This window comes from Anolis sagrei, chromosome 2 (genome assembly GCF_037176765.1).
Source record: "Anolis sagrei isolate rAnoSag1 chromosome 2, rAnoSag1.mat, whole genome shotgun sequence".
NCBI classification, from domain to species: Eukaryota; Metazoa; Chordata; class Lepidosauria; order Squamata; family Dactyloidae; genus Anolis; species Anolis sagrei.
Genome location: NC_090022.1, coordinates 124,920,324 through 125,037,267, shown reverse-complemented (window position 1 = coordinate 125,037,267; position 116,944 = coordinate 124,920,324). Strand labels below are relative to the sequence as shown.

The 116,944-nt window shown below is 41.2% G+C and overlaps 1 protein-coding gene across 16 annotated transcripts; it reads right to left on the bottom strand.

The window, feature by feature from the left end:
• Positions 1-2,278: 2,278 nt before the first annotated feature.
• Positions 2,279-109,229, bottom strand: ARHGAP44 (Rho GTPase activating protein 44). Of its 16 annotated transcripts, none has more exons than XR_009630714.2 (24): positions 108,953-109,228; positions 42,772-42,811; positions 38,050-38,154; positions 37,716-37,792; positions 36,928-37,039; positions 36,145-36,221; positions 33,218-33,335; positions 32,780-32,848; positions 32,554-32,635; positions 31,612-31,739; positions 30,719-30,830; positions 28,909-28,990; positions 28,196-28,276; positions 26,285-26,398; positions 24,901-24,992; positions 23,565-23,745; positions 18,667-18,684; positions 17,252-17,473; positions 13,423-13,869; positions 11,949-12,100; positions 10,122-10,499; positions 8,483-8,534; positions 5,129-5,409; positions 4,073-4,162 (listed from the first exon to the last, which is right to left on the bottom strand). XR_009630714.2 is itself a non-coding variant. In XM_060764503.2 (23 exons), exons 1-22 carry the CDS (start codon positions 109,003-109,005, stop codon positions 8,527-8,529), a joined length of 2,748 nt encoding a protein of 915 aa, XP_060620486.2. In that variant the 5' UTR covers positions 109,006-109,228; the 3' UTR covers positions 4,074-4,162; positions 8,483-8,526. The 16 variants fall into 16 exon arrangements, 12 of the variants coding, with proteins under 12 accessions (XP_060620484.2, XP_060620482.2, XP_060620488.2 ...); XR_009630716.2 differs by having other exon boundaries at positions 10,446-10,499; positions 108,953-109,224; XR_009630713.2 differs by lacking the exon at positions 8,483-8,534 and having other exon boundaries at positions 108,953-109,229.
• Positions 109,230-116,944: the final 7,715 nt, after the last annotated feature.

Below are 116,944 nucleotides of genomic sequence, written 5' to 3'. Positions count from 1 at the left end.
AACTTTTTTATTCCTGCAAGAGAAAGCATGGAGATCATCTTACTCCAGGGCTTAGCCTTTGTGGATGTTTCCTAATATGAGGATAAGAAGAAATCATCAGAGGAAGTACTTTTGTTTGCAGAGATCAGAGTCAGAATTCCCATCACTAAATACAATGTATCATCTTATGATACACACACTCCCCCCTCCCAGCAGTGTGTGATGAAAATATCAGTAACAGCATGCCTGTGCAACTTCTTGTCCCTCAGCATATTGCTGGGATGGAGGAGTCTGGAAAAGTCATGCTGCTGTGTTCCAGTTGCCAGCAGAACAGGGTGTCTGTTGGAGGTGGGATTTGTATGGCATTAGTGCTATAAATGTAAACATAACAACTGAAGTTATGAACAGTCCAGCTTACACATTCAGAACTGCTCAACAGACTTTTTTTTGGCACAAAATACTATTTCAAATGGCATGGTATACAATGGAAATAGTTTTATTTTGTGCATCCATTCCCTTAGAAATAGTTTCTCAGTTTATTCTCAACTCTAAAAATAAACACTGAAAATCATGAAAATCACTGGGCTGGGGTGTAATGGGTTTGCTTGCATTAAATGAGGCCATCTCCACCCTGGTTATTTTTCCTCACCATTTCTCAGAAGGTTCACAAGGGAATAGTGGAACAGCTGATTTCTTCTGGTTGGACATCAAGGAACAGGATCACTTCTAAAATCACAGCCAGTTTTCCCCAAAGCATCTTATTTCTTCCTGACTGTTCTTTGCTTCCAAATCCCATCTTCACAAAGAAGGTTGCAATTGGGAATAAGCAGAACCTTCCCTGCTGCTATCTAGAAGCAGTACAAACAAATATATGAGAGGGTCAGCCTTGCTTGTTTTCAGTCTCCTCCTGTTCCAATTCCCCTCTTTTGCAGAAGTAATGAGAGATCTCATACTGCTTCCTTTAATGCAAGATACCATTTGACTCAATCTCCAATATGACTCATCTAACCAACAGTCTAAGTTCCACAAGTAATGGAAAGTAAAAGATTTGGGGAGCAGAGTAAATACCGTAGCCCATTTTGTCACTAAAAAGCAGTACCTACATGGGAAGTCTGCAGCAGCATCACAGATTGGAATGTGCAAAGCCCAGTCATGAAGCTACTGATGCCACCTTACTGAACCATGGATGCTTCTTTTGTTAATGAGTTACATGCTTTGGGCTTTAATCGCCAATCCACCTGACTCAGCAGGAACATCGGCTCTTGGGATGGAACAGAAGCAAGCAAACAAATGCTCTGCGGAGCAAAGCAGACACCCAGCATAGCATTTTGCATGAAGCAACTGGGTCCTCAGCTACTGACACCTTCATTGGAGAAAAAAAAGTACACTGAGCTTGGGAGTTTCTTTTTGGAGTGCAACATTTTTGAAGCAAAAAGAGGGTGTTCTGTGCCAAGTAGCACTGTTTTTATGTAAAGTAGTTTAGTCACAAACTTAATGTTTGCAGAAAGTCCTGAAATGTGGAAAATTCACGTAAAAACTCTTGTATATTCTCACTCAGTGGGGAAAAAAACAACTTTTCAAACTCTTCTTCTTGCAGATAGAAATGAAAAATGTATATCCCTAGCTTCCATTCTGAGATAAGCACATAATGTCAGGGCCACAGTAATATCACAAGTTGAGGGTGAAGCATTACAGGCATTTAACATACCACCGACTGCAGAGAGGCAAAGAGGAATTTACATGAGGCTAGAAAGTGGCAAAGGGCCACCTGCCTTCAGCCATTCAGTCATTTCAGAATTACCAATGTGCCCTGGAGGTGCAGGCAAATGAAATGTCAGATGTGCCTCTGAAAGCACTATTCTGATTTTCCTGCTCTCAGAACACTGGAAGGTGGAAATGCATTTTAAATGTACCTTCATGGGGTTCTTCACTGATGGCTTGGCATTCAGAACATGATTTTATTGTCACAACCAACTTTCTTATAATGGCACTTAGTATTAAACGTGTTTTTCTTATCTCTCTCCCATATATCCCTATTCCACTCCAACAGCCAATGGTTGTGCTGTAAACATTTGGAAATAGTTTATCCATTTTTCAAACCGACTGGAAGCCAATTTGGACATCTCAATTGAACATCACTTTCAAGTCATTCCTTCTACCAAATCCTTTGTTTTTCTTTTGTTTTCTTGTATTACTTTAGTTCACTTTGTAAACCAATTTGTGAAGGTTTATTTTTTTCTTTTGTTGCTTTGGATAAAGAAACAAAGCACAGACAAGAGAAACAGAGATACCACAAAAGTAATTAACTGTACTTTAATGACACCATAAGTCAAGGGAGTGGAGGGGTGGGGACAGAAATGGAGAAAGCAGGACACTCTCCCCTCAGAAGGAGCTGCCCAGCATCTGGGCTCAGTCTATGGCCCCAGCATGAGCAGCAAAAAGACATCAAGTGACCAGGACTGGGGAGAGCAGTTAAAATTTCCATTTCCCTTCCCAGTTCACCAGGATGTGCACTTGTGTTCCTGCCTCTTCCATTTTGGGGTGATGAATCACACATTATCACAGCCTGTGGCAAAGCAAAAGCATCCAGACTTGCAAAAATGCTGCCAAAAGAGAGGAGTTTTGAGACATTTACCATAAACCTGAAAGAGTTTGAAAATGCCTCTCTTTCGCTGTGTAGGATAATCATTTTAAGTGTTTAGATTTACATTGTACATTTGTACACCCGTTCAGATGGAATGGCCCCAAATAAACCAAATATATATTTATATATACAAATATATACCTATCTGGACAGATATATCTATCTATCTATATCTCATCTCTTTGAAAAGGATAAAAGGTTACATCTGCCTTTGCATGCACAGCCAAGAGCTCTGCTCTGCTCAGTCGGACCCTGAGCTAAACACTACAGGGAGCTGCAGTCTAGCCATTGCAAATGTATATCCTTTGGTGGAATTCCTTTCCCCTCGCCCTGGAAAAAAGGCCTGAACACAGAGTAGAGAGAAGGACTCTGGGCAGGAATAAGCCCATCATAAGGATGGAGAACAAGAACTCCGTGCAGCCAGTTTCCATCTCTGAGATCACACTGCAGGGGATAAGCTGAGGAGCATTTTTATTGCTAATCAAGTAACCAGTTCTCTACCTAATGGGAAGCATCACCCACTTCAGATCACAGCCACCTTTCCTGCTCAACTCTGGCCACAGTGAAAGAAAGCAATGGCATGTTCCTCCTGGTATCTGTCCCTTCTGATCTCTTTCCTTGATCTCCTCGCTACCCATTGGGGTAGGAAGAGGGTCCAAGTAATTGCAGGGGGTGCAAACAAGGAATGGAATAGTAAAAGAACCCAAAAGGGCAAATGATCTTTCCTTGAATCCTGCAGATTCTCTGATGATACATTTCCCTAAAGGGGACAAATACCAGGCAAACAGGCTTTGAAGGGATGGAAGATCCCAGGGACAACGCAAGTGTAGCCTACTCAAACTACCGGGGGGGGGGGGGGGGGAGCCATGAACCAGCAATATCGAGAGTTAGCTGGCAGACAGAGGAAGGACAGATGGAACAAGAGTCTGTGGCAGAAGGGGCAAGAGATAATGCTGAAGTCAATAAGACTAGACAAACAGGTGGAATTAATTTGCTGAGCCTATCTGCCACTCTCTTACTCCTGTATTCAACTGCCTGAAAAGGTCGGTGAGAGTATTTAGTTACTTATTTTGGTAAGGGTCCAAAAGCTTGTCAAGGAGATTAAATAGGCACCGCGTCAAAAAGGCAAAATTTGGATAAGGCTAAACAAAGGAGAAAAATAATAAATTAAATGGAAATTGCACTGGCAATGTGCCCTTTGCCACACCAACAGGCTTAGCACCAGGCCCACAGGGCTGTCAGTCTTGCATGAGTGGCTGGCACGCAGAGCTCCATAACAGACACCACCTCCCACGCACAAGCAGGCAAGGTCTCTGGACACGTCTCCTTCCATGGAGTGTTCGTGGGACACCGATATGTACAAGAGAGGACATTAGAGGGAGCAAGGGACATTGTGTCATAGAGCGGTGCTTTCTGAATCCTCCTCTGAACGTATTTTTCCTGGTACTGGATGTCTCTGGACTTGTCCCAGTGGGTCCAGGTGAAGTTTGGAGACATCAACCTCGATATGGATGGAAGGGACATCAAGGTGGGCGAGATCTGCAACCAGGCACAGACACAGGGAGACCCCTTGTTAGAGCACACATTGTCCCGAGCTATGTCTACCCACCCACCCAGGGAGAGACAGTCAATTGACAAAAGAACCAAAGCTTTAACTTAAACTGAGCACTAAGAACTGTTCTCAGAGCCTGTTAATGGCAGACAAAAGGGATGTCATAATATAGTCTTGGTTTGCACCTTTGGCTTTGACAAAGCTTCAGAACCCTCCTTTCCCTGAAGGCATTCATTGCTAATCTGTTATCTCCTTCAAACAATTATTTCTTTTAATCCCCCAAACATATCTTTTGGCACGGGCCCAGAACCTGGTTGCAAAGCTTTTAGCCTGTTTTATAGCTCTAGGTGAAACACCCTTCAACCTGGTCTAAAACTCATGTTCGTGAAATACCTGTATGTTAGGTCATCTGTTGTGCATGGGAATCTCCAGGCAACTAGTAAAGAAACAGGGTTTGAATACCCCTCCTTTCACCAACCGTGTGTCACAAATGACTAACACAGTGGTTCTCATCCTTTTGCCTGCTCAGATATTTTGATGCCCAGGTTCCAGAATCCCTGACCGTGGTGCATGTTGACAATGTTTTGACCAAAACACTGGGAGAGCCACAGGATGCAAACCACCAGACTAACACACAACTATGTGGAACAAACTGGTAACTTGTCATTTAACAGTAACGATACTATAGTTATTTATCTCATCTGGAAGGAAGGCATTAATGTGAAAGAAATCCCAATTGTAAGATTATAAGCTCTAGTGAAAGTGAATCTCTGTAGGGAAGGAGACTAGGTATCTAATACTTCTACAATACTTCTAGAATTTAAAAACTGTCTCATTATAAAGGGCAAGTCTCCCATTCAACCTTTCAGCTGCAATCCTGTATAGCTCTACATAGTATTATATATCTGCATGTGGACCTATGCTAGACGGAGCCATAACTGCCCCCAACTTACTGAACAGCCTCTGAAGGCTCCCCAATATGGCCATTCTCTGCTTTATGAGGAGTGGGCAGGATCGCAGACGTGTCCAGCTATGTCCCCATAGTCAGATATGAAATAATGACAGCAACACTCCTGGAGGATGCCAGCAGAGCTCAGTGCTTGATTGCATCACTTCATGTCCAGGTAGCCGAAGACACATTTGTGATCCTGTCTATTCACCACGAATCAGGAAGCGGTGGTGCAGGGGCTTCAGTGTCTGTTTGGTATGTTGAGTAGGGAGAGCTGCTTGGGCACTGCGGAAAGAAAAAGAATATCAACCTTATAGGTTTCCCAAAAGGGAAACTTATATGTGCATATGTCCCTAACAGTGACCCGGTCTTCATGTCATAATTTGCTATTTCCCCTGATTTTTGGTGACACAAATGCAGCTATTTTTTCAATCTAGTAATTGAACATGTGCCAGAGATGAGAAAAAAAATGTCAATTTGGCCAAAAGGAAATGAAATTAAGAGCTATTGTACTGTCAACAAATCAATTTCTGCATACATTTAACCAAGCCAAAACATGGCATTTCTAGTGATCATTTACTACTACTACAACTACTACTAGTAGTAATAGGAATAATAATAGTAATAATAATACACACATAACTCTGAATTGTCTTGGTTCATGTCAAAACACCAAAGCAAGCTCTGAATTAAAAAACAAGTTCTTTTTAAACTCTGGATATGGATAAACCTATATGACCAGTGGCCAAAATGGACACAACCTCTTTTTAAATGTTAAGCTTTTGTTAGCATGTCTATCATGAGCACATGCTAGAACAGTCATGCGTACTGACTCTTGGAGAATGTTCAAAATTGAAAAGAAACTGAAGGGCAATCCCTTCATATGGAAGACTGAATGTATAGGATTGGGAAAGTCTGAGTTTCCTTTGCAGTAAAGCCAGCTTTCCCCAACCTGTGGCCCTGATGTTTTGGACATTGACTGCTATTGGTCAGGAGCACCAGTACTCTTAAACGATTGGAAAAGCTAATGTAGATAAAATAGATTTAAACAAACAGCAGCCTATGTACAACAACCACAATCTATTCCAAAACCTCCACAATACTTATATGACACTGTAGATAGCTATAATTAACTTTCAAGGCCTATTGACTTTAACTTCCTGAAAGTCATAGTAGACATGATATTCTAGACCCAAAGAGGAGACTTTTCTACTTTTTGACTACTCAGTTTAACAGAACTGACATCTTCTTAGCCCTTTTTAAGCCTATGGTTGTAGAACAGTGGTTCTCAACCTGTGGGTCCTCAGATGTTTGGGTCTTCAACTCCCAGAAATCCTAACAGCTGGTAAACTGGCTGGGATTTCTGGGAGTTGTAGGCCAAAACACCTGAGGACCCACCGGTTGAGAACTACTGTAGTAAGACAAACATCTAAATGGCAGGGTGATCCAGAAAAAAAAACTGCTAGAAAAGGCCCTTCTATGTTTAGGACGAAACAAGAAATAAAAATTAAAATAAAAAAATCAAGCAGGGGAAGTGTGTATAGGTGTAGCATAGTAATTCTTAACCTTTGGACTGGGGATGTACCGGTAAGTATGTTTCTTTGCTTTTTTTGGATGTGGGAACAAATAATTTCACTTTTTTCTCTTGGTGGGTAAGATTTGAGAATTGTTGTGCTTTTTTTTGGACTTTGGTACTGATGTTCAAAAATAAAAGATTATTTGGGGGGGGGGGCGTGTTAGTGCAAATCAATTTTTTCACATAAGCATTCAGATATGCAGAAGATTTTGCAGAGCTTGACCATGTCCTTGATATGGTGTCTTGTGTTGAGATACCTCTTGTCATTGAGAATGAGAAAATCTGTGATTATTCTTTACTTGGGCTCTCCAGACATTTTGGAATTCAGCTCCCAGAATCCCTTACAATTTGTCATGCTAATTGAGGTTCCTGGGAACTAAAGTCCCAAATGCGGTGGACCTAGGGCTGGGAACCATTCGTTCTAAGAAGGATCAATCTTAACTAAGAATTGCCTACTTAGCAGTAGTATCTCTCCTCTAATAAAGCCTTTCCTCCAGCCATTAGCTGATTGCTGTGCATGTTTGTGTATGTACATATGAGAGCAGATGAATGAATTTATCTGTTTCACTTGGGCAGATAAAATATTTCACATTTCCCATGGAAAAAATCATGGAAGAAGCTTTGACTAGATGGCTTTCTTTGCTTCTCTCAGTTTGATATCTGCAGTCTATGACAGATGTCCCTCATGCAGGAAGTCTAAAAGGGCTTTTGGGGTGGGAGCAGTGGCACTTTATACTTGGTATCCTCACTAGAAGAACAAAATTAGAAAACTTGCCCTCGTCTCCCTTGTGCTCTAACTTACAATAGTATTAAAATAGCTACCAATAACACTGAGACAAAAGAAAACCTGCTCCATTTAAGTAGTGCCTTGACATAGCTGTGAGATTCCATTTTATACATTATCTGACCTGTAATCTCCAATAAACTCACTATTTTGGTCAGGAGGCAGGTGCCTCTAACCTCAATCATGTCTCTTTCCATCTCTAAGTCCATCTTTGACCTGGATTAGTTTGTGCCAAGCTACTTGCAAGACAGGGAACTTTTACAAGCTAGGAAAATCCAGTGAGTGGTGCAAGATATCGCACAAATAAAACATGTCTGATGTTATACATAAGATGACTTATGACAACTCACTCTGACATAGAAAGTCAAACTTGTTTGTACTGGAAAAAGTCTCACCTGTAAGTTCCTCTTACTTAATGGCTAAAGATTTAACCAGTCCCACTTCCTATGTATGGTGGAATAGATCTCATTATTGAGCCATGCCTGCACTTGTATTTCCTTAGATATGGGATTTATGGTCTCAATCACAACAGTGAGTGTCATTAATGTCCATTAATGGCAATATCATGACATCCCTTCATGAAGAATACATGGAATGGTGGTGGTGGTGGTTGTGAGTCCAGGAAAAGAGGGTGAAAAGAGACAGAAAGAAAGTCAACATTGGTAGAAGGGAATAGCAAGGTTAAGACGAGGTGAATCCTGTGGCTTGGAAAATAATTAGTTGGATGGCTACTGTGGCCAGCATATAAAAATGCTTTCCAGGCATGAAGGCCAGTGATTCTGAGAAGCACACTCCCAAGTTTACTAATAACATCATTATCAGTAAGTTTGGGATGGGGCCCAGGCTGGAGGAGCCATGCAGTTCTTGGTCAGCGTGCCCCATGCAAGGCCAGCACGATGGTGGGGGACAGACCAGGACCAAGGGGGTGGTGTGGTGGTAGTGGTGGCAGCAGCAAAGGGGGCAAAGGTTTAGGGAAAAGGTTGGGGACTCCAGCTTACCCTGAGCATTCCCCTCACACCTATCCAATATTGCAGCACGTGCCTCAAACAGCTGCAAGGACACAATAATAGCATTGGGAAGAAAGGAACAGAAGAGAAAGAACAGCAGCAACAAGACAAATGTTGTACACAACAGAAACAGGTGCCAGAGCAGGATGCTGCTCTAACCTCCCACAAGGAGCTGGTGACATAAGGTTTTCTAACTGTTCATGGGGAATAGCTGTGGAGGAAACCAAAATCCTCCAGATTATTCAGGCAGGATGGGAGAGACCACCAGCTCGCATTTCCAAAATGTGATACACAGTCCACCCTTCAATCCCCAATGTCCTGGAAGTCAATGGGATTCATCAAACCTTTAGCGTATCAGGGATGCATTTGTTAAAAGCAGACTACTCTCCTGGAGGTCAAAGGGATGCAGAGATGAGTTACATATTACCCATGGCTTTGACCTCTTTCTTTTGGGTTCTTATGTCTTAGGACAGGTGTAAAAAGAATGGCCACAGAACCCCAGAAGCTGCAGCTTTCAGGACATGGAAACTCAGGGAAAACAATCCTATACAAAGACAGGCAGGTGTATTCAGACAACTGGCAATTCCCAGCTTTTGTTGCTTCTCTTAGCATCTAGAAAAGACTAGAGGCCTTTCTTGATTCTGTGGTTTCTAAGAGTGATTATGCTTTTCTTTTGCCACTTTATATCGTATCTTTTCCTGATATAAGGGAGAAAAAGGATCGTCAGCTAGAAAGCTTGCAGTCCCAAAAATGTCCTAATGGCCATGTGTGACCCAGCCAGTTTGTAAAGTTTGTTGTAGGTAACAGCTGAGTTCACTGCTTATTGTACTGAAGTTGTGCATTGCAGCATGCAAAATGGTACATTCAGATCCCTGTGGGTGTTGTGTGAGAGAAAATGAAGGAAAGAATCCGTAACACTTTTCTTTTATATAGCTTGTCACCAAGCCACAGCTACGCTCTCTCTACCTGATGAGCAATACTATGTGCCCATTAGATTAGCACTACTGTCATCTTCATGGTAAAACACAAACCAGTGCACTATAAGCCAACACATCCTTTCCAAGTGGAAGGACTTGCTGAAGCTCTTCAGGGACAGATTTTCATCTGAGGAATTAGTGACACTTAGGTAATGTCCCTTTGGGCTGGAAAAGCTTCAGATAAATTCCCAATGTAAAAGCTCATCAGCTTTCATTTTTAAAGCAGCATTTGAGATCACCACATTGTATTGTATCACCCAGAATGGTATGGCATCTAAAAGTTGCTGCTCTGATCCTTGCCCCAGGAAAGTCACAAAGGTACCGTTCTCCTGTTAATTAATGCTATAGGCACCATTTGCTTCTGGACAGCCTCTTTCTACTTGACAAATGTTGTCCAAGCCTCAGGCACAACAGCATGGTTCAGTCGTATGTGGAAAAAACAAGAGAATAATTTAGGATGGTACAAGCAACACTCTACTTTCTGTCTTGTGGCTTATGCAGACCTGGCTTTTTGTTAGTGTTCCATCTTTTGTAGTATTCACCAACAAGCTGTACACTGAGCAATCAAGTATGAAGGTTAAAACTATTTCAGAAGCTGTTTCTGGCCCAGCCACCTCCCATACAATTTTACCCTTCCACTGCGGCATTGTTACCTGTGGACATGCTCTCCCCAGGGGACATGCCGTCTAGTATGGTGTGCTCCGTGGACTGTGGACTAGAGCCGGATGCATTTGATGTGGGAGGCTGTGGAGGTGGCAGCGTGGGCCTCTGTCGTGGCTTGGGGGTGGGCCGAGATTTGGTTAAAGTGCTTGTCAGAGAAGGAGGAGAAGACAGGGAAGGAGCAGCAGCTGGGGAGAGTGGGCCCGAGCCCAGGGAGTAGCCTTGTGGGTAACTCAGTCCATAGGGTGATGGGGTGCTTGGTGGGGTGGGAGAGAGGCTGGCAGGGGATGGCTGCCCTGTGGACTGATCAGACATACCACTTGACTGGCCATAAGGAACCTTGGCAGGAATTGGGGCCAGCTTCTTTGAAACTGTAGAAGACAAGAAAAGAGAGGAGGAGAGAGAAAGGAAAAAAGAAAGAAGGAAGGAGAGTTACAGCTGTGCACCATTCATTATTGGACTAACTTTGTATCTGAGTATGACAAAAAAAAAAAGGCCTCCTCAGCCCTGTATTAACAGATGTGCATGTGTTTGCTTGACTTATTCTTCTAATTTTTTGTTCATTTCCAGTCAATACAATGCAATACCTTTATTATGATCACTGACCAGCACAAAGCGGTGCACAATTACCCTGGGAAGGGGAAACACAGTCCCCCAGTGAAGCAGTTATTAAAAACACATTAGATCCGGCAGCCCATATACTAAAATTTCCAGTCACTAAATGCCCAGAAACAGTGGTTTTACAGGATTAAATGCCTTGATTAGGGAATGCTGGAAATTGGATCACACACACAACAAAAGTATTTTATGCTTTTTGTTAGTTTGTCAATCAAATCTCATTATTTCCTTTTTTATGGCATACACAATTCTGTTCACACCCATCACAATTTAAAATGACAACAAAAACAACATTCCAAGTTGTCTCCTTCTGATTCAGTAGAATTCCTCTCTTCTACTGATTTGATGATTAGCTATAAATTATGAAACAGTGGTGTACCTAATAGGGTAAGAACCACAGTGTTTTGCATTCATAGCACTGCTGCATATTTTGTGAAGTGTTTGACTATTCTGATTGTGTTCAGTTTCAGCTCAGACCTATGAGGCAGATTCCTTTCATTTCCAGCTAAAAGGGAGAACTGATACTGGGTGAATGCCTTATTCATGGCATTCTATGGGGGTTCCTTTCACCGGGGGGGGGGGGGGGGTGATTGCTTTCCATTTGCATACCTCCTTGGTATGGTATAGATATCTACATGTAGACCTATGCTATTCTGAGAGACATATTATTTCCCTAATCTGATACTGCCCTGCACAACCACCTCATGCTTTCCAGTAACCACATAGGCTCAGAGAAGTGCCAGACTACATCTTCCAAAGTCAGATGTTCACCTGAGACGCCTGAAGCACTGAGCAAGATCTCAGTGATGATGCCATCATTTGGTGGCAATCACAACAGCACAATGCAGTCTTCCAGAGCAGCTTGAAATTATGCACTTTGTAGTATGAGCTTCAGAGCATGCCTGTCCCTCTTGGATACAACTTGTTTTCCAATGGACCATATTTGGTTGTTTTGGCGGCAACACTATTTCTCAACTGACTCATGATTTTGATTCTTGTGTTATCGTGTCTGTGATAGGCTTATGAAGACACCAGAAAGAAGCCCTAAGAAAAACACTCACAAAAAAAGTAATCTCAACCAAAGGAAGACTATTTATAAATATAGCTTCATTGTGAAAAAAGGGAGGGAGGGCTATTATTTTGTTCATCTAGGTCCTTTCAGATATGCTCATATTATCCTCCTGTTCCAAAGTTAAGCCTACCTTTCCTCAGAGTGTGCGGACTCTGGTCTGTGGACAGCTGCTGGGTGGGACCAAGTGACTGCTGTATGGCCACTCCACATGGTATCACAGGACCACAGGTTGGGCTGCCTTTTGGCCCAGACACAGGAGAAAGTTCCTTAGTTTTTAATGCGCTAGAAAGAAACGAAAGGTGAACGAAAAGAAATAGTCATAAACCTCACTGCATTGGAGAGCACCTTCTCTGAATTCTGACCCTGGCACTACCACTCCCCTTCTTCCGATAGCAGAGTCCCCATGGTGCAGGCCCCCAACTCCCACTATGTAAAGCCAAAGGTGCTTGCAAAGCGCATTGCTTCTCAATGCTCTGCTCCCAATCACATGCTCAACATACAAACAAACATTCACTTCTGCCTTGAAAGCAGACTGAGCATGACCACAGAGCATAAATGGCATTGCTGCCTTCTCAAGCAGTCTGGACACAGCAATGAGACATAGCAAACATGGAGGAAAGCTATTTTGCATAATCTGACCTTGATAATGTGTATGCACATGTACGTAAATGTGTGTATGGAGCAGAGGGCAGGGAGGAAGGAATCACTTATAGATCAAAAAATGCTGAACTTGGGAGAATTATCGTCTGTTGCTCATGTTGGTTTCTCAGGTCCAGTAGTGTAGTGGCAAATCTTGAAGCTCAAATCAGCATCATGAGCTTTTCTACATCACTGCCATCCCACAAAATGCAGGTGGTTGAGTTTGTCTATATATATTTTTTGTTTTCAAAATGTTCCAACAAGTTTTTGAACTCAACCAGGAGCATTATTTTGTAAAGCTAATATATATTTACCAGCTCAAGCCCAAGCTACCTCAAAATACTCTGGATGACAATGGATAGATCATGCAAATTCACTGCTGCTGAGAAAAACAATTTTCTCTTCAGTTTTGCAGAGCCTGCCTTACACTGGGGAATAGGATGTGATAAAGCAGGCAATGTCATATTCCCTGGTATTCAAAAAGTGCTGGAGCTCTGATCCAGGGAACCCTGGCTCCACCACACCACTGCTTAACTATTAGCTTTTGTGTTTGACTTAGACATTACCACTAGAGGATCATTAAAGTCCAGAGAAACAAGGCAGGACAGGGAGCAATGATTTAGTTCAGTTGGGTTTTGGAAGAGAAAGTTGGGCATACATGATCTGTGGTGAGGGAAATGTTACAATAGTTAGCTGTATCTAGACAAGGCAACTAAATGGAGTAATTTGGACACTGAATATTGTAAGGAATATGATATCCTTGAGGCAGCATTGTGTGCAGTTTGAACCTGATAAGTTGGCATAGCTGTCAATAACCCAGGCTGAAATATTGTAATTGTCTGTAATTCTTTGGGGCAGGGAAGGGGAAAAGATTTAGGCCCTGCTCAAAGGTGAGTGGTGGTTTATACAGATCACTCTTCCACCACGCACAATGCCCTGGCACTTTTGAATAAGCAATTATTTACCTAGTGAGCCCGGCTCCTCTGTCTCTGGCACAGGTGCAGCTGACCCAGGGGGAAGAGACTGACATATGGGAACCGTAAGGAGTGCCAGGAGGATCAGGTTTGGATAAGGTGAGGGGTGTTTTAATGTAAACAGAGGAGAGGTTAGTCTCAGGACCATGCAACTCTGTGAGGGAGCTTTGCTTAGGGAGATGCAGGAAACATGGTTTAGGGTTAGAGTTAATATCAAGCTGCTGAGGGGAGGGGGAGGAAGAAGAATGGGGAGGCAGGGTTTGGCTGTACCCTGACCACCGGTACAGTGGCAAGGGCAACTCGGGCCGAGTGCACGGGCTAGTCTTGGGGTGGTAAGGGTAGAAGGATGAGTAGCAGGGGTATGCGGGAGGCTTGTCGTCCTCAGGGGATGGGTAGATGTAACAGGAATCCGACCAACTAGACGACACACCATCCGTGCTGCAAATGTCCAAAACAACAAAACAAACAGAAAAAAAGAGAGCAGAGAATGTTTGTACAGGGAGAAACTGAACAGGAGCTTTGAAAACAGCCCAAAAGCAGAGGGATAAGGGGCAAGGAGGAGAACAACCACCAAAAATGTCTATGAAAAAGGCTCTTGCAAAGTGTAACGTACCTAGGTTTGGGGAGCAGGTTTCCCCAGATACCAGGCTGGGTTTCTGTTTTCTGTCTCCTCAGCCAGCCATTGAACATTTCCAGCATGTACTGGAATTCAAGCATGGTTGCCTTGAGAGTAAGGTTGTCTCAAGGCTGTGCCTACTTTTAAACATTTGTTCACAGAAAGCTGGAAAGCATTCTAAGCCATTTCCCACATGATTTGGTTATAAAGCAGGGTTTATTAGGATTTAGATATCTTTACACTACAATTTCAGTGCAAAACCAGACTTTTCTATATTAATGTATTAGCTTCTACACTATACTAGCTTTGTCCTGCACTCCCATCCTATATTAAGCTTTGCGTGTTATTCAAAGAGAAAGGGGAAGAAGGGAAGGAGAAACAGAGAGAGAATACTTAGTCACCCATATCGAATAAAATTCTTCTAAGTCATTTTTATAGTTTATTTATCTCACTGAAGCAAGCAAGCAATTACAAATTGTTATTTCTCCCAATGCCAGAAGAAATTACCTAGGTGGAGCAACTAGTTTTGGCACCTTAGTGCCCTCTAGCAGTCTCCTATAGCTCCACGATGCCCCTCTTTAAAATAAAATGTCCTCAGCAGTTTATGTCCCCAAACCATTCAGAAAGTTTCCAAGTACATGAAATTATGCAAAACCACCACCACTGCAGCTCTACAACCCTGTGCTATCCCCAAATACCTGTTTTTCTCAACAGTTCTTTTCAAAACGCCAATAGGTGACACAAAATCACTCTTGTCATCATTTTGAGAAGGTACTATAAAGGAAAACAAGGATATTTGGGTTTAGTTTATCCAGGCTGCAGGACATTTTAGGAGGGATTGGACATGGTTTATGTAGTTGCTAACCCCATGCTTTATAAAACTAAAATGTGAATATAAGGAGATCTGAATATAGACTAAAAATATAGTAAAAGAGTTTTTAAAGCCGAATGTGGAGAAGAGCACTAATCAAGGAAAACTTGTCCATTATATATCAGACACAGAAAACTATGTATGAATTGCATTTTTTCAATATCTGGCAATTTGATAAGGGCATCAAAGTTGATTCCAGCTGAGGGTTCATTATGGGATTTAAGGCAACATGTATCTGACTCCACTTTGGGTGTCCTTGGATCCTGATGGTCTTTGTTTTAATCCACACCATCGCTCTGAGGTCAAGGAATTAATCACAAAATAGGGAAGCAGATTTCAAGACATACATAGTAAAATATGCTGTCTCAGTATATGGGAATGTAGGTGCCGTAAGCAGAACACTGGACTGAGATCTACTGATCAAAGGAAAGGCAAGATGGAGAGGCAAAATAGCAGGAAGCTGAGCTGAAATGCAAGGCCAAGTAGGGACCACGTCTGGAGTTGCTTTTAGACTCCTTCCAAATTTTTAGGCAAAGAATATCTGAGCCCCAGGGAAGTAAGGAAGTATGGAATGAGTTCTAATGATGTTGCATGTCCTTTTCTCATGGGCTGGATTTTAGCCCCTTCCTGTTTCCCATCCTTTCCCTGACCATCATGAATTAACAATAGTTTCTAGATGCAGCTCCTAAAATTCTTGTTGGATTGGAGCTATATCTAGCCCTCTGCAACATTCACCTACCAAGTGCCTTCAAGCTGCAAGTTGCAGCCAACAGGTAGCATATTCTGTTTAATCACAGAATGTACAAACGTTCCTTGTATACAAAGTTTCTTGTTTGCATCATTTAAAACAAGGCTGGGAAATGTGAGGGCTTTTAGATTTTTTAAAAAATTGCATCTCCCTTTAGCCCAGCCAGTACCCAAATGGTGAGGGATAATTGGAGTTGTATTTGAAGAGCCATAGTTGTCCAAGTGATACACAGGGATCCTTCTTGTTGTTGGACCTGCAACTGCAAGAGGCAAACCTGCAAGTCTTGTTCTAGTTAAATTTTTAATTTCAGCTGGAAAAAAAATGTTTCTGTGAAAGGGACTTTTGGAAGACATTTCTTATGACCTGTTGACAATGACTGTGTTTTATTGTCAATGCTAGCTGCATGTAAGATGTGTGCATTGTGTGTGGAAATGGGAATTTAATGGCATCAGTGCCAAAATTGGACTAGAAATATCAGAAGAGGGTTAAAATGCTGACAATCTACCAAAAAGAAAAATATGGGTAATATTTAAATTGCAAACTGGACAAACTAAAAGAGTACACTACAAGCAAAATAATCTGCAGGAAAAGATAAATGTTGGCGATGAATGGAGCAAGGAAAGCACGAAAGGCAGGACCCAGGACCCAGGTCTCTGTTCTTTCCACAATAAAAAAGAAACGTGGTTTAGAAATCAAAGAGACCAATGCATATTTTGCTCTTATTTCTCTCCTTTTAAAGATAATACATGCAACAGCAAATATGAAAGAGGATGCCCTTGTGGTTTTTTTCCCTAGAAGGCTTGTCCCATTACCCTGCCCCGTCCTACCCCAGATTTAATGAGCATATTGACATGCAGTACATTAAAAGCTAACTCCATACTTGCTTTTAAGCACATGAATAGCAGAAACACAGACCACAAATGTAGGCATAACGTTTGATGAACAAATCTAATTCTTTGCACACACAATTATAGTAAATTACTGCAAAGCTGGCTCTATAAATGAATCAGGAGCACAAAATAAGGTTGCATTAGAAGCTGCTAAGTTTGGAAAAGCAGGACTGAAGCATGGATGTTGAAGCAACCTTTTCTCCACTTTCATTTTGCTTTGCTGTCCTGTTATGACATGTGAAGTATTCAAAGTACAACGAAGTCTTGGGTAAATTTAATGTGGTCTGAGAACAATCAAACCTCTGACTTTAACAAGGATATCTGATCTAACAAAAAACCAGGAGAACATGTCTCAAAATGAGGCATTGAAAGCTCAGATCAGAACCAATGTTAGATGGAAATTAGTCTATGCCAATAAAAAGGAAAGAGAAAACAAGAGCAGATGCTGAGTACAAATCAGAATCCCTTTTCTACTTGGTTCCTTTTCTTTGGAGAATTTTTTCCTGTTTACACGGATAGGAAATACCATTATTTTGTGCCTGAATTCCCATACACTCATACACAGACGCCCGCACACAGAGAAAGCTGAAGCATGACTAAAGGCCCATGCAGGTGGGGGATTGGCAGACACATTCACAGAGACTTCAGGACTACAGAACATGGTAGCAGCACTCTGCGCTGCCTCCAGCACTTACCTTGCTCGCTCAGCCCCTGGTGGGAAACCGAAGCTAGATGGAGTAGGGGAGGGAGTAGCTGAAATGTCAAAAGATTGCTCAGGAATTGGTGACTGAGGAGTAGCAGCAAGATCAGAAGGCGGAGCAGGGGGCTGCATGGCAGGAGGGGTGGAGGATGCCTTACGAACTACGGAGGTGCCCCTGCGAGCCACCCAAGAGGTGTCCATCACCCGGACGCCCATGCTATGGGGGGGAACACAGAGATATGCCCTTACCACCTTCGAAGCAATATTCAGAGTGTTAACACGCACACACACACTCATGTATTCACATTTCAGGAAAAGGAAAGGAAGAAAACTACCTAAGTACAACCATGTTGCTATGAATTTGAACAGAAACACTTGTTCTGGGATGTCAGGTAGAGTCCAGGGAACACAATAGGGACCAAGAACTTAAAACACAGATTTTAACTAAACGGAGATAGAAAGGTCACTTGCTCTAGCATCCCAAAAGATGGAACTTGGTGCAGACTACCTTGACAGTCCTAACAAACACACAAGGGCTTTGTTCTCCCAATGAGACTCCCTCGTCTTTCTGATTCCAGAGCCCCGCACCCAATTATATAGTTAGAGAAAGGACAACATTTGGCTATGAGCACAAATATTCCTCCAATCAGACAATTTTAAGTCACTACAGACTTTTGCTACCTAGTTTTGCTACCTGGGTTTTGTTTGCTTGGGTCAAAAAGTGCTTGTTCTGTGGTCACTTTGGAGTCACAAGCAAAAAAACTGTGGTGATGAGATACAACAGTCTTTGGCCCTCCAATCCCCATCAACATTTGCTATCCTAGGCAATTGAGTGATAATGGGTTGAGGGGTGGCCTGCCCAGTTTGCATTTTGCCATTCCCTTTTGTCCAAGGTCTTCCTGCAAAACAGCAAGATTGATGAAGAACCTTGGTTTGGCAAGTTATTTCCAAGGAACTGCCGCAGCCTAAAGTCTGACATAGATAGAAATATCTGTGTAGCCAGGACAACTTCCAATGACAAAGAAAAGTGCCCTTGCATGATAGATGAAATACAGTAAAAAAAGTAGAAGCCCTTCAGGAAACAAGAAGGGCCAATGTTTGGTGACAGAGGTCATGTTTTGCCTGCAGCATGCTGCTGGTTTAATGCCCTCATCTCCTGTTCACAGATCTCAGGAAGCAGGGTCGGGAAAGCCTCTGATATCTTGGAAAGTCATTGTCTGTCATAAAGCCTGCTCCAAAGTGCATTCCAAAGACAGGCTCCAATCTGACTGCACACAGGGAAATGATTTCTTGAACTTTGCCTTGCCACATGACTACTTGTGGCAACAGAGGTCTTCAGCTGGCACGGCCTGAGTGGGTCTTGTCACTAAAAGCATGAATGGTCCAAGAGCTACCCAGAGCATACCGTACCTTTGGATTTTCCTAAGGCTGCATGGACAGAAACACAGATATTAGTGTAACACAAACTAAGGCCAAATGCCTCCCTTTCTGTACCACCGTGGCTGCCTTTGGGGAAGAGACTGAGAAACCCATGGCTGCAGGCTGGGAATAGCATGGGAGTCAAGGCCATTCAGTAGCAGAAAGGATCAGTAAGTACAAAAGATGGATGTTCAGGGATAAAATGTTTAAGAGACAACCAAAGTTTGCTCTTTGTTTCATGTGGGAATGTGTCTTATGGAGGGGGAAAAGAAAAAAAATGTGGATAGGCGGGAAGAGATAAAGCAGGTTGGAGGTGTGCATAACAGAATGTGAAGTCTTTTCTGTGTGTTTCTTGTGGAATTAAATGGGTGTTGCTGTTTTTAGAGCTAATTTCTGACATCTGGATAAAGAATATCACTGAGCTTCACACAGCCGAACTACATCCAGAGAATTCTAAGAGTGGGCTTATAAAGTTCACTAAATGAATTTTACATCAAGATTCTCTTATATCATTTTATTTTACTTTTCTCCACCTGCCAGCACAATTACTCATGGCTCATGGGAAATGCCCTTAATATGACTTCCCTTGTATAGCTTCAGGGGGAAAAACATACTTGTTATATAGCTTTGTTGAATGAACAACATACAACCTCAAAGGATCATGCAAAAGCTCAAAGAAAATATTCACATTTCTCATTCAAAGAGCTTAGACTCAATACTATCATATCAAAAGAGACAAAAAATAGGAAAACCATACAAATGCAACTTTCAACTACTCAAAACCAATCTCCCAAAGACTTTCCAGATACAAAGTGGCTAGAGGTTTGGGAGGAAGAACATCAGGGCCTCTGAGCTATATATAACTCTATGTCGGCTTGATTTCAGATACTTATAACAGAGAAAAGGATATGTGCGTGGGGAGAATATGTAGTCTTGCAATGCTGTATCTTATCTGCATCATCATTTCTTTTTCTACTCATTGCTATCTGTGGCATTGGTTGATTTTTCCTTTAGTGGGTCTTCTCCAGAAGAGACATTTCTTGCTACACCCACCACCCTTAAATCTCCACAACATAACGGAGTTCCCTGCTCTTCAAATTTAGTGCATATGGATGGTGAACTCCAAAGACTGCTCTTTGCCATTTTTAGAATCTGAAATAGGTCACAGGAGAGGAAGTGAATCCTTAATGCAGGATGGTAATGACTAGGATGGGGAGGCCTTTTAAAATTCAAGAATATCCCAGCTAACTGAGAAAACTGAAGTTACAACTGAAAGCCGTGTCTATTTAATTCATCAAAAGTCTGTAAGCTTTAAATCAATTTGGCTCTAATTCTGTTGATGCATACCTGGAAGCAAATCCCACTGAACCCAGCAAGGTTTACTACTGAGCAGGTAAGTATAGCATCCTTATACATATCACTATGATTACTCAGCCAGAGCTGTCAATATAGAATAAGATTCTCTTCAGGATGAATGTTTAGAGAAACAAAACAATCACTGCAAATCCTGGAACTCTTTGAAGACATGACACTCCTGCAGCTGTAAACCTCTTCTGTCATTTCCCTCACCCTTGCTCTAAATTGGGAATGGGAGGGGGGTTTCCATTTAACATTTAAAAGGACAGGCAACAGGAACTGAGTCTGGCCCCTTTCAGCATTCACCTCGCCATGGTAGTAATAACATTAGGGCTGGGGAGGATCTGGCCTTCCTAATTTTATTGGACTACAGCTTCCATGATCCCTCACTTTTGGCCGTGCAGGCTACAGCTGATGGGACTTGCCATCCAACACCACCTGGAAGCTTGTGTGTTCCTCAGCCTAATTTAAGTGATGCAACCACAGGGGTTGGGACTGATTGCACAAGTCTTTACAATGGATTTGGCACCCTTTTTCTCCGTGACTGCTTCCAACCCACCTGCACTGGCTAAATTATACTATGTAACAAAATTTATGTTCCTAGGTTATAAATGTCATTTCCCAATTGGTTCATAAAAACACGGGAAAAGTGTATTAAACAGCAAAAATGTTATTTTCGTGAGATATTTTGCAGAACATTTTGCTATAGTTTTTTAATGAATATCTAATCAAGTCTCACCTAATTCAACATACCGAATATACTCGAGCATAAGCCGACCTGAATATAATCCAAGGCACCTAATTTTACCACAAAAAACTGGTAAAATATATGGACTTGAGTATAAGCTGAGGGTGGGGAATGCAACAGCTACTGGTAAATTTCAAAATAAAAATAGATATCAATAAAATTACATTAATTGAGGCATCAGTAGGTTAAATATTTTTGAATATTTACCATATTTCAAAGAAAAACAGTAAACTAGCTCTGTAAGTGGAAAAGTAGGGTCAACAAAAACAATTATGATATCAACAATAGCTTAATAATAATAATAATAATAATAATAATAATAATAAGAAGAAGAAGAAGAAGAAGAAGAAGAAGAGGAGGAGGAGAAATATATAATATATTGCAAGCAATGGCCTCCAGGCTTGGCCCCATTATAAACTGAGGGAGGCTTTTTTGGCCCATAAAAAAGGTCTGAAAACCTTGGCTTATCTTCGAATATATACGGTAGTTTGTGGCACCCACAAAATCAAGGTTTCTAGAGTATAACAATTGTTTTCAAAGTAAGTACACAATTAAACTTTCAAACTAGGAACAGAAAAGTTTTCAAATTTTGTTACATAGTGTTATTATTCTTGTTTCATGAACACACTGGTCAGAAAAATGGCTCCCATATGACTATTGCAGTGCTGAGAGTTCCAATGCTCAATGGCTTTTGAAATGGGATCCTTCGCTATAGTGATAGCCATTTAAGTTTATTTTTTCTAATAATGTTTCACTTAATTTATTCTAAACATAGCCTTTTAATATGCCAAAACATGACAGAAAAAGAAATATGACATTTTATTGTATCAAGAAATGACAGCTTAGTGATCACTCAACAAGAAGAAAACCTTCCAAAGCGTGACCTTCAGAATGGGCAAAAAGATGCCTTCACTGACATTTAAAAATAAGTGCTTAATCAATTAATTCATATTTTAAGAAAAATAAAGCTAATGATTAGATATCTGATATAATTATTGATCAGCATCTGTTCCACAAGGCCCACAAGAAAGTACCTTCAATAAACCATTTTAGATTTTTAGATTTTTAGATTTTTATGTCCACTACATTTATAGTTAAAAACATTACTAACTATGCCAGTTTTCACTCCAGTTGTGGATCAAGAAGCGTGAAAGAGAGTCATGTAGGCCAATTAAGCTCATTGGAGCAAACACAAATTACACCAAGTACATGATAAATAAAAGGGGTAAGATGTCTACCTCTTATTTCAGAAGAATGGAACAGATGTTTACATATATAAGATGCATGTCCTGGTTCTTAGTATATACTATTAGCAGAACCCAAAAGGTTCTTAATGAAAACAAAAAGTCAGTGAGTTTCCCCATTTACTGGCTGAAGCTATGAAGAGCTGCCTATGTTAATTCTTTCCAACAAGATAACTCTTCAGAAGTAAAAAAATCTGAGAAAGAGTAACAGCAATATCACTACAGTTACCCAGGCCAACAGAGCATGAAGCAGGCTGTTTGAATCTGGCTATTTCTGCCACAGCAGGGAACATATTATAGGAAATAACCTTCCTTGGCTGAATGGTTACAGTCTGAAGAGCTGGTATTAACAGAACCCCATAGGCATCACAATGGCCAGACTTACTACATATACTCATGTCTAAGCCTATAAATATTAGTCAAAAATTAACTCCAGCAGCCTGTGTCCACTCATACATGGGTCAACATAAGTACCATTTCTGGATGCTCATCCAAAAAGGAACCATCTCCTTCTCTGAGTAGAGAGGTGAAAAGTAAGAGCTTAGCTTGTCCAAGGATAAACTAAACATCCCACTATTCTCTCTGCTGTGACATCCCTCCTGGTCTTTTTGAATCTCTGGGAAAGGAAATGGTAATGGCAGTGGCCAGAGGTGGCTGGACCCTCTGAGGTGGCACTATTGCTTTCCTCTTTCTGCAGAATGATATTCAGCATCCACAAATCCCATCAAAATCCATACTTTTGGCCCCAACATCCACTTTTGACTTATATATGAAAATGACTAATACACAAATGTATATTCTTTTACCCAGAACTGCATCCCTGAATCACCTCAATGGGCAAAAAATGTGGTGGGTTCTCAATCCCAGACGAGACCACGGTAAGAATTTCCTCACAAAATGTTTGTTCTCTAGCAGGACAGTTTCAGATACCAAAACTAATTAGGGTGATCAAGTACAAAATTACTGCAACCTAAGCCTAGAAGTTCCTATAAACTGCAGATGTCCATCAACGAAGGGATCACCTTTTTATTATGTTTATTGCAGGGTTAGAGAGTAGGTACACTGGAAAAAAATTATATGATAATCTCCAAACCTGTTTCAGCAAGATGAAAATACGCACACTTTGAAATATTTGGTTGTCCCTACAGACTACTGTTGGATCTACTGGCCTTTGTTGGCATACCAAAACCAACCCCTTGTATCTCATAAAGGGAGGCTAACCTTTCCAATACAACTATACAGTTAGCAGAGGCCAGGCAGAGGCAAGCAAACAAGGAGGAGGCCAGCCATAAACATCCTTTGAAAGAGGCCATACGCCAGGTGCCTGGGAATGATGAAGAGCTCAAGAGCAGGGTGGGATGTTAGCAACCCAGCAGCAAGCACCTGCTCTTTTAGAAAATACAGGCACTTTGTCCCTGAAGCAGAAGCACTGAAGGCCAACAGAATAAATGCCCTTCCCAGCTTGCATCTCATGGTCGGCCACCCCCCCGCCAGCACCTCTCTACTCTGCCTCTGGCAGCAAAGCAAAAATTGCCCCCTACCCATCCTTCTTGTAGAATTCCAGCATCATGTTGTCCGTGGCCACACTAAGGGGTCGCCGCGTCTGATCTGGATGCTTGCGGTCAGCGTGGTCCATGTCGGGTGATGGCATGGAATTGTAATTTGCATTGTGGTTCACATGCACAGGGCTGCCATAGTTCCCGGTCAAGTTGAATTCTATGTCTAATGTGGAAAGAGCAAATGAGGAAATTACTGCTCACGTGAGTGCCAGGGTGTGGGTAGGCTTTGTGGGGCATAGGCAGAGAGAGATGCAATCTATCAAAACTCCAGTTTTGGGAGACATTCCTTGTCATGCTAGAAATGCAGAGATGGTAACCCTGAAGGCTCGTATGGGACATTCTCAAAAGTGCCATGCAAAAATGGGCCAGAGCCATAAACAGGGAAACCAAGGCTATGGTATGGGATCACTGATAGCAGAAGATGATCAGAATCACAAATTGTATTGCTGTTATTATTAACTTTATTTATACCTCGCCTTTTTCCCAAAACAGGGGCCCAAGGCAGCTAACAGATTAAAATACAACACAGTCAAACAAAAGATTAACATTGACATGGAATTAAACTATCAACAGGATTCAAAATGTATTTAAAGAGTAATGATAACATGATCAAAAGCTGTACAGGTTGAGTATCCCTTATCCAAAATGTTTGGGGCCAGCGGTATTTTGGATATTTTCTATACCTGCATTTACATATACATACATCATGAGATCTCTTGGAAATGGGACCGAAGTCTAAAAATGAAATTCATTTATGTTTCATATACAACTTAGACATGAAGCCTGGAGGTAGTTTTTTACACAACTTTATAAATATTTTTGCACATCAAAAAAATTGTGCACACTCAACTATCAGAAAGTCAAAGTATCTCAGCCACCCATGTGGATAGTTTTGGATTTAAGAATTCTAGATATGAAATGCTCAACCTGTACACGTAAAGCAATAAAAACAGTATAGCAGTTTGATTAAAAAACACTCTCTTTAAAGGTTTCAGTGTTCAAGTCTGTGAAATTAAAGGAACTTTTCCCTGCCAATGAAAGAACAGCAAGAAGGGGGACCATCCCAGCTTCTTTATTAAGGGAGTTCAGGCTTAGGGCAGCTATCAAGAAGGACCACAATTTATAGCCTCAGATGGTGTGATGTTTCTAACCACCTGAGGCACACAAGCCATTTGGGAGAAGAACAGAAAGAAAACAAATCGCCCTTGAGCAATAGATCTGGGATTTGGTTATCATTACCTGCCTTGCTTTGCCTGCTTTCTCAAGTTCATCTGATACATAAGCTGCAAATAACAAAAACAAAGGATTCACCACTTACCTCCGGGAAAGAACCAGTCCGCATGCTGGATAAGGGGCTCAATAATTGCAACAATCTGCAAGGAGACAGTCGCCATCATCTCTGTGATGTTTCTGAAAGAGTAGGAGGAAAAGCCGTAAGAAGATTAAATGAATGAAGGCATGTAGGCTGATTTTTTTCCTCCAAGAGTCAGAATAACTAAAGGAACAGAATCCAGGACTAGAAGAAACTTCCTTTGGTCTGGTGCCCTAAAGAAGTTCTACATTACAAGCCTCGTATTCCTCCAACCATCAAAGGTAATCACATAAGATGTCTAGACAATTTGGGGATTTTAGGGACATCTGTCTTCTCAGTGGTTATATTTCCTTCCAGTTCCAGTTGCAAAAGGCTGATCTGAAGTGTGGCTGATCTGGATGTTTTCCCAGACAATTTTAGGAAGAATCCATAAGAGGACCAAGAGAGACTCCATCCCTATAACTATCATTGCTCACATGCACTGGGAATAGCCTTTTGTGCTGTGTTGAAGATCATTATCACAGGTAAAAGGGTGGCATTTTAAATGGGCCCCCAGAACTTGTGAAGTCATATACTCATTGTACATCACACACTTTATAAAACACAGTTGGTGGGCAGTCTCTATTCACTTCGACTATGCTTGTACAGTACAACACCCACCCCCGAAATCTACTAACCTGTGGTTTCATTTATCCACATCCAACAAAATATACCTTCTCTTAGTATTTTCTAGGTCCTCCAGCATGACTCTATGGTATTCTTGAGTGGTGACTCCTTCATTTCAATAGGGTTTGCTATTATCTGCCATTTTAGGTATCTGTGTGAAGTCTGGGAATGTATCCCTCACAGAAATATTGGTTGTATTTTTAAAATTTCTGCACCATATTTCTCTTTTCGTAAAATGGCCCCATATCCTTTTATCAATATGTTTCAACTGCAATTCAGTGTTTGTGTCCCCCATGAAAAAGTAAATTAAAAACAATGAAAATGTTAGGAACTTGCAAAAGAATTAAAGTATGTCACCTGAAAAAATATGTATACCAAGGATGAGAAACCATGCAGTTGTTATTGGGTTGCAAATCCCCAGCAGTCCTGGCCTATAGAGCTAATGGTGAGACATGATGAAAGTTGCAATCCAACAACTTCTCTAGAGAGATACATCTTCCCTATTCTTGATATGGAAAAATAAACCCCAGTTCCCGAATTTTCAGTCAGGGTGAAAATGCTATAACTGTCCAGATGCTGCTAGACTGCCACTTTCAGCATTCCTCACCACTGGCTGAGAAAGCTGGTGGCTGGTGGTATGTGCAGTCCAACAATATCTCATAGATGTTGCATGAATTCCAGGTTTAGCAGGTTAAAATGCAACACACATCAACCTGTTTCTTACCCTTCTGCCTGAGGCCAGAGGAGATTAGGCCCCAGCACAATTGCTATGTTGCTTGGTGTCATTTTGTTTGTGTCCTGATACTCTGTTAAGTTTGCAAGGAATTTGATCAGGTACCTGCAACAGAGTTGAAATGGAGTTATGAAGTACTGAAGCTGCTGTCCAAGCCATAAATACTTAAGGCACATCTACTCACTGATTTCCACATCCTGAAATTTGCTTTGAGATTCATATTTGGAAATAGAAAAAAAATGCAAGTTGCTGGCACTAACCACTAGATGGAGAAACTGATCTGAAAAAGGGATGTATACCTTCCTGAACACAAGAACAGGCATTTATACAAAGTTATATTATAAAACTTTCAGAAGTCATGAAAATGAATGATGGATATCAAAAGCTATACTCAGCACTGGCTCCTTCTGAACACAAGAAAAACATGCAAGTAAATTACTCTCAGAGGCTGAAAAAAGTACATGATATTTCTTGCTCCTGCAGAACCTGAAATGTACAAGACTCTCATTGTTGTCCAGGATTGAAGAAATCTTCTAAAGCAGTGGTTCTCAACCTGTGGGTCCCCAGATGTTTTGGCCTTCAACTCCCAGAAATCCTAACAGCTGGTAAACTGGCTGGGATTTCTGGGAGCTGTATGCCAAAACACCTGGGGACCCACAAGTTGAGAACCACTGTTCTAAAGGTTTTAGTTTCTCTCCCTCTCCTATCTTTCTTGCTTTCTCTTTCTTTTTTTAATCATAAAAGCCCATAACATTTCTTCATATCATTATGGATCCTGTGAGGATATTATAGTTTTTCCAGCAGTTTCTGGAGCAGAGCCTAAGAATTACTGCCCTATATGACCCAAGAAGTGACCTTTTGCTTGGATACACTTATTCCCAACAGATATTTTTCAAACCCTTTGTTACAGTGAACACTCAAAAGCACCAACAGGAAAGAACACCGACCTTTTCACCGAGGCTAAGAATCAAGCCTCCTTGGTGTCCTTTTTCAATTCTACAACAAGAGAACAATGGAGCTACAACACTATCTGGGCCCTGCCTTTTCAGATAAGCAGTAGGAGGCTGGAGCCATTTACTTTGTCACCCGCAACCCAGTCTTATTACTGAAAAGGACAAGGAGAAGGCTGAAAAGTCAATGGGAAGGCTCTTTGGGGTACATCTTAACCTTAAGAATTTCAGTAATAATGAGAAATCTTTTCAAATGTTGTTGAGTTGTAGATTTTGGCACTTCCCATCATATGTCTGTGCTAGCAAAGACAGATTGGATATGCAGTCCAACATCTGGGAGCCATACAGTCCTCAGTCCTGTGTTACAAGCATCTCCGTCCCTATCTCTCATTTAGAAGTATGTATGGCTGGCAATAATAAACATTCCTTTCCTTCAACATTGAGCAAACCTGGCTCTTGAAATTACCTTTCCCTTTAAGACGGGGCTTGTGAAAGAGGGATACATCTGGTATGAAAAGATGTACAAGTTGAGTTAATAGTTAACACTTGCAGAACTTGACTGAGGCATCATATATCTTTCCAAGCTCCCATAAGTGCAGATGGGAACCATATCTGGCACTTCTCAGGTCAGGAAAATGAGATTTCTAATTATCAGACTTCAAACACAGATTGGCCCTGCTAATTTGCTGGAAAAAGAGGAAAACACTGTATTCCACTTCAGCAAAAGAGTCAGAAAACTAATAACAAAACTTGACTCTGATACCTAGCAACATTTTTGTATGATAACATTTTATCTTATGACAATGCAACCCCCCCCCCTCCAAAACCCATTTGCTATGGATCGTGCTTTGTTTGTATTTATATGATGATGGTAATCACACCCAGTAAAATTAAAACCAACAAGCATTAGAAGCCATTAAAAAGTTATATTGTTCAGTCGGCATACACCTGCCTTAGATTGCTATGGCTGGCCTTGGGCAATTTCTCAAGGGCGTTCCACAGGGCCTGCAGTCTTTTGTCCTGATCCTGGATGCTGTAAAGAAAAGAACGAGGTGGATGGGATCAATTCAGCAGCAAGATGCCATAACTTGTCCTGGAGTATGGACGAAATATAGCAGGATTCTGTGTTACTGGGCCTAAATGGCCAAGTAAAACTCTTTCTTTCTATTCCCTGTTTCTGCACTCACAATCACACATATAGACTCAGAGGGAGGCACCTCTGTTGCCCTCCATTCATTCTGCATTTGAAATCTGTCATAGTGCAGGCAGGACAGTTGGGGCTGGGAAAGCTGCCAATGTTTTTCAATCCATCCTCATTTGGTGAATTGTCATCACTGCTCCCCTGTCAAACAAAACAATAACTGAAACAATGCCTGACCCTCCAATTCACACCCCATCAATGGATTTATATGCATGTTTAAGTGGCTATCGTATGAAAGAAGCAACAACATCTGGTAAGATCAGATTGCTGGCTCACATCTCTTTTCCTAAATGACAAAATATAACAGAGGGCTGGAACAGAATTCCTATGTCCATTGCTACTGAAAAACTTTTGTTGTTATTGTGTCTGTAAAATAACAGTCTTTAGTGATATACTGATTTTATATTAGACAGCAGCGGGCGAATAGCTAACAAGCTTTACACCAAAGACTCTCTTCAACTTACTTGGAGGCTTGAATCCATTCTTCATAGAGTTCAAATGTCATGAGTGGTTCTGGAAGCTCTCGAAGATAGGACTTAAGTGCTCCTATACAAGAGACACAGATTACACACAAAAAGAAAGCCTTCCTCTTGTAAATTGTCTTGTCTTTCTTTCAGTTGGGGTGAGTTGGGGGGAGACAATTGGTGACATTGGCCAGTATTCTACATTAGCCTACATCAGTTATGTATATTTAACTAAGTTACCTCTTCTAGCAAGTCCTCACAAAACTTGACTAAAATGTCATTAGTTCATATTCTAATCTTCAGTAAAATGGACTGGCAATTGGAGCACAGCCGAATGCTGTTTTCTGTCAGGGTTTTCTGTGTCAAGGTATAAGAGGTTAAACCTCTGAGCTGCTGAACTTGCTGACCAAAAGGTTGGTGGTTCAAATCCAAGGAGCGGGATGAGCTCCTGGTGTTAGCCCTAGCTTCTGCCAACCTAGCAGTTTGAAAGCATGCAAATGTGAATAGATCAATAGGTACACTCCAGCGGGAAGATAATGGTGCTCCATGCAGTCATGCCAGCCACATGACCTAGGAGGCGTCTATGCACAGGAGGTGTCTCCTTAGAAATGGAGATGAGCACCACCTCCAGAGTCAGATACAACTAGACTTAATGTCAAATGATTAAAAGAATAGCTGATATGCAATACTGGCCACTGGCATTAACTATCAGGAGCAAGAATCTAATACCCACAGCAAGATCTTCCTGCCTAGTTGCAGATTGTGGCTTCCATGTAAGCCACGTGATGAATCTTTTTTTTATATAGCACAAAACATAAAATAGCTATCCAAGATGTTGTATTTAAGCTGGGAATGCAGTGTATATATTTAAAGATCAGGCTAAAATTCAGAACAGGTTAACTATCCATTTAAATCCAGTTAATATGTGGATCTACCAGAAAAGCAAAACAGATTGACTTGTCAATCAAATCAAAGGTAGTATGCTTCCTGTTTTGTTTTTTTGATGTAAGCAATAGTTTTTTGGATGTAAACAATGCATTTCAGTTTATAGTAAAGACTCGACATTTTTGCTTTTTCACATCTTTCACATTATTAATGGTTGTTAGTGTTCTAACAAGAAGACATTTCACAGCAACAGTGTGTTTTTACAAACTGGTAATTTTTGCTGCCTTCTTTCCAATCAGATTGTAAAGTAATTTTTTTTTAATTCCAAGTGATTATATATCTTGAAAAAAAATATTTGCATTTATTGTCAGACTAACATCCCCTCTCAACAATATTTAATTACCATTTGGATTGTTTCACGGTGGCAAGACATGGCTTTAAGACATGTGTTGTGTGATGCGAATGCTGGGTGGTGTGTACATATACCTCACTGGTGTTAATTTTCAGATGAAAAACTATAGAAATAAATGCATTTTCAGGTTTAAAAGCAAGTCACTAGAGGAGTCTACAGCCTAAAAAACAACACAATCCTCTTCTTAAAATAGTCATATTTTCCCAGGATAAAAGAACAATTCCAAATAGAAACAAAGTATTTTCTTTGTTTTCTGAAAATGCCACAATTATCTGTTTGAAACACCACCATTACCCCAGCTATATTCTCTCTTATGCGAGAATTGGGAAGTAGCAACAAAGCAATAAATTACAGGATAGGCAAAAGTAGTACTCATTTAACAAATAGGTTAAATTTCTCAGATAGTAAACAATCCTAGCTAATATTCACTATGTGACATTTACAATATAAGCTCTTTCTGTTTACTCAGGCTACTAAGGCAGTCTGAAACATTGAAATAGTAGTGCTCCTTACCTGCAATGGCATGGGGATCTGCTGAGTACTCCTGAACATCCACCACACAGCAGTCAAGAGCTGCCTTTAGCTTTTTTAATTTGGAGGCTGAGGGAGCCACTCGGAACAGGCCCTGAAAGGAGAAGAGGAGAAATACCATATATATTAACCTATACGCCAACCTCAGGTATAAGTCAAGGGCAGACTTTGGGGCCAAAATTATGGATTTTGCTTTGACCCATGAATAACCTGAGGATGAAACTTTGTGGTATGCAACAAAAAATTGTTTACACTAAGTCCCTATAAAAATGTCTGCTGCAATTTCTCTGCAGCGATGCTTATGTAGAAATCCCTTCTCATATTGAATTCCACTCAACCTCCCATGCCAAAAATGGTGGATGCAGACTTCTCCATACTGCTGCTAAAGTCTGCTCAGGCCAAAACCCCCCCAAAAAAACAACAAAACGAACATGAAGAAGGAGCTAATAAGGGAGGATGGTCTTTCTCCAATTTTGGCAAGGGAGAGATAATAAAATGGATTGCTTTTCACCTTTACTTTTTGTCACCACCTTCTCACTAGGTTCTTATTCCAGCATTGACTTGTATATAATGATGACCCAAATTTTGAGGTGGGTGTGTGAGTTGCCCAACATTTACTTGACATATACATTAGTTAATATGGTAGAATAAAAAAAATGACCCTCATGTGTTAGTTGCGCTTGCAAACTCCAAAAAAATGCTCTCTGGAAAACATGGCACTGTTTCTGACATTCTTCAAGACCCCATATGAATGAAAGGACAGGTGAAGATAAGGATGATGATGAAAAGAGGAGGAGAAAAGGATAATTAAAAGTTCCCATACATTAGAATGAAGCAATGAAGCCCAAGAGAAAAAGCTACTGTTTAATACAGACCTCTTCCTGCATGCCACATTCAAGGAGCATGGTGACACATGCCTCAATGGGGAAGGCTATCTCCCGGCCACTGACAGATAGGTGCTCCTCCAGGGGCTTCCCAAAGGAAGGCTTCTCGATCCATGCTTCTGCGGAAGGCAGTCCAAATTAGGGGCACCAGAGACACTAGGAGACATACTGCAAAAGGCCTGAGATGGTATTCACTAACATCATTCCACACTAAGCCCATCTTTCCATACAGTTTCATGGTGTGATCCCAAAATACTAGAGAAACTGAAAAACCTTTACCTTCTATAGCAGTTCAAACCCTTCTGAAGAAAGAGCAAGTCAAGAGCAAGAAACTTCATCTTGTTTTGCTATAGACAAAATCAGCTAGTGAACATATTGCTGATCACCACAGTCGCTTAATAGGCTCCTAACTATTGCCTTGGCCTTTGAGAGCTTATTCTCTTAACATTTTAGAATAAGGAGGTGGCAAATGCCATATATAGTATAGGATGAGCATCTTTTATTGGAATTCCCAAAACTGAATTACTGTGGTCCAAAAGTCTCCACATGGGTGACCAAGACAGAGATGTCTTTGCTTTTGTTTCATGCACAAAATTATTAAAAATATTGAATAACCTTACCTTCAGACTATCTGTATAAGGTGCACGTGTGTGTGTGTGTGTATTTATTTATTTTACAGTCAATGACCAGCACCAAGGTGTATATGAAATATAAATAAGATCCATATCTATGCTTTTGTCACATCTCCAAGATATCTCATTATGTAAGTATGCAAATAATATTTTCCCCTAAAATCCAAAACACTTCTGCTTGTCCCAAGGATTTCGGGTAAGGGCTACTTGACCTGTATTCTCATATTGTATTAGACAGTATGTCTCTCGTGTAAATATGTTGCAATGGTATCTGAAGAAACACACACCCCATAACACTTACCCTGCTGCGCTTTGATCTGTGGCAACACATTCTGCAAAAGTGCTAATGACTTCCTGTGATATTCTGCTTGCACTTCTATTAACTGGGAGCAAGATAAAACAAGAGGCAGTCGGTCACAACTCCAAACTTGAAACCCCAAAGATTTTACAAAAGGGGATGTGCCTGGTTGTGGGGAGGGGCAGACAGAGAAAGGGGCCACCCAAAGTTGAAAGTTTCTGGTACTCACAGTTTGAAAATAATTTGCATAGTCTATCTCTTTGGCCACAAAATTGTACATGTCAGCTGAGAGCTGATCCTGTAAGAAACAGCAAGGGGTTCTGTGAGTCTAAGTTTGACAAACACACACACTGCATCAGCAACTGAAATGCTGCAAAACAACTTTACAACAACTCAAATAAAATCTAATGAGCACACTAAAATAAAAGAAAAAAAGAGCTGTGTTAATTTGATCTCAGTTTACATATTGCCATTGCCTGAAGTTCTCAGCTGAATTTATATGTATCTGTCAGATTCTAGTTTTCATCTCGTCCTTCAGTAGTAACACTTCTTATCGCTTCGGTTTTGGATATGCAGAAATTCTTTCCATTACATGCTGGAAATTGCAATGATTGGGGGGGGGGGGGGAGGGAGGGATAGTGGGTAGGGAGTGTATTTGTGAAGATACCCTGCAAATCTCCACTCTGTTTGCTGCCTCCTCCATCTCTTCCCTGAGAGCATCCGCTTTGGCACCCGTAGGCTGCAGGTTGCTTGACAAACCCGAAGACTTGGCTGACTGCTGCCACCTGCAGGAGAAATAGAGTCAAGCACATATGAGCACATATGAGAGGAGCTTTTCAATGACTCCAACTTCAGTCAGGCTGGCCTGTCAGACACTGTTGGAGATACACTCACTGCCTCTCAGTCCTACACCATCTATAACCCTGTTTCCTGGTCAATAGGCTTCTCATTTTAATACAAATGCTCAGAGGAGGGATTGCACTAAAGTAGGTTTGGGTAAAATAGACACTCCATGCATTATTGAATTTTTTCTCCCACCATTCATCACCACGGCTGATGCATTGATGGAATTTGTGGTCCAATAATATCTGGAGGGCCTAGTTTAACTTATGCATGCACTACAGCAGCTGTCATGCCAAAAGGGAAAGGTGACGGTGGAGCAACCATGTAAAAACACAGTCCACCCTAGGACTGAGAACAGTGGATTACATCTGAAGGTCACACTAGGTGTCCCAAGTTGGCTGAAATGCACCCTTCTCCTCCTTCTGTCCCATATCCACACCACAGAAAAGAAAGCTGCAGGCAGTTGCAGAATATCCTGTTCTGTGTAGAACAGTCACAGATATCTATTGCCAAGAGTGGGAGATAGTTCCTTGTTTGCCATCTAGGAAGATATTTTTGGGAAAAAAAACCCCACTATCCTGTTTACTTTTATAATCATAGCAACCAATTTCTTAGAACAGTTTTTGAAGTAAAAGACATATGTCATATAAATTAGCAAACCTTTGCTCAGGGGGAAAATCTTGAGTAGTGTATAGTACTTCCTCATAGGTGTAATTATGGAGGAATGGCAGATGAGCGAATTCTGCCACTATTCCTTTAAATTCCTTTCAGTATTGCAATAACTTAAAATCTCGGCTGAGCGTTTAGAAACAAGAACTAAGGCTTCCCTAGAAAAGAGACAGGGAGCATAAACAAGGGAGGGTGAACATGGCAAATATGTGAGTTCTAGGTGTGAATGGTTTTCAGTGTCGTGGTCTCTGCAAAACTAGAAATTTGGGGACTAAAGGAAATGTTCAGGAAGGCAGAACTATTATTTTAAAGGACAATGCCTTTGTTTTGCCCTCGCTGCCCATAGCTACATTCCTTCTCTTAAATTGTTTTTGACAAGCCAGGTACTGTCAGTTCTTAAAACTAAACATTCAAACACATAAATGTATTTCATGGATTATGACAGGATGGACGAGACATCGCAAACAGTGAAGCCCATCCTCATGAAACACCCTTCGCTCTCCTCCAGCAGCTGAGGTCCCACTTCTACTAATTCAGGAAAGAAGTTTGAAATGCTAGTGGCCCTCTGGCCAAATGCTGAAAGAACAGGGTTGAAGCTACTCAATTCCTTTGCTTCCTCTCATTAGTACTTGCTCCCACCCAAGCAGAGTGGCAAGAAAATGGCAGTACTCAAGAGGAAAGCAAAATGTTTGCTCAAGAGAGGATGTTCTTGGAGTAGAACTCCCAGCATTCTGATGGCCAAGACTGATTGGAATTGGAGTCCATCGACATGTGGAAAGTAGCACAATTCCCTTCTTTGATACAAATTCACATATTCTTGTGGCTTTAAAAAATCTTATGCATGTTTATTCAAAAGCAATTCCTACTCTAACCAATGGGGCTTGTTCCTATGTAACTGAAAACAGGACTACTGCCTCAGTTAATTAATTATATGAGTTTTTAATTATCAAGTTTGCATTACTTTTATGTCAGTGCTACCACTATGTCATGGCAAAATGTTAAAAAAAAATTAAGGGAACGAATTCAACTTGTGCACTAACTCGGAAGCTTGCTTTCGAGGAAAACCAAGAGGGAAAAGAAAGCATAACTCTATATTTTCCAGATATGAGCTGAAATACCAGCTTGTTGGTTAGCTTGACCTGGAAGCATAGCATTGGATAGCTTGTTCACCTCAGTGAATGAATGTCTCAGCTTGTTTGCTTCCATGCTTGGAGGGGAGAAAAGGCAGGGATTTTCTTCTGATCTAAAGGGCCCACGTTAATGCATTAGGCCAGTAGTTCCCAACTGTTGGTCTTCCTGGTGTTTTTGGACCTAACTTCCCACAATTCTTAACAGCTATTAAGTTGGCTGGGATTTCTGGGAATTGAAGTCCAAAACAACTGGAAGACCAAAGGTTGGGAACCCCTGCATTAGACTGAAACAATAGAATCTGAGTCAATGCAGACCAGAAAGATCAACTTCTCAGTTATAATATTGATAGAAAAATCAATACTAGGCTATGCCCATTTTAACCTCTTTGAGGGGGTCTCTGAAAGAAAAAATAAATATCTTTGGAACCAACCGCAAAGACAAAGGAACACTAAGAATAATACAGTAGAAATCTCTGAGTGTTACGATTTTTACTGTCTTAGTTCTGCTCTATGAAATATTGGGATTTGTAGTTTTCAAGGTAGTTAGTATTATCTGACAGAGAGCTATTTTGGTGCCTCTTACAAAACTACAGATTCCAGGCTTTTGTATCACACAGTCATGTCAATTAGTAGAATCAAAGTGCGATTAATATGTAATGTGGAAAGAAGCAAAAAACACAGCATAGGAGTTCTTAGAGTCCTCCTTGACTTCTACAACTCATGTGGACAGAAGTGGAAACATGGGAAACCATTCCCATTTCCTTAAAAAGAAGACCGGGGGGGGGGGGGGGGGGAAGGCTGGTGAGCCCCCACCCTTCCTACTGGTCCCAGTGAGCATAGAAGGAAGCACACTCAGGAGCAGATTTGAAAAATATATGTTCTGGAGAATGTTTTTGAGGAAATTTTATGAACAGCTGGATTGGGGAAAAGCATGAAGCATGACAACTCTTACCTTGTTTTTGATGAATCCATGTCCAGAACTAATTTTGCTAAGTGCTTCCTCTGTTTTTGTATATTTGGGATTTCTACCTGGAATTTTTTTTAAAGGAGAGTAAAATGAATGACCTTTTGTACAACACTGCATTAAGCATGTATTGAATTTAAATGAAGTCAAAAGAAAATTTCTGGATTTTGCAGCTTTGGTAAAAGAAAAAGATATAAGGAGGGGAAAAGGTGTCTGCTTGCAGTTGCAAGGTTGTAGGGGACTTCGATTTATTATTATTATTATTATTAGGAATAATAATCTCCCCGGATTCCAAACATAAAAGGCAAACATTCAATGCCCAAATACAACAACAATACATCCATACTAACAAAATTTAAACAACCCAACATATAAACATGAATTATGACTTCCCCTTCCCAAATAGCCTACTGTTCCTGTCCCTTCATAACACAAATACACTCATGCACACACACAAACACTACAGTGGGGTGGGCAACGTGCAGGTCACAGAATACATGTGTCAATCAGGATCTCATGTGTGGTCCCTGTAGCCTCCAGACCCATCCCCAAATTTTAATATTTTATAGACTTATTTTTAGGTTGCTTTTTATCCCTGCTCCCCAGTCAAAATGTCCCAAAGCCACAATAATTTGCTTCCCGGCATCCTCAAAAAACCCTCACATCTTAGAAGGAGGAGGAGGAAAAGGAGAAGGATGAAAAAGTAATCCAAAGCCTTGCAGCATAGTGTCCACTACTATAAGTCACTACTTCTGCTCAGAGAACTCTCACCTCAGCCAGTACGAACAGAGGCTCAATCACATCCCTTTCAACTTCCAGCTCAAAGTGGATAAGCTCTTGAGCCAGCTTGTCCTCTGCTTCCCCGCACAGCTTCAGCATCTTCCTGCAAGAGACCAAACAGGTAGTTCACAGAGTGGAAAGGCATGCCACAGAAGAAGATTTGAGTGTGGTTCCCTAGGGCAGATGCACAAAGTTAGGTGAGCTATGCTTAGAATAAGAAAGGCAGCAAGGTTCATTGGACAAAACAAGCATTTAATTCCACGGCTTCCTCCTATGTACTGGGATTTCTAATATGGCAAGGTATTTAATATTTTCTGTTTGGAGAGCTCTAGCACTGCAGTTCTGGGAAGTGTGTTAATCTTTCCCAGAACAGAATTCTAAATATCTTGTCAAACTACAAATCCCAGGTATCCAGGAAATGAAGTCAAGACAATTAACACTGTATGAAACTTCTGGAACTCCCCTGTGGCATGGATGCATCCCATATTTTTCTAGTATTCACAGCTTTCTCCACACAGAAATTGACAGATGTTAAACTGCAACTAGAAAACTATTATAACCAATGCAAGACTACACAGATACCCAGCACAAAGTAGTTTATAGGAAAAGGTGTGATCCAAAAGAAGTAGAAAATTATTCAAATAGCTATGAATGGCATAATTTTGGTTTCCTGTTTCTAAGATAGTGTAACACAACATTTATAAGGAAATCCAGGGAATAAATATATTCCATTAATTAACATGACAATAAATTCTCCAACAGAAAGGATGGGTTCTTACCCAAGCAGGGAGTCATCCCCTAGAATAGCAGAACCTTCCATTAAGCATTGGGCGAGTGACGTCAAAGGCAATTTCTTCTGCAACAAAAGCCACTGTTGTATGAATTAAGTTTTCTTTTTTTTTTTAAAAAAAAATAATAATAATCTAGTAACTAATAGAGCCATTTCCCACTGAGAGAATTAGACTATTTCCATACAACCAGCACATTTACAATTTTACAAACAGGAATTAAAACACCAACTGAGCTGCTTGTTTAACTTGATTCTCTTTTTCTCAAGCGCAAACATGAAGAGACACAAGTCTACATTGCCTAATGGATGCTGAAATCTCTCACCGAGCGCTTATCGGAATCTGATCCCTGCTGACCCTGAAGACATGCTGTCAGCTTCTTGTGTGTGCTGTGGGAGACTTGCTTCACCAGCTCCAAACGCTTCTCCACCTGGGGAGGAACACAACAGCACATGTCACGTCAGAAGTGTCCACCCTCTGGTCGGCTCATAGTCAAATCACTGATCTACTTAAGATGGGTAAAAACATATTTGAATTTGAAAGAGTTACCAGAATTTGAAAACTTATTGTGTACAGGTGATTACTGAAATTGCTATCAAAACATGAAACGGGAGGAAGAACAAGTGAAAGCTTGTATGGATAAATGGGAACAAAATATAGACACACACATCCAGTTGGAACAACGGGAGAAGGTGTGGACAAAGAGTTTGACATTTACTTTGTGTAATGATCTGAAAGAAAATATTTTAAGATGATGTACAAGTGGTATTTGACACCAGAGAGACTCTCTAAGATATACAAAGGCAGCTCTAGTAATGATGGACATGTGAGGACACTGTTGGGACATTTTATCATATGTCTTGCAGAAAGGTCCAGAAATATTGGATTCAAATGCATATGTAGAATTTGAACTTAAAATTAAGTTCACAATGAAATCAGAATTTTATCTGTTGGGAATGCTGGACAATCATCTAGAAATTTTGGAAAATTATTACAATATATGATAACTGCAACAAGAATAATTTATGCTTATAGATGGAAAGAACCAGTTTTACTTATGCGAGAATGGCTGTCAAAGATTTGCAGATTAACTGAAATGGAGAAGCTGACTATAACAATTAAGGAGAAATCTCTGGTTAACTTTAAGAAAAAAATGGAATGGATTATTACCTTTTCACAACAGTAGTGGGGGGCAAATGTCAACTGTAGGATTTATCAATTAGAAGAGTGTTACCAAAAATAGAAAAATAGTTATATATTATCATTTAAAGGGAGTTGAATAATAAAGAATTTAAAAAATCCTATTGTGTCCATCCTCTGCTTCTACCAATCTAGACATGCCGATCCCTCTTCCTCTGTCTCTCTTTTTGCACACACGCACACACACATCCAGATCATGGAAATAGGAGGGGGAAGGGGAATCAAACACTATCATCTCTCCTGAAATGCTCTCACAAAATTGGATCACCAGATCTTCTATCCAGCTGAGGAATTATCAATAATTGATCTAATGTACCAACTGATCAAGCGCAAGGGAAAATTAAGCCAGTGGTTATTGCTGAGTCCACTGTCTAGCACTCCATTGAATAATTGATCTAATGTACCAATTGATCAAGCACAAATTTAGAAGTCCCCTGAAACTTAATACCTAAGGAAGGACCTGGGGGAAACATGAAGTTAAAACAAGGAAGGGGAGAAATGAGGCCAAAAAAGTAGTATCAATACACTTTTGAGTATCAGGGGAAGCACTCAAACTGAACTATATGCAGTTTCAGTGCTTTAATGAGGAATGAGGAACTGAATTCAAAAGTCACTTTGGACCTTTCTTATTAAAAGTAAGAGTCTGCAGAGATCCTTCGAATTGCAACCCAGCTGACAATAATCACATTTTTGCAAACTATATGAAGAAAATAAACTGTTATGTGGGCACATCTCATATACCTTCTCCATAAAGGGCATTGAATTCATCAAGTCAACAAATCTAAAACCATATCATTTTCTCAGCCAATATGTAGATATTGTTTGAGGTTTCTCTAGATAAATATAAAGGCTTCATGGCACAAACAAAGATATCTGATTTTTAGATTCAATTATTGTTTGTATCCACTGGCTTCTAAGTTGTAGACATGAACTTGATTGCCCAGTTTGCATGACTTGTTAACGCTGCTGAATGAAACATACTGATTTAATTTCCTATCCCATATTGATCTATGATAAGGTTGATTTTACACTGCTCCTTCTCATTTCTCTTCAGCATTAAGGAATGGTCAAAACTATGTGAGTTTGCATTAGTCGGCAAATGTACATTTTCCGCAGATTCATTTAGTTGATAAATAGATACACACACAAACTTTTGCGTAAAATAATACCATCTTATTTTCTCTAAAGCAGAAAAGGTCAGTGTCCAACCTCCCCTTTCTGAGCCAAGTCTTGAAGCATGTGGTGGCCTCTCAACTCCATGGATTTCTGGATGAAACAGATTATCTAGGTCCATTTCAGTCTGGTTGCAGGCCTGGTTGTCGAACAGAGACAGCTTTGGTTGCCTTGGTGAATGACCTACGAAGAGAGCTAGACGGGGGGGGGGGGGGGGGGGGCTGCCTCTGTTGGTTCTCTTGGACTTCTCAGCGGTTTTCTATACCATTGACCATGGTATCCTTCTATGTCATTCCGTTGGGATGGGACTGGGAGGCACTGTCTTACAGTGGCTCTGGTCCTTTCTGGAGGGCTGTACCCAGAAGGTGGTGTTGGGGAACTCCTGTTTGAACCTCCAGCCATTGACCTGTGGGGATCCTCAGGGCTCCATTTTGTCCCCCATACTGTTTAACATATATAGAAACCACTGGGAGAGCTCATCTAGAGCTTTGGAGTACATTGCTACCTGTATTCAGATGACACCCAACTCTACTGCTCCTTTCCAACTAATGCCAAGGAAGCTGTCCTGACCCTAAACAAGTGCCTGCCATCAGTAATGAACTGGATAAGGACAAAGAAATTGAAACTTAATTCAGACATGACAGAGGTACTCCTGGTCAGTGGGAAGGTAGATCAGGGAATAGGGATTCAGCCTGTACTGGATGGGGTTACACTCTTCCTTGAAGACACAGGTCTGGAGTTTGGCGGTCATTCTGGAATCAGGACTGAACCTGGAGGCCCAGGTTTAGGTGGTGGCCAGGAGAGCCTTTGCACAATTAAAATTTGTGCACCAACTATGCCCGTTTCGTGGGAAGCCAGATCTGGCCAAGGTGGTACATGCCTAGTTACATCCTGTCTGGATTACCGTAATGCTTTCTACATGGGGCTGCCTCGTAGACTGCTTGGAAACTTCAGTTGGTCCAAAGAGCTGCAGCCAGGTTGCTCACTGGGACTGACTACAGGGAGCGGACCCCTCCCCCAGTGGCAGCAGCTGCCAGTCTGTTTCTGGGCACAGTTCAAAGTGCTAGTTATGACCTTCAAAGCTCTAGACAGTTCAGGTCCAAGCTATTTGCCTGACCACATCTTCTTATACGAACCTGCCTGGACCCTGAGATTTTCAGGAGAGGCCCTTCTCTCCATCTCACATCCATCTAAAGCTCAGTTGGTGGGAATGAGAGAGCGGGCCTTCCTTTCTGGTGGCTGCCCTTCGACTCTAGAACTCCCTTCTTCCCAGGGAAGCAAAATGCCCCCCTCCTTGTTATCCTCCTGGTGGCAGGCTAAAACCTTATTATTCAGGCACACTTTTAAATAAGGTTTTTAAGATCATCAGGAACTGCTATGATTTTATGTGCTTTTAATGATAATTAATACTGTTTTAATACTTGTATATTGTATATTTTAAGTTATATTACAATGCTTTTAGTTGTGAGCTGCTTTGAGTCTCTTATGGAGAGAAAAAGTGGGATAATAATAATAATAATAATAATAGAAGACATGTGCACTGTTTTCTCAAGAAATCTATAACCTTCGATAGGGCAGAAGCCAACATATATTTCTGTTGGAGGAATGGCAAAATCCAGTAGAAACGGAGGAGAGAAATCTCCCATTTCCACAGTAATCCCTAGACTAACTTTGGAAAAATGTAAAACCATCTGAATCTAGTTTGTAGATGATATAGTAGTTTGGAAATGGGAAGGGAAGAACAGATAAAATGTATATGTATGCTCCAGATTATACTGTAAATTGGCAGTGTAAAATGAATGGCAGATCTCCCTAACCTACTTCCTTCCATTTTGTTCTGGATTACATTTCCCATCAGCTTCAGTATGCATGACCCATGGTCAGGGATAATAAGCAAGATTTTTGTCTGACTATTCCTTGCAATCTTTCTCATTGTATGCAATACACATTTTATGCAATACACAATGCACATTATGCCTATTGCACATAGACACACAGAAACACACGATTTCTATGTGAGCTTTTGTCTCTCCATATCTGTAAGTGTGTATACAGACACATTTTCCCTTCTGAAGTATCACATTTGCATTCTGGGGAAACCTGTCTGTTGGACACCTAGATTGGCCATAAAACTATTCAGTGGTCCTGGAAGTGAAGAAGTGAAGAAAGTATACGTTTCCTCTAAGGGAAAACCTCTTGTTTCTATTTTTTAAAATTCTACCTGACTTTAAAAAATGCAGGTCTTTAGCTTCATATTTTCCACAGAATGGTGTAGATCCTATTATTAGGCCTGACTAAACAATTTGGTCCTTCACTTAGGTGTTGACTCATCATTCCGTAATTTACTTAAAGTTGAAAGCAACCAAGAGGATTCCAACTGGTAATGTATTTATTTATCATTTATTTCATTTAAATTCAGTGCCACACAGGTAAACAATAACACATCTCATCAAAACAATCTAAACAAATAAGCAATCAAAACACATATCAATCAATTAAACTGATTAAAGCCATATAAAATGTTGAGTCATAATCTCATGTCCAAATAATTCCTGCTATCTGTCCTCTTCCAAGATTGCTTTTCTATGTACTGCATGAGGCAGTATCAATTATCAAACTATGATGTGTTTCCAGTGTTTATTTGGGCAGAAAAAGTTGAAATAAAGCACTTTACCTGCAAGAGATCTTCACTCAGAACTTCTGTTTTTTCAGCCCTAAAAAAAAGAAAAATGAAAAAAGTTATTTACGAGAGAGAGAAAAAATCCGAAAACTTGCCAAACTGTGAAATCTCCCAAATGGAGATTCTGTTTATTTTTAGTATAATGCAGACAGCTATAGAAGGCAAGTGTTGATTTTAGTACTGAGCAAGGAAAGATGGAGTTCAAACCCTCCCCACCCCCACTCATTCCGGCCACTTTTTTGGCATTTTTGGCTGCCTTTGTATGGCCCCAAAGGCAGAAGTAGTGCATCTCTGCTTTACATCAAAAATACATTCTTTTTAGCAACTCCCACATCAATCTGGGTATCTCAGAAACCTTTTCCTTACGTGCTATTTTAAAAATTTCATTTTAGAAAATCAATCTAGTCTACAAGTACAAAATGAAATCCACTATAAACAAAACGATAGCCATAATAAAATAAAGATAAACAATCCTCCTCCATCTTCCAACCAACAGGAATAAACACATAAGAGAGAAAAACCATTTAACCGTACAATAAAAAACAAAAATTAGTTGAGAAGGCTCTAGTTTGGATACACCTTTAAGAGTTCTCCTGCTGGTCCAGACAAAAGGTCAGCTAATTCTAGCATCCTGTTGTTGGCTGCAAGGGCAACAGAAAGCCTATGGGAATACTAAATGCCACAGATGTTTTTCTGCCAATGGTATTCAGGGACAGGCTCCCTTCTCTTGCTTTTTTATCTGATTTATAGTCTGATTTCCTCTCAATACAAGATCCAAGCAAGCATACAGCCTTCATTGCTGATAGTCAGGATAAGCTTGAGCCTCCACACATTTAACTGAATAAGTGTAATGCACCCAAGTGGGAGAGTATATTTGGCCCTTCAGAAGCTGATGAAATTTAATTATATCATCTCAATGGCCTGATTAGCTGGGGCGGCTGGGAATGGAAGCCCAACATCATCAGGGAGGGCAGCTCTGCTCTTGTCCCAGCTCTGCTCTGGTCCAATCCCGTGCTCAACACAGCATTTGTAATGAAAGACAGCATCCCATGGTGCCATCTGTGCAGGATCTGCTTGAATAGCTATCTGAGCCACTGTCAAAATTACGTAGTTTTTCCTGGTGTCTAAGAAAAAGTGGGGTATGAATAAACATAAGAAGAAGAAGAAGAAGAAGAAGAAGAAGATTATGGAAAGACCCTGGAAAAGGTGGGTAGTGGTAGGCTCCTTGGCAGCCCCCTTGGTCTCAAGGTCCTGTTGATTAATGCCAGATCCGTTAATGGTAAGACCGCGGCCATCCAGGACTTGATCCTGGATGAGAGGGCGGATCTGGCATGCATTACCGAGACCTGGTTGGACGAGGTGGGGGGTGTAAACCTTTCCCAGCTGTGTCCTCCAGGTTTTGGAGTGCATCAACAGGCCAGACAAGGGGGGCGGGGAGGAGGGGTCGCAGTGGTCTTCCGGCAATCCATCGCCGTGACCAGATGCGTTGTCCCGCAAGCTTCTGGGTTTGAGTGCGTCCACTTGAAGGTGGGGAGCCGTGACAGTGTGGGGTTCCTGCTGGTGTATCGTCCACCCCGAGATCCAGCAGCTTCCCTGTCTGAGTTAGCGGAGGTGGTCTCTAATTCGGCCTTGGTCTCCCAGCGCCTGGTGGTGCTGGGAGACTTTAACATTCATGCCGAGACCACCTTATCTGGCGCAGCTCAGGACTTTATGGCCACCATGACGGCCATAGGACTGTCACAGATAATATCCGGCCCCACGCATCAAGCTGGGCACACTCTCGACCTTGTCTTTGTGGCGGACGACGAATTGATCAGAGTGGAAGATCAAAACATCCTTCCAGTGTCATGGTCTGACCATCATCTGATCACATTTAGACTTACTGCGACCCTAAACCTCCGCAGGGGTGGAGGACAAATTAAGATGGTCCGCCCTAGGAGACTGATGGATCCGGATGGATTCCTGAGGAATCTTAGGGTTCTTCCTGCCTTGGAGTCTGGCGATTCTATCGACGCCTTGGTAACTCTCTATAACGGGGAGATGGCCAGGGCGTTAGATATGATCGCACCCGAACGCCCCATCTCGTTGCGTCGTGACAGGCCATCTCCTTGGTTCACCGAGGAGCTGGCTGTGATGAAGCACACGAGAAGGGGGCTAGAGCGCAAATGGAGGAAATCTTGAGATGTGTCTGATCGAACACGGGCTAGAGCCTCTCTTAAGGCATACTCCGTAGCCATACGGGCGGCCAGGAAGTCATTCACGACCGCTCGTATAGCATCTGCAGCAAATAGATCATCGGAGCTGTTTCGGGTCGTGGGAGAACTCCTCCACCCACCTGCGGTGGAGGAGGTCCCTGACGACCCCGCAGCTCGGTGTCGCGATTTCGCACACCATTTTGCAGATAAAGTCGCCCAGATACGTCTCGAGCTCGACTCCAATTCCATCGCAGTGCCAGGAGAGGTGACGGAGGCACCTGCTTGTCCAATTTTGTGGGATTCTTTTAGGCTTGTTCTTCCTGAAACCGTGGAGGAGATTATTGGGGCTGTGAGAGCGACCACCTCATCTCTGGACCCATGCCCATCTTGGCTCATTAAATCAGCCAGAGGGGGGTTGCTTGACTGGTTTGTACCGATTGTCAATGCATCGTTGGAGCAAGGAATTTTTCCATCTAATTTGAAGCAGGCCGTGGTTCGCCCACTTATCAAAAAAGCTTCCCTTGACTCCACGGTGCTGAATAATTACAGGCCGATCTCCAACCTCCCCTTTTTGGGTAAGGTGCTGGAGAGGGTGGTCGCCTCTCAGCTCCAGGGTTTCCTAGACGATACCAACTACCTAGATCAGTCACAGTCTGGTTTCAGGCCTGGTCATGGCACCGAGACAGCCTTGGTCGCCTTGGTGGATGACCTCCGCAGAGAGCTGGACAGGGGGAGTGTGACCCTGCTGGTTCTCTTGGACATCTCAGCGGCTTTCGATACCATCGATCATGGTATCCTTCTGGGTCGTCTCTCCGGGATGGGCCTTGGGGGCACGGTTTTGTCGTGGCTCCAGTCCTTCCTGGAGGGACGAACTCAGATGGTGAAGCTGGGAGACGCCTGCTCGGACCCCTGGCCTTTGACCTGTGGGGTCCCGCAAGGCTCTATTCTGTCTCCCATGCTCTTTAACATCTACATGAAACCGCTGGGAGAGGTCATCCGGAGTTTTGGAGTTGGGTGCCATCTCTACGCGGATGACACACAACTCTACTACTCTTTTCCACCTAATTCCAAGGAGGCTTCTCAGGTGCTAGACGAGTGCCTGGCCGCTGTGTCGATCTGGATGAGGAAGAACAAGCTGAAGATCAATCCCGACAAGACAGAGGTCCTCCTGGTCGATCGTAAACCGGATCGGGGTATAGGGTGGTCACCTGTGTTGGACGGGGTTACACTCCCCCTAAAGCCACAGGTCCGCAGTTTGGGCGTCCTCTTGGATTCTTCGCTTACACTTGAGGCTCAGGTGTCGGCGGTATCCGGGAGGGCCTTTGCGCAACTGAGACTTGCGCGCCAACTGCGACCATACCTCGTGAAGGCTGATCTGGCCGGGGTGGTCCATGCCTTGGTCACCTCTAGAATGGAATACTGCAATGCGCTCTACGTGGGGCTGCCCTTGAAGACGGCTCGGAAACTTCAATTGGTCCAGCGGGCAGCAGCCAGGATGCTAACCGGGGCTCATTATCAAGAGAGGTCTACCCCTCTGTTCAAGGAGCTCCACTGGCTGCCATTTATTTTCCGAGCCCAATTCAAGGTGCAGGTGCTTACCTACAAAGCCCTAAACGGTTTGGGACCACCCTACCTGCGTGACCGCATCACCATCTACGAACCCACACGCTCGCTTCGGTCATCTGGAGAGGCCCTGCTCGTGATCCCACCCACGTCGCAAGCGCGCTTGGTGGGGACACGGGACAGGGCCTTTTCTGTGGCGGCCCCCCGACTTTGGAACGCCCTCCCAAAAGATCTCAGACAGGCCCCCACTCTAGCCGTTTTCAGAAGGAATTTAAAAACTTGGCTGTTCCGTTGTGCCTTCTCAGACTAGGAATCCCCACCCCAAGTCCTAGTAGCACCTTAGCATAACTAATTGTCGCTGCACACTGCACTTTTAATCCCACGTGCCTCCTGCCATTTCAGCACTTTTAACCCTTGTACCCCAGTGCGCCGGCCGAACCAGTTTTAATAATGTCTTGATGTACTGCTATTGTTGTTATTTTGCTTATTGTTTGATTTGCTTAGTTATTGTGGTGTTATGCTATTTTGTTTATTGCTGATTTGCTTGCTATTGTGATGTTATGCTCTCTATTGTATTGTTGTTTTGAGGCTTCGGCCTGTGTAAACCGCATCGAGTCCTTCGGGAGATGCTAGCGGGGTACAAATAAAGTTAATAATAATAATAATAATATGTTTCCTTTCAATTTCCATGAATGAAGTCTCATATGTGAAAGCTCCTATCACACTTACTCTTAATTTTATCCTATCCAAGGTGCATAACCTATCTCTTTCCACTCTTCTCTGAGTACACTACAAACATGGGTTGACTATTACTTCCTATGATCTGCTTTTATTGACGCCACTCAAAATATTGAGTACAGGACACATCAAGCTATTGATGTCTATTTGTGCTTTTGATTTGTTACGTACCTAAATTTACTTAAAGAATTTCATCTTGTTTGTCCAGACACATAAGGAAGATTCTCCCACCTGGCCTTTGAGGATAGTTTTATTTTCAGTCAGATAAACTATAACTCCAATTTCCTTGCTCTTTACTGACAGCAAAACAATTTCACCCCACCTTCATTTACTATCATGTGGGCATGATGTATATCTTAGAAAATACTGTATATTTGGAAATGCTTTGTTTCTACATATGCATGAGGTATGTAGATCTCCAATATCCAGAACACATCTGGCTGTCTGACAAATAGAGGCTATTAAAAATTGAAAGGTATTTTTAATGAAATTCATAGTTCATGAAAAAAGAATGTTTCTTTTTTTCTTGTTAGGTGACTATCATCTTTCAGAACTGATATGCCTGAATACTGATTTTTCTAAAAATCAAATACCAATTTCAGGGTTCAAAGAACACTACAAAACTAGATTCAAAAGTTCAAGAAGAACCTGTCACACTTCAAAATTTGACCTTTATATCAGGAGATATCAAGACCTATTTTAAACGTTGTTTTGTTTCTGCTCTAATAAATACCAGGACTACAACTGGAATTTGTCTTAGAACAATAAAAACTTGAAGACATGATTTATGGAACCAGAAAAAAAAGGTCCATAATTTACTCCATCTCTCTTTCAAACCTGGCAAGTGCCCTTTAAAATTTCAAAAGCCAGAATAACCAAGGCAACCCACTGAGACCTGGCAGTCAGATGTACAGTCAGTCTTCCACATTTGCAATCTTGACTTTTGTGGATTTGATTCATTGTGGATTTTATTAAAATGTTGTTTTTTTCTGGGAATATCTTTAAGTCCACTGCATATTGACAATAAAATCATGCTGGAGGACCTAGAGATTCTTAGAGAGGTGTTTTCTTGGGTAAAAACAAATAGCATTTTTTATTCACAGTTTTTCGTTTTCATGCGTGTCCTGTGCTGTCATCAGCAAGCATATCTAACAAGCACAGAGGCCCACTGTCCACTACTTATTTATATTCAACATCTATGTACCACCTATCACACCCCTGTTTGCAAGGAAAAAGGAGTAAATTAAACATAAGTTCAGATTCCAAATTCTAAATACAAACATAATACAATGTAAGGCTCTCCAACATACATAGCAATTAAGAACACCTTAAAACTATAATGGTGTGCTTTAAAATGCCAGTATAAAGAAAAGGTATTTGGCATGAGTATTGGCAACATGTATTATTGCTGAAGGAAAGCTACTCCAAAGCACAGATACCATCATAGAATAAAGCCCTTCCACCAGGAGGCAGATGAGCATCTCAAATAAGTGGTGCAAAAGGAATCTCAGAAGAGCTGCTGTGCTTGGGCAGATCATTGAAGAAGTAGATGACCTCTTAGACACCGTGGTCCAGACCTTGTTAGGTGTTTATAAACATCATCATCTAACATAGATTGGTAGCAAACTCTCAAAAAAGAAGTCACATGCAATTGGTCCTCCATATCCACAGATTCTACCCCTCAGCTTGAAAATATATTTTTTAATTCCAAAAGCAAACATTGATTTTGCAATTTTATTTAAGGAATGCTATTTTACAATGCCATTATAAATAATGGGACTTCAGTATCAATGGATTTTAGTATTCACAGTCATCCTGGAACCAAACTCCAGTAGATACCAATGGTCCACTGTAACTGCAATCAGGCATTTCAGGCCAATGACCTCCCTACTGCAGACTGCTCACACTAAAAGGTAGCCCTAGGTAGATGGCATGCCCAAGAAATTTTGCGGCCTGAGGATAGTTATTATAATTTATTATAATCTTTGCACGTAGTTCCCAAGACGAAACAATCTATTTTGGCATATGAGTTTTAAAAAATCACATAAGATTTTTCCAATTAAAAATGCTGCAAAAACAGTCTCTTGATGCTTCCTTCATGATATACCAAAGCAGCTGTCAGAGGCAACTGCCTTAGTCCCAGCTCTTTGTTGTCAAAGTATATGATGACCAGTGAATGTTTGATTGTGGTCAAGCTGCCCCTATAAGAACAGGAATAGTTGGTGTGCCAACAAAGGTAGCCAAAGCAACTATTTGGCATTTGGACCTTCAATGACAATAATGGATTAATGATACATCCTGAGTTACTCCTTGAGGGGGAGTCCACTGACATCTTGACTATAGTACAGACATAGGAGCCATTCAACCTGAGGGACTCTTTCATTTTGACAGGATTCAATATCACTTTATTGACCTAAATCTATCTAAGCATGAGATCCAGGGAAAGATCTGGAAACTGAACAGAATAAAACCACAGAGGAGGATAATGAAATGAGACCAAATGAGAATCAAATTCTCCCTTGTTCAAGGCAAGCTCATTATCAGACCAAACAAGGCTGACTCAATTCTAAAACCAGCTGTGAACCCAGACAAACATGTACTATCTAGATTAGAGGTGTGGAACAGGTTCAAGAGGTAATCTGAATCACCAACCATCTGAAAACGGACTTCATGACAAGCAAGTTAACCCCCCTCCCTCCTACCTTTTGAACTCACTTCTACAACGGCGGTACCAGGAGTGTGGAGAAATTTGGGTGGGGGGGGGGACGGGACTTACATGCAAAGTCCACAATGGGGGGGGGGGGGGTACTGAAGTCAGGGAGAAATCATCTTCTGAGATCCTGATGCACCTGGAAATGGGAGAAAGCACGTTGCCTGTGTTGAATTGTTTCAATGATGTGGAGAATGGCTGTTCCTATGGGTGGTTTTCTATGCTTCACTTCTTTTACAAAATCCTTCTGCATGAACCGAGAAAAGTGATTTAGTTTAAAATTAATGTAAGCCTAAGGAATAGCGCAATTGCAAGATATTTATTTATTTATTTATTTATTTAGTACACTTGTATACCGCTAATATCTCAGCCTAAAACGGCGACTCATTGCGGTTTACAACATTTAAAAACAACAATATTCCAATTAAAAATATAAAACACATACATATACAATACACAGTATTGGGCCACCAATACAGACCAATGCATCTCTTAAATTAAAATCATAATCCAATTTCGTTGTCTGTGATTGCCAGTCCTTGATCAGAGATTTCATCGAATCGGATTAGCCGAATGCTTGCTCAAACATCCATGTCTTGAGTTTTTTCCGAAATACTATCAGCGAGGAGGCTGATCTTAAACCACTTCACTTTCGCTGCATTTTCTCCTTCATAGCAATCTAAATTGTGCTACTGCTAGCTGCTAGAATGGTGCCTTGGGTCTCCACTAGAGTAATAGGATTGAGAGGGAAAGTATCCCAGAAGTGGTGTCTGTCTTAGGAACTGGGCCTTGGGTCTTCTCTAGAGTAATGGGATTGAAAATGAAAGTAAAGGAGCCCATAAAATTGGTGTCTTAAGAGTGACATTCTCTGTCTCCTCTAAGTGGATGGTTGAGACAGGAGTTGATACTGTGTGATGGGGGTACATAAATTCTCTCGCTTCTTTAAAGATGGAATACCACATAAAGAAGACAATTCTACATGCAAAAAGACAATTTTCCCTACTTTCCCCAGCTCTGTCTGATGAAGTTCCTTGTGCAGGCTAGGTTGGAATGGGGACATAATCATACCCCTGATTCATGGCATTAACATATTTCCTAATACCATCATAGCTGGTACTGCTATAAAAATATCACATTGCTAAACAGAGATCCCAACATAGGCTGAAGAAAGAATCCTGCAGAGATCTCTGGAGTTTTCCTGCTCTATAATTTCCCCATGCAGAGAACACCTGGGAGGCAGGGGGAGGGAGGGCAGGCAAAACTCCCCACCCAAATTTGAAATCAGAGGTGACTTGTATTGGGGAAGCATGCTCTCTCAATGCTTCATCGGTTCTTTGGTGGCTGGGGCTGTAGGGGTTGTAGACCAGCTTATCTAGAGTGCGGCTGGTGGGAGAAAGGTTGTTCTAGAATATGCTGAATGTGAGTGTAAAACTTCACGTCCAGTGAAAATATTCACTGGGCATTCTGTCTGGAGATTCTGCCAGAAGCCATAAAGCCTGCTGTGCATCCTTAACATGAACACTTACATAAAATACAAATCTGATCATGTTAAATGCTGAATGCCTAAAGGTTTGCTGGGAATGAGGCATCCACAATGAAAAATCTTAGAACCGTTCATGCTTTGCTTCCTTGTGACTTCGTGCTTAACGAGCTGATACAATTAGCACTCCCAGTAATGCCAAAGCGGATAAAGGCCCAAATAACAAGAATGCTATATCAAATGTTTCTCATCAGCATTGGCTGACCAGAGAAAGATCAACATTCAGATTTCACTGACAAGATGGAAAGAGGGACTGGGCTCCAGGCAGCAGACGGAATTGAACAAATTATTAAAAGGATTGTCTTTCCAGCAAACTTAGGCACAGTGGCAGGGAAATGAAACCTCATTCTATTTCTCTCTTCGCAAATCCTTGGAGTAATACAAATTGTAAATGTGATTTCAAATAATACACAGACAGGCAGTAACATACATGGGAATTCTTTCTGCTAGCACATTTTAATGCTTTTCCACAGAATATCATGTCAATAGTTTAGGCAGACTGAAAATTGGATGAGAACTTTAAGAAATCTTAAATTGTTTGATCTCAAATCTTCTCACTATTTAAACATAAAATGCATTTTTTTTAAAAAATCAAAAGACACTACAGTGGATAGAATAGTCTCTGCTCCTGAAATGATATGCTAGTTCAAGTAAGAAGTAGATGCAGAGATAGGAAAAATGTTACTTTTGTGGATCACCCCTCACAAAATCCTCTTGCCTGCCCAGCACATCTCTCTAAGGAGATTCCTTTTGCATTTGTGAACAGGGTTAATACATTCATATAAAAGACAGCTTGCATGATAATAAGCAATAAAGCTCATTCATGAAATCGATTTCAGTACAACATTCTTAGCAGTACTGCAATCACATAGGTCTTCCAGGAAGCAATGTGTTCTTTCCTTTTCTAATAGCTGTACCTTGATTTCTACAGCTCTTATGTCTTGGTATTATGTGAGATATAGCTGGCTAGTGCTCTAGATATTCTTTATTTAAATGCTTACATAATTATGACTATATCCAATCAGAGTGAGGGACAGTTATGAGGTGATTGTAGCTGCATCTAATCAGATTCTGCAGTTAGATGCGGTCACTTTGTAGAATGATTTTATTTTTGCACAGCAATTGAAAGGTTTTATTTAAAAGCAGAATTTTTATGACTCCACCTCACTACCATTTTCATTTTGCTGATTACATATTAGCTAGGACTTTACACATCATGCACATCATGACATTTATTTAGTCTGTTTATTGTTCATGCATGCTGCAAGGGGAACACAGCACCATCCAAAGAAGGTGAGTTCTATTTTTTTGGTCTGCTGACAAATATCAATTCTGCCCTGTATTTAATTGGCTCTCATCCATTTCATGACTGACTTTAAATATCTGTCAATTACTTTTAAATCTACTGTTGACGGGTGAAAAAAGGTAATTAGAGTTTGAGAGTCGTTAGTGTAGTGATGAACTTCATCAAAGATACCTAGAGAACCTTCACCCAGTGATTTCACTTATAAACAAAACAAAGGGGGGGGGGGTACTGTATCCCATAGCACAGGGGTCCTCAAACCTTTAAAGCAGAGAGCCAGTTTACGGTCCCTCAGGCTGTTGGGAGGCTTGACTATAGTTTGAAAAAAACATAAACAAATTCCTATGCACACTGTACATATCTTATTTGTAGTGCATATGTTTGTGTGTGTGTGAAGGAACAATACAGTATTTAAAATGAAGAACTCCCTCTCAAAAGAGACCAGGAGCATCCCATTCCTGCTAGCCTTCCACAAGCAGGTCAAGACTTTCTTCTGTCAACAGGCATTTGGGGAAGGGTAAGAGGCAGGCTTTGAGGAGGTTGTATGGGATTGGGGGGATATGAGTTTTAATTTTAAATTTGAGTGTAGTTGTTGTATTTTAATTCTGTTTTTACCACACAGTTGATATTTAATTGTTTTTTTTAACTTTTGTGTTGCACTTTTAAAATTTGTCTAGTGTGGACTGTTAGCCACCTTGAGTCCCCACAGGAAGAAAGGCAAGGTATAAATACTTTTCATTACTATTATTAATAATAGTAATAGTAATAATAATAATAATAATAACAACAACAACAACACAAACTTACCAGTATTTCAATGGGAAGTGTGGGCCTGATTTTGGCTGATAGGATCGTCAAGTTATTTAGGATTGTTGTTCTGAGACTTCAAGACATTTCAGACTTAGGGTGACCCTAACTCTAAAATTTAGGTGGGGGCTGGGAGGTGTTAATCTGTGCCTGGTTTTTTTCCTCTCTGTTGTTTAGCTGTTATAATTTTAGAGTTTTTTAATACTGGTAGCCAGATTTTGTTCATTTTCATGGTCTCTTCCTTTCTGTTGAAATTGTCCACATGCTTGTGGATTTCAATGGCTTCTCTGTGTAGTCTGACATGGTGGTTGTTGGTGTGGTCCAGCATTTCTGTGTTCTCAAATAATATGCTGTGTCCAGGCTGGTTCATCAGGTGCTCTGCTATGGCTGACTTCTCTGGTTGAAGTAGTCTGCAGTGCCTTTCATGTTCCTTGATGCGTGTCTGGGCGCTGCGTTTGGTGGTCCCTATGTAGACTTGTCCACAGCTGCATGGTATACGGTAGACTCCTGCAGAGGTCAGAGGATCAGACTACACAGAGAAGCCATTGAAATCCACAAGCATGTGGACAATTTCAACAGAAAGGAAGAGACCATGAAAATGAACAAAATCTGGCTACCAGTATTAAAAAACTCTAAAATTATAACAGCTAAACAACAGAGAGGAAAAAAACCAGGCACAGATTAACACCTCCCAGCAACAGATTTTCCCAGGCTCAGGCAAGCCTTCAAATGCTAATGAAGGTGATCAGCTAAACATTCACACCTAACTGCAGCAGGGAAGAGCTCCTTGCCCCATCCCAGCCATTCCACAGATATATAAACCCATTTTTCCTACTTCCAACAGACCTCACAACCTCTGAGGAAGCTTGCCATAGATGCAGGCGAAACGTCAGGAGAAATGCCTCTAGAACATGGCTCTATAGCCCGAAAAAACCCACAAGAACCTAACTCCATAATTGTTTGTGGCCCAATTCCACTGGCATTATAACCTCAAAGCCAGTAGAATAAATGAGTCAACAGTATTTATGTAAGTGTTGGTTTACTAAAAGGAAATGATTCAATGAGCCCAATTCGAGCTGGTACCAGCAATTCTACTTGGGTAAAGAGTGTTTGGAATTTCTGCATATAAAACCTATAGACTCAAGGAGTGGACTTGACACATGTTACTCACTCAAAAGCATTCAGGGTTGAAAGGAAGTTTTAGAGGTATATCAGGATTGCATTCTCGAGACTGGTACAATATTGTGAGGGGCTACAGACACAAACATTTTGCTTATTTTTTGTTCTGTGAATAGTTAGCCCTGGGTATTTGTGTGAAGATAATGTAGGGGCGGGCCATTACTTGTTAACTGCTGTGGTTTCCCTATTTGCATCTATCTATTTGGAATTGGCCTTCCTCTTTTCCTATTGTCCTCTACCTTAACCAGCATGTTCCCCCCCCCCCCCCCCCAATTTCTTCTCATGTCTTCTCATGATGTGGACAAAGCATTGGCAATCTCAATTTAGTCATCTTGGCTTCTAGGAAATTTAATGCATTTAGAGCAGCATAATCAACTCCTGAATGTCATGCCCTGAGCTGATTCTTCTATTTAATACGTCGTGTGTGAATACAGGTGGTGGTGATGGTAAGGAAGACAGGAAAAACATGACCTCTGTGAATTATGCAAGACAGTCTCCATGTCTGGAGTCTGAGCACATTTTTCTTAGGATAGCATTGGGAATTGCAGTTTTAGCAAATAAGGAAGGGATGGTTTCATAATGTTCTGGGCAAAGAAAGTGAAAGGAAAAGGTTTGCCCATCTACAGTAGATACTTGTGTCTGCCTGTTTCTATGTGTCTTCAGGTTTCCTGCTGACTTATGGTGACTCAATGAATTTCATACAGTTTCCTTAGGCAAAGAGTATTTACTTAGCCCTAAAATTCTTTTTAGAAACCTTACTATGGATGTCCTCCTCCAGTAAAATGAGAACAAGTGAGCATTTCCCCCCTTAAAAGTAGCACAGGCCTTGCTGTAAGAAGCTTTCCCACATTTTTTTCTTTGGTGTTATCTCAACATCAGGTAAACACTGTATTATTCTCCGAGACTGTTTAAAAACTGTAATCTGAAAGCTGTGAATGTTATGCTACCATTTTTATTCTGTCAAGTATTTTTATGAAAGAAAAACAAATCTTGCTCAATTGGATTTATGTTTCCTGGTGGCATTTTGCATTACAATTTCTGGCTTTGGATATTCAGTGTTGTTACAGTACTTGATATTTTATGTGTCACACTGTCTACACTGTTACTGAGAAGCTTATTTCAATAATGTAAACATTTTTAGCAAAATAGGTGAATTTTAATGCTGGTCTTTAACTGAAAAGGGGTCCTAGAGTGATTTACAATAAATCAAATAAGTTAACAGATTCATTTTTATACACCACTCTTCGAAAACAGCTTTGATACATTTACTGCTGTGAGGATGATTACAAGTGTAGAAGGCAAGCCACTAAAGAGCAGGGAGTGTGTTTAACCTTAAGAAAAACAGGTTTCAAGAACACAATGAAAGATGTCGGCATTCATTAAATAATAGGCCAATGCTGATGTAGGAAAAAAGAAGAAAAATCATGGGTTCAGCCTTCTAGAAAACAGGTCTAGATCAAATACCAGGAAATTTGGTTGTTTGGTATTAAGTAGCAGGAAAGGTGGCATTACATAAAAGGAGGCTGCTGTCGGTGGATTCATTGAGGTTTTTCAAGAGAAGCTTGAATAGGCACATATTTATAATTTAAATGACTTTACCATGGTGCAATATGTCGAAAACTCTGTATTATCTCTTTCATGCACCTATCCATTAAAAAGACTGGGATATACACAAAATATCTGCAACCTTTTAAAAAAAGAAACTTAGCTTAAACAATGTTTAGTGCCAACATTTAATTTTAAACCGTTCTGTACTAATTTTAGAATGTCCCACTATCCTTGAAAGAGTCATGCAGTATATTGGATTGAGTGTTGGCTGGGCTTAATGGAAGCAGTAGTAGTCACTAGAGAGGGGTTCAAACCCCTTCACACTGCATCTTATAATCATGCCTTTTATAAAAGAAATAAACAGATGTGACCTCCTAAGATCTGGGACTTCTGAATAGAAAGAGATGAAGGCTACATCTATACCATGAAATTAATGCAGTTTGACACCACTTTTAGCTGCCATAGCTTAATACAATGTAATCGTGGTTTTGCAAGATCATTTGCCTCTCTGCCTTACCAAATCTGGATTCTATAGCATTGAAGTATGGCAGTCAAAGTGGTGTCAAACTGCATTAATTGTACAATGTAGATGTACCTGAAGGCTGATGAGACAAATATTCTAATCCTTTCTCAATCACAGTGACCTTAAATCTATACTTGTCACTAAGCCAAACTTAATGAAGGTACAATAAAAAGCAGTAAAAACTAGTGATTCTTGCAAGAAAGACACTCTAAATAATGACAGATACTTGTGTGAGAGAAAGATACTCACAACTGCATACAAAAATTGGTTCAAATTACACAAATGCTGCTCCTATCGATTATTTTGCTTAGAAATCAATCCTTCTGAGAGGGCCCTAAATAATCCTTTTCCTACCTCTATTACCTTATTATGAAAGCTGTTCAGAAAATACACTGGAACTAAAAAGCAGCATGACTAGAAATCTCAGAGATAGTTTAAACAACTTGCTACCTCAAATGCAACATTGAAAAAAGGCATAGTCCAGGGGCAGGGCGAGAGACAAGACTATGAAACCATGGCCATCAACAATCACTGAGGAATGGGAGATGAGAAAATATGAAGAGATTCCCTCATTTAACCAAATACAGTGACCCCAGACTCAGAAAATTGAGACTTTTCTTTCATATCAGCACAAAGCATCTAAAGAAAGAAAGATTTCTGCTGTTGTGCCAGTGGAAGGGTAGTGGCTGAAGGAGCAAAAGGATCAAACGAGTGGTTTGAAGAACATCTTCAGGAAATAATTACTTCAAAGAATGAATGGAATAAATAAGCCTGCAACATATCAAAGAATCCACAAGTTATCTTCCTTAAGAGCATATATTTCACCTTCAAACAAAAGAAGAGCTCTACTAAATTAGACCTAAAAGCTCACTTAGCCTAGCACCCCAATTTTCACAATGGTTTTTCTCTTTGCTTAACTGATTTGTGTTTACTTTAAATCATAGAACTGTTTCACACATCAGGAGCTTGCTGAGATGAACTGAAGTCCAAGCTTGGTTCTCTTCCTAGACATGTAAAAGGGAGAGAGAGGGTAATGCAAGTCCAGTGCTGTGTGTGTGGTCCTTTCTGTTTAGATGTAGAACACCAGACTATAGTTGAATGTTACATGTGAATGATGCCACAAGCATGCAATGTTTACCAGATGCATTCAAAAGCATTTTGCTTGCTCTCCTTGTGTGCTAAGTGTGCCCTGAGCTTGAAAAGAGAAGCAAGGTTGTCCTTCCAAGTCTGTCTTCCATTTATTATGCAGGACTGAGATAGCATGTTTACTTCAAAACTTGTAGAAATTCCATTGCAATGTTTTGAAAGGTTTTTAATTGTTTGGAAAAGTTGTGACACCAACAATGACCTTTTCTAGTCACCTGTACTGCCAAGCGCTGCAAGGGAACTTTCCAATCGCCAAGTTTCCTACTGTTTTCCTTGTCTGCTATGGTATTTTTACTTAATTTCTGAGCTCTCCTAAGCACATGGTATTTGAAGCCCCTGGCAAGATTGCCACCATGTGGTGAGCAGTGAAAGTCAACCACTGTGAATTCAATCAAAACTAGTTTTCATGGTCCTAGAGTTCTCACAATGCCCAAAGAACAGCCGGAAGATATGTGATTCAAGCCCACTGCTAAATGTCTGCAACACTTTACCTGGCAAATTGCTCGGATACGAGATGACCGGTGAATCTCATATTCTCCATTTGTGAGCTCTCAGAAAGAACAGATGGATGGACACAGGTGTAACAAAGTGTTTACAAGCAGAAACCTTGCCATTTTTATTGTAATAAGCACAACCTGTACTACTATGAGCTCATATATGCAGTAAACTCTGCAGCATGTGTTATGTGGGCAGAAGGTTACATTTTAAAGAGGATGACAAAACTTGGCATTCCCTTGCCTAACTTCCTTCAAGCAACATTTGCCTTAATTAAAACAACAACAACCAGGTGCATTATCAAGCAGGGATGAAGACATAAACACCACAACACTCATTATCACCGAGCTGTGGTTGGCAAGCTGCAACCACTTGACTAGATGAGGTCAATGTGTACCTTAGCAATAAAAAAGAGAGAGCACCTTAGCCAAAGATTGGCAAATACACAAAGACATCTATTGAAGTCAATGGAACAATGAATTCCAAAGCAGTTAAGGGTGGCCAGCAAACGTTTCCTATGCAAGTTGGCTTATTTTTAACAGCATATTCTAAATGCCAGCTGGAAGGGAAAGCTAGAAATAGGCTTAGGAAGATGCTCTCAGACAGCTTAAGAAAATGAGCTGTTCTACATGTGGCATGAAGTGCACACACTGAACAATTGAGAAATTTAGAGCAACCTACCAGCCCCCAGCCATAGTAGGGTTACTTTCCAGCTGAAAGGTTAAAAAAACAAAATTCTCTCCCGCTGTACTGTGCTTGCCCTGTGGGATTACTGAACATATCTTTATCCCATAAATATTAAAGAGCTCATATGTTTTCTCCTAACATTAGCCACCTCTATAAGTAAACAGATACTTATGAGTCCATATGGAGAAGAGTTGTCCAGCAGTAAATACTCTAACAGACCTGATGTGAAAATATCTCCAGGATTGAAGACACCAAAACAAATGGAAGTAAGAGTTGTTGAAAGGAGAATAGGTCCAAAAATCCCCTACAAGATGCCAGAATGAAATCTTACTTGTAGATCCTCCACTGATAAAATAGGTAACAACCTCAGCACAGACATCTCCCTTGACACAAGGTATCGGGATTACACAGGGCATATATCTATCAATTGAAAGAGAGATGGCTGAAATCTTCAGAGATGCCTGTGAGCCAAGATTACATTGTTGGCAAACAGCAAAAAGTCCACTCTATCATGCGTACAGTGCTCCTCCCATAGATTCAATTGCTGAGCATTAAAAAGGAAACAAGGGTAAAGGAAATATCAATTTGGTATTTTTGTGATTCTGGTGAGTATGTGCCAGGAAATGTTTTTCTAACTCAAAGCAAGACTATGAGCAAAATAAGAGAAAGTAATGGACACAGGGAGATTAGAAGTATTTCTAGGCCGGGGCTTTAGTGCTGCTGCATTTTTATCTGATGCAGGGGCTAATTAAGAAAAAAGCTGTCATATCCCTCTATTTACAAACTGAAACACAGGCAAAACACAGTACAGTCAGCCCTCCACATTTGCTGAGGTTAAGGATACAATAAATTGCTTTTTCTCCCTTGACAGAACATTTCTTAAGCAAATTCTTGGTCTTTCAGCACGACCCCATGGTCAGTGTCCTCTGGAAGCTGAACACAGATTTGCATGGAAGGACCTAGACATTTCTAGATAGATGTTCCCTCTATAAATCTCTAGGCCTTCTAGGACAACTGGAGGAAGTTGACCACAGGGTCACAATGGAGGACCTAGAGATTCCTAAAAGAACATTTTAAACCAAATTTGTAAATAATCAAACCCACAAAAGTCAAAACTATAGGTATGAAGGGATGATTTTACTTAACTGACTTCACAAAAATAACAGAAACTGAAAAAGGGGCTTGGTTGCCTAGGGAATGAATACTGCATAGCGGACACATTCCCTTTCCATAAAGGGAATAGTAGCCCTGTAAAACAAAAAACCAGCAACATGCAGTAGGCATCAACAGTCTCTCAGAAATTAAGCAGGAGATCAGCAGTTTCTCGCAGAATTACTGCAATGTCTGCTCAGCATGGCTTTATAACTACCCTCAAGTTGCACACTAATTGTTTTCATGCTCAAGCAGATCATTTATGAACAAGTCCATATCACCAAGAGTTTGCCTAAATGAATAATACCATTAAATTTTTTCAGACCTGAGTGCTTTCTTCAGTCTTAATATCTCTGTTATGTGGGGGCTGTGTTAACCTGGGGCTTCATAATATCTATGACAACCATTCCTATTCTGCCCATCATATGAAACAATTCCAAGATGAAAACATGCAAACATTAATAACCCACCAAGAAAATCCAACAAATGCTATGTTCAGCAAAGGACAAGAGGGATCCTCTCACTTCTGCAGGAATCTACCTTATACCATGCAGCTGTGGACAAGTCTACATAGGGACCACCAAATGCAGCATTGCCCAGACATGAATCAAGGAACATGAAAGGCACTGCAGATTACTTCAACCAGAGAAGTCAGCCATAGCAGAGCACCTGATGAACCAGCCTGGACACAGCATATTATTTGAGAACACAGAAATGCTGGACCACTCTCACAACCACCATGTCAGACTACACAGATGTTCCTGATTGTTTTCCCTCTGCTGTTTCCTGTTTTAATTTTAGAGTTTTTTTTAATACTGGTAGCCAGATTTTGTTCATTTTCATGGTTTCCCCCTTTCTGTTGAAATTGTCCACATGCTTGTGGATTTCAATCGCTGATTGAAATCCACAAGCATGTGGACAATTTCAACAGAAAGGGGGAAACCATGAAAATGAGCAAAATCTGGCTACCAGTATTAAAAAAAACTCTAAAATTAAAACAGGAAACAGCAGAGGGAAAACAATCAGGAACATCTAATCACCTCTCAATAAAAGATTGCTCCAGGCACTTCCAGGCCATCAAATGCTAATCAAGGTGGTCAGTTGAAATATTCACACCTAGCTCCAGCAGACAAGAGTTCTTGGTCCCACCCTGGTCCTTCCACAGGAATATAAACCCTTTCCCCTAGTTTCAACAGACCTCACTACCTCTGAGGATGCTTGCCATAGATGCAGGCAAAACGTCAGGAGAGAATGCCTCTAGAACATGACCATATAGCCCAAAAAAACCTACAACAACCCATTAATAACCCTTCACCCGCAGAACTCCATTGAGCTAACAATTTTCAGCAAAATGTGTCGTTAATACAATAGATCACAAATATTAGAAACCAGAATGAGAAAGAAAGAGAGTATGAGGGAAGGTAAATTATAAATAATTAACAAATCATTGTTTAGATGAATAAACAGCTATTAACTTGATGTCAAAATGACAGTAAAAGTGATGCATACATCTTGGACAAAGGCATGAATTGTTAGAAAATTAAGCACCCCTCCCTCAGTTTTAGAATTATTTAACATTTCAGATTTCCTCCATCTTGGAAACCCTCATCTTTAGATGCTACCCAGGACTGCTTACATTTGGTATCAGTAAATACATGCATGTAATTTTTTCACAAAACTAACCTGTGACAGGATATTTTCTTCTGTCTCACTAGATACACTGAGAATATTCCTTGGCCATCTGGAATTGTTCATGGCATATGGGATAATTTTGTTTCCTTGAAGAAACATAATGGCCACAGGCTAAAACTAGGCAGGCATGATAGCTGTGGCACAAGTTTCCTCCGCGAGCATCAAGTCTTTGCAGTTCACTGTATCCAGTCTCATCATAAGCAGAGAAGAGTGCTTAGGAGCACAGAACTAGTGCAGATGCAGCACATTTCATCCCATTAACTGCTGGGTGGAGGGACATCTGCTCTTCAAGGAAGTGCCCATGCCCAAAGGCAAGAAATCAAAGGTGCTGATCTGACAAAATTGAAGTGGGAAAGAAAAAGCCACCCAAATCACATCAAAATGAAGTCAGGGACATTAAAGGCTAATTAATCATTCCTATCAAAGTAAAATATGACTTTAATTAAAACTCTTTTCAGCTCCCTTACCCCCTCTTTTTATACAATCAGCTAGAAGACTGTGTCCTTGGATCTCCCAAGGTCTGGAGAATGACATGCTTATACTGTTCTTCTGGAAAGGCAGGATGCTTGGATTGCACATCCTAAATCCCCAGACCTCTCAAAAGCAGTGGCAAAGAGTCCTCCCTCCCTCAGATACCTATGCTCATAAAATTGTTAACTAGCCAGAATGCCAAACTAGCACAACCAAAATTGTATGGAATTAGCTGCCCCGTAGAGTTTCTCACAGAATCTGGGTGGTATGGAAAAGATACTTGAGGATGCCTAGGTTGGATATGCAGAAGGAAGACATACTGCATATGAAATTGAAAGCATTATAAAACTTTTAGAGGAAGAGAGAAAGAACAAGTCAATTGTAGGGGATAAAATCTTCATTTTTCCTGGAAAGTTCAATGTCAGGAAATTTACCTTTCACATAGGTACTATAGAAGTACTGTTTAAAATAAAAGCTATACATTGGGGTAGGTGGGGAGCATCAGATTTTATTTATCTCTACTTTTGCTTTTTTATTGTCACTTTTGGTAGTGCACTTGAGGGTCCAAGGGGCAGAACACTAGCAGTGGCTCAATCCCGCCACCTATGACGCATATACAGGTAACTGACACCCATGGGGTGCCAGATAAATGCCAGTTAAATGTAATTTCTCGTTGCTTAAAAGTTACTATTTAAACTATGCCTAATACTATACCTCATGCAATACCATACCATAAACTGATTATTAATACTGACATATAGTAATTAAAAGCAAAAATAACTTTACGTAATATTGTTTTACTGTATTAGAAAAAGCTTTTTTTTTCAATTTAAAGTATTATTTCATCGATTTTTTTTCCTGCCAGTTCCTTAAAAGTTCTAGTTAACTGAGAGTCTACTGTAGTCACAGATCCTCCTTGTGCAGGGAACATTTCTATTTGTGCCTCTTTCTGTCCTAGTCCTTTTTGCTTACTAGTTTCTACTGTCGTTGCCAGCAGGCAGATACACTGTTGCCACGCCACCAAGATTTCATGCTGCAAAAGAATGAACACAAAAGAAAACCCATGAGGTCATTTACCTGAATAGTCGTTAACCCAGTCTGAGAAAAACTGGCAAACAGAGAGCAGGAACACTCAAAATAACAGCCATTATGTCAGAATGAGTAAACTATTTAAGGCAGTTGATCCACTGAGATGCAAAGAGAGGGAAAATTCAAAGGCAATAAAGGGATGCAGTGTGCAGCACATAATCTAGGAAATTTCTGGGAAGCATTCTTCCTTGTACTTTTGGAAAACACAGGACAAATATGGAAATACAGAGATCAGTCCTTGAAAAGGCGGTGGTCTGAAAGCAATGATGGTCTGAAGGTAAACATGTAAGTTTATATGTGCGCCCGTGCATGCCTGTCTGAGAAAATGTGAAAGAGAAACAAACTGTTCCTTGATGGATATTAGGAATGCCCTTTGACAGTCCTTCCCCAGTCCATAATAATGTTAATATCTCCAGGCAAACCGCAAAACTAAAAGTGAGTTGGGTCGGGTAGGGATTATCCAGGTATTTGAAGGCAGAAATCATACAACCTGCAATGGGCTAAGTCTCTTTTTCTGTCTACCCATCCGGGCCTATAAGATTTTTGCTCCCCTGGGATGGAAAAGTCTTATTCTACTGTTTATTCTGAAGAGGAAAATTCACCCAGGGTTAAGGATACAGAATACATGCTAGACAATTATACACTTTCTTTGAATACCAACTACTGCTGGGTCTCTTTTATACTACACAGTTACATAACTATGATTCCTCTTTGACTGCTATGGTTTTGCCCCTATATTGGAAACCTCATAGGATGGAGCAATAGCAGTTAATGTGGAAACACAGGGATATAATTCTGTGGTGTGCAAGACAGCAGACACATTGTATTGTCAAAGGCTTTCACATCTGAAATCACTGTGGTGTTTTGTGGTTTTGTGGTTTCCAGGCTGCCATCTTCTAGCAGCATTTTCTACTGACATTCCATGGTTAAAAGTGCATCAAACCCCTCGTCTGCTGCTTCTGACTCTGGAATCCATGTTGATTTTCCAGTGGTTCCTGGACACAGTGTTGGCTGTTGCAAGAGCATTCTTTCATGGAGCTACACTATAGAATGCTCAAATAGAGAAAGTGCTCTAAAAATATAGATTGCCATGTAAGGATTGGCTACTGTACTATTAACATACCAAGAAGAAACTTTTTTTTCAGAGAATAAGCTGTGAAAAACATGTACAAATTAGATTTAGTTGAAAAAAGATAAGAAAGAGCCATTTTAGGTGGCAGGGGTGAAGAAGATCTGCAATACATTACAACTAATAATGGGTGAGAGCCCCATTATGGCTGTGGGGGAAAAGAATGATGCAAAACAGCAGCAACTTTCACCCATTATTTGAATAATCTATAAGTGAAAATGTGTATGTGTGCATGAGGCTGGGGTGTCCCCTTACACAGATAGCTTCCCACCTCCACAAACAGGCTATAGCTTCCAATGCTGAGGAGCCACCAAAAGTACTCCCTCCAAGGACATTTCAGGTTACAGCTGGTGCCATGAACATGTAGCCCAAACCTTGCCAATGTCCTCCCCAAACACCATACTGCCCACCATCTAAGGAATGCTTTCATTCGGGGACAATTTCATTGTAGATATTCTGTTTTTCCTCCAGAATTGACATCCCAGGGTTCCTTTCTCCATTGGTGTGGAATTTTTTGTTGTTTATTCATTCAGTCGCTTCTGACTCTTCATGACCTCATGGACCAGCCCACACCAGAGCTCTCTGTCAGCCGTCACCACCTCCAGCTCCTTGAGTCAAGCCAGTCACTTCAAGGATACCATCCAACCATCTTACCCTTGGTCGGCCCCTCTTCCTTTTTCCTTCCATTTTCCCCAGCATCATTGTCTTCTCTAAGCTTTCCTGTCATAAAAAATTCTGAACTACAGTCAGCCCCAGGTCTTGTTTTCATTGACTGATGAATGTCTGACACCTTTGGCTGCAAAGGATGTAGTCAATTTGATTTCAGTGTTGACCATCTGGTGAAGTCCAGATTGATTGTTAGAAGAGAGTGTTCATTATACACAATATGAGTTTTCTTGGCAAAATTCTATCAGCCTGCTTCATTTTGTTATCCCAGACCATGCTTGCCTGTGATCCCAGTTGTCATTTGACTTCCCACCTTAGCATTATGAAAATAATGTCTCTTTTTGGTATATTACCCAGTAGGTGCTGCAGATCCTCATAGAACTGATCTACTTCTGCTTCAGCAGCTGTGGTTAGAGAATATATTTGGATCACTGTGATGTTAAATGGCTTGTCTTGAACTCGAATTGAGATCATTCTGTCATTTTTGGATTGTATCCAAGCACTGCTTTAGTGACTTTATTATTAATTATGAAGGCTACTCCATTTGTTTGGTGATCCTCTTGTTTGGAGTAGTAGATCTGGTGCTCATCTGATGCGAAGTGGCCCATTCCAGTCCATTTCAGTTTGCTGACCACCAGAATGTCTATCTTTAGTCTTGACACCTCATCAATAACAACATCCAGCTTGCCCTGGCTCATAGATCTTACATTCCAGGTTCCTATGGTGTGTTGATCTTTAGAGCATTTGGATTCATCGTTCACCTCCAGCGCCGTCAGCCACTAGCCTTCCTTTCGGCTTTGAGCTAGCTGCATCATCACATCTGGGGCTAGTTGAACTTCTCCTCTGCTCCTCCTCAGTAGCATTTTGACCATCTTCCGACCTGGGAGTCCCATCTTCCAATGGCATACTGATATATCCCTAAGCAGGACTCTCCGAGTAGCAATAGAACAGTTGTTCTCTAGAAGGTGGTCACAGCTCACTACTCATGTAGCATCCCTCTGCAGTCTTCATATTGCAAGGCATTTCTATGACATCTGTTTCCTTGAACTAATTAAAATAATGAACTGCTTTTGCATTCTGAAGTAGTCCTTTCTTCACAGTTTTGAGCTATGGCAGAGAAATGCACCCACAATTGCAGCAAAACGTGTCATGGTCACTTCTGAAACCTGACTGCAAGATCAAACTCATGCGTTTTCCCCTTTTTGTGTCTCTCTTATTGTATTTAACTCTAGAGGAGCTGGACTGGAGGGGAACACATGCTCTCGTGAAGTAGGTTGCCTGACATAGTTTGGGGAAGAAAAACCATTTGCCAAGCACAGTCCTTCTCCCACAAGGATTCTTGGCAACAGATTCGAAACCAGAGTGCTAAAAACGGTCAACCCTGCAAACAAATGGGTGCCAGCACAATGGTAAGCAAGGAATCTCTCTCCTACTGTTACCCTAAGGCACTGCATACTATGAGGTACTAGGGCTTGTCTCTTTCCTGGAACTGATTTGCTTTCTGGGCTTTTGCCAAGGGGAACGTGAACAAGTGCCACAAGAGGATGCTACAGAGCTATTATATTACTACTGCAAATCCATTTGCCACAAAAAGTGCCATCCCTAACAGTTCCCTTCCGGTCTGACACTCTCCCTACCTATAAATCCAGATGACACAGCAAGAGGCATGGATAGCGGCTGTTGGGCATTATCATCTTGCACAGAAGGGCCTTTCAGAATCTGGCATTTACCCACATGCTGTATTTACAGGCAACATTTCTGCTGCTTCTATAACAAACCAGAAAGAGTGGAAGGAACAGTTCCTTGCTTGTTTCCCCTGTGTGATTTTCAAAGGAAATCAAACTGGAAGCACATTTGTTTTCCCCCAGAGGAATTGACTGTTCCAGTTTCTCTATTGGCGCATCACTCTGTTGCTAGGCTGCAGTCTACGTTTTCAGAGCTTTGCACTCCCCCCTCCTCTGCCTGCAATGTGTCTGTGAGAATTTCATCCGTTCATTAAACACGTCTTTGGAGTTATCTTCTGATGTTACCTTATTGTGAGTCACCTAATGAACATCTGTGGTCCAAAACACCACCATTTCTGATTTGGTCTTTGCATCTTCACTGAAGGATATAAGAATACAGCTATATGTTTGTACACAGGGGACTGAGAAAATGTTCAAAACAGTGCAGATATTGCAGCCTTGGGTCATCTTTTTTCAGCAGTGTTCCTGACAATTCCAACTGGTAGAGTGTTCCCCTATTTCAGGATCCAAGTGACTATTGAAATGGCTAAATAAAGATTTCACTTTGCACCTTACTCTGAGTATCTGAGACTGGTTTTCACACAAGGCTTTATTGATTTATTTTATTTACAGTATTTGTATAGTGTGAAAGAGACCAAAACAGCCATGGTTCTGGTGAATACAATGATTGTGGCAGGGGAGCTCTTCCCTATGGTCCTGTAACCTTGGGGACCTTGACCAGTTGACTCCATTTGAAGCATTAACAAGCACTCAGATCAGAGTTCTATATGATGGCATGTCATCCTTCCACCTCTTTGTTTGTCCTTGTGACACTCAGCTTTCAATGTTAGTAATATTGCTGTCAGGTCACTCAGCCTGTCAATGAATGCAAACATTGTACTTGGGGTGGGGGTGGGGGTTAAGTACTGGTGACAGAGATCAAGGAATAGCCTTGTTTATACCAATTGGAGATATATATATATATATATATACATACACACACACACACACACACACACACACATACACACACACACCCCACCCTCAGCAACCAGATAACAACCTCTTCTCAAACAGTAGCACAAGTTTTAGCACTTATAAACTAGCAAGATACACACACATACGTGTGTGCGCGTGTGTGTATCTTGCTAGTTTATAAGTGCTAAGACTTGTGCTGCTGTTTGAGAAGACATTGTTGTCTGGTTGCTGAGGGCACATCAATGACAACTGAGAATAGACAGAAGTGGGTCAGACATGGACAAAATGAAGAATAAGAGTTAACAGTTGGTAAATTAACTTGTGCTGTGAAAACATCTGACAAGCAATTGTGCTATTCAGATTTGTCCAGAGGGGTTTTTGCCTTTGGCTTTCTTGGAGGCTGGGAGAGTGTGACCTGCCCAAAGTCATCCAGTGGGTTTCCATGGCTGAGTGGTGGTTTGAACCCTGATCCATCAGTGTCCTAGTCCAACACTCAAACTGCTGTCTGTATATTTCACACCCACACAAAATTAGCAACAGATACTGGGAGGAATGAAAACATTGCTACACACATACACATCTCTCAGTCAAAAAAATACAAGTGGGATGATGATGATGGTGATAATAATAACAACATAATCAAACAACATCAACATTTTCCTCCCAATATCTAATTAATTAAATTGCACCACCTAATTTCTTGCTTATTTACTCTTCTCAATGATTTTAAAAGACAGAAAATTCCATGAAGGGATCCAAAATTGTTATGAATACATACAAATGAAGGAAATAAAGGCATACTGTATACCCACTGCATATATAAAACCAGATTTTTAAGGATTTTGGATCACACTATAATTGCTTGTTTCTTGGGCTACAGCCTACATTCAATATATTCACATATTTTAAAAATGCATATTTAAAGAAGGGGTCATGCACACATTTGACTGCAGTCAAGAAATCAGAAGATTATGAGAACTTGAAAGGGCAGTATGTGGGAACTAGATGAGACCCTGAAATAAATAATGCTAACATTAGGATTGCTCATGACATCTTATTTCCAATTTCTGTGTATATTTGTGCAAGCTGGACAGTGAAGAAAAGTGATAGAAAAATTCAACTCATTTGAAATGTAGTCCTGGGGAAGTTTTACAAATAACATAGACTGCTAAAATGATAAACAAATGAGACTTTAGAGCAAATCAAGCCTGAACTGTCCTGACTAAACTGAGACTGTTGTACTTTGGTCTTATCACAAAAAGAAATGATTCATTAGGAAAGCGAATAATGCTTATCAATGAAGAAAGCAGTGAGAGGAAGACTACACTTCAGATGAAGCCTGAGTCTGTAAGGCCTGAGCAGCCTTGTTGGAAGTATGGGATACTTGGACGTCTCTTATTGATGGAGTTGCCATAAATCAAAGGCAGTTAACAACATGCAAAAAATGAATAAATCTTAACCATGTTTATTACAAACTGGTTATTTTGTTTCTCATGTCTCATATGAGGGCAGGGATTGGATATATCTTGGTTATAGATGTATATCTACACCTTGCACATCCAGACTCTTGAGCCTGAACCACCATCCCCCCCCCCCCCCCAGTTCTAAAGAAAGAATGCCAATAAAACCTCTGGTCCAGGGGTGGGAACCATGAGGCCATTCAGATGTTTTCATACTGTAATTCCCATAGCCATGGGCAGCAAAATCAACAGTGACAAATACTATGAGTTAGTTAAAAAACATCTGGAGGGCTGCATAATCCCAAACCTTGCTCTAACTGGTAAACTCTGTATTGAAGGAAGCAAGTCATTATAATTACGAGATTTACCAGCATATATTAACTTTTCTCCAGCTTTATGAAGGAACTAAGTGAATGCTAATAGAGGGCAAGAATTCCATTTTGGATTAGTATTTAGCAAATGTTTTCATGTTTGTTCATTTGGACAATAGAATGAGTTTGTCTTTTAAATAAATTCCTGTGAGAGAGGAACAGAAAATCACATATTTCTAGCCAGACCCAGGGTTCAAAGAGCAGGACATTTAGAAGACTGCAATCTCTTCCAATCCCCCATCCCTGAGATATACTTCACCTTTTAACACTCTTATGGCACACACATTTGGGATTATTCTCTGCATGCTAGCAATAGCTATTGAATATAGCCAATACAGGTGGAGAAAGATTTGGTTTCCATCCATTTTCGAGGAATCTATTAACATTTTCAAACTTCAAAACACAAGGAATCTGAAACTTGAACAAAATCTCAGTTGAGGGGATCAAGGAACTGACAGCTTTCCCCATCTCCAATGCAGCACGGAACTACTGTAATAGTGAAATATATATCCAAAAGTTGCTATAGACCAAGATGAAATGAAACAGATGTTCAACTCAGCTAGGAAGAAGCCTCTTCTAATTGGAGAAATATCAAATATGCATGAGGAAAAGGGGTCAGAAAGGGAACTGACTACATTAAATCCTTCCCTACCACCAATATTCTCTCCGAAGATGAAAAATATCTGTGAGGAGGTGGGAGGCTGAGCACTCTCCAGCAACTAATTATGCACCACCATAAATGGGCTGTGAGCTCATGATCTATTATATCATTATAAAAACGAATCCTCATCTTTTGGAAGTATTCAAACTCCATAAGGAACCCTGAAAGTAATGTTCAGATGAAGGTGGATGTGCCCTTCAAACTTCAAAGACAGGGCATGCAAAACGTAATTAAACTTAATAGCTTTCGTGAGCACTGCTTCCTGCGCTAATGGGTGGGGAGAGAAAAAGTGATGTAAGATGACTGCAAAACTGATTGTAGAGTCTAAAGAAAAGAGATGCATCCTCTGTAGATCAAGTCCCAAAAATTATGCTGTCTATTCTTCCTGAGGAATAGGGATTTTCTTACATTCTGGCCATACCCATATTATCTTTAATATTAGTCTTACATGAATTCCACGTGTTTTAGGCTATTTGTTTTACTTCTAGCTTAATTGTATCAACTAAGGATTTTCCTCCCATCCAGGAAAGTATCTCAAAAGTTTCCACCCTTCTGCCATGAATTCAGATTGAGTCACATTGTTCTACTCACATTTACAACCGGAAAATGTATCTGTATACATGCTGCAGCCAGAAGCAGACTAAAACTTGTGTTGTGTGCTCAAATTGGTCTAAATGGGATTTGGTATATTACTCAAACATGTGCAGTACATGACAAACCGATTTGTCAGTAAGCTGTCTTTGCCTGGAAATTGCTACTGTACAACCTTGAGAGGACTAGCAATAAATGGGCTTGGTTAATATCACCACTCAACTGAGCCTTGAAAAAATTAACCAAGCAATAGCTTTTATCATACATCCTGAAATCATGTGTCCCATCAGAGAGATGAGATTAGCCACACCCCAAAATGTCAATCATCTCTTGTCTACTGATGTAAATTCAGCACCACACACCAAATTAATATGGCTATGGGGAGGGAGCTTTCAAGATCTTCTTGACATTTCCCTCCAGAGTCAAAATAGCAAGCCCTATGCCCCAATCAAGATGAGACAAGAAGGCTGACAAGCTTCACAATCAACTGTACTCTGTCTAATGAGGCAATTGAAAGATTAAGCCAATGAAGTCAGTTCATCTTTGTGAAATCCTTCTATCCATTCTGGGAAAAAATAAGACTCAAGATTTTTGGATTGTCTGAGCCTTGTGATGGGAGCTGAGTTTTCAAAGCAAGAGTGAGAAGATGTGGTGTTGTGTTCCAGGTGGCTCTCACATGGCAACCAGGGCAGAATTCAATCAACAAACACAGGATGAGCAAGACCAGATTTACCAAGAGCTAAAACCTTGAGTCTTTCAAACATATGGTTAAGCAAAACAGAAATACAGAACAGCTGGAGTAACACAAATCAGGGACAGAAGTCCAATTAACACCAAGAGTACTCAAAACAAGAATAGTTGTCAGGCCAAAAGTCAGTTATCAGAAGTCCATTTATAATAATATATCCAAGTTCAAGAGTACAAGCCATAGACTGAGTTCCAAAGTCAAGCCAGAAAGTCAAGGGCTGAAGTAAGGTCCAAGTCCATAAGTCACAGCCAGGCAGATTGTCCAAGATTCAGGTTCCAAGGTTTGGGGAAATGACAACATCTAAGACAAGGTTACAAAAGCAGCAGAGTCCAAAACAGGATTACAGGAACATGGTTAGGGTCCAGTCTAACCCAAGGGTAACAGCCAAGGTATGACATTTTATGTTACCAAGGAGTTATCATTTCAGACCCCTTATTTATGCAAAGAACTTCGCTGATTCTCATTTCATCAAGGCTGTATCACAGAAGCCAGTGATCCATTCCTCAAGAAGGGAAGGTCAGACCTCTTCCAAGCACCAGAGTCAGATTAACCCCTTCCAAACACCTGGGCAGTTTCCTAACATGGTCCGTTAAGCCCATCTGTTTTTAATCACTTGAAATGAGGAATGGAAAAAAGAACCCACAAATCTTCAAATTCAAATATTCAAATGAAGAGGAATTTCCCAGGTGTCAGGAAACCCTGATGAGGACAATCCCGGATGGAAGAAAACGTTCCAGTTCAGGACCTATCTGTGTGATAAACACAAGTTGTTTTCTGTGCAGAAAACAGAATTTCCAACACAAAAATTTCCTCACAGAAAAAATAATTTCCTCCAAAGAAAATGCTATTTGCTGCACACATACACAAATGCAGATTTTTAATAGAAGAATAACCTGCAAAGAATCTTTGAAAACTGCACATTTTTGAGGACCTTCCCATAGACGGAGAGAAAAATGATTATATTATGAGACCTAATTTGCAAGAATGTACATCTATTGTTCAGTATAGCAACAAAACTATGAACACTAGACAGGTTTACTGTCCAAAGATCAGATGCCAAGGGTTCACTTAGTTTACCTGGTTTAGGGAATTTACATAGAGAGAATGAAGTTTTTCAACAGCTGCTGTTCAACAACTCAATTTCACACCAATTCCTGCAATTTTAGTGTAGTCTTGTGTTTTATAGAACCATTTCAAGCATGTTATAAACCTAAGATTTGCACTTCATAATAGTTAAACAGTTTTCCAATCAAGGGTTCAGTTCTAATTTAGTGCCTCACTGGTGGACACTGGCCAATTGCCATTAGTTTGGGGGGTAAGCCACAGCTGGTCGAGGAATGGAGTCCTGGGGCCTGTCTGATAAGGTTTCCACCTCCCGCAAACTTGCAGTTTTGGTTTAGTGAACTTGAGGGAATCACACAAAGAAGTTGCACAATAATGCTGTCAGGACCCCTGGGAACTAAGCAGCTGGTTCAAATGACATTCAATTCACACAGTAGTCTTTCTGCAGAACTCTGGGCCACACACATCTGTAGCTCAGAACAAAAAAATATATTTCTACACATGTATACTCATTGACTGGGTTGGTTCTGACTGTCCATTCCACAGTCCACACGCACGCTTAACATTTCTAAACAGAAGAGAAAGGTGCCTTATGACTGACACAGGTCATAAGTTTATTCTCAGACGGTGTAACCTCACCTACCCTACTGCACAGTGTACACCTGTTACCTTTCCCTTCTTTGGGGAGCTGATTAGCTTAAGGTGTGGGTGGGTGGGTGGGCAAAGACAAACAGGCACCTTCCCCACAGTGTCTACCTGCTACCTTTCCCTTGTTTGAAGAGCTGAATAACTTAGGCGGTGGGTGGATGGGTTGGGCTATATGTGCTATCAGTATTTTATATTAATTTATTTCATCTTTCTTCTCTCCCCAGATGCTCCTATCCATCCAGCCTCCACCCAGAGCCTCTCACAAGCTTTCTGGGGGCCTCTCCTCCTCTGTTGCAGACAGTAATCTGCCACCTGCCCACAGTGGCCACCTGCTACCCTTCTTTTGTTTGGCGAGCTGAGTAACTTAAGGGGTGGGTGGACTGGACTATCACCAGATATACTACTTTATATTAATTTATTTTATCTTTCTTATATCCCCAACCTTTCCTACTCATGGAGCATCCATCCATTCCAGTCGGACCCACAGCTGAGCTGAGTGACAGCAAGCCTCCTGGACCTGGCAGCCAGTCAGAAGCCCCAGTCCCCATCTTCTGCAGTTGCCAGCCGCCTGCCAGCCAGTCAAAATATTGCTGCCTGCCTGAAGTCATCCTTTTCCCCCTGTCCCCGAGCCCTTCCATTACCCTATTTGCCAACACCTTACTTTCTCTTCTGGCAGAACAGAACTGCTAGAAAATTTTTAAAATAATATTACTTCTCCAAAAACATTGGGTTTTTTTTTTCCAAACATGGCTAAATTTCCCGCAATATATTTTTAAAATTGGTTATTTCACTGCATCATACTGCAATGTTTTTCTTATAAGGGGTCAGGCTGTTTGTGGATGATGGCCTCTTTCAGTATGTTGTGTTGACACAAGTGTGAGAACAAGAGATGCAAAAGCTTAGGAAGAAGTTGCTGTTGTTTTTATTAGTAAAGGAAGTTTAATAAAGTCCTGTAAAGTGTGGGATGTGTGGAACTCTGCATTTTTCACAGTTTGGCTTTGGCTTGCTTCTGCTTCTATCTGTAACTGGAGAAATTACTGGGTGGGGCTGGGGCGGGGTACCTTTTTAGTTTTTTTAATAAGGTATTTTTGGAAACTTAAAGAATTTTCTAAAAGTGAGGGGATGGTTCAAACATTATGAAATTTGTGGAGGTGAGGTGACAGTGGTAAATGTGTACTCCAAGTATGGCCATTTTTGTCCCAATAGCCCAAAAAACTATGGAAAGGGGAGCCTGGGAAGCTCATTGCTGCCAATTGTCCAGATCTTCCCAGATTGAAAATGGATCTTTCAGGTGCCACAACGGAAAACTGATTTTTGCCTTCCTGAATTTGGGCAGCTCCTGAAAAACAGATTGGAGGCCACCAAATTTGGGACATCAAAAATGGATTGGGGTTTAACCGAATGGCACACTCCTAATGAACAGCATTCTGGAAGTATAGGCTTGGAAGAGTATAACCTGGCATAGTTAGGAAATGAGTTTGCTCTCACTTTCTGAAAAGCCAGTAAGCAGTGGTGGTGATACTGGGCTTTTTAAACAAAAGATAAGCATGACATCTTGCAAAAACAAAGATGTATCACTTCCAACCACTGCATGCCATTGTGATGAGGATGTGTATGGGAACAGGAGGGGTAAATGAAGTCAGGCACTACTCCTTAGATATATCATCCCTGATACGCTCTGGTGCCTGGAGGGAAGGATGCATCTGAGAGCAGGAGATGTCAGAGCACTCCCAAAGTGATGCTAACCCAGTCCGACAGGATGTCACTACAGCTGTATCGTGATGGGAGAAATAATTTATCTCCACCCCTGAGTAGGGAATTGCTATGGGCTATAACCTCTTGAAAGGACATTTGCAAAAACCTAACACATTTTCAGACATTGCTACAACATGACTGCTGGACTAAGACCCTTTTTACTCCATACTGTCTGAGAAAATATGTTTTAATTGAAGCTGTTACGGCAGGGAGCCACAGATGCCAACTGGTCTCATTTATTGTCTGCTCATAATAGTAGATCTTTCAGTCAGAAAAGGAAAAAGTTACCTTGGAGGCTGGCTCTAGCGCCTGTGGGCTTAATGCACATACCTACTCTGGACATTCAACTGGGTTACCTTCGCAGCTTTCAGGTGCACTCTAGATACCTTATGACTTCATTACAGAATCTCTTCAAACTAAAAAGGTATTGACATTACAGCAGTGAGACCCGAATTAACTGCCATGGGATTCATTCTAAGGAGGCGCAACCATGAACAGCAAAAGAGAAATAAAAGAGGAAAGCAGCTACCCCAATCTATTAAACAACATTTATCTATAATTTTGGCCAACAAAATGGAACCCATAAGAAAAGTGGAGCTTGAAAGTCATCCTTGGATGCATTTTGGAATAACCCTTCAAGTTGTCTCTTGAAACTTCATAATTTTTGTTAACAAAGAGCCTTATATGACCCAGCTTTTTATTTTATATGTGTATACTGTTAGCTTTAGATTAAAAGTCTGCTGAAATATGTTGAACCTGCTTTCTTTTTTGTGGTGTAGCAACTGCTGTGAGTCGCCTTCGGGCTTGAGATACAGCGGTATAGAAGCAAAGTAAATAAATAAATAATATTCTTGTATTTTTCTTGTTATTTCTGTCTCTAAAGAAGTGATGTCCAGGAGCACATCCACTTCAAGTAGGTAACTGTAAAGGATTCAAGATGGCTGATGATGTCAAATTGCTATAACCATGTAACCATGTGACCTCTAAAATGTCTAAACATTCTCAGTAGATGTCTCCCTTGTGCTTCCTCCCATGAAAAGGATTGGTTTGAACCCAAACCACAAGGAAATGGAGAGAGGGGCAGACTGGTGATGCATGTGTGAAAAAGAGATAGAAGTCACACGAAGCTTGTTCTTTATTTATTTTGAAGAATAAAGAAAGTCAGATACATATACATTAAAAAAAACCTGCAAGAATTCAGAGTTATAAGCTTTACGCGTGGACATATTTCAGGGGGACACTGTCCCAGCGCTAAAGTGGCTTAGCTTCACAGAACATACAATTGTAAGTGTATGCATATTTTGATTATTGGGTTAATTCCATGACTATATATACACATTGTGCCTGTGTATGATTCAACATGTGCTGAGCAGTTTGGATTGTGTTGTAGTCTTGCATGCATTTTAATAGTTCCTGATTGTGCTGCCATCATAGCATGGACTGCTTGAGACCTCTTGTCCTTTGTTGTATCTGTGTATTTGTGTGGCTGCAGGGAACTGGCATTTTGCTTTGTATGGGCCACTGAGTTTTGATTTTTTGGGGGGTGGGGGGACTGAATTTGCTTTAATGGACTGCAGAGTGCAGGCTTTGCCATTGTGAAATCTCATCTCTTTTTGGTTACATTGTGAGTCTTCTTGAAGTAAGGAGTGTAGGATAGTTTTGTGTTGAGTTCTAAACAAAGGAGTAGAGGGCTTCAGTCATCTATAGGTTAAGAAATCATATTTCAGAGCTGGTTTTATGAAGTAATTTATTTTAGCAGACAGAAAACATAAATGTAGAGAGTTACAGTTTCTTTAGGCATTTTATTGAAGATTATCTGGAGTGAGCGGGTGGCTCACTGCTGGAATACTTGGCATCAGATAGACCAGAAAAGGAAGGACTAGTCAGGTTTCTTTTTAACAAGCGTCTGCTTCTTGAGATACAACTGGGAAGAAAGGAAGTATCCTGAAGAGAGGTATGTGTGTGTACATGCATGTGGAGGAGGACACTGAATCATAAATACAGCAAATTAAACTGGGGGTCGGGTGGGGGAGAAGGGGGGATACAACAGAAGGAAATGTCCATATCCACAATTTATTTTTCATAGAATCATGAATCCAGAAGAGGCCCCATGGACTATCAGGACCAAGCTCTGCCCAGGGCAGGATGTCCTGCATCCTCAGTAGGTGGCTGCTCAAACTCTTTCTGAAGACATATAGAGGACACCTGCATTTCTATATGTACAATTGGTTATATTATCAAACTGCTGTCACTGTGAAAAAGTTGCTTCTAAAGTTCAATTCACATTTACCCTCCTGTACTTCAAACCATAAGAACTAGTTCTACTCTTTGAGGTAGCAAAGAACAAGCCTGCACCCTTCTCTCCTTGGCAGCTTTTGAGATATTTAAAGAGTGTGATCATGTCACCCTTCAGTCTTCTCTTTACTGAGCTGAACAACCCCAGCTCCTCCATCCTCTCCTCACATGTTTTGCTTTCCACACCTCTGATCATCCTCTTGCCCTTCTCCGAATTCACACCAACTTTTCTATATCCTCCTTAAAGTCGGGCACCCAGAACAAAATGCAATACTCAAAAAAGGACTGGCCAGCACAGAATATAGAGAAACGATTTGTTCCCTTGATTTGGAAACTTTACTTATATTAATACAGGTGAAGACAGCATTTGCCTTTTTGTGGCAGGATCAAACTGTTTTTTCATGTTCAATTTATGATCAACAGGAATTTCATGGTACTATTCGGAAGTAGCACAGCTGAGCCAACTATCCCCCATCTCATATTTTGTTGGGTTTTGTGGCCTAAATTGAGAATATTGCATTTGTCTCTGTTGAACATCATTTTATTACTTTCAGTCCAGTTTTTGTAGTTTATTGAGGTAGTTTTGAATTCTGTTCCTACCTTCTAATGTACAAGCTATCCCTCCATTATAGAGCATTCATTCAAATGTAGGTGTTATTTCATGTTGTGTGTTGACTTACAGTAATTTCATAATTTCACATAGTGTTCTTAGACAAGAACTATTCAGGAGTGGTTTTGCCACTTCTCCTCTGAAATATAGCTTAGAGCACCTGATATTCATTGGTGGTCTCCCATCTAAATACTATCCAGGGCTGATCTCTTAGCTTCCAAGAGCAGTTAGTATCTGGTGTCTTTTGGGCATATAGGCCCTATTAATTCAACTATCTAGTAGTTAATACAGCTCTCCTGTGGACTTTTATTTTCAACCCAAATATCACTTGCTTTACAAAAATGTGAAATTGCTGCTGTCCATGGTTCCTCCATAAACACTATGTTTTTCCATCTCAAGTGTGGGCAGGACTGTGTGCATTTTCCATCTCAACAGGACACCCAAAAGCACATATGCTGTCTTTGCATATTAATCTTCATGTGCACTAAGAGACAAGGTCCTGTCAGCAAGCTAGATAAAACAGTGTCTGGGTGGATACTAACTATAAATTTACAACAGCAGTGATTCAGCTATTAGGTGGCAAAGTAATATTCATTTTTAAAATCCAAGTAATTTGTACGATTAGTGTTGACTTATTCTGACACCAAGCTAGTTATTTGTTGAAATTGATGCCAGTGGAGAAGTTACATGGACATTGGCTCATTTGATTTTCATTCAACTTGTTTCTCTCTTGTCTGTTTGATTGGAAAATAAGACTGTGTAGGTGACAACTGAAGATAATTGTCTAGAGGGGAGTATGGGGATTAGAAATGAAAATATGTTCTCAAAAAAGAAAGAGCAGGGAAGAAAACACACAAAATGAAGATGACATCTATATTTCAGTGCTTTCTTGGAGATGCTGTAGCTTTTTGCAAGAATCTAGTTTTAAAAAGAAGCTGTTATGCATCAAACTGAACTATAAACCAGCATTCCATGGCTTGGGACTGGACTATCTACAGGCAGTATCTCCCTGTGTAAAATTAGTAGGGGAATGATTTCTCTCAGTCTCACCACTCAAGTTTGGTGAGGGCAGAGTATAGAGTCAACTCTGTGGTTGCTCCTGGTCTGGGAATTCCCTTCCTCAGGAGGTCTGACTGGCCACCTCCTTGTTCTCATTCCCCAAGCAAGTGAAGACCTATTTATTTAAGCAGAACGTTTAAGATTTAAATCATATAGTGGTAGAATGTGTGAAATGGTGGCATATTAGTAATTATTTTTTAAAATGTGTAATTTTATAACCATTATAAAATACTGCTATTATTCAACTGTCTTTAAGATCTTTTGTCAAATAGGATTTTAACTTAACTTGTTTTAAACTACTGGAAGCCATCTGGGATCCTACAGTGAAGGAAAGGCAGAGTATACAATAGACCCTCCACTTTTACAATGAATTAAGAAAAAACTTTTTTAAAATGTGAGAGGACACTTCTCCGGGAATCTCTAGGTCTTCCAGGATGATTCTACAGTGAAGTTTCACCAGAAGTTAACCACAGAGTCATGCTGCAGGACCTAGAGATTCTTAGAAAGACTGCATCAACATGCAGAATCTGAACCCACAAATGTAGAGTGTTGACTGTAAATTCAACCAATCATCTGTTCATTCATTTTGTTTAAAGTTATTTATGCTGGGGAGCTGTCACTGCACTTCTTAGAATTCCTCACTTTTGTCTCTGGTAACGAAAATTCATGGTAGCCCAACAGAAATTCACCCACACAGGGTCTACAATGATTTGTCAGTCAAATTTTACACTGGGCATTTTCCAGTTAGGGTAGCAGATGAGAGAGATTAATACTGAGAACTGCATGCAGAGCAGACAGCCACAGTTCTTTGTGTAAGAAATCTGCAATCAACTGAGTTCAAATGCATGAAACACATGGAACAAATCAACTATTCCAATCTTATCCATTCATCTTTGCTCCCAGTTGTGTGAAGAATCTACCATGTTTCACAACGTACTGGGAAAGAGCAGGTGCAGAGGCTGATGCAGCAAAGGGCATCCAGCTGTACAGCCCCTGGCCCAAATACCAATGCAATGACAAATTGACTTCACCACTTTGCCTTGTTTACTCAACTCCAGTGTAGGTCTCATTATTGGTATTTCATTACTATATTCTTCTTTTTATATATAGAAAAATTGCTATTATCTACTACTGCCGCTCTGAGTCGCCTTCAGGCTGATATGGGCGGGGTAGAAATAATGCAAATAAATAAATAAATAAATACTATTAACAACAACCCTGCAGGAAAGACTATAGAGAAAAAAATAGAAATTGGGGTTTTATGTGGATGAATATTTATGATCTGACTCCCCTACAGAGTGAGAAGGTAAAGGTAAAGGTTTCCCCTGACATTAAGTTGTGTCTGACTCTGGGGGGTGGTGCTCATCTCCATTTCTAAGCTGAAGAGCCAGCATTGTTTGTAGAAACCTCCAAGGTCATGTGGCTGGCAAGACTGCATGGAGCGCCATTACCTTTCCCGCAGAAACGGTACCTAAAGATATATTCACACTTGCATGTTTTTGAACTGCTAGGTTGACTTTCGGTAAGCAAGTTCAGCAGCTCAGCAGTTTAACCCGCTGCACCACCAGGGGTGAGAAGGTGGGGTATAAATATGGCAAATAAATAAATAAATTGATTAGTCTCATTGTCTTATTGCTCTATTATTTACCTTGACTTGTAAGTTGCTTTGGAAAGAATTGGACTCTTAAAAGGTGGGATCAAAAGAAGCAACACTCGTGGAGTTGTCAGATGCTCATGGAGTCACAGCCCAGATCTGCTTAGCTGCACCAAACTGGGGATATCGTACGTCTTCAGAACACTGCCTTGAGTTTCATCTTGCGTTTAAGGAATGGAAAAAATGCCATTTGTAAGCCTCCTTGAGTCCCTCTTGAGGTAAAGAAAGGTGGGATATAAATAGGGTAAATAAATAAAGCTTTCATCCCCGCAGTTCCTGAACCTCATGGGCTGAGGATGGGACATACGCCTGGGATAAGTTCTCAAGCCTTATTCAGGAAGGAGAAAAGGAATTGTTTGAAGAGGTATTGGGTTAAGTATCTTTCCTCATGAAAAAACCCACTGGAGACCTATCTCAAGGTGCTCAATAATGGTTGTTTCACTAGTTAAAAAACACCTGAATTGTTTTAATCTGAGCACATGCCCAAGGCCTTTCTCAGGGACTATTTATAATTTAAGTTCAGAAATATCAGGGATTAGAAACTCTCAAGCAACCAGACAAGTGAAAACACTGCTTTCAAAACAGTTCCTTGGGAAAGTCCTGGAACTATATATAGGCTGAAACACATTCAGTTTCTTTAATGTGTTAATTCAAACAAACAACTTTCGAATATTTAAGACAGGTCTCCAGTTTCTCAACTAAGTATATTTTGAATATTACACTGCAAGCTCTTTGGACCAAGGACTTTGAAATTTGGGTTATGAAACTCTGTCCAGAACCATGAACATTAGTGGTGCTGCATTAATCAGACATTAGGCTTAGGAGGAAGAAGCTGCTTTTCAGATTTAGAACAATGCAAGGCTCTGACCAGGGTTCCACCTCCTGCTTGAAGCCTGCCAGATTTCTCAGGGATACGCTCACACTGGGCAAGCCAAGTTGAAAGCTTCTCATCTGGGGAATGTGGTGGCACCAAGCCCTCAAAGATGCTGATCCCTTACAACATGAAAGCGATTTTGTAAAGAAAAGAGAGAGAGGAAAAACTCCCTGAAGAATATGCTAGAACTATAACCACTACCCCAAATATACCTTGGTGTCTATGATCCTAGAATTATAGTATACCAAATTAAAAGATATTAGCTAAAGGCACATTTAGGTGGCTAGAACTAAAGCTGAAGACTACACTTAAGAACACAAGTACTTTCCTGTGCTTCTCACCCACACATCACACATATACACAAAAACCTCCACAGCAATCTTGTTTTGATTCACCAGGAACGCTGCCAATCCTTACGCTTACAAATCTCCAGCTGGTAGGACAGCTTTCAGACCATCTGTGCTTATAAAATGGAATTGCATCAACCCAAACTCTGGCCCTTGGTACTGTCCTTAAACTGTTACTTTCACTGTTTCTAATTGGCATGAAAATATCCATTTCAAGGCCATCTATGGGTAGAGTTGCTTGTGGAATCTGATGATCAAAACCAGATCAACACTATCCAAAACTACCAGGCAGATCCAACATTATTATCCTCTCAGTTTGTTTTTCTCCATTTTTTTTCAGCTCAAGGGCATAACAAAATGTGTTTTAAAATGTTTGTGAGAAAGAAATCCAAGAAGCAAGAAAATTAAAATATATTTATTAGTGAATTTATAAACTACCTTTACTTTGTTGAAGTCCAGGTTGTAAAATCCCTGCTTCCTGGGCCAAGAGACAGAAGAGACTTATGCATGAGCTGCATTTAAGCATGGCCTTCTGCATGCAATTATAGGGTTAAGTAATGGTCTGAGAAAAGGAAACCTTTTATGATTAACAGACCAATAGTCATTTTTTTTCAATTCAACCTTTTTTTCATACAAAAAGGTTTTTTACAGCATTTTCACTATGTTTGTAACTAAAGGCAAGGGCGGGGAAGTAGCTGACATTGTTTCAGGGTGATTTCATTATATATCAGGTACCCAACACTGCTAATTTAAGTACATGGTAGCATATAGCCTTTGGAGGCTTAAAAGAATTATCTGTGCATACATTCACATGTAAGTCTGAAAACGTCAAAATAGATATGGGGACAGAGGAACACTTAGTATTACCCTGAAGGACCTAGAGATTCCCAAAGAGGTGTCCTTTCAAGTAAAAAAAAAAAGATTTTGGATTTTATTTTTGGTTTAACCCCCATGAAAGTGGGGGACCAGCTGTAATGAGTAATGAGTGAGCAGCATGATTCTTTGGAGAAAATTTGGATTAGAGAAAGATACATGCAGGTTATAGGTTGAACACTTGACATAGTGGATACGTGGAGTAGGAAAAGGTCCATGTCACCTTCTAGGCATACTTTGAATTATCATTATGATACATACATTAGCATATATATACCCAAAGTTGGTTGAGTGTTGAAGGGGCCTCTTCCCCTGCTTTCCTTTCTTTCACTTTTCCTCCTCTCAACACTCCTCCCTTTCCATTCAATTACTTTCTTCCTTTTTCTTTCTTCCCCCTTCTCTCCCTCCCTTTTAGTTTTCTTCCTTTCCCTTCTTTTTCTCTTTTTCTCTTTCCTTCCTCCTCCTCTTTCTTCCTCCTCCAGTTCTAAGAGAGCCTACATTACAATGTCTCCATGACAACATGGCTATCTTTGTGGCATACGTATATCAACATTCTTTCTTAGTGACATCATAGAGGGCCACTTCACCTAGCAACAGCCTTTGTGGTACGGACAGACACATTTTGTCACACACACACATATTAGATTCCCTACCACCATCATACAGCCACTAGCTCCTGGGATACTATTCTGGACTATAATTATTTCAACTTCAATCTCATTAAAATTCTCACTAAAAGTCAAACTGATATCAAGCCTTCTCTCATTCTGCTGTTCCTCTGGCTAAGCACCAGAAATACCTGTAAGATTTGAGTTATCAATTCCTCACCACACACTTAATAATTTAAATCAGCTATCCGTTCTCTTAAGTATTGGACAGTCCAGAGATATGCATGACCTGTCTGGTAACCTTTTGCCACAAAATGTAATGAATGTGAGAAACACTGACATCCAACAGGAATTATGATGCTAATGCTTGCAAAAGGTATAAAAGGTGCCATACTGACAAGTAACAATCTGTTAGAAAGCACTGTGAAAACCATACATTGGTACACAAGATGTTAAGACAATCTAGGCACTCTGCTCTCTATTTAATTATGTGATACAGTTAAAATATTGTAGTTTTTTTTTTCCAGGGCTGCTCATGCCATTTGCCACCCCACCAGCAGGAATAGTAGTCCCTCCTTATCTGTAAGGACCTCATCAGATGACCGTTTGTAAAGCAGGGGGCAGTGGGGAAATCATCTCACGGTGTTCTCTACCATCAGGATTCATGATATTCCTTCCCACAACATTTCTCCGATGTTCCCTACTTCCTCTTTGGCTCTTCTGCATTTTTTCTATGAGGATTTGGGCTCTGCTGCCACAACACTGCCACCATGGAGCCTCATGATGTCCCACTGGAAGTAACCCTGCATCATGTGATGGGTTCCCGGGGAACTCCATGCCAGCAGCTGAGGTAAGGGGGAAAGAAGACACTTTTCTCCCTGCATGTGATGAGATTTGTAAGTGAAAGGTTTCAAGACCCCTGTAGATGTCTACAGTAACATCATGGATAGTACTAAAGCCTGTAACAGTAATATTTTGGATCACAGCCACAGATAACTGTGAAACCATAAACGAGAAAGAAGAGTTTTGTGGAGGACAATAAAGATGGCCAAGGGAACAAAAAATGAGGAAAAGTAGAAGGAACTGAATATATTCAACTTTGAGCAGAGAAGACCATGTGGGGACCTTATTGCGTTCTTCAAATACCCGAAGGGCTGTGATACAGGGAAAGATGGGTTCTTTGCTGACTCAGAAGGCACGGACAAGTCTAATGGTCTTATGTAAACAAGAGGGTAATAAGCTTAATTTAACAGGAGGATAGATTTCAGCTGAATGTTAGAAGAAACATCTAATCCAAACAAATAACTTAGAAGCAATCACTTGCTAGAGTTCTTGAAGTAGCAATCTGTTCAGGAAGCTATAGGTTTCATTCACCGAGCAGGGGAATGGACAAAACACTTGTAAGGCTCCTCCAACTCTATGATGCCCCTCTTCCCAAGAGCTTGAAAAGTGGGGAAGACTTTATTAATGAGTAGGAATTAGACCATCTGAGTGAATTACACATAGCGTAAGGTTAACAATTCTGTGAAACAATGTTGTTTCGGAGACTTTACCCTGTCATATTGTTATTTCTTGTTTATAACACTTTACTGTACTGAGCACATTATTTTTGTTTCTACAGTTTTCACCCAGATTATTCCTCCAAGAAGCTTAAAACAGCAGGAATAATAGGTCTATGTGCTGTGTCAAGTGCTTTTTAATACGTATTTGTAGATAAGGTTTTTATTCCAGAAATAGTCTGGCAGTTTCCAAATTTAGTATTCATTTGCTCAGGTGAGAAATATGGAAGGTTATTAGAAATGTAAGTACAAATTTGAGGACATTCTACAAAAGCTGAGGCCAGTGATATTATCATTAGAAACCAGTAGATTAAAAAGCTAGTTCAGGTCACAACTGCATACTTGTTAAATACAAAGCTGTTGTTGTTGTTGTCTACCTTCAAGTCATTTCCTACTTTTAATGACTCTAAGACAAGCACATCATGGGATTTTCTTGGCATGATTTGCTCAGAGAAGGTTGGCTTTGCCTTCCTCCAAAACGGAGAGACTGTGACTTGCCCAAGGTCATCCAATGGGTTTCCATGGCTGAGTGGGAATTTGAAACCTGCTGTTTTAATCCAACATTCAAACCATCTCACCATGCTGGCTCTCATGTACAAGGCTTTAGGGAGGTGATCACCAACATTAAAGCATATTGTTGTTAAATCCGAATGCAGCTCCCCCATAATTCTGAGAATCTGAAATGTCATAGCAACCTTTTGAGTCCATATACCACACACAAAGCCTATTGCAAGTAAACTATAAAGCTGATTCATCCCCCCATATCACCACCCCCAGTTCTGCCTCTTCTTGTTGTTATTGATGAAAACCCCCTCACAGATTCTCATGAGATACTTATATTCCCAGAACTCAGATCTAAGGTTGGAAAGGCCTGTGACAAAAATGCTACTGTACTGGGATTTGAGAAATCCAGTTCCATGACTTAGGAGACCAAGATTTATGTCCCCACTCCGCCAAGAAAATCACTGGGTGACCTTGGGTTTTCTCTCTCCCCCCATTAGCCTAGCCTACCTTTATGGCCGTTGTGGTAATAAAATGTGGTAATAAAATGGCATGTCTGCCAATACCTCATCAGACATGCCAATGCATTTTTAAGAAACACCCAATGTTCTTACAAATGCAGCCTTACATGATTTTCTAAGAGCACACGTTACTAAGACAGGTCCATATAACCCAAAATAAGAAAGCCTTGCCCCATCCTGCTACTGTAGAAACAAAATAAGTGGATATCCGCCTTGTTCAAGAAGAAGACTCAAAATTGGGCAAGTATCATGTAGCCCTCCAGATGTTGTTGAGCTGCAAGCCCCAGCATTCCTGGCTACCGATGAAGGGAAATGATTTGGTCAATTGCAGTCTCCATTGACTAGCTGTTGCTCTTGGACAGAGGTGGAACATGTGATCTCCAGAGGTGGTAATGCACCTTCTGTGAACACTGGTGAGTGAATCTGACAACACAGAGAGGTTAACACAGTTTCAATTCCTGCTTCAGACTTGTGTCTACTGGTGAGGACTTACATAAAAGGCAAATATAGAGGAGGGAAGAATGACTAAATAAACAAACAAACCAATGAAACAACCAACAGTTGGAGGAACTCAGTGGCTAGAGATAGTGAATGCCAGTCAGAAAAGCTATACCTAGGCCAAGGGAAGACACTGTGTTAAAAAGCCAAAAAAGAGATGAGTGATGTGGGACTGAGACCTGTCCTGAATTGAGTTAATGAAATCAATAATTCATTAATAAGCCAGCAGAGCTAACTTAAGCACAGATTGCAGTGCCTCGGGCAATTAGATATGGTACTTAGTCGTTTAATATATCTCTAGCAATCTTAGAAGCAGCAAAATGTCTGATTTTACTACAATCTACGGTTTTCCATTTTTACAGGCTCTTGGTGTGCATTTGCATCTGCTAATACAATTTAGAAAACAAAATCATGGCCGTGATAAAAAGCCTCCTATCTGGAATCTCAGCTGGGGCACCCAGAGTGAAATGCAATATCAATATGCAAATACTGACTTGCTACTTAAGGCCAGGCTCACCAATACTCTGGGGAAATCAGCTCCCAGTGTTTCTCAAGCTTTATGGTCTTGGTCTCTTCTTGGAAATTTATTCTACTTGCAAAACCAATTATTCATGTACTTGGTTTGTGAGTATTTTTTAATCAAACACTGGTATTAAGAACATAGCACCTTTGAGTCACTCACACTAAAATCACAATAATACTGGTATAATCCTATCTCTTTACTCAGAAGAAAAAAATCACTGTGATCAATGGAGCATATTCTCAAGTAAATATGTTCAGTATTGCAGTCTGAAACACATGTCTTTAGAACAAGTATCACCAGAACCTTACCCTGCCTCCATACTCCCCCCCCCCCCCCAAGTTCAACATGTCTCATTGAAGGGGAGCATGCCATTTGAAGGGAATCGGGGGCCCTCAAGATGTTGAGGAATTCCTATCCCCACTATTCCATACCATTGATCAAGCCCAATTGGGGCTGATGAGAATTTATGACCAGCATCATCTGGAGGGACAAATGCTTCTCAGGCCTATTGTATTGTAACTGTTGAACTGTAACACAGAGACTACCAGACTGCAGATGAAGGGAGTAGGGAGAGATTGTGCCAGCCACAAATACCCTCCCCTTCTCTGGAATACAATATTATCCCCGAGACCCATGTTTCCTAAAGCAAACTCATACTTCATTTGACTGACACTTTTCTGTAATTGGCAAGAATGTGATAATTTCATAGACTCTCAGTAGGACAAGGAGGACAGTCGGACTTTAGGATAGTATTTATCTTAGTTGTACATTAAGCAGTGCTGTTGTGGGGAGGGTGGCACCTTGGAAGAACATGATGTTCTTGTGACATCTTGAAGAATATCCCAAGTCAATAAAGGAAGGAATCTTACCAGCATTCCTTTTTCTTGTTCAACGAGCTGGGATAAACATGGGTTGTTAGCAGTAACAACCCACGGGGGGGGGGGGGGGGTGTTTAAAGAAGGTCCTTTCCAAGATAGCCCATTTCTTTTAAAAAGTAATCAAATAAATGTTCTGTTCCTAAAACAGCCAGAGAAAGACATTGTTTGGCAGGGCAGTCCATTTTAAGCTAAATTGCTGGTTCCTTCATTCCTGATTTCTAAAGCTCGGAGTTAAAATGCTCTAAATCAGTGGTTCTCAACCTGGGGTACCCAGATGTTTTTGGCCTATAACTCCCAGAAATTTATTTATTTATTTATTTATTTATTTATTTACCGTCCTTGTATACCGCCGTTTCTCAGCCTAACTGGCGACTCAACGCAGTTTACAACAGAATATACAGTACACAGTATACAATTAAAACCGTAAAAAACATAATACACAATATTTCACATAAATCACAATCCAATACATCTCCTAACTAAAATCGTGGTCCAATTGCATCATCCATATTACCAATCCGTAGTCGACACATTCATTGCACCGAATTAACCAAATGCCTGCTTGAACATCCAAGTTTTTAGTCTTTTTCGGAATACCATCAGCGAGGAGGCTGATCTTACCTCCATGGGAAGGGCGTTCCAGAGCCGAGGGGCCACCACAGAAAAGGCCCTGTCTCTCGTCCCCGCCAGCCGCACCTGTGAAGCAGGCGGGATAGAGAGCAAGGCCTCCCCAGAAGATCTTAGGGTCCTGGTGGGCTGATAGGCCGAGATACGTTCGGATAGGTAGGTTGGGCCAGAACCGTTTAGGGCTTTAAAGGCCAACGCCAGCACTTTGAATTGAGCCCGGTAGCAAATCGGCAGCCAGTGGAGCTGGTGCAGCAAAGGAGTTGTGCGCTCCCTGCGCTCCGCTCCAGTTAGTATCATACCAGCTTAGTTTACCAGCTGTCAGGATTTCTGGGAGTTGAAGGCCAAAAACATCTGGGGACCCCAGGTTGAGAACCACTGCTCTAAATGAACCAGTTTCTTTATGTGTGTGTTTCTAGGTGGTTCAAATTGGCTTACTGAAATTTGCTACTCCAACATAAAGATTTTAGCATTCCAGGTTTGATTGCGATGGTATTCCTCTTACTACGAAAAGCACTATGGCAGCATAAAATATGTATGACCATCGTAAATTGCTGCTTGAGTCCCAAGTGGCTGAAACTATGAATGCATGTTTCCAGCAAAACACTGTCAGGGATGTAGCCATACTTTAAATTCTTTATGCAGAATAGCATCAGAATGCATCTGTTCTAGGGGCAGACACAAAGGAAATACTGGACACAGTACACATTCAGCTTTGAGCTGGCCGATCTCGTGAATAAAGCTGTGTATTAAACTAAAGGAAACCTGAAGTTCAGTGCTCAGGTAATTGGAATCAAGGAATTCCTTTTATACATAATGTGAAATCTATTATACAAATAAACACTGTTTAAGATTCAGCTGATTCAGAAACTGGCTAAAGGAGGAATTTATGCAGTTTCCCGTCCCAATTTCTGTTATTTTAAATAGCTATTACTCATACAGTTCCAAGTATAACTTTACTGCCATGCAAGGCCAGAAATCTGGGAATGTTTTGAACAACATTGTGCTTGATGGGTTACAGCAGAACAGCAAAATCAGGTGCACCTTGATAGAAGTTAATGCATTACCCAGCCACATAGCTGACAAGGATCACAGGCCTTTGGCTCTGAGATTATACATCTATGCACTGGGGCTTTTAGTAGTGTGCCTCCATGATGGTTTGCAGAAAATATGGCCAGCAGTTTCAAACTGTGGCATGAGCAATTATCTGCTGAATGATATTGGGATGATAAAGCATGTAATTCAGGGGGTGTTCTGGAGTCAACATAGGAACAACCAACTCCACAGTTGGTTGCCTCAGTCACCCTGACCGCAGTATCTGTGTGCACATTCTCCTCCTCTCTCCCTTCAGTCCCCACCAACATAATCCTGTGCATATTAGTCAGATATAAATCCCATTTATTTAAATGAGGCTTACTCCTCTGTAGAGGTTTACATAATTGCACCCAAAGTGTCTAGCTCTGGCCACCACACAGTATATAACAATAGTGAAATTAAACAGGACAAATTTCTAGTTTTCTAAAGAAAATGGGAAAATGATATAGCATAGGTCAATAATATGAAGCACATATATTAACCCAAAATAACCTAGATTTCTAGCATCTCTCTGAGGGTAGAGAAAAAATGTTGCTTGAAATCTTCTGGAGAGTTGCCAATCAGTGTAGGAAGGACTAATAAGCTAGATGGTCCAATTCTGTTGGGATAAGGGAGCTTTCTATGTTTCTAATCCTGGAAACTCTGTAATTAGGTCAGTTTGTTTTCCAGAACTGAATAAAAGACAAAATATGGGCATATTTGGGAAATGTTTTTACATTTACATTTACATTGGGCAAGTTTTAGTGCCTTTAATGCCATTACTGGACAGTTTTGTATTTGACACACTTTGTTCATTTTCTACTTTGTACCTGCTCTTTCTTCTGGAACTCTCTTTAGTATCTTGAGACTAGGTGGGCTAACCATACATAGAATGCAGTCTGTGCTAATCAACCACATGCACACATTTTTGTACAAGGGGAGGCAAATGCCACAATTTTTCAACAATGCTATTCTGGCCAGGGCTAATGGTAGTTGTAGCAAAAAGAAAAGGAAGTACTTCCTTAATCAAAATGTCAAATGGAGTCGTGCTAAACAAATTAAGTTTGCAAGGGAGTCCAAATAGATCTGGAAAGACATGTCTTGCATGGGGGTAACAGTCACTGCGTTACTTTAAACCCAAGAAACAATAGGGAAGCCAAGAAAAAAATACACTTCATTCCAGGAACATGATACCGCCAACTCCTCCAGGATTAGCAAGTTTAAAACTCCAGATAATACATTAGGGTACCAGCTGTTTTTCCAATGATACAATTAAGAATATGCTAGGAATATACTGGTGGAGTTTACACCTCCTCCTGCGCTGACTTTCAAATTACTGCTTCACCTCCCAATTTTCTTCTGGAAAAACTCATATTTGTTAAGAAAGACACTTGTTTTCCCAGTATTCTATCCATTACTAGCATCCTCTTAAAAAAGTAACCTACAAACAAAGGATTGGATGGGGGGGGGGGGGAGTGCTCTGGAATCAAGTGAAAGAGAGGGAGAGAGCACCCACCAAACAAACAACGGGACAAATCCCCTTACAGAAATATAGGGTGAGGCAGCATAACTTCCTTTTTTCAAAACTTAATAAAACCCATTGTATGAATCAGAAATTTTTATTTTTTTATATAATGTAGGCGCATACCTAAAGTTTTGTTTTACGTAGTTTTGAAGATCAAATTAGGTAGGTGATGTCTCTCATTCTCCTTTCTCCATACACTGAGTAAACTGATTTCTGCCGTTTGTCATGACTCTTGCCAGCATAGCAGGCGTTATGTTGGCAATTTCTTCCTGGATGTTGGTCTTCAAATCTTGTAGGGTCCTTGGACGGTTCACATAAACATGGGATTTCAAAAAACCCCATAGAAAAAAAATCACAAGGGGCCAAATCTGGAGAGCGGGCCGACCACTCCAAATCCGCTCGAAAAGTAGGCCTCAATGGCAAAAGCACTCTCTCCACTGTTCCAACGCATGATAGTGATTGAATTGTGTCAGGACAAAATTTTATACTCCCACCTCTCGAACGAGACCAATAGCGTCCGCTACGTCTTCAACCGACTGAATGGCACGCATTTTTTTAAAAATTATGCTGCGTCACCCTGTACATGCCCTGTCAAATGCCAAGTTCTGCAATCAACTTGCAGGAAGCTTTCCTGGTGCAGTTGCACATTGGCTTCAGGTTGCTGCATAAATACTTCAAAGAACTAGAATCAAATGGCATATTTCAGTCAAAAGAAGGATGAAAGTAATAATAAAAATCCAGACAATTGGTTAGAATGATAACTTTTGAACCTGTGCACAAGAGCTGAATGGTACTGACACAATTCCTCTTGTGCCATATTGTGCTTTTTAATGTACTTTGCTATTCCATTCATCTGCTTCTGGCAGAATCAAAGGGGGCAGTGTAAACCCAACAAGACATAAATGACTTCCAATACAACTCATAGGCCTTCAGAACATATAAACAAAAGCCAGCATGCTTCAGTAAGTCGAGCTTTGGACTCTAAAGACCAAGCTGCAATTTCTGACTTGGCTGTTAAAAGTCACATATCTCAGACCCAGAAAATCCCATTATATGTTTGTCTTTGCAATGCTGCAAGTTTGTAAGGGCTTAAAAGCACACAGCAACAAAAAGCACAATAAAGATATTAACATCCAGACAGATCTGGTTCGATAGAATCACAATATTCATTTTAAATTTTCAGAAAGTGGAAAATAGCATACCAAACTGGGCATTTATCAAATGGTAATGTCATTGGGTATGGCCATCTAGGAAATTGGTGGTGGGGTAGATTTTGTCCCAGGACCAGTGTTCCTCACCCTGTTAAAGATATGCAAGCTCAGGCACATCGGTTCTTACAAAGGCACTTTGTGTTCTCAAGTTGATGCAATAGAATCAATCACAAAAGCTCAAGCACATTATCCCTATAATCCTTAAAGCCTCAGGAAGGACCACAGAACACTGCTCTGGGCAGGAGATACTGCTTTCTCTCTGGGCAGGCTGCTAATTCTGAAAAGCTTGGACATTACTTTACCCAAAAAGGTGCTATGTCAGCAGTAAAATCTCTAGACAACATTTCTTTTTCTATAAAGCCAATATGTGTACTTATGTGTAAAGTGATTCTATAAGCCGTACCGAGTCCCTATGGGAGATGGTAGTGGGGTATAAATAAAGTTATTATTATTATTATTATTATTATTATTATTATTACTATGAGAGATTGTAAAACTTTCTAGCACTCATCATCAATATGAAGGAAGCATCAGAGACAATTTCCACAATTCTATATTGCTAATCATGTTACTGGGACAGGACAGAGACAGGTACACATTATTTACTGGCTGCTGTTATGGATGAAAGGGATCTATAAACAGATACTATAACAGATGCAAATACTATTAAATGTATTGAATGGAAGTGTATTCTACGGGAAAGACGAGAAAAGACTCAGAAGACACCCCGCCTCAAATCCTTCCAATATCTTCTCAGACCTTTTACACATACCACAAGCACAACACTTGATCTCATGTAGTATTCTGCCTTTGTTTTCAATATCTCACCCTAACTTTCAATACATACCTGCTTATAATCTTGATTCTTCCCAATGATCTTTACCTAGTTTTCTCTTTCTCCTTCCCAGAACACCCTGCACATTCTTACCATTTTATCTACTGGTCTTGTACATGCAGTTTCATTTATTCATATCTGAAGTTGTTGTATTGCACTTGATGATTTCAGATATGGGGGTCGTATTGTACTTGAAACACAACAAAATTGTTCAGAAACATTTTTTAAGTGTCAGGAATCCTAGATAGGTGAGAATTCTCACAATTCAGGACAATAACAACCAGCATGTGGGGTTTTGTGAACAGAAAACAGCATCTGTGAATAATAAACTTTTTTATTTTCTTAACCCACCCCCTCTCCCCTAGAATGAAATCATAAAAACATGTTTATTCTTGCCTGTGATCATGAAATTTACAGAGATGCACCTTTAATTCCTTTTTCCAATAACTCCTCAAAAGCAAATTTTAAAAATAAAGTCTTAAGCCTGCCTTGACCCTACCCCCAGCTGAAAGTGATGTCTGAGTACAAGCAAGCATTTCCCTCACAAGCCACCTCTTATTAGGTTTACACTTCTCTTACCTGCCTGCTTCCCATTCCCCCCATACACCACTTCCCTCCCCTTCAAAAATCTAGACTGTAAACACTAACTGAAAGTCACACTTCTTGCTTACGTTGCTCTGTAAAGTATTATGCAAAAGAACTGTGTATTTTAATGAGATTCTATAAATAACAAGAATAAACATACCATGATATTATGCATGTTATAGCTTTTAAGTGAAATTGGATTTCAAATGCCAAAAACAGAAAAAAAAGACTGAAAAAGCAAATGGCTAGCTACAATTGAAAGGGGAAATTAAAAGGAGACTGACTATTGCTTTTGGATGTGGTGGTATCTGCAACCAATGACTTTGTTACCTGTAGCATTTCCATGACTCTGAGTCAGTGGGAATACACTGGGACAGGCCCGTAGCCAGGATTTCGTTTCGGGGGGGGGGGGGGGTGGCTAAATGTTTTTTGGGGGGGTTCGGGGGGGCTGAGTTTCGGGGGGGGGCCTGAGTCTGAGTGAAAGAGGGTCTAGCCTAGCAAACCTTTTGTATCATTACCCCAATACCCCCATGCATATAGGATATATTGAGTATGGTGATCAGATCATGATATGAATAAACATAACTGTTTAAATAATGCACCAGTAAGGCCTTTTCGCGAACCACCATGAGAATTTCGGGGGGGGGGGGGGGCTGAAGCCCCTCAAGCCCCCCCCCCCCCCGGCTACATGCTTGCACTGGGAGAAAGGCAGGATAACACATCTATTAATCAAATAAGTAAATACACATTCTTGTGGTGATTTTAACACCAGTCAGCCATCTTTACTTATAAATACCATGCCCAACAATCAGCTTAGCTTGCCTTTTCAACAAGAGCTGCTCACTTTCCTCAAAACACACATGAAGATTCACACACACACCACACCATGTCTCAGTTAACCTCAAAAGTATATGTCTTCCAAATAATGTAATGTGCTGCTTTGCTAACTAATCGTGTTCATAGATGTTGGTCCCCATCTAAGCTCAGAGTAGAAGGCCACAGTTGCCTGCCTCTCTTCTGCCCCCAGTTCCTTGCACATCTTTTAAAACCATGGTTTCTTCCTATCAATTATTGAAGAGGATGATTTATTTAAAGGAGCTTCTCTGTGTGCCTTGATGCATGCAGCATTTGGCAAAGAAGTCCTATGGGTCCAGAGACATTTGCAGACATGTGTGACCTTAAATTAATATCTGCCGTGCAGCTTACAGAATGGAGCAAAGTTGCCAGCTGAGGCAAACAGAGTAAGGCAAGGAGGATGCAATGAATGAGATTGGGAAATCCAGAAGAGAAAAGAAAAACTGTCCTGCAGCCCACCTCTTTCCAAGTGTGGAACCATAAAATTCCAGAAATACACATGATCTGAAAATAAATGGAGAATGGGATTGCACACTCTACTAGCAGGATGTAATTTGTAAAAGAATCCACATAATCTTCCCTCTTAAAATCTGGCCTGTGTTTCCTTTCCACTCTATTTTCGTGTGTTGATGCCATGGAAAGGAGGAACCCCCAGCAATCTTTTCTACGTAACTGTAACGATGCATCTGAATAGATCCCAATTCACAAACTTCAAGACCGATCCTTGCTCAAGCATGTCACAAAATCCCTACAAATGTAATAGCTATATATGTTTCACAGAGACTAGCCAGAGCCCAGTCTAGCACTAGCACTCTTTTGTTTTAGGGAGGACAATGATCACCTTCTTCTTTTTGATATCATTAAACTTCTGATAAGCATCCTATTTGAGATAGTACATAAAGAGGCCTCATTGTGTGAGACTGCTGCCTCATTTAATACTGTGGAGGGCAGCATGTGAGTACAAGAAAGCAGTAGGCTTGATCACTGCTGTTTGATGGCCTCTAAGCTAATGGGGTGATGAATCTGCTCCAGTTATAGTCCAGGCTTTTAGAAGAGCTGCCTTGGGTGATATGTACAGTATGTTTTGAAGACAGAGTTCAGCATCTATGGACTCATTTTTTTAAAGTCCAGACCAAAACCCAGAGCAGATTTCCTGTCCCACCAACATAAGAACAAATGCCTTAAGCTTTCATTTCCTTAGAATTCTGTCTTGTCACCTATAACTACGCTCCCGATCTATTGTACTGCTCTTTCAACCAACTTTGCCTTGGACATACACCACAAAAAACAGGTTCAAGCCTTGACATATAGGATGTTAAAAGTGGTAAGTCCTAAGCTGAAATGAGAAAAATATATTTGAAAAAGAGTGAAGCAATTGGTCTTTGACCTAGAGTGCCTATTTCTTACCAATATGGCCCCTAAGCCCTTATTTCAAAAAGAAATCATAACATGTCATGAGATGGAAGATGGCAGCCCACAAACACAGCAGGCATGGCACAAAAATGAACCAACAAAAATCAGACACTGGTTTTAGATACTGGAACTGGGAATGTTCTTAAGATTCTAAGGAATTATTTCAGTGTCAAGAACAGTGGGACAATCTAATCCATCACACCTTCAACATGGTGCTCTCCAGATGTGAAGGAGCACAGTCTCTAACTTGCTGAACTATGCACAGTGGTTGGATTTATAGTGCAACACACCTTGAAGGGAGCAAAGTGAGGGAAAGCTGAGCTAGACTAAACAGCATAATTCAGCACAAGCACCAAATCACTGGTTATAGTCTTTGAACTCCACCACCTCCTGTTATTATATTAATGATATTATATTATAATTAATATATATAATTGCTAGATGCTGCCTTCAAAAATATGCTGGTTCAGCATGGCAGTTTCTGCTCTCTTCTGTCTCAATACACAGCAGAAAAGCCATTCAACTCTCAATTAGAGGCCATCTCCAACACCTGCAGGATTTTGCCTCCTATCTGCCAATCTCCACCACTCTTTCTGACCCCCTTCAGAACAAGAGCTGAGCCAGAGGTCTTTCCCAAAGTTGAACTTTACAGTGATGAATGATGCTCACAACTGAGACTGACAGGCAGGAGTTCCCTCTAAAGCAAAAGAGGGGTTTTCTGCTGCAGTGTCCTGGAAAAGTGCTTTGCTTAGAGAAGTTTCCCTGAGGGGATTCCCTGTTTACTCCCTGTCCAGATACACTCAAACAAGGGCTAATTTCTTCATGCTCACTGCAACTATGCCTACTATTTCCCTAGGCAGAGAGAAAATGTTTGCATGTTATATTTGAATGCAACAATTTTGAATGAAACATTCCCATCACATTTATCTATTAACATTTGATCCAAAGTTTTGTCTCCATTTAAAAAAAAGGAAGTAGCCATTGTATTCATTTTCACGACTGCAAGTAGTTCTATTATCCTCAAAGGCCAATCACTCAAATAAATGGTCAAAACCAAATATGAGAAGTCAAGAAGCAAGCATCAATTGTGAAGAGGTTGGAGCTAAATGTCTGGCAACAAGTTTAATTGCTATTCCTATCTTGCCAGACAGATCCTGTTCCAGATATCTTGAATAATGGAACTTATATGATCAGCCCACTTTTGTTAGTTTATAAGAATGGGGATGAATGCAGGCAATGCAATTAAAGTGGATACTGCAGCGGAAGTATGTGTTGTCCATGTATTCATTAGTTCAGAGTTAATTTCTCTAGGAACTGTATAGCTTGTCACAATAATGCATAACAAACAAGAAACACCTGTTGAAAACTCCAACATAGAAAAACCAGCACAGTTCTATACAGTACATAACAGGATAAATTGGGCAAGAAGAATTTAAATCAAAACCAAATCAGAGACTAGCAAGCAGATTTTCAAAAGCCTAGGCAAAAATAAAATGTTTTGTTCCATAGCATTACTGTAGGGATGGGGGAGACTTCCCTGGAGAGAAAGAGAGTGCCACCCACAGCCATTGGAGCCACCACTAAAAAGCCCCCTATCACACTGCTATCTTACAAACTTCTGCACCAGGGAAAAGGGCTTCCCAAGATGATTCTAGGGTAATAGGTAAGTGACAATTCAACAGGTATAGCAATCCATAGTTTTTCATTGGGAAAGTTAGAGGAATCTTAAAGGAAACAAATGACAAAAAGCCCTATACCACTGACAGTGTTCTTTCAGCTAAATGTCCCTTTCGATTGAATCCATATACTTCTTCCTGTTGTTTTGTGCTTTCATATGGTCACCTTATGGTAACATTTAGCTGAAAGAACACTGTCAGACCATCTTCAAATTAGTAGGATCGACTAAATCATAATACTTTGAAAGTGTGTAAGGATACATGGCCATTTAAAAAATTACACAGTCAGCCTTCCACATTTGTTGGGGTGAAAAGGCAGGACCAGGCCCGTAGCAAGGATTTCGATTCGGGGGGGGGGGGGGGGGCTGAGTTTTTTTCAGGGGGGCTTTTGGGGGGGCTTTTGGGGGGGCTGAGTCTGAGTGAAAGAGGGCCTACCCTAGCAAACCTTTTGTATCATTACCCCAATACCCCCATGCATATGGGATAGATTGAGTATGGTGATCAAATCATGATATGAATAAACATAACAGTTTAAATAATGCACCAGTAAGGCCTTTTTGCGAACCACCATGAGAATTTCGGGGGGGGGGGGGGCTGAAGAGAACACCTCTCTAGCAATATCTAAGTCCTCCAGTGAGACTCTACAGTCAACATCTGGCAGAGGTAGATCATAGTTACACCAGAGGATTATTAGAAAGAACATATTAATAAAATAAAAAGTAAAACCCCCAAACGTTGGTGGGCCAACTGTACAACCATCCCAAACTGCCACAAAACCTCAGTCTGGAAGATGGGGTTGAAGATTAGGGTACCCCTATACAATTCATTTTTAATATATCTGGGCATTTATTTTATGCAGTATATTTAGAAACTAATTCAGTGTACAGAGTAACTCAGCAACCTAATTAAGAGGTGAGTACAGTTCCTTGCATCCTCAAGGAAATGTGCATTAAGTTTGCATTACAAAACAAAGCAATACCGAAAACTAAATATGCATTCCCAAGCACTTACTACTGAACACTGATTTTTTCAGCTGGCATACTGCAGATCAGGTCACTAGAAACAGGAAAATGTCAAATTCCTATCCAGAAAAAGAAACATCCTCAGCAAAGAAACCACTGACTCAACAGAAGTCCTTTCCAAGAGCAGGCAATCAGTGGGACACATAAAGAAATTCTGTATTATAATATAAACAACCATGTTTAAGTTGACACTACATGCTACAAACCTACCACCTAAAAGAAACTAACACACAGGAATAGTTGGTACAGCAGATAGTACACTCTCACTGATCATCACACACTCTTCATGAAAAGACATAGGATGGGATCTTAGATGGAAAATTGGGCTTGTCTCATTGGAGACCCAACATTCAAGGGTCCCTTTTCCACACATCACAACTGACCTCATTCAGCAGGGTTTCCCTGACTCTCTGTGAGCAGAGCATTTCTGGAGGAGCAGAAGAGTCGTGCACTGAAAAACTGGCAAGAACAACTGATGTCCAGCTTGCACGTTAATTAGAGACTCATTTGCAGCTCTGATGCTACTCAACTACAGTATATTTATCTACATAGGAACCCACGATAAAGCTTTACTAAACACAACATTTCTTCACCCAGAGGAGGAAGAATGGGTATGTATGCATCACACTTTTCTGCAAAATCCGAATCAAGCACAAGTCTAGGTAGGGAGTTGAACTTTTAAAGCCCTATCATCGCTTCTGGGATAACACATTTTATCTGAGTCACATTGCTGCATATCTTAGAGCTAGAGAACTGCAGTACAACAGCACAAGATGGCAAACATGAAGTTGTGACTCTGCACTATGACCTCTTGTTCTTTTCCAGATATGCCACAAATATCTGCCATGCCTTATCGGTTTGGTGGCATATTATATCCAAGATCATTTGAAACACAGCATTTTCAACATCTTGGGTGCATCTATACCATAGAATTAATGTTTGACGCCATATTAACTGCTATGACTCAATGCAATGGAATCCCTGGATTTGTAGTTTGGCAAGGCACCAGCATCGGAATCAAAGAATTATTCTTTAACAGAAAAGGCTAAAGACACTATAAATCCACTGGGCCATAGCAGTTAAATTAATATGTCAAACTGCATTAATTCTTCAGTGTGGATGCACTTCTAAACACCTACTAAACATATTGTAGAATTAAAATTCAGTGAACCACCATCTGACATGCATGTAGAAGATCCCAGTTTCAATCCCTGGCATCTCATGATATGACTAGGAAAGGGACCTGCCCAAAACTCCAGGCAAATTGCTAACAGTGAGCAAAAACTCTCTGATTGACTGTTGGAATGATATGGAGCAAGGCAGATTAATGTGTCTGCATTTTTGGTGAAGACTCTTGCAACTATTAGAAATTGCTTTCTATAGTCTAAAAAGTTAATGATGTGACTCTATTGTGCAATGGAGGTAATAATGCCAGAACTTGAGTTAGAATGAACTGTCAACAAGGAACTACAACTTAGCAAAAATAGAGCTGTCTGTCAGGCCTCTTTCACACAGCGGAATAAAATCCCACATTTTCTGCTTTGAACTGGAATATATGGCAGTGTGGACTCACTGCTTCAAGAACATGGCCATATAGCCCGAAAAACCTACAACAACCCAGTGTGGACTCAGTTGACCCAGTTCAAAGAAGATATTGTGGGATTTTCTGCCTTGATATTCTGGGTTATATAGCTGTGTAGAAAGACCCTCTGTAAATAGGGGAACAGGATTCAACAGCTTAGCAGTTATAAGGTGGTTTTTAAAAAAGTAAAATAAAGCACAATCAGTAAACTCTCCATGAAACAAATAAAAGGCCTCTGGATAAAAGAGTGATCGTATGGAATACTACCTGGAAGACACAGATTTAGGCAAAATGACCCTCCCTAATGCTTCTACAAAAAAGGTCTCAGATGAAGAAAGCAAAATTGGTTTAATAACATAATGTAACAGAATACTACAGAAGTAGTCAGCAACCAACTAAGGCTTGGCTCCACCAATACTGACAGTAAAGACTGCCTTAGACCATCATACTTTCATCAAATCAGATACAGGAACAGATCGCAGGTGAGTTATGAACTGGGGAACATGGCATCATCCAAATGACAAAGGACTTATTCATCAGCAATGAGCACCACACCCACACCATCCATAGTTGAGTGGGCAGGAGTGGAGTTTGCTGGGCAAAAGGAGAACTATGCTTTGCTCTTTCCTCATCCAACTCCTTTCGCCTTGATTCACAAGCACTGAATGGTCTTACAATAATAGCTGACCAGGAGTGTTGTTTTGATGGGCAAGTCTTTTGGTTTCCATAATGCTAAATGAGGCATTTTCATCCTTTCTCTATTAGTTCCCTCAACTACACATTTTAACATACAGATTCAACATCGTTTTTCCTTTAGCATTCTCTCAATGAATGAATAAAATGGAAAAAATGGACAAAGATTTTTAAAAATCGTGAATTCTGTTCCAGGAGAAATCCTTAGGTCTCAAAAGCTGTATAATCCTGAAAAAGATTATTTTTGAGAAGAGATTAAGAGGATAGTTTCTGTTTTCTTGAAACCAGTACCCAGCCAATATTCAGGCCTCTCTTTTGTCTAGATCTACTCTCCAAACAAACAGCATCATAAATACATCTGAGGCTCCTTTTACACTGCCCTATATCCCAGGATCTGATCCTAAATTATCTGATTTAAACTGGATGACATGAGTCTCCACTGCCAGATAATCTGGGATAATAAGATCATCTAGGATCAGATCCTGGGATATAGAGGCAGTTTGGAAAAGGGTTGAGCAAAGTTTCTAATTAAGTTACAATGCTGATATTGATGCTCTAATTTGACCATCCCCTAGTACCGTACGTGCTATCCAAAAGACCAGTGAAAGTGTCACAGTGGGGGAGAAGGCACAGCTCAGTGGTAAGACATATGCTTTGAATGCAAGCAGAATATTCCACATTCAGTTCTTACCAACTCCGGTCTAAAATGCAGGTCAAGAGGTATCACATGGGAAAGGCCTCCTGGCAGGGAGACACTACAAGCCTGCAGAAACAGTATCAGGCTAAAGGTACAAATGATCTGACTTTTTGGCCCAATTTTAAAGGAGACCACTTATCCGGGGTTGAGAAGACAGTAGTGGCATACACGGGACTGCATGCTTCTCTCTCCCAACAGCAAATCTTCATCTGAACTGTGATGGTTAAGCAGGTTAAGGCCTGTATCTAGACTAACCAAGACTGCAACTTTATCAAGAAAGAAACCAGCTTCAGATCCCAAATAAGGGATGATGTATTCTCTTTTAAACATTGTTTATTTTCCCTTTCCCTCATTTTTTTTTCAATAAAAAGGTCAGATGCTGATAAAAGATCTGACAAGCATATTTTCATGCAAAGGCAGAGGTTGCAATGCAGATTGCCCATTACTGTCTTTATTCTATGCATATAAGTGTGCTGGAGGAGAAAAAAACATTGCCAGCCTTCCAGAAGGATGAACTTGTTTTTTTGGGCTTTTTTTTTTTGCAACACACACAGCTGAAAGACTGTGAATTAATTTTAACAGTTTCCTCTGCTTTCCTCTTTCTTTTTCATTTTTTGTAGTTCCAACTGACAACCTTAATCTGATGTTTCAAAACAAGGAAGTTCAAATGAAATGCAGGAAGAGGAAAAAATAAATCCAGAAGAAAGAGAAACAGAGACAGACCCTGATTGCCTTGGTTTCCTTGCACCTCTTATTACTGAACCATCCCTCAGTAGGTTGCTATCTGGAGAAAATTTTATGATGGCCAAAGAAGCATCCTCAGATCTGAAAAACAAGGGAATTAAAATGAAAAAAATCTGTTTCTCTTTCTTGTAAGAGACCAGCCCTCAGGAAATATTCACCCACTGCCTCTTTTTATTCATAGCTCGATGGAGATGTCTGCTTGGTGCACAGCCTGGGAAACAGAAAATACAGGGAGGCAGAGGTGGGAGTGGGTGGAAGCAGAGATGAAATATATTCAGTGCCACCTATAACCACAAGCTGTGCCGCCACCACACACACATACACAGATACACATAAATATTCTTCCCAGTTTTCAACAGGCATTTTCAAAAGAAGGATAATAGCTAAGTAATATAATATAATATATATAATGGCTAAGTAATTATATCTGGGAAAGCACTAAATTGACCGATGATTCTTTATGTGAGGCAAAGAGCTTTGGTGAGACAGGACCAAGATGCTCCAGTTCAAATCATCATGCTAGTAAACCCTATGAAGATGAGCTACAAGCCATCTCATGATCATGTGTAGATGAAACATAGGAACGTCCTTTTCTCTCCAGTTCTACAAAAATAGCTGGTCTTTATGATTATTAAACTCATTCTCCTCAGAAGGAAGAGGGCTGAAGTGGGGTGAAAAGAAGAACCACCATTCCCACAGCTCATTGACGAAGTGTAACTAGATCAGTGGTTTTCAACCTGTGGGTCCCCAGGTGTTTTGACCTACAACTCCTAGGAATCCCAGCTAGTTTACAAGCTGTTAGGATTTCTGGGAGCTGAAGGCCAAAACTAGATGAAGAGTAACTAAAACTCTCATCTGACCTTGAGCCCTGCTTCATGGCCAACTAAAGCCTCATGGAACCCCAGAATGGTGTGCTCAATGGACCTTGGAGGATTCCATCTTCTCCTTACATTACACCCTGCATGGCACTCAGGGGCATGTTTTGGGGTTCTTCCAGGATCCCATGAGGACATTTTGAGTAATTTCCCTTCTAATTTATCAAAATGTCATCTTGACTTCTAGTAAAGGTAAAGGTTGTCCCCTGACTTTAAGTCCAGTCGTGTCCGACTCTGGGGTATGGTGCTCATCTCCCATTTCTAAGCCAAAGAGCCACCGTTGTCCGTAGACACCTCCAAGGTCATGTGGTCGGCAAGACTGCATGGAGCACCGTTACCTTACCGCCGGAGAAGTACCTATTGATCTACTCACAATTGCATGTTTTCGAACTGCTAGGTTGGCAGAAGCTGGGGCTGACAGTGGAAGTTCATGCCGCTCCCCGGATTCGAATCTGAGACCTTTTGGTCAACAAGCTCAGCAGCTCAGTGCTTTAACCCACTGCACCACCGGGAGCTTCTCTTGACTTCTATAACCCCCTAAATACTTTTTTGGATCTTCTGAAGCAAATAATTTTTAACCCTCCCCTGACCATTATCTGGGAGCTACAAAAATGGCTCTGAAGAATTGCAAGTACTCCTTTAGGGAGAACACATTTCCAGATAGATATTGAGCTAAATTTGAAAATCTGAGTATCTTCAAAGCAATCTCTCTCTTTCCTATCAAGATTCAACTTCAGTTTCTTGGCCTCACCCACTTCATGAATGTCTAGACTTCCACAGTGACACGTCTAATGATGTAGAGTAAGAGCCATCTGCATACTAATGACACCTCACTCCACTCCCCCCCCCCTTCATGAATTTAAACAAAAGCTTCATACAGACTAGTGTTTACTCTCCTGGGAGTTTTGGAGTTCTGGTCCCAGAATTCCTGACAATTGGTCAAGTTTTCTGGGAGTTTATCCAAAAAAAGCTGGAAGACTAAAGTTTGGGAATCACTGAAGTAGTTGCTAGATGCTCATGTCAATAATTTTATGGGAATAAAGATGGACCTTATGGGACCCAGAAATTCAAATCAAGTAAATGCACACACACACACACACATATACATATAATACATACATACATACATAAGCTATGTATAGAATAGAGAAGAATTAACACCCCTGTAGCATTTGTTTTGCTCTCTATGCCCCTGTTCAGAAGATTTCACCTCACTTTCTTTCCCTGTGATAATTGGATTTGGAAAAAATTGGCTTGTTGGGGAAACAAGAATTGGCGATAAGGTTTCAATGAATACACCTTTTCATCATGACAAGTCTCTCAGAAGTGAATTTCCTTCCAAGGAGTAAATTTATCTCACTTCCTGTTGTCTCACACCCATTCTCAACTATTGAATTGTTTGTAACTCGGAGACTGCCTTTACTTTCATTAGTAAATCCTTAAGTATACAAGTAAACTGCTTCCAGATGAGATCCAAGTCTTTTTCACAGCCATATAGGGTTAGACCAAATTGCCAGCATCCTTTTCTTGTAGTGGTCAGCCAGGTTTCTAAGGGATGCCCACAAGTAGGAAATGAGAGCAAGGAGCATAAGATCTTCTTAGCACATGATGCACAAACCCATAGTGGCACAATGGGTTAAACCCTTGTACCGGCAGGACTGAAGACCGACAGGTTGGAGGTTTGAATTCAGGGAAAGTGCGGATGAGTTCCCTCTGTCAGCTCCATCTCCCCATGTGGGGACATGAGAGAAGCCTCCTACAAGGATGGTAAAACATCAAACATTCAAGTGTCCCCTGGACAACATCCCTGCAGATGGCCAATTCTGTCACACCAGAAGTGACTTGCAGTTTTTCAAGTTGCTCCTGACTCACACACACACACAAAGCACGTGATGCAGAGAGGTGATTGCTTAGAACGAATGCAGCAAAAAAAAAAAATCAGGACAAACAATGACCATTGGTTCATGAATATTTTAAAATCCAGATAAACACATTTTAAAAATGCATAAAATGAACTGAAATATCAAATTTCACAGGTTCCAATATAAATGAGTGGAAATAATACAACTTTCCAGAGGTCATAGCACTCCGATGCCTGGAAACTCTAGTCAAGCACAGCAAGCAGTGAGGAATGCTGAGATCTGCTGTCCAACAATATCTGAAAAATTACATGATTCCCATTCTTAGTCTGAACTGATTTGGTGATTTGAGAGAGCTGAGTTAGGTTTTTAAATCCAGAAAGAACTAGGCCAAGACTTCTGACCATAGGATCTAACTGGAGTTTCAGTGTACAGTATCTACAAAGGCTTAACAATCTTCTCCAAAAGCCAGGGTATTGCCCCACTTTCAAACAAACCCCATTGCCACACAAGGGATGGCCAAATACACACCTGATTCATGTAGATAAAAGTGGATTTCTAAAATTAATTTGCCTATCTAGACATTGATAACAGCCAATCCAGTTTAATAATTAAGAAATGAGTATATAATGCACCTGGATTTTCATTCAGTTGAAGTGCATACAAGCTTTATAAGAAGTTTATAATGGTATGTAATTAGCATACAACTAACAACCTACATTAGGCTTACAACTGATCTTAGGGAGAGTGTGGCTCCCATAGATAGTTAAAAGTAGGACCTTGATTCACACAAGGGAGGGAGATATAGCAGATATGTATCATGTGACTCATGACCACGTGGTCTTTACATATTGTACAATTCCACCTCTCCGCATGCATCCTCTTCCCACTCAGGCCACCTCCCACTGCAATGTCTAATCTAGGTCATTTGTTCTGTAAATTGGCTGCTATTTTTCATTTTGGCTTTGGAGTCCCGTTGCCAGACTCTGTACAACAGAATCAAAGGTTTAAGCTCTCTGCCTACCAAGACACACTCATGCCTATAGGCTAAATAGCTGTCTGCTTTCACAGCCAAGTCACTCACCAATAAAGGATTTAGCTTCCTAAATGGATGGGATTGTTAGAAAGGAAAATAAACAAACTGCACCTCTTTGTTTCAGGGGCACAAGCATTTTCCTGGGATTCCAAATGAACCATGCGATTGGGGGGGGGGGGGGGGGGAGCAAAAAAGCTCTTAGGCACACTTATCAAAAGCAGCCTGCCCAGCAGGGCCACCTCGACTGCCGCAATTAAACTCCCAAATGTGCTGACGTGACTGGAGTCCACAAGAAGGTTTGAGTCAACTAAAAGGAAAGCAAGCTAGCAAAGAGCAGCCACAGTGCAAAGCCAGCCTGCAATTTTCAGAGGAAGAACCAGCAATAAAATCATCCCAATTTTTGTCAGCTGTGGATGACAAAATCCCAGTATCTTTCAAGGCCGCAGGGGGGGAAACCCGAATGCTCACACAGCTGCTACAGAAGGGAGGTAAAGATGGTCTACAGCTGCTCACAGCTGTAAAGATGGACACATGTCAGCTTGATAAATCGGAGGGAATGAATGATGTGCTGCCCATCTGGACAATATGCACACAAGCAGAATTGTTCAGTGCATTCAATATTTTCTCAATTTCAACAGTCAGGAAGAGACTATAAAGCAAACAAATAGGCTGTAAAAATTGTCCCATGAGATGATATTTCTCCCCACCCCAACCCCTGGCTTGCAATCATCTATAAAGATTCACACAGCCCATCTCCATCTCACAGACATTTCCTCATGCCATGGTCTAAAATGCTGCATCCTTCAGGAGAGAAGAGAAACTGCTACAGATTGCATGCTGCAAAACCACTGAGAATTATACAATCACAATAAACCAGGCTTTGGACGTAGGCCCAGCCAACACATCAGAGCCTCTTGCAGCTCCAGACGAATCCTGGCACTGGGAACAGACGAAAGATGCTTGTGGTGACACTGCCCATAAGCAAGAGCCCCATTTCACTGGAAAGGAGTTCCTGGCAGTGCTTCCTCCCAAAGACAAATCACTGAGCCAATGGCTGCTTTGCCAACTACACCCCCACCTCCATAGCCAGCAGGGTCTCCCAAGAACCAGCAATCCTGAGAAATTAGGATGTCCTAATCAAAACAAACAACAACACAAAACACCTCCCCCAACTCAATGGCAGCCTTTGCAACTGTGTATGAGAAGGAGGAGCCTTAGCATTTGAAACTACCTCCAGGACCTGACCCCAAGGGCAGGGCAAATGGAGGGCCCTTCCACACAGCCCTATATCCCAGAATATCAAGGCAGAAAACCCCACATTATCTGAGTGCAGATAACCCATGTCAAAGCAGATACTGTGGGATTTTCTGCCTTGATATTCTGGAATATAGGGCTGAGTGGAAGGGCCCTGGGTTATCTGAGTCCACACTCAGACAATGTGAGATTTTCTGCCTTGATATTCTGGGATATAGGGCTGTGTGGAGGGGCCCTAAATCTTATTCAGCAAAACTACTCTGGGGGTCCCATGACCTGAGCTCAGCACGTCAAGGAGGAGATGAGAGGAAAGGAGACAAATACGCAGGGCCTGAGTGTCCCGGTGTGACGCCATCAAACCCAAATGTGGGCTTCAATAGGCTCCTTTGACAAGCAATAGCCCTGGATAAGGACATTCTGAAAGGACAAACCAGGATAGACCTTTCTGAGGCAGGCGCAAGGGGTTCAAGAGAGCTTTTTTTTCCTTGCAAATCCAAGCAAAAGAAAATCCCATCCCCCTTAAAAAGCAGGTAGGCCTTTTGGCACCTGACCTTGCTTTAGGAGGAGAGGCAGGTGCTGCATTTCACCGTGAGATTGGTGCTGTGGCTTTCTCAGCCACATTTGCATCCTTCTCATCCTTCTGCTTCCCATTTGCCTCCTTGAGCCCGAGGGGAAAGGCAGGCAGGCAAAGGCATGGAGGGGCTCCCTTTAGCAAACGCCATTCCCACCCCTAAAGAGAGCCAGGGGCCTTTCAGCAGCCCCCTGCGAGGAGAGAGGAAGCCCATTTCACCCAGGGAATCCTGCCGCAGGCGTCCTGCGGGGGATCTAGAAAGCCTTGTCAGGTCAAGGGCAGCTGGGGGGAAGCAGGCTCGTGGTCGCCTCAGGAGGCGTCGAAGGAGGAGTCCCCCGTGATCTGGGGCCATGACCAGCCCTACTGCGGGGCCACGGAGAGAGAAAAGAGGCGGGAAGGGAGGCTGGGAATTGGAGGAAGGGGAAGAGGGCCAGGGAGGAGGAGGAGGAGGAAAAACCGGGTTGGCCCACCACCACAGCTCTCCGAAGGGGCAGAGGAGGGGGCGTTGGTTGCCTCCCTGTGTCCCCTCCCCTCGGAGGTTAAAAGGGGCCCTTGGAGAGCGGCGGGCCGAGGGGACCCCCTCTCCCCCCCCCCCCCGCCTTCCCTGGCTTACCTGCCCACGGTCTGGTTGGCGAGCTGCCGCATGCGGTTGAATTGCTTCTTCATGGTGGCGCCCTTGCCTTTGCCCGGAGCGCGGGGTGGGGTGGGCTGAGGGACGCGGAGCCCGCTTTGGGAGGAAGGAGAGGCCAGGACGACGACGAGGAGGAGGAGGAGGAGGAGGAGGAGGAGGAGGCGGGAGGGCGGACACGGCGGCGGCGGCTACATGGCCCTTCGCGGGGTCGCCTCTCTTCGGCGCGGAGGCAGGGAGGGAGGGGCGCGGGAAGGGACCAGGCGGCGTGGGGGGGGGGGGAGGGAGGGGGGTCCTAGCGCTGCAGCGGGAGCGGAGACAGCGGCGCCGGCCACGGGGGGGAAGGAAGGGGGCAGCCCCCAGCCAGCGCCTCGCCAGCCTCCGGCATCCTCCCTCGCCTCACCTCGCCTCGCCCTTCCCCGCCCGCTCAGCGCATCTTCCCCACCCGCGCAGGGGCCCCCATGCCGCGCCCCCGCCCCTCCTGCTTCCCTCCGATCCCAACGCGCTGCGCTTCGGACCCGGCAGGCAAGGAGGGAGGGAGGCAGGGAGAGAAGGGAAGCGGCGGCGCAGAGTGCGGCTGCCCAGCCTGGGGCGCTGGGAGCTGTAGTCCCCTCCTCCTCCTCCTCCTCCTCCTCTGGGCCGCCTCTTTCCTCCGAGGGGGGCGCTGCGGAGCCCAACATCTGGCCCCGCGGAGCACTCGGGAGAACCTTCCCCTTCCTTGGGAGAAAGGGTTGGGGTTGCCCCCCTCCTCCCCCCCCAAATCCCACACTATAGAAGAACTGTAAATAAATATAGAGGAAGAAGGCATCCGCACTGCAGAATGGGGCCAGTTTGACACCACTTCGTGCTGTGGAATCACGGGAATGGTCGTTTGCCTCATCAGGCAGCCCAGACCGGGATTCCCTAACACAGGCACCCTCCAACTGCGGCCCTCCAGCTGTTTGGCCTCCAACTCCCAGAATTCCTGACAACTGAACAAGCCCATTAGGGCTCCTGGGAGTTGGAGGCCCAAACAGCGGGAGGGCCACGGTTTGAAGGTGCCTGCCCTAATAATTAGGTCTTGCTCACTACTACCCCTGTCCCCTTTTAGAGACAGAGTGCCCTCCTTCCACTTCCCCCCCTGATCTGGTCCTCATCTTGTCACCTGCTGTTAGCACTTTATCCATCAACCCAATCCTTTGGCAAGTGACTTGCACCAGTCGCTCTCTCGAACTGTGCATTACTCAGACCTTTGAAGGTTGTTAGATATGTTCGCTATATATTGTATTTTGTGGTTGTTTTATATTGTTGAAAGGTTTTTATAAATTTTGTTGTGATATTTTATTTTAACTATGCGGAATCTTGAGCTTGTCCCCATGGAAGCCACCCTGAGTCCCTGCGGGGACATGGAGGCGGGATTCAGAAAATTGCTTTGGATGGACCACATCGGTCTAGTTTCTAATACATAACAGAACAGTAGTCACCATCTGTTCGCCCATGGAAAACCATATTTAATAATCTAGAGCTGATGTAGAAGTAGTAATCTTTTGTGGGTAGTTAGCCTCTCCCCTCCCAACATCTCTGTTGCCTAAGAGGGTTTCACGAGACCAGTCACTCTTGTTGCCTTGGTGTTTTGAGGCAACAGTGTAGTAATGGTGAGGCCATGGACCATATTTTCATTCTTGTGGACCAGTGGTGGTTGGGAACCACTGTAATAAGCAGAAGTGGCTCAGTAAGAGGCAGCTCCAGATGAGGACATGGGTGATCTTCTCTTATTGTTCTTTTTCTACCAACTCCTCTGCTACTCTCTTTTTTCTCCTCTTCTTAGAATCACAGAGTTGGAAGTGACCACACAGGCCATCCAGTCCAACACCATTCTGCCATGCAGGAAAAGCACAACCAAAGCACCCCTGACAGACGGCCATCCAGCCTCTGTTTAAAAGCCTTCAAAGAAAGAGCCGCCCCCAGACTTTGAGGCAGTGAGCTCCATTGCTGAATGGCGCTTTTGGTCAGGAAGTTTTTCCTAATGTTCAGGTGGAATCTCCTTTCCTGTCATTTGAACCTATTCCTCTAAATCTATTGCTCTTCTACCAGACCTTTGACTATTGCTTTTCCTTGAAGCCTCACATGGCTTTCTCCCATTTAACAGTCATACTAATGCAGCATTAGAAATCAGAGGCCCTGCAGCCCCTCCAGACTTTGTTGAACTCCCCCATGCCTCAACCAGCATAGCCAATGGTCAGGGATGATGGGTGGTACGTCAACAAACAGAACATTACAGTTATATTGTCTGTCCTTTTACTGACAATATCTCTCAAACATGGTGCCCTCTAAAGCAGGAGTGGTTAAAGTGTGGCCCATGGGCAGCATGTGGCCTCCAGGACCCTAGCACCATTTTGGGGGGGGGGGGGTAAACTTTCCCCCCAGATTTGTTTTGTACAGGAGTGCCCCAAAATAACCTCCAGGCAATATGTTCTCTTAAAATAATCCACAAATGACCTCCCAAACGCCTTCAAATGGTGTGAAAGTTTGAGGCAACTAATTTTGGAGGAGAGGGGGTGTAATGGGATGCACCTCCCAAGTTCACTTGGGATGCTCGCCTTCCTTTCCTTTGAAGGAAATATTAAAGGGCCAAATAGCCACCGACTGTTTATTGCTTTCACTTTAGCATGTAGAGGATAGGACATGTCCCCAGCCAATTGAATGTTTCACGCTGTCAAAGCCATGGCTTCTGTTCAGCGGTGACTCATCTGTTAAATGGGCACAACAGCATCCTCTCTTCCCTGCAGTTCTTGTGAAGGTTAGGTGATGAATAGATTATGGATAGCACTTGCTAAGTGGCTGGTAACTTAAACAATCTAAGACTGATAATTTTCATAAATATAATTTGTTATATATTTAATTTTACACAGAGGAATCGGCTGGATTTCTAGCTGATAGTTTGCTAAAATGTAAAACATGTCAGATCATCAAAGTGCTCTGAAACAGCAAGAGCTGAAAATTGTATTTCAAAGAAACCTGTACTTGAATTATCTAAGATATTGATTGTGTGTGTGTGTGCATGATTTTTTCAAACCCCATATAGCAGTGGTTCTCAATGCATGGGTCCCCAGATGTTTTTGCCTTCTACTCCCAGAAATCCTAACAGCTGGTAAGCTGGCTGGGATTTCTGAGAGTTGTAGGCAAAACACTTGGGGACTCAAAGGTTGAGAACCACTGCCATATAGGATACTGATGAAGCAAAGTGCTGGTAAGTTAGTGAATGCTTTGTGAATGCTCCCACCATTCTTAGCAGCTTCTTTTCCAAGCTGGAAATTAAGGCTCATTATTATGGAATCATAGGAATTGGATCTCTGTTATGCAACAGCACCATTTGGCAGAGACGGCCAAATTCCTGTGATCTTATCTAAAGCCCCCATGATTCCATAGCATTGAGCCATGATAGTTAAAGTGGAATCAGATTAATTTTTCAGTGTAGACGCACGTTGGGGTGTAGATGCATGTCATTCATTGAGTCATCATAAATTGAAGATGGCAGTTAACAACAACAAATCTTAATATATTAATCAGCAGGAAGCCTACAACTCTCTGGTTTTCATGACAGTGTAAATAATACTGTGAACTCTCTGAAGAATAAGGTGGAAAGCAGAAGACAGCAATGAATTCTAAAAGCAAGAGATGCACTATTTCTTAGAATCCAAATCTGGCTGCTACTATTCCCATTATCTGTCAGATAGACCTGTGTCAACCAGCTCATTGTGTGGTTGCTTCCTACTTTTCACAGTACTTTGCCAATCTGTGCTGATTAGTGGAGCAAAACAGGGTCTTGGATTTTTTTGTGGTCTCCAATGATTCAATGTCCAAGTCATAGTGACAAAGAATGCCAGCATAAGGCAAAAGATAGGTAAGTACCCATGCAGATTAAATAACAGAGCACCTTCTGCAAGTTGACAACCGAGCTTTCCAAGGAAACACACCCACAGTTGAACAAACATAAGTAAAAATAACTGGGAAGGTAGAAAGGCAGGAGGAGGCAGGGTGACTCTAAGGTTTCTTGCGGAAAGTGGCATAAATCCAAGTAACTGCTTGCTGGAGAGTATTTTTGGATGTTTGCTTGGCACAACAAGCTCTTGGGGCTCAAGGAGCAGGTTTATTGCATTTTTGCCAAAGTAATTATCATGGAGAAGCTGAGAGATTCAGTGAGGTCAGTGGGTAAAATGTTTAAAGACATGGTGGTGTCATTCCATTCTTAAGGTGATGGATCTTTCATACTTAAGAAGAATATATATTTCAGGGGAGAAGTCTGATACACTGACGGAGAAGCAAATGATCCTTTAGTTCAGTGTTATTTAAAATGGTGGGTGTCAGTCCAAGAAAGAAAGAAGCAAGTGTTGGCACAGTGTGGAAAATGTGGTTCTTCACATCAGATAGCTTGAGAAGGAACTGCCTGAGAAAGGTCACATCACTTGGTGGATGAGTGGTGAATGGTTGGCAGATGGTTTTGTTTGTGGGCAATTCCACCTTCAGAAACATAATTAGGTTTGTGTTGGAAGTGTAAACCACAAAGTGAATTTTCTGCCTGATGAAAAAGGTGGTAGATATCCTCTAGATTGCTCGGTAGTCAGCTATTGTTGTGTACATCGACACCAGTAGCATGAGGAACTGTAATAACGAATTCCTGGAAAGAGGTTGATAATCCAGATGTACAAGAGTAGCATTTTGTGAATTAGAAAGACTTTAGAACTGCTGGTCACTGAAGGACATTATTGGACAAGCAAAGGCACAAGTCCCTTTTGAACCAGGATGGGATTGTGCTACGAATGTATAACAGAAGCAAAAAACATTTCTTAAACCAAAAATTGGGGGAAAGCCAACAGAAGCTGGGAAACATCCCATTTGGGATGAGCCATCACTAAAATTAAAGCATACTTTAAATTGTTCACATGGGAACATGAGCATATAGTGAAATACAACAGGCTGTCAAAAAGGTCTAATTTTTAAATGCTTGCAGCAGAAACATCAGAAAAGGGATATCATTTATAGGTGTTTCTATGCTAATGCCAGAAGCCAAAATGGGAAAGCTGGAGTGCTTGGTTTTACTGGAACTGATACCTATAGTGCTGGCCATAACAGAAGTCTGATAAAACACAGACAACTAGTGGAATACAGTGATTTCTGCTTTCAAACACTATGGAAATGATGAATAAGTGCATAGTGGACGTAGTAATGCTCTGAAATAAGCTGGTTCATCTACAGAATTTACTATAAATGATAATGCCAGACATCAGAAATCACAGAAATATTGAAAAGAACCCTTAGTCCTAGGGATATGCTATCATTTGCCCTTTCCAAACAAATCCTCAGTGGGATTTTGAGATGGAGAATGAAATCAGGGGTGCACTTGTTGGCAACACTAATTTTTTTTAGGATGGCAAATTTTAATTTAAGAAAAGCACACCAATCAGAATTGTGTCCGCAACAAAAATGCATGAATCATTTCTATTTTATTATTGAAAAAAGGGAGAATATAGTTTATTTGTTAGTTTTATTTGGCAGGATGGCAAAGTTATGGGAAGGGAATACTCTGTGGTTATTTTTGTATTTGATTCTTTTGTTTTAGCATCTATATTTTTTGTTCTATAACAGATGTTGTTCTGACCTTAGTTTAAGCTTTCAGCCTATTTTATCTGATTTGTCGTAGAACCACTTTTTTGTGCTTCACATAAATCTACCATTTGCCAAAATATACGATATTGTGCTTTTCTTTTCCATTTCTGGTCAAATAGCTTAACCATTGGTTTGCCCCATTGAGTGTGAGGTCTGCCCAAGAGTCTCTTGTGGTCTCTTGATATCTAGTTTGTGAGTCGATATGTCCATCGGTTGTCTTTTGATCATGCTATATGCCCTGCCCATCTTCTTTTTGTCTGTATTTGTAGTATTTTTGCAATGTTTATGTGTTTTAATTATTCTGTAACCCTCCATTGAGGAGAAGGGAATAAGAAATGAAATTATTATTATTATTATTATTATTATTATTATTATATTTGGAAAGCTTTCTTTTTTATCAATTACTGTTGGATCTCATTATCATTTTCATCAAACCAGTCTTGATGTTTCTTAGTTTGGTATCCAATGGTTTCTTCACAGGCTCTGATGATGGAGGTCTTCAGTTTATTGCACTGTTCCTCAACATTTTCAGTGTGGCCTATGGGTAGATGATCCTTGAGTGTTGTTTGGAAAAGGGTTCTTTTGGAGGACTCTTGAAGAGCCTGGGTATTCATTGGATTTTCCACACATTTGGTGAGAAGCAGTGTCGTTTGGGTTGCTGTTTCCAACCCCATCTTTTTCAGGCTCTGGATGATTGAATCCAGGGATACAAAAATCTGTAGAGGTGGAGGGTGAGCTGTATTTCTTGTTTTGTTATTCTAAGATAGATCATTAGATGGCAGTAGAAGGCAGAAAAGAAACATTTCTCTACAATCCTGACAAGTTTATTTATTTATCCTATCAGAAGTTAATTGGGGATGCAGTTATATTGTATTTTAAAACACAAAGTTAAAAACTTGACATTATAATAGATTTCCTTTGACCAGAAACTGGCCACTTGGAGTGCCTCTGGTGTCACTGGGAGAAGGTCCTCCATTGTGCATATGGTAGGGCTCCGGTTGCATTGTAGTAAGTGGTCTGTAGTTTGCTCTTCTCCACACTCGCATGTTGTGGACTCTACTTTGTAGCCCCATTTCCTAAGACTGGCTCTGCATCTCATGGTGCCAGAGCACAGTCTGTTCAGTACCTTCCATGTTGCCCAGCCTTCTGTGTGCTCGGGGGGTGGGGGGAGTATCTCATCTGCTATCAGCCACTGATTGAGGTTCAAGGTTTTTACCTGCCACTTTTAGACTCCTGCTTGCTGAAGTGTTCCTGCGCGTATCTTGTGGATCTTAGGAAGCATTTTTTCTTAATTTAAGGAGTGGCCATGCTGGCTGATATCTGAGCAGAGGATGGGCCAAAGATGTCAGTGCCTTGGCCCTCTCATTACTGGCTGTTACTTCCCGACTGATGTCAGGTGGTGCAATACTGGCTAAACAGTATAATTTCTCCAGCAGTGTAGGGCATAGACAACATGAGATAATATGGCATGCCTCATTAAGGGCCACATCTACTGTTTTAATGTGGTGAGATGTATTCCACACTGGGCATGCTTAATCAGCAGCAGAGTAGTAAAGTGCAAGGGCAGATGTCTTCACTGTATCTGGTTATTAACCCCAGGTTTTGCCAGTCAGCTTCATATGATATTATTTCTAGCAACTACTTTTTGCTTGATATTCAAGCAGTGCTTCTTATAAGTCAGAGCATGGTCCAGGATAACTCCCAGGTATTTTGGTGTGCTGCAATGCTCCAGTGGGATTCCTTCCTAGGGGATCCTCACAGCTCAAGATGCTTGTCTGTTCTTAAGATGAAAAGCACACACCTGCATTTTAGATGGATTTGGAATCAGCTGGTTTTCCTGTAATAAGCAGTAAGAGCAGCTAAATCTTTTGAGAGCTTCTGTTCAACCATTTCAAATGTCCTGCTTGAGCTGTGATGGCGTGATCATCAGCATAGATAAAACTCCCTGTCCCCTCTGGATCATTCCCCCCCCCCAACTTTCAGACATATTCATAAATGTCTCCTTAAAAAGGTTTTAAAAATTATAACAGAATCTGTAATAGAAGCTATTGCATATACACATTGTAAATTATGAAACATTTCTGTATTATTTATTCATCTCTTTTACAAAGTTATTCTTCTTTTCACTTTTTCCTTCTACGAATTGGAATCAAACTCCTTCTCATACAGGTATTCTAAGGTCGTCCAATATTTCAGGTATCCACATTAAATGTCATCCCCCCCCCCCATATTTCAATGCTAACTTTCTGGGGCCTTTTTTCAATGCTTGTCTCTAGATTTCTTGTTAATATGCCAAATTTTCCCTCTCCATTATTTACTGCGTCCTCTATT

Bases quoted from the DNA above. Each gene is read 5' to 3' on its own strand.
- ARHGAP44 (XM_060764499.2), bottom strand. From the start codon at position 109,005: ATGAAGAAGCAATTCAACCGCATGCGGCAGCTCGCCAACCAGACCGTG. The intron at 38,155-42,771 runs GTAAAGTGCTTT...GTTCCTCCCCAG, and splicing joins TGAGTGAAGATCTCTTGCAG to GTGGAGAAGCGTTTGGAGCT. The intron at 37,040-37,715 runs GTAAGAACCCAT...GGTCTCTTGCAG, and splicing joins GGGGATGACTCCCTGCTTGG to GAAGATGCTGAAGCTGTGCG.